At 41.6% G+C, this 144179-nt stretch overlaps 1 protein-coding gene across 1 annotated transcript; it reads right to left on the bottom strand.

The window, feature by feature from the left end:
* Positions 1–1457: 1457 nt before the first annotated feature.
* Positions 1458–60895, bottom strand: cdh2 (cadherin 2, type 1, N-cadherin (neuronal)). Its single transcript, XM_076744114.1, has 16 exons — positions 60561–60895; positions 58744–58852; positions 24493–24713; positions 21219–21386; positions 19858–20013; positions 18618–18762; positions 18102–18274; positions 16540–16677; positions 15872–16057; positions 14195–14448; positions 13288–13430; positions 11989–12222; positions 10892–11125; positions 10463–10602; positions 5634–5798; positions 1458–2993 (listed from the first exon to the last, which is right to left on the bottom strand). The coding sequence occupies exons 1-16, from the start codon at positions 60618–60620 to the stop codon at positions 2787–2789; spliced, it is 2733 nt and encodes a 910-aa protein (XP_076600229.1). The 5' UTR covers positions 60621–60895; the 3' UTR covers positions 1458–2786.
* Positions 60896–144179: the final 83284 nt, after the last annotated feature.

A 144179-nucleotide genomic window follows, 5' to 3' on the forward strand; every position in this document is an offset into this window, starting at 1 on the left:
AAAACCTCAGTGTTAAAAGAGGCGATTTGGCAAAACAAATGTGAGTCAGTTGCAGTTGAAACAACACCTCGAGGTCAGACAGTTTGTTGCTTAACATTTCATCCGACTGGGCATGTAAAATACTGTATTGCTTCTGGCAAACGGAGTGCATAGCTATGCATTCTCTGAGATAAGTGATATGCACCAGACAAGGTCGTTTAAGTAAGACGAACTGCTCGCCTCATGCAGGATGTATGAAAACTACCAGTGTTCTTAAGAGGTGAAAACATTCCTTTTTCATGCAATGGTCAATTTTAAGATTTTTGGCAATTTTGCTTCCATAACAAATCTTCTTTCAGAGAAAAATACACATTCAGGTATTTTAGCTCTATTCTGCTCTGGATAGTTATATAGATCAGTGCATGTTTAATGCATCATTTGCACGTTTAAAAATCATATTTCAGAAAAGCAGTAATACAAAAAATAATTGTCTTAATATAAGTAATCAGCTGGGGAAGTTTCATGGTGATATCTATTAGTCTTTTTTTCTCTTTACTCTGTTCACCTGTAGTGTCTCCCAATAAGAGGTACAGGATGTGGAACTGATTAACAGAGCAGCTACACTGATTACACCAGCTGAAAAACAAAAGGCAGGTACGGTTCACTGGTTATTCTCTAATAGACATTCATTGCGTTTTGTGTGAGGACTACAAAACCAAACTCCTGTCTAATTTGGTTGAATTAATAAGCCATGTCCACATCTATTGGACTGGGTGCAAGTGTTGAATTCCAGATCCCGCAGTAATAGAGGGGAGAGGGGCAAGGAAGGGCAGGTGAAGGCTAAACGGCCCACGCCCCGTGACTTTCGTCATCTAAATTCACCGCGTGCGTGACAGCTAAACAGATCATTACCGCTGCTACCACCAACACGTACGATACACACACACACACACACACACACACACACACACACACACACTGATTTGTGTCTTCATCCTCACACATGCCGCAGCAGCACAGATACATGCAGAGTCCCTAAGGGCAGTTTTTGGAGGTATTCTTCATTTTGAGGTCAAGTCCAGTCTGACCTACAGTACTTTACAGTGCGAATCCCCGACAGCAGACAGGTGCTGGATGGATTTGACATTTTCCTGAGCTTCTGACCTTGACTTGGCTTAAGAACACACACACATAGTGTTACAGAATAAGCTTATTGTTTAAGTCTCAGCCTGCGAGCCACAATACTTATCTATGGACTTGTATGGGCCTAAAGCATTTTGCTCGCACACAATGTGTGCAAACAACAAAAACAGTAAATAAGAGTATAAATTATTTATTCTCCCCTCTAAGAAAAACACTGTACAATGAACTATTTTTTTCTTTTTATAGCTATTGTCCTTTGAGATAGATTGCACAATTCGCAATCTAATTAAGCCTCTGCAACAATGCTGAGTAAAAACAAATAAATAAAGAGGCAGTTTTTAGCTCCAAAATTAGCATTTTATTTAGATGGTTGGGGTCAGAGATGTATAATTTGTTTTCCAGTACACATGGTTATCCACAAGGCTTAAGTCAAAAACCTTTTCCAGTCTTAAAGCTGATTCAGTAATTAGTGCCTAGCATGTCATCCCACCCCGCCCCCCCTTTTTGGTACAAATTCAACAGTTGTGCTGACAATATCACTACTTTTCAATTTTTATCAATGTGTTTTTTTCACGTTTTATACAAAAAACTCTCTTAACTTCTACACATTTAATGTCACCCAGATTTTTATTTTTTTTTTTTCACTTTGTAAATAAATTTGGGAAACAACATTTTTCATTTTTGTTGTCATGAAAAGATAAAAACATGCAAAAAACTTGAATTTGTAGTCCAAATCAAACATTTACAAGTTTGGAACCTTTTGCACTTTTTCATATACTACATCAAAAGAAAAGGATAAAGAAAAAAAACATTATGTACACACATCTTTTTACAGTGAAGTAAAACTTGAAAATATCAGATGATGACTAAGGCAAATGAAGTGTACATAGATTAGACCAAAACAGTTTTTTTTTTGTTGTTTTTGCAAAACACTACATCACTTCAGAAAAAAAAGAAAAAAAAATCTGCTACAAAAGTATGATTCATAACTCCCTTTATTTGCAACCAGCTGCATAATTTTAATTTTTTAGTGAAAAAAGTCTAGAAGTCTAGCGTACTGTACAGTGCTGCTCTTAATTGTTTGTCTTCCCATCCAAGCTGACAGAGATGATCCTTCATTTCTTCATCTTTGTAGTTTATTTAAATAATCTTCAACAAACAGGAGCATTGGGTAATCAAAGAAAAAAAGCATGTAGAAGCATACCAGAGTGTAACATACTTTGTTTGAAATCACTCCAAAAGTCAGTACCATTAAAGCCTTGAACATAAAACTAATCATTTAGATCCAAAAAAATGTACAAAAAGGCACATTATATCCCAGTGCTTCTGTACTGTGAAATTCAAGTGTAACTGAGCGCATTCAATACCAACAATCCAAGTGGTGACAGTCCACCAGTGTTCCCTCCCACATCCGCCATAACTGGACCACAGCCTATGCCTAAGCTTTCAACAAGCATATGTATGCGTAGACTACAACGATAAGCCTAGGTTGGTTGTTTTTGAAAAAAATTTCTGAATCAATGTTTATTTTTTGTTTCTTTTCTGTCACAGTTCCATCTCTCAGGGAATATCAGAAGCTGTCCATGTCCATCAACAACAAATCTTTCCTTTTCTTCATTTTTTTTTTTCTCATCTTTTCATCCTTCGAGGAGTGGCTGTGTGTCCTAGTCATCACTTCCACCGTACATGTCTGCCAGTTTTCTAAAGCGAGGGCCCCAGTCGTTGAGGTAATCGTAGTCCTGGTCGCCCCCGCTGCTGGAGGAGTTGAGGGAGCTTAGGGAGCCAGCTGTGGAGCCGCTGCCCTCGTAGTCGAACACTAGCAGGGAGTCGTAGGGAGGAGCGGTGGGGTCGTTGTCTGCTGCCTTCAGTCCCTTTACAGAGGGAAATAAAACCACAGTTAGATGAGAAGATTAAGCCGCGTCTGCACACCAACACTGTCTGCAATAAGGAGGCAGCCCACATCAACACAACTCCCTCCCCCCTACTGCAGCACACAAACAGGCTATTCTATCCTAAAACCAGTCAGTGGTTCAACCTCTGCTTGTTCAGGAAATAAGATTAATCAGGCTCTAGTGTTCCTGTAAGTTTCCTCTGTGTTCTGGTCGGGACTCTCCTGATGTTTCTGGGATGTAGGATTATCTGCTGCTTGATCAAAAGCCAAGAGTGAGCATGACCAGCCGCCTCAGATGTCTGGAATCATCTCCACTCCCCCCGCTGACCCCTGTGTAGCACCCTCTTCTCTCTTCAAGGGCCTTCGACGAGCAGTACACCTCTCACACTGATACTTTGTCATCTATCATCTATAGCAGAAAGCGGTATCTTTAAGATATCACATTTATCAGACTCCTGCTGAACATTAGCAGTAAGCACTGAGCTCAACTGAGGCAGAAATGAGAGGAGCATGAGTGTGTTTTCCACACATTCGAGTCTCTCCATGTTATCTTGAGGCTCATGGCGCTCTTGTGGGTGGCTATGTTTTGAAGATTGCGCTCGACATTCCTAGAAATCCTCATAGCGTCATGAGAGGTCCTTATGGATTGTTATTGATTTCCAGCCCCGTTCCCTAACGGGACTCGGGAGACTTGATGGATTGCTAATCTAAGAGTTGAGATGTGCTTTGGCCATGAACCTCGTTGGATCCTAGCCTGGTTTTCTCCCTCTTACCGCCACAACTGAGGAACCCAACAAATAATAAATGAATTAACAGAAGTGGAGCAACAGAACGCTGAGAAACGAGACCTCAGCTCATTGGGAACTTGTCGAAGATTTATAGTTTCCTCCATGCTGCCATTATAGCGCTGAAATGCTCTCAAATAAAAAGATGGATTGAATTAAAGTGCCTGGGCACTTGGCGATTATTTTCCACTTGTTAGCTTCCGTTAAGTATTTGCTCTGGGCTGTGGTGCTGATAATTTGGTGGGAAATATGACAGATGGATCGTTCATTACAATTACAACCATTATCGCTCTGGTGGTTATAGCCCCCTTCCATCTACAACCAAAACCCCACTGGCAGTTTCATAAGGTTAGTCAATCACAGAACTCAGCCTCGTAATTTCATTTTAACTGAGTCATGTGTGCCGGAGACAATCACGACTCAGTGAAATGGTGAACTCTCTTCAGTCTGTCTCACAGTTAACAAAAGAGAAGTGTAATAAAACACAGTGGTATTTCTATTTGGCTACGTGGCGTGTCCACCTGTGACCAACAAAGTTCATGTACCTAATGAATCCCCCCCCCCCCCCCCCCCCCCCCCCCATGGGAACAGACCAGGAGCCGACGAATAGACGTTTGTTTGTCCGACTGTGAGGTTAAAGTCCTTATGTTAAACCTAAATTTTTTTGTCCCTCTAATTTAATTAAGGGCCACGGGCTCCCGGAGCGTGTGCACATTACAGGATGGAGATCAGACCCCCTTTCCCCTCCCCCATCCGTCTCTGTCTCCGTGCTTCTCTGGCAGCTAGCCCTTATCAGTTGGGTCAGATTCCAGCTCCGTGTGAGCACTGGAGCTACCATGACTGAGCTTTAGCGACAGTCAAATCTGGGACTAAAAACAGATCCAACATTGCCTGGTTGCAGCGAGCATTTTCTGGGTCAGGATGCTCAGACTTGAAACGTCTCCGAGGTCTTGTGAGAATATTAAAATGACGAGTCTGATGAAGGATGGTGCATTGTGAAACCGCTCTTCATTGAGAGTGCAAAACATTAAATTCCACTCAATATCAGCTGTTACGACAAGTGTATTAGGTGTATTCATGAGACACGGAGAGAGTGAAAATGAGTGGTGCCTGGGTTAAGGGATCTGAGAGATAGATGGTCGGGGAGTGGAGCTGAAAGAGCAAGTTCTAATCTAAAAACATGGGCGCCATCCAAAAACTCGGAGAGAACTCCATTTGTAATGCTGTGAAACTCTTGTCTGTTGGAGCTTGTGAAAAATACATGACTGCTCTTTTCATTTTACATTCTCCCTTCATGCTGGAGTCAATGATGGCCTGAGGCAAACGAGGGCACTCTGAACAGTGCACTCCGATAGAAAGCCAATGTATTGCTACTCTCATCTTCCATGTCTATGCTGACACATCTATAACTCTACTTTGGCGGAAAGTGAGGAGAAAAACAATTACATCTAAGTGAGTTAGCATCATGTACTTTTTGGACTTTATGCATGTCTGAGCGAATATGTGTGAGATGAGAAAAGTTTCTACCTTCTGCTGGGAAAAGATGAAAACAATTCTAATAATAATTGATTCAATTTGAAGTTTTTTTTTCCCTCCCTCTACAAGGCAGCGCACAACTGCTTGATACTGAGTCACAAGAACCAAATTGTTTATTTAGATACAAGTTGATTATAAGAAAGTCATTCAGCTTGAAAATGAAATTCAAACTTTGTGACAGCGCTGATCCTTTCATTTCAGCTCTTCTTCTGGGATTTCATTTCACTACACAACACCACAATCTCAGTTTTTGCAATAGCTCTGCACGCTTTGGCGCTGCTGCTGGATGGTGCGTTTACCTCGTTGATGAAGTCTCCGATGTCGCCAGGGTGGGGTGCTGCTGACCTCATGGGGTACTGTGGCTCAGGGTGGAGGGGTCTCTCGTCTAGACGGCGGATCCCCACCGGCTTGATGGCATCAGGCTCTATCGTGTCCGGCTGCTGCAGCTGACTCAGGTCGTAATCCTGGGGAACACATAGACAGATGGGAGTTAGCAGAGCAGCGTGACGAGACCCCAAACTGAGCGTGATTATTTAAATAGGTAAACACATCCTGTGCTGCACAGAGGAAGAGAGGTTCAACTGAGTGGAGAAGATTTTAAAGTTAGAATGCGGCGGGAAGAGTTGGGGGAACACAAGGGAAACTTTAATCTTCTTGTCTGTGAAGCACAAGCCCAGGGACAATTTGACACATTAAAAGAGCCAGCACTGAGGGGGTCCAAGCTGAGGACCACATCATACGCTGCAGAGTGTTTGTACTTGTGCAGCGTGCTGCAGGAAGGATGTGCAGGCGACTGTTTTGCTCTAATCAATGCCCAGACACGGGATGGTGGATATGCATAAGCCATTGCTAATCCTATTAACATTACCAAGGCAACCTGAATGGCTCGCAGTTTGTGCAAAGTCATGGGCAGGGAAGGAGGAGGAGAAAGAGTGAAGAGAGAAAAGGAGTTAGGAGGGAAAAAGAGACTGTGGTGAGGAGCAGAGCTGAGCTGAATGACGGGATGGTATCACGGTGACAGCAGATATGATAGAGAAAATGCCATTTGAGAATCAGGGTGTGTGCCTAATAAGCGTGCATGATGGATTGTCCCTCTTTAGAAGACTTTCGGTAATCCATCCATCTCTAATATCCCCCTTCAAAATTGTCTTTGCTCAGTTGCACATGTACCTACACACACAGACTCATGCGCGCTCGCTCCCAGAAAGAAAAAAAAAAAAGGATGCAGACGTTCCAACGTAAAAATAAACATGAGCATAAATATAAACCGTGTGATGATGCAAAAACAACCCAGATATACAAACACCGCCCAGGCACTTGACAAACACCTACTCAACTCCACACTAATAAGTATCATCTCAAATCTAAAACAAACACATTGATTATTCATGTCTAATTTGATTTCATGGCAGTAACCCCTGACGCTAGCTGGAGAGCGACGGTCATCACACATCACACAATAACATTATCCGTCACCTTTGGTCCATTTCAGTCTGACTCCTGATCGACCTTCTCTGAGGTCACACAGCAGAGGGGTCAGGAGTTGGGTATTGCAATTGCAACAGAGGCGTATAACGGCCGAAGCAGGAAGGCCTAATGACATAGCAGCTCCCTCCAGGGAATTAACACCTCACACCTACACTGGCCTGACGAAATGGCTGCCCCCGGCAAACATGACCCACATTCATACTCAGCATTGCTAAGCCTTGTGAGACGTAGCCGAGCAATTTAAAACAGAAGTGAGTGTATTACTTTAATAGTTTTAGCCATAATTTCTGCTGGTAATAATGACATTGGACACACTTATTTAATTCTGGAGGCTCGGAAAGCAGCAACATCACTAAAAAGAATTCCAATGTCGCGGCAGTATTTCAGTTTTCCTGTTTCAAGAACTGACAGTGGCGAAAAGGAAACTGACAAACGCAAAGCAACTTACTGCATGCATCCACATAACAGTCCGAGAGGTGAGCGAATAACAAGATGCAACGTATGGCCAAAGAGTGAAGGCCGTTTTCTGTGGTCGACAATGATGAATTTCAGAGGTCAGTAAACACGACAAAGCCAAAGTATACAGTTATACCAAGGCCACACTTTAGCCACACAGTGACAGCAGCTCTGTACCAAGAGACAAAAGCTAAAGTGACAGAGAACCTCAAAGAAGCAGAGAGAATCTCAATAACCACAGATGGGTGGACCTCACGAGCTGCTCAGAGCTACATCACAGTCACAGCTCGTGTTATGAGCAGCGAATGGGAAATGAAACGTTTCGTGCACACTGGACTCAACATAGCTGAGGTTTTGAAATCTGCTGTTTTTGAGTAGGAGCTCGACATGAACATTAACAACAATCATCAAGTCATCACATTGTTACGAAACAATGCATGAAATATGTGTGTAGAGGTGAGCGAGGCCGGACTGTCCCCACACACAAAGTGATCTTCACACACTTTAAAGCTCACCTCACCAGACAGTCTGAACGCAGGCTGCGTCAGCAGTCTGCTCGGTCGAGCCAGGTGTGCAGCAGCGTTTTCTCACCACAGTTCAACTCCCACAGCTGAGCTGACCACCAAACTGAGTGATAAATGTGGTCATGTGGTCAAGAGCTCGTTTCATTAATTTATTAAAGGGCTGCTACTGACTGCTGCATTGTGTTTGTTTTGTTTGTGCTAAGTTTAACTAAGTTAAGCTTCATATCTAATCATTTCATCAAACTCTCTCCAAGAAGGCAAAGAAATGTATTTCTCAATATTTTGAACTATTAAATATGACCATTCGTGTTTCTTGTCCTATTGGACTTAAAAATGGTGATGCTGATCCCAAATCAAATCAGGGAGCAATTGCTTCATTTTGTACATTGTTACCATAACTGAAATACTGGCCAGAAGTGCAAAAATAAGCACCAATCTGCAATAAACTGTAATTATCCTGAGATAACACTTAAGAAGTTACAGTTCCAGTAACATTCCAAACTTGGTTTTATCTCTGGTGACAAATAAATGAGGCACTCTCTGTGTAAACAGGTCTGATTTGTTTTGTCTCACTTACTGCAAGAGATGGGAAAACAAATCAAAACACTTCTCAAAGCATGCCTCCACCGCCACACTGTCTCTGGTTAATGTGCATCAAATTCTTTGGAGGTCATTTGGAGAAGCAGACGACTCACCGTTGTCTTATGTCATTTTATTTTTTTCACCTGTGCACAACAACTTCTCAATTTGCTATCATTTCTGCATTCTTTTTTCCATGTCCGGGGAGCGCGGCCTGATCAGCTGTCTGCCTTTGATGAAATGAGTGCTTCACAAACCAATACAAACCAGGGCAAAGGCAGCAGCAACCAAAATCATATACTCTGAAAGCGCCCAATGGTCTGACACTTCAATTTCCTCCCCAGCGGGAGATAGGGAGAACAGAGGTGGGCATTATAAAGACCACATTGCTGGGAAAGTAAGGGCCATTTTTTACCCAACACTGACTCTCTCGATTCCACAGACAAGACCATTTTCTGCTGGCGTCCTGCCCTCCTCTGTGCCACTCAAAATGGAAGCTTGTTTTCCCCTCAATAAATTGCTGTAGCCGCTCGTTTGCCTTTGAGGGGCGTTGTATCGTGTTTCCTTTTCAACATGTTCTGGACCACAAGTTTGTGCATTTTGTTATGGATGAGTGTGTGAAAGTGAGGAAAAGAATACACAAGTGGGTGCGCTCCCTCCTGCCTCATCGCTGGCTGATGTGGAGCGGTTTTCCAGTCATATTGTTACCTTAGACAGAGCTTCATTATTGTGCCACAAGAGATGTCTATCTCCAAATGATATCAGCTTACCAATTACAAGTCTTCGAGGCTAATTTGGCACTGTGCTGGGTCAGACCAGGGTCTCCTGCTCATTTCTGCTATACCTAAACCACCGGAGCACTTCAGCCAGTAGCAAGAAAATAGCCCATTCAGTATATTACTTCCTTTTTTTTTATGAAATGGTTCCCTTCTGCTAACAAGGGGTCATTAGGACAATTGAATTTGTGTCTGTGTGTGCGTGATCGGTGCAGGGGGATAAAGAGATGTGACTTTATTGACGCCTGTGGCACTGCATTTCCATCGTATGTGTGTGTTTGTGTGTGTCAGGATGGTAAGTGGGAACCAGTTCCAGCCGAGGAATGACTTCCAATATTCCCAGAACTGATTGGATCAAAATGTGTTTGCCTTACTGATTCCACAGTTCAATTCCGAGCCCCTTTTTAGGAAAAAAGGTACTATTTCCAGTCTTAGTCCTGATTGTGAATGACTGTGAAACGTCCTGGAGCAGAGCAGGAGACAGAACGCACTGCAGGAGTTTGTACGCTTGCAGAAAGATTCGAGGTGGTCCTCTTTGTCCTTAAGTTGTTTCAGTTATACAGAAACTGCTGCTGCATACTGTAGATGTGACCTGAATGTTTCTCCCTAACAAAGACCACACACTCGCCTTATGTCACCCTTTCAAAAACACTGTGCAGCTTCAGCTTGGTATGCAGGGCTGAGAGTCGGGAGACAATTTTCTAAAATTCTACCAATATGATAACCAAATCTCCCTGCTGAAAGTAAAACAATACTCAAGAAACTAACTTAAGAAGCATGTGGACACTATGTAATAAAACAAGCCAAAGTCCTGAAATGTTAATGTTATCAAAACAAAAGCAGCTGAGGAACTTTTTTCAAAACGAAACAGAGGCTAAAGGCCAATTTTTAGTTTCTGCATTGACACGGCCACAGTTACTCCTACAGAACTGTAACTATTCTTGTCTAATTAAGTAACAATTAAAGCATGTAAAGAAAGATATTATTTATAGACGCATTGATGTCGCATCGTTGATTACAATGGTTCCACTCAAAACTGGAGGAAACGCGGGCTGGTTTGCTAGATAGCACCACAGTTCTAAGAATCCTGAATGGAGCTGGTTCAAGAACCAGAGCTAATTTATCAGAAAAAAGCAGCATAGACAGAATTTTCAGTGTAAAATAGCCCAAAGTGTTCTCACTTCTGCAAAACAATGTGTGTTAATGCAGGACATCATCGCTTGTAGTAAGAGGCAGATTGAGAAGTAGGTTCTCAAGGCCTTTGAAATGAGAGTCTACGCTTTGTGTTTACCAAATCGTTCTTACCTGATCCTCTTCTCCACCACCTTCCTCATCATACTTGAGAATGTTGTCTCTGACATCATCCTCTGGGTCGATGAGGAGCTGCTTGGCCTGGCGTTCTTTATCACGACGCTTCATCCACACCACAAACAGCAGCACAAGAACTGATGGACAAGCAGAGAGAGAGAGAGAGAGAGAGAGAGAGAGCAAGAGAGAGAGAGAGCGAGAGAGAGAGAGAGCGAGATCTCACATTACAAAAACATAACAACTCACATATTTTCATACAAGTGTAATCGGATCCAGTGTTTTAGAGCCTGGATGTGGGCCTGATCAAGGCTATCTTTTTGGTAATCCCAGAGTAATCTAGTGGTATCTCGGATAATATTTAGCTGTCATTATAATCCGTGTGTGTTTGTGCGATGTGCTGTTTGAGGGAGGCACTGAGACACTCACTGAGGAGGATGATGATGCAGAGGAGGATGGCGATGATGGCACCAGTGCCCAGGCCGGCCGCCATGATGTGTTGCTGGTCAGTGCAGTCTCCATTGATGTCACACTGGCACACTTTAATCCGCAGATAGGAGGTGTTGGACATGGGCAGGTTGCCTGAGTCTGTGATTATGATGGGGATCTCATAGATACCACTTTCAAGGAAGCCTATCCTCAGGCTCACCTGAGCATAGTCACCTGAGGAGGAAAGACAGGGAGAGTGTGTGAGTGATACACGGCGGCTCCTCGTCAGAGCAAATAAATATGAGCTAGTGAGACCAGAAATTAAGTTGCTCCGTGTATTTAAAAACACAATAAATCATGTTTCTTTATCAGAGGAGCCTTTCAGGGGGGATTAAATCAAAACTCTGAATAGTTGCTCGTATAGGCCGTGTTCACAGTGCGATTACACTCCTATTACCACAAATAAGCAGCATAAATTCATACCTGGAAGTTGCATCAGCATATCTAATCCAAAACATGGTCAGGATTTAGATTTGGAGCTTATAAATCTGCTGAATACCTTTTGATAATGCTGCTTAGGCGAAATTCCCAGTAGCGATAATCCAAATGCCATTATCCTATTAAGATATATTCACTACTTTTTGACTCACGCTGTCTATTAGCTAACAAACAACAAATTAGTTCTCCAACTCATGATTTTTTCCTTCAAATTAGCATAAACAATTAATGACTGTTTGGTATTGTTAATCTAATATTACAGTGTCTGTCCCGGCCCTGCCTGACCCCTCTGCAGTGTGTTATTTACACATTTGCACAAGTGTTGTTCAAAAGGATCAGAGATCAAAGTCTCAAGCTTTAATTACCAAACAGACTGCTGAATGTAATATATTTTACAGTTTTCCTTCTAATTATTAAACACCACGAACCGAAAAATGTTAAAAAAGGTCATCTTTTCTCCTTTCATTTTCCAATGACAAACAGAGAGGAAGGCCAAAAATCTGAATCAAAGCCAAAGGAGGATTAGTAAATTATGTATTAGTATATAATATGAATCTGAGGTTACTGGTGTGAAATTGTGTGTGTGATCTGTGCCTTACCACTGATTCTCGTAATGGTCCAGTTTCTCCGAACATCAGAAGGCCGGTGGGCCAACTCAAAGGCAAATGGCCCAGCGTTGGGGTTCAGGTCTCCATCAAGCGCAGTGATGTTGATGGCATTTGGCTCTGGCTTTTCACATATCTCTGCCTCCTGAGGGAACACTTTGGGAGCGTTGTCGTTGATATCCAGCAAGTAGATCTGGAGAGTACCTGTGCCACTTGCTGGAGGTACACCTACATGAGTTATAAAAAAACACGCACACACTCAGCACATACATATTTATGGGAAAAGTGATTTTTTTTTTTTACAAATTTACATATGGATCGGAATATATAGTATTGAAATGCTATCTCTCATTTTGCAGTCATTGTGTAGTCAGCAGAGAAACGCAAAGTATGGAGTTTATTCTTTGGGTCTCATGCTGTAATAAGACACTCTAAACAGCTATTTACTCGAGTGGGAGAAGACCCATCCAAACTGCATACTGATCTGAGAATCTAATCTCAAGTGAGGAGGTAGACCGAAAGAGAGAGGTATCAGAACATTTGGGTTCTGTGTGTGTGTGTGTGTGTGTTTGCGTGCGCCTGGAGAACGTCTTCCTGACGAAGGACACGGGATAGGAATACTAAAGCAGACAAACAGAGCCCACTGTCGCTCCTCTCAGGCTCCTCTATGTATTCACTCAGCTAAGAGGCTTTTTTACCATTCAGGCCACGCTCAAAGGAGCTAGTCATCCAATCCTGACCCATTAATGCTGAGAAACCTCTTTATTGGTAGAGTTTTTAAGCCTATTGGCCTAAGCTATGCTCCGCAGAACAGGGTAAACCTGAACAGAGGTAAATCCCACCAGTGCAGGGAAGAGGTGAATATATCCACATGCTGGATGGTTCTGGGACTGCTAGCACATTAACCTTCAACTAAGGTGGTCAGCGTTCCAGACATGCCAAGTGCCTGGTACAAGGTTGACCTTCAAGCACGGTGGATGTCTTTGCGGCTGTAACCGAGATTTCTTTTTTTTTTTTCCCCCAACAGACTTCAGGTGAAAAACATCACAGAGGCAGTCAAAGTGATGCTAGGTGGAAAATTGACCTTTGAGGGGTGGAGGTACACTAGACATCCGCTAGGCTTCCTTTTGAAAACGCAGCATTATCTCCTCCTGAATGCTCTAACAATAATGGCCTGGACTAGAGTGCTTGCGTAACAGCCTAGCTAAAACACCTAGACCATGTAACCAGTGCATCACAGGAGCTCAGCAAGGTATTTTTGGCAACTGCAGTACCACTTGAATGGTTACATACCATTGTCAGAAGCCAGGAATGTCGCATTGTACAAACTGTTCTTCACAAAGGGTGACTCTCGGTCCAAAATGGCAATTGTTGTGATACGACCAGTGTTTGGGTCAATCCTTAGCCAGTTGGCTGGATCTAAGAGTTTGGAGTATCTGAGGGAAGAAAAGCAGAGTTTTAAACAGTGATTCAGAATCCTTACTATTCATTTGAAGCTGAATTTTAGGTCAGGTGTTATCTGCAAGTTCTTTTTTTATTCTGAAGCAGCGAGCAAAAAGGTTTGTTGTTTTCTCCGAGATGGAAATCTTGGTGAATTTACTCTCCCTTTCCAGTATAGCATCCCTTTCTTCTAAATATGCTTTTGTTTTTATTTGTTTACACCGAATAAATATTTTAGGCGTCATGCATTTTACATAATTATTCCAACTTTTGAGAGCAGCCTCACAGGGGAGACCAAACTGGCTTGTTGTTATCAGTAGCTCAAACTAATTTGTAGGACAAACCGTGGAATTACAAAGCTAGCTTATTTCACATGGAGTGTTTTCAGGCAGATAAACTCTTCCACGGCCAAACAGCTGTGAGGCAAGACTTCTGATGATGCAAGTGGAAAAAATAGGGGTTGTTCATCAAGAATGAGATGGCGGCATGCTGGCTGCAGTGCTATTTGAGCAGGAACGATGCAGAAAGTTGCCATGGTGGCAAGTCATCTTAAAACAACTGGCGTTCACATTGCTGTTTTGATTACTTTTGCTAAATGTGTGCTAAAACATGCATGCATTAAACATGTATGCTGGATGTTTAACAGACATTGAAGCTAACTTAAAAGGCAGGAGGAATTCTTCAAATTATCCATATCTGTGAACTAGACAGTCAGAAAGCACTCAACCTCCTCCTATTTCCTCTTTACTGTAAAATCTACCTGATGTTCTGCTGCATGAAGCGATCAGGGTCCTGTGCAGTGAAGGTGGTCAGCGTGGACTCAGGCATCATTCCCTCTTCCAGTTTAATGAGTTTGGGGTTGGGCTCAAAGTAGGGGCTCTCGTTGACATCTATCACTCTGATGGAGACGGTGGCGGTGGACTGACGGGGAGAGTGGATGCCTCTGGCCAGGGGCACCTCATTCCTCGCTTCCACTGTCAGCACATATGTCCTACTGATTTCATAGTCAATAGGCTGGAGAACAGCAAAAAGAGAGTATACAGAGAGTGAGCCACCCATCAAAATGCAGGATAAATAAACAAAAGGAAATCACATTACATTTTTGGTAATCTAAGACTGGTGAGAGAGCAGCTAAAAGAATGAAAGCTTTTTCTTCCTCTTGCCTGAAAAACCTTATTGTGAAAGCTCACAATGGACAGCGAGACGAGATAAAGAGACTGTATCCTTTTGTGGTCAGTTGAAAGATACACAGCAGCAAGAAAGCTGCCCATCAATAAAAATCTGAAATGTGCTCTGAAATTTAAAATTGTCTTTTAATTATGTGTTACGAATTTGAATTTATACACCCTACTAAACCCATTATTACTGCGGCCTGTTCAAACTCTGCTGTGAATCTGTTGCTGCTAAAACATTATCCAAGTGTGCCAACAAACTCCAGTTCCTTTACGGCAGAACAAGGCTTTATTGTTAAGAAACTTCTTGTGTCATTATTGATGCAGTGCCATTTCGATTATGCATGTTCTGCTTGGCACAGTGGTTTGACAGCTAAAATTAGGAACAAACTGCAGGTGATGCAAAATAATATTATTCAGTATTTGCTAAACGCATCCCCTCAGACTCATGTTGGTCGTGATGAATTCAGCTGGGTAGGACTGCTGCCAGTACAGCTCAGAGTAGAACAACAGAAGCTGCGTCATATCTGCAGTACTATCAATGGGTGTGCTCCTCAGATAACAATGGTCCATACTCAGCACAGCTATGATACCAGGCCCATTGCATGTTTGTGTAAAGTGCCTTGAGTGCATAATGCAGTCAGACGTTCTTTTTTCTCCACACTGGTGCCATGTTGTGGGACAGCCCTCAGTTACAGATGTTTTTAAATATGAAAGGGGCTTATTTCTCAAATTGTGGTGATGTGCTTTTGTTTTTCAGGATCGTGTTGTTTCGTTTTTATGCTGGATGCTTCTTCGTGGTTTTCTTTGTCTTAAGCATCTTGGGACCATGTTGGAAATAAGTGTCTTCACTTTAACATGTCAACCCCTGGATTTTTTTTTTGTTTCTGTCTGATAATCTATAAATACATTTAATTAGTCAAGCAATCAGTACATTAATTGTAAAAAAAAAAAAAATCAACATATGTGACAAATCTGCTGCAGTGATTTTTTATTTTATCAGCACTAGTATCCTATGAGTACCACACAAAATGCCTCAATCCTTCAAAGGACTGGACAGTTGGATTATTATATCAAATTCAGTGTGTATTATAATCACAAACTCCCCCAATATTCAAACTGACAAATATTAATCTAATTAATCTCATCTATTTCACATTAATCTTAATATCAATTCCACCCCCCCACATCTGAGTATAGTGAGCATACATCTACTCTGCACCTCCAAGGGATTAAAGGGGTGGAGTCTGAAGAGGAGGCCTTACCTTGACAACCGTCACCAGGCCCTCGTTAGTGGTTGGATCAGTGGGTACAGAGAACCTGCCAGTGGGGTCACCCCCGGTGATTTTGTAGACAGCGTTCCAGGCCGGCGTGTTGGGCTGGTCCTTGTCAGTCACCGTCAGATTGGCCACAATGACATTCACACGGTTTTCAGGCACCTCACCGAAAAACTGCATGAATAAACCATGAACGCACAGAGCAGCGAGCTGTTAGTGATACTGCTTTGGCAGCAGAAAATACACCAAGCCCTGCCTCTCACAGCACAGCAGGACCAATCTTGGGTAAATAGACATCTGAGGTAACTTATCATGTCGTCATGGTCATCTCATTCCCTGTCCTCCCCTGATAGCACAACGGTAGCATTACAAATTTCAGTGATTCGCGAGCACAGTAAGTGCCTCTTTCACTCGGGCAGACACCCCCGTAGTTGCATGTGTCAACATTTGGAGGGGGATATAACACTTTACGCATGGCTGGCTACTTGTATATCTGTATGGCTTCGGAAATGCTGGGCAAGCAGAACTAGGTAAGTGAGCAGAACTGACGGTTGAGTGCATATATATCCACAATGGGGTGAAATGGGGGCCCTTGTGCTGCTATCCTCTGGCTAAGTTTGCTGTGCTGATGTCTCAGATATGAGTTTGTTTCTTACCGTCTCAGCAGTAAACTCCGGTGGATTGTCATTAATGTCGGTGACTCTGATGACAGCAGTGGCTGTGTTGGACAGGCCGTACATGGGATTGCCCTCCATGTCAGTGGCCTGGATGATCAGCGTGTACTGAGGCACTTTCTGGAGGGAAAAGGAAAAGAAGCCATAACAGGATTAAAGCAAAGGTCTTTGATCTTTGAACAATGTTATCAATTCTATAACCAGGTTTGGAGAATATGGGCTTACTCTCTTATCTATCCTAACTTTAACTCTGTGGTTATTTTAAAGAATGCAGTGATGTTGTTTTGAACTCCATTATATTCAAAGATGTCTCCTAAAATTCTGCCACCTCAGGTTTGTAAATGAGGACAAAACATGACAAAAAACATTCAATAGACTGCAGTTCAACACAACACTGCCACAAACTACAGCCTCCAAAATGACCAAAGAGTTGCATCCACAGCAAAGATGGAACATATTAACACTGGATTTATTTCTGGACTATTGTTTTACATTGAAAAAGACTTCACAAGTGCCCCTAATAAGCTGGTAACTCACTGTACATCAGTATTAATGTGTTCAGCTAAAATGAAACAAATCGGAACTGGCTAGCTTCTTAATTATGATGACTAATGGTGGCTTTTTATATAAATCTGATTTATTCTCTAGGGGGACATGAGTTTACGCGTGCATGTGTGAAACTTGCACCTCTGCTATATACCCCATCATGAAGCTAACAAATGACTCTTTTCACATTAAAAGCCACTCAGGTGACGGACCAGTTGCTAGGTAATGAGAGTTGGGCAAATTACTTTCATGGTGGCAACTGGCGGACATAAAACGGCGGCCCCAGGGCGGAAGTGATTGAGCAGCCACCTAGCCAGATTGCCCTCACTAGAATTGCACCAAATGGCTCCAGCTTTCTATATTATTTTATTTATTTTCTCAAACAGCCATGAGATCCAATTAAATGACAGAGTGGTAGCATTTACAGCACAGGAAAGGGAGAGAAAGAAAATGCGGGCAAAGCCTCTGCTTTACAGAAACAAAGACAGAGAGGGCGAGAATGAAGGACGGGAAACATTTAGCTGCTCGCTGATGCACGCTGCCTCCTTGTAAGAGTAAATAAGTGTGAAACAGCCAAATCTATTCCCACTTTCTTATTTAGTTGGTAATCAGCAAAATTTACTTCAGCTCATTAGTTCTCAGACAGTCTGGATATTAGCAAATATACTCAAGTTGTGTTTTGACATCATATTTTTAAAAATGCATAGCCCATTTATATAAACATGGAAAATGAATATGTTGTTATACATCTACAACAGACAGCAAATGCGAGACAAAAATTAAAGTATCAGAATGGATGGCCTTGCTGATGCAAGTCTCACTTAAGTGCCAACACAATGATTTCATTTATTCAATCTGCATGCACAGAGTCTTCATAAATAGTGGAATGGCAGCGACATTAAGGCGTATTAAATCAAGACAAAGAAAACTGAGTTAGAAACTGATGCACCAGAAGGTAAAGATAAGCGAGAAGGAATAAAAGAAGACGTATCACACACCTCTCTGTCCAGGCCTGCCGCCACTGTAATGATGCCTCCTGTTTTATTGTTGATGGTGAACATATTGGAGGTCGGACTCTCTGGGTTCTGAGACAGGATCTTGTAACGCAGCATCCCGTTAGCGGTTTTGGGGTCATCTTTGTCAACAGATGTTACTGTCATAACAAAAGTTCCTATGGGATAGAAAGACACAGACACGATGCAAATAACTTTATGACATCTCTCTATTTATTTCTTCTTTTACTGGCAATCAAAGACATTAGAAGTTGAGTGAATAGTGCTATGTTGAACACCACTAGATTTATGGCTTTGTACTACAGACATCCACTGTTCTTTCTTGTGATCTTAAAATACCAGCGACCACTTTAATACAGTAGAAGCAAAATTAACAAAGTGGCCACCCCAGGAATGCCATCAATGCTGTTTGATCTGCTAACATCACAGCGGCATGTGAAGCCGGAGGCTCAGACTACAGCCGATCGGTTGCTCATACAGTGTGAAGCTGTGGTATATTACCTGGCTTGGAACCCTCTGGAACAGTGCCGTTCCAGATCTGATGAGTGAACTCGGGTCTGTTGTCGTTCATGTCGATCACATTGATCACGATGTCAATGGGGTTTTCTACCTGGTTGCCGTTCAGGTCCACCGCATGAGCTCTCAACTGGAGGAAACACAAACACATCTGGACTGTGGAACGGCTCAAGCTCGGGTGATTCTCCACCGTTCAAAAACAAGCCTCTGCTGGGACAAACCAGTCCCTCAATGTCGCCCACTAAAGTGCTGCCATAATTAAGCTGATGAGCCATCACTGAAAACAGTTCACTGTATGTGGAAGAGCAAACAGTTCTGAAAATCCTTCTGACAAAGAGGAGATAAAAGTTTTTATAAAAAACACCTTTCCCACAAACAAATCAGATATCCACCAGAGTCGCCAACAACACAAGCCTTTTAGCTGCATTTTTATGGTCGGCTCATGAAACAGATGCTACTGTTGCCTACACTGCTACCTACATACACACCACCACAAGGTTAGTGCCTTACACAAGATTTCAACTCACTCACATATCTATATTTTGATTCCACCCATTCATGCTCTAGAATAAATATAGTTAATGCAGCATATACTGCGAATCTGGAGGCTATGAACAGTATTATATCATATGCCTGGAGTACCTTGCAATCTCATTCTAGTGTAAGTTAATTAATGAATTATACTATGTGTGTCAAGTGCGTTCACTTTATGTTTGCATATAGCATGAATTGAACCAGTGTGAACATCTGTGAAAGTCTTTTGTTGTGAAAGTCTTTCATGATTTTCACGTTAAGTAGACTCTAGTAAATGAATATGTTGAAGTCTAGAATTTCATTTCACCTACAACCTTGCTTGTTGTCTACTAGTTTATGTTACCGCGTATGAATTTCAAGACCATTTCGTTGTAATGGGAGAACCACTGATGAATATATAGCAGCTCTGAAGGAGCTGGAGGTCATCATAATGTATGGAGCACACACGCAGTTCAAAAACATCGTGTTAAATCTTTGAAATTCTCAGACGGATAAGTCAGGTTTGCCAGGGGGACCCTGGACTTCACTCAGTCTGAGGCTACATGTGACCACTGGGCGCTTGTCAACTAATAGGAATGTACAGCTCAGCTAGACAGAAATCAAGCTTGAGAAACCATTTGCACATGACACTACATATGATATCATTAAAGAGGGTTTTCTTTTTTTTAATTAACTATTGTGTCTGACTTACATGGAAGCTGGGGATGTGCTCTCGATCCAGGGGCTTGTTGACAGACAGCTCTCCAGAGATCGGGTCAATGATGAAGATGCCGGTGGGGGGCTGGTCGGCGCCAGGGCCTGTCACACTGTATCTGAGGGACCGGTTTTTGTCGTGGTCCGACCGGATCTGTGGGTATAAAGAAGTGTTAATGAAAGCTTCAAAACAATGCTAACTATATAATGGCTAGCACTGGGTTTTTGGGGCTGACGTTCCGTTTTTAAACGACACATAACTTAATCAAAACATTCCTTCAACAATAACAGAATGCATCACAGTTATGGCTACTTAAGATTATTATTCTTTTAGCTTTTCATATTAATTGATCAGTTCTTAAAACAGTAAAAAATATAAATGTCCATCGCAAGTTTGTAGAGCCAACTGCAATGCTTTCAGATCCTTTTTCTGATCACTAGTCAAATCCAAAACTATTAAATTTCTAGTAATATGAGAAACAGAAAATCTTTATTCGTCCTCACGAATTGCTATACAACTTCCTGTATACTGACTGATTTATTGACTTATCTTTCCTGCACCAATCACTGAATTAGTTTAACAATAGGTCGCACTGTATGTAAAACAGTGCTTATAAAGAGTGTGTGCGTGAGTGTAGTATTGAATTTCTGTCTTGGCTGGGCTGTCTATTCTATTTGCCATGTAAGCCGAGACCCTCTGTGCCTACAGCCTGGATCCATGCTGAGCACAAAGAATACTTCCTCATCCTGATATCATCCACTAAAGCCCAGAAACATCCCGTCTAATATGGCATGATTAAATATAATACATACAAATAGCATATACAGGACTTAACACTCAGTAAGGAAGAGAGTTGAATAAGCTGAAAAAGGATCTACTTCTGAGCTGTCCCAAGCATTGCTAGTCCTCTGTCAGCCACCCACACTCAGCCCTGACCAGAGAATTGATGCAAATGAATCGGGCCATGTGTGTCCTTGAGCCAAGATAAAAGGAGTGTAATATCTCAACAGGCAACCGAGGAACAATTGTGATGGTGAGCACTTCAGATTTCTCTCTACTTCTAAATAATGCCAGGTTACATTGGTACCAACTGCCCCTTGAAACAAAAGATAAATAATACAACAGAAAAAATAGCCCTGACCTTTAGCAAAGTGCTGTAAATATGAAGCATTTTGTTGAAGGCATAAGGCTCATGTCTGTGACCCTGTGAGTGGGAGCTCAGGGCAACAGGGACCTACAAGGTTGTCATATCAGGCAAAAGCATTTTCTTTGAAGTTGTGAGGGTGGTGTGTGTGTGTGTATGTGCGTATATCTGTGTATGTGTCTGTGCACGTATGTGGTTGGGTGAGCGACGTTACCCGGACAAGCTCTTGCGGGAATGGGCCTCGTGAGTTCTCTGGGACATTGATTGGGGGGATGACCCAGTCTCTCTTCATGCGTTTGAGTTGGCTGTCTGTGTTTCGTGATGGAAACACTATTTCCTTCAAATCCTTGGACATGACTGGAGGGACAGCAACTTCCTGGACCTGTGAAAAGGATATGATTTAGTTCAAGACCTGGATGATGAGATCTGTGCAACATTTTTAGCCATGCTAGTGGCATGACTCTATGGATGGCAATGTTGGCTGGTCAGTCCATCGCAGACTGAAATACGTAGCAACTAATGGATGGATTGCTGTTTAATTTTGCACATAAATAACATAACTAACAGCATGGCTGCCACATACTGAAGTGACACCTCATTGCAAAGAATGGCACTATATGCTGACCAATGACCCTTCCCTTCTGGTTATACAAAAAGCAAACTGATGTGGTGATAAAAGGAACAGCACTTTCTGCAAAACCCAAGGAGCTCTTCCAAATGTCACTTAATGCCTATTCAAAATGTGTGTTCAATCACACCATCCCTTCTTCTTTGACTGTCTTTGTAGCTAAAAATATCTATAGTACAACATGTGATGATATGCCTCGAAAAGCTTTGGTGTGGCTACTGTTCTGCTACTGCCGCACACCGCCAGCACTGGTTTGCTTTAAATGGCAGACCTCTTCTTATGTCCTGATAAAATGCACCCACACAGACAGACCAGCTTCCATAATGGATCTGCCATCCTCCCTCGCCTGTAATGAATGAGATTTGAAACAAGGGAGGATGGTACCTGCAAGCCAGACACTAAAGACACAGATGGCTCAAATTGCCTATGCTGCTCCAGAGACTGAGGAGACTGAAGTAGTGCCAGAAAAAGTTAAAATAACCTTGAACAAAACAAGGCAGGAAGGAAAACAGAAAAACAATATGTGAAATCTGTCAATGTCAATGAGTGATGGCTGGGATTTCAATGGAACACTTTCGTCCCTTGAAGTATTTTCTACTACTGTAGCCTGTAATCATCTGAAAGTTGATTGGTTGTGAGGCAGTCAAGTCCTACAAACTACTACAAAGTGTCCTATGCAAACAGAAATTAATTACCACTTTGCCACCTTATAACGTGACCCACATCCCACGCTCCCCCTCCTCTAACATCTGGGGAGCTGTCGGAGAGCTTTCACTAATCATGTTTGAAATCCGATTATACTGCTTTCACACATTGGAAATGCAGAGAGGCAGGCGGACAGATAGCGAAGGAGCATGCTTCAGAAATATCTATTACCCCATTAAAATGGGTGCGAGTGAGAGCAGTAATTATTTGCAACCTGTGTCTGGAATGATGAATGGCATGGTGGGTTTGTTCAGCCCAACACACATCTATCTCTGGTGTGCTGGAGGTCTGCACCTATCCACACTCTCTGAACCTCCTCCATCTTCTGAATAGGAGTCTACTTCAGAGTCCGGGAGAGTGTTAGGCTGAGTGATGCCCTGAGTGTTTGTGAGTGTGTGGGAAGGATTAGACATTTGTGTGCATTTGCCCTTTTAGGAAAATTCTCTCTTTCAGATGCCGAAATGTTTTCCCGTCACGAACTGCGGTGGAGCTCAGGTTCTAATGGAGGTGGAGATAGTGGGACCCTCTGATGTTAATGAGGATATTGTTTGGTTGTCATTGATTAAAATGTTTCCCAAAGGCTGCTGCATTCATGGACTAATAAAAAATGTAATCGCTGATGTGATTAAGAGATGCGTGATGATTCATGACAATAATTATGCTGTGGGGAAGACAACCGCTCATGACCTCATAAACGTGCATGATACGGGAAAGTCAATCCCTGATTTCATTACGGACAAATTAGGGCAAACCCAAGAGCTCTCTGCAGATACACATCAGAATGTGGCTGCTGATGATACAGCTGATAATTTGTATACGCACGCACAGTAAATGTGAGGTGCTGACTTTTATTTAAAAACTAAAAAGAATCTGCTGAAAGTCTATGTTTACCTGTTTGGGACAAGTATGCATTTGCCTTTGACCAACCTACAACAGTGACTGATGGTATCATTAAAATCACATACCTGCAGGAGTCCCTATGGTAAATGAGTGTCAGTGGCTAACGATGGTGTTTTGAGAAGCCATGAAATCATTACCGGGTACAAGTTTAATCTCAGCTCAGCAGACCATTGGGCCTGCAGTACTGATGGTAACTACACATAACTGTCACTATTATCTTTTAATCTGCACCTGCATAAAATATTGCCCATCTTTCCTGAGATTATCTGCTGTGCTGCACATGTAGAAATGGCCACTCGTGGCCATTTGCTTAAGTGTATTAGAGAAATAAAAAAGAAATGGTCATTGGTCTTTGTAAAACAAACATGATTATTGCATTTGGGGATGCTCATTAATGCACCAGAAGGCTAATGACTGAAGATCTCAAAGCAGTGATTATTAAAAATGTGCATGTGGCCCATTTATAACCCTACAGAAAGGGACAGAATTGAGAATTGCATGTGTGTGCTTGTGTGTGTGTGTGTGCGTGCTTGTGTGTGTGTGTGTGTGTGTGTGTGTGTGTGTGTGTGTGTGTGTGTGTGTGTAGTGTCAGTCCTGTAAGTTTAAAGCAACAGATATTATCTAATTCAGCAGGATCACATAATCCACTGGCACTGAAGTTAAAACCTCTACATTAACACAGCCTTTTCATTTCCTGGTTACAAGACTGGGACATGTGCAGTGCTTTTTTTGTGCGCTTCCTCTGATCCTCAGCCAACCACAATGTTGACATATGAGCACATGGTCATTCTAACTAATTGCAGATGACTGCACAACACGTCCAGTGGAACGGTTAGTGCAGCGCTCTACAGCTCAGACAGATGCTTCCTGTCGTCCAAAGCACTGAAAGAGGTGTGTCCCCTTTTGGATGATAAGGCAATAACCTCACAATCACAAGGCATGCTCACTGAAATCAACTTTATGAGGAGCTATTTTGCATCTGCTCTTGCTACCCACTGACCGTGTTGAGTATATGTTTGTGCTCCTAGTAAATTGACACATTAAGTTTTAATTAGCAAGCATCCATCCAGTCTCTCGGAACACCTGCTACAATTTACGGAACTAGTCATCTGTGAATGTGCAGTATGCCGAGTAAGCGTAAGTTATTTGTTGTGAGGGGAGAATTGATCGTTCCACCTTTCCATGGCAGCAACATCAGTCAGACAATCGAAAAATCAGTCAGAAAATGTTATGGAAGCGCTTAACATATATTCACCTGCTGGCTGGAGTGTGTGGAGGGCACCAGCCTGACTTGAGTCACCCATTGCTGCTGAGTGGTGGTGTCACTGGCCTTGATCAACAACGGTAACGCAGGGAGCGTGGAGAGCTGAATACTCCTGGCAGCATAAACTTCTCCGTTGGCCTCTATCCGGAAGTCAGACGGGTTACTGCATTCAAACCGCACCAGACCACCTCGGCCACAGTCAACAAACCTCACTGCAAGAGACAGAGACAGACAAATTAAAAAAAAATATATAATTAAAATAGCCCGACAGTGAGAGAGAAACCTTGGAAAAAACATATAGAGACAACGGATGTAGAGGACAGACACACAGACATACAGACATACAGACAGAAGGTCCACAAAGGTTTTCTGATTCTCCTTCGCACTCATGCATTATTCACTTCAAGCTGTGCCCCAAAGGTATTGCTCAAAACAGGTGCAGTGGAGGAGAGAGTTGGAGGGAGAGAAAACTACAGAAAAAAGGGAAGTGTGCCCCTTAAGGGCGATTAAAGAAGAGCCACAAAACCAAAACATTACGTTTAAAAGCCCATGTGTAAATTAGACTGTCTAAATGGCCCGCTATGTTCAGGTTTGAAAAACACACACAGCATGTATAAACATGCTTAATTCTGCTACGAAAGCCTTGCTGTATTTCCGGCTAAGTCCATCGCATGCTAGCTTTGTCCCCCATGACATACAGGGATGCCTTCCGCGGATGACTACAGATCCTCAGCTCCTCAAGAGACAGAAGTAAGTCCGCGTGATGTTTATTTCATCACCATGTTCACACAGAGAAACACACCAAAACTCACGCATGCATACATACACTGCAGACAGGTGGCTCATGGGGGCTTGAGTCCCACTGGTGCCTCAGTGGCAGAGGTACAACACCAGTTCATGTTACAAGTGAGTGACAGTACAGCACAGCCTTCACATAGCTCCTACACGTACACACACACAAATGCACACCTCAACACCTAAGAGCTTCATTGAGTGATCCTGTTGTGCGTGCCCCCCCCCCACACACACACACACTCATAGCACACAAAATGGTATAAAGGGGAATATAAAAATTCCTCCTGGCCACAGAGATCACAACAATACCATATACCGTTTGTGTGGAGGCTCTGCTGGTGCCGCTTTGAATTATTAAAGGAGATGTGGAATTACTTAACAAAAGCCTTGAAGGATGGTGCCTAATCTTCCTTTGTGCTACTACCTTGGGGACCCACTGATGTCTTCAGAGTATTATCTGCACTCGCACATCAAGTTCCTCTGGGCTTTGGGAGAGGATGCAGACGATCAGTTTGGGGTCCAGAGGAAGTTATAAATTTAGACCCCGGGCTTAATTTTATAGTATCAACCAAACATGTGCAATCAATTCTCCGTAAGTGCGCCACACCCGACTATAATCCTGATTCAAAAGAAAAATTTGGGTCACTGTGTAAAAATGTAATAAAACAATGCAATCATTAGTGCATGAATTGTGTTCAACAATCAACAACAGCTTTATGAAGTGTTCCTGAGCCCATGTGTTCACAAAGTGGTGAACCTCGCTCCATCCTCCCTTGTGAACGACTGAGCCGTTCCAGGATGCCCCTTTCATACCCAATCATGATACTATCACCTGTTACCAATGAACAACTTTCCCAGTCTTTAGTTGCTCCTGTCCCATATTGTTTGTGAATGCATTACTGCCATAAATTCAGAATATAAGCACATATTCACAAAAATCAATTAAGTTGATGAGTAAAACATGAAATATATTGGAAGTGGGGTTGCACTAATAAGTCTCTCAGTGATGACGGGTGAATTTACACTTCTTCCACTTCCACTTTTCTTGTTGCTTGTAATAGCAGACAAGGCAGATGCTTTCAGGAAGGTGCTCTTGGTCCCAGTACTTACAAATATGTCCGTTTTCTCAGTGAGCAACTAAAGGCAGAATGGCTGAAAGCAACAAAGCAGCAGGAAAGGGAAGTAAAGTGGAGAGAGGGAGAGAGAGAGAGAGTCAAAAAAATAAAGCCACCAAAGGAAAGTTTGGAAACTGGCATGCAGTGCACTCACAATGTATTCATCTTGATGAATGAAAATGCAATCTTGTTCTATTTTATCAAAACCCAAACACAGAGAACAAATCTTCTGCGAGGACCATATGCTACATTCTATTACAGCTACTGCGTAAAGATTTAAACACTGACAAAACAAGAAAACAGCACTGCAAATTGGGCTTTTTTTTTTTTAACCTGAAGAATCGCAATTCATCTAAATATTGCTCAGCAGCATACAAGGTGAAACCACATTGCAGGAGAGCCAGCAGTCCTAATAATGAAGATAGAAGATGACAAGATCTTCCTTCTATCCTGGAATACACTTGATATTGACCAGCTCTTTCCTGGCTGCCTTTGTTAAATTACCCTTGACCAATTAGGTTTTTTTCTCTTTGAACCTGGCAAAGCTGACATCAGATATATGACCTTCTGTCTCTGAAGGTTTTGCCTTAAAGCCAGCCGCCTGTAAACTCAAAGCCTTCAGGCAATCACCAGCCAGCCCAAGTCAGCAGATACTCAGACAGATGTAGAATACAGAGTAAGGGACTGTCAAAATAACTCACAATACAGCAGAAGTCAGTCCATAGATTCAAGAAACTCTCCTGGAGGTTCTCAAACTATTCTGACTGAGATGCTAATTGTATATAGTGTTTTTCAATATCTGTTAGTAGAGCTTTAACTGTTGTGATCAATCCATTAGAACTAAATGCCAAGCATTCGATGATTTTAGCTTCTTGTATATGAACATTTGCTGCTTTTTTCTGTTTTATATCATTGTACATTAAATAACAAATTGCTAATGAAAACAATCATTATTGGTTAGATAAATTAGTTGCAGCTGAAAGAACGATGCCCTCGGGTATGAGTTTGAGTAGTGTTCATTAAAGGTTAAAAGGAACTACTTCTGCATTCTTCCAGCAGTACTATTTTATCCAGTTCCTCTTCCCCTCGCTGAATTTAGGGGTATTCCAGTCAGCGCTATGTCAGTAAGTAGTAACAGGAAACCAGTAATGTAACACAGACCCGTCTGGCCTCAAAAAGGTAATCTATGGACTACAGATGTCCATCTGGCTCAGCTGGTTCAAGACATTTAAAAAAAAAAAAAAAAAAAAAAAAAAAGTACATTTGCACTATTAAGTCACTCCTTATCGCTCCTTATTACTCATCACTAAACGCATTTATATTCTACCAATTGTCTGTCTGTCCCTTGACCGTTCATTTTTGTGAGCGTGTGCAGTGTGTAGCAGTGCACTTGACAGCAGCGCTTCCCCTGTGAGTTCTTTTAGCCCAAGCCTCTTGTTGAGCTGAGCTCCAGCTCTTTAACGTTGTCTGAAATTTGGCCATCAGGGCACCTCTGAGAGGCCCTTCAACAGTCAGTCCCCTCGGCAATCACTGCACAGCTCCCAGCAGGCACAACCATTTCCAATGATAATGAATGAGAATGTCCAACATGTGTCTATTCATTTATCAGACACACTCTGGTGGCTTATAAAACCACAGAAATGTCCAGTGTGGTACCGCTTAAACCCTGGCTGCTGCAACTTATCTATATCTAGATGTATTGGCTCCCCAAGGTACAGGGCTAAAAGAGATCTTGGCTGCCACGCCCTATCAGACATGTCGTCATGGGCCCAATGATAAAGCCCTTTGGTTTGGATAGAAATGCCGATGCAGCAAGAGGGGGACTGGGGGTTGGGGGTTAAAAAAAGAGGGGAGGAGAGAGAGAGAGAGAGGGAGAAACAGGCCTGTCAGCAGAAAGGCCGGTCCAACTAATGCCCTGCACCGGGGCCCAAAATTACCTCCGGCTCAATGATCCTATTCACAGCTTAGATGCCCCCCTCACTGACAAGCAACACAAAAACCCCAGCTAACCTCTCCGTAGTGCCAGAGTGCCTCTCTATTGTCTGTTCAATCACGTGATAACTCTAACTCAGACAGACACAAATAGTTAGAGAGAGATAGGGAGAGGCAGAGAGAGATACATTTAATTTGGAACATGGAATGCAGACTCCGTGACTGCACGGAGGCAAGGAAAATGTTCCACAATCTCAGCTTTTAGGCCCGCCTGCCAAATACACTGGCTGCAAGTGAACAGGCTGAAAGTCCCGTTAATGTGCTGTAAATGTGACAAAACTCAAACCTCTCATGTGAGATCATCCCAATATACCATCACTCATTTCTTGGAAGTGAGGTCACTGACAGTTGAGAAATACTCAGCATAGGTGTTTCATCAGTGGCCGTGGATAAATGCAGAGCCAGGCAAATACCCCAGTGGCAATCCACCCACCCGACCCTGGCAAATAGCACAACACCCCTGACAAAATGCATTATTCACAAATGAATGTGACCAGGTTTAGTAGAGTGGCCTGCACTGGCGATGAGACAATGCAATATGAAGCAGAGGCTCCAACTGAATGTGCTGTGTGAGACATCCATGCCAGCACCACTGTTTATAAGATCCTGTTAAGCCCCAGTGGAGCTCGCACTCTGGTACCTCAATTCAAACTGCTGTGATATGAAATTCTAATCCAGTCCAAAATTGGGGAGAACATGCCAAATTAAGGTCAGCGTACAGACTTTGTGCCCGACCACAAAAACATCCTTCATCGTGTATTCTGTAATTGCCCAATTATTACACAAACTGCTAAAAGCACAATACACTAATGCTTTTAAAAGTAAGATGGCTGCTTGATTTGCGTAATTGTGCATGCATATGTTATTTTTGTCTCTCAAAAAGGAGTTTTTTTTCTAATGTTTCTACTATGAATGCATATTCTACAGCTTCAAGGCGAGTAAACAAACGCCATTGTGCAACTTATTAAATCCTATTCTTCACAATTATGGCTATTTCTATGTAGATGATTAAAATGTGAGAATATTATTTAAGTAAGCCATCCCAAGGAAAATGATTGTTTAGTTGCTCTCTGATCTGATGCACTCAACAAGGATGCATTTGCAATTTTATTTTTAAAACAGATTTATAAACAAGGCTCATTTAAATGGATCATTTGAAACCTACGATCAGTTGCGTGAAGAACTGGGCTGTGAAAGCATCATCAGTCCTTTTTAATAAAATAACTAGCTGTGGTGGAGGGGTTGCGCTACTTGCGGCGATGCTATGTTCCACTACTGAATCTAGACATTTCTAAAAAATACATTTAAAGAAGCTGGGAGGCAGAGATTAGATTCATGGCCCCTGGTTCGATTCGCGGTCGGGGCAGGAGTTTGCATGTTCTCTCTGTGTTTGTAGGGGTTTCCTCTGGGCAATCCGGTTCCCCCTACCATCAAAAACATATATGCTAGGTTAATTCTGCAGACACTGCCCTTGACCAAGGCACTGGCTTAGAATTGGAGTTGGTCCTCAGGCGGTGCACAGGGGCTGCCCACTGCTCCGAATACTTAGGATGGTTTAGGGTTTCACCATACGTTGCATTGTGTATGACTGTGTGTATGCAACAATAAAATTGGTTTATTTTAGCTCTGTCTTCAGAAAATAGGGTATTCTTCAGAGAAAGTAAACTGTTTGTAGCTGAAGCTTGGATCTGGGAATGATGATACTGCCTTTTGCCAGACTAAGCCCTCGAAGGCGTTTTACTAATGCACTGCACTTCAAACGCACAAAGCATTCCATGCATTTATAGCCGGGCCTCAAATATGTAAGGGATTTGAATGAAAAAAACATGCAGTGTTTGTACTCTGTTCGGTGTCTCTAGCAATTAAGAAAACTAAAGCGGAATTGCATCAGAGCATAAACACATTTAACAAGCAGCTGGCTCATTTTCCTAGCCTGATTGCAGTGACCATTCCCCCAACACTTGGTTTGTGTAGTTTATGCATATTGTTGGAGCTATTTTTCCTTTCTAAAACTGCTGCCTCAATTAGAAATTTATGAAGAGGCCCTCAAAAAATGTCTTGATACCACCTTCCCTCGTCTCTCTCTCTCTCTCTCCCTCTCTCACACACACGCACACACACAGGTGAGCATACTGAGAAATTTAAGCAGCATGGACATCTGAGTGGCTGCAGCCATATGAGCTTGCTCAGTCTCAAACACAGAGATTTTTAAGCTCCCCTGATCTAGCCAACTGGAGAGGGAAATTATTTTCCTTTGTTTTGACATATTCTTTTTATACTTTTCTATCACATTAAGGGGAGAGCAACCATGTTTGACAACCATTGTATTTAAAGCACAATTGCAAGGTAAGCAAATGCCCCACCAGACTGAGAGTCACCTCCGTTTCCTTCAAAGTGCCACAGCTTCTCCCTTTCTGGTACAAAGCTTCTCTATTTCGTCTCAGCAGTTATTAGCCTTAAGGAAACTACCATTACCCCCTCCTACGGCTGCCCCATGCCTACACACCAGCTGCATGCTTCGTAGATACCTGCTGAGTTCTGACTAAGCGAAAAACTAGCCCAACATAACCGACCACTGTGAACTTCTAAACGGACATTCAGTGAGAGCCTCTTATTCCAGTGGCAAAACAGGTTTCTCTGCAAAGGAAAAAAAAAAAAAACAGAAAATGCATGCTGACAGTTTGGCTCTTTTGAATAAGTAATATTTGACCTTTGAAAATTAGCAATCTCGATGGGTTAGTAGTGAAGGGAAGTGCAGGGGGACATCACAATTATTCTCCAGCCTTTGTCGGGTAAATGAAATGATTCTGTGTTTTCCAGTACAATGACAGCCGAGCATTGTGTGGATTACTGTGTCACTGGAGCCAAGAGCTGATAAGACTAAGCTACATCCTTCTGCAGTTATCAGCGCATAGCTACTGGGATTTGTTCTGTGAGTTATTGAGACGAGCGGCTTGATACAGGGGCTTTAGTGGGGTATTAAACTGACCACATTACCAGGATGTCAAACACTTAACTCTTCATGATGTCTTTCAGAAAAGCTCTGTGACCCCTGTGAGCACTTACAGGTGAGGCCCACTACCACAAGCATCACAGTAATATGCTGGTAAATCAAACTAGGAAAATGGTGAAAACCAGAAAATGTGCCTTCCAGAGTATTTGCTTCCTGCATCCTTCAGGTTCAAAGGACAATAATTGATACTTGAAGATTTAAACTTATAAATACCGTTGACTGCGATGGGGCTAAGTGTTAGGTAAACGCGACAATATAATATCAGTGTATCTCGGAATCTCGTAGCCTACAGTAACAGAACCTCTCAGATGTAAATCAGAGCTTTATGAAATGAGGTGTTGAACTTCATGACCATAAACAGCTCTTCTCTGACCTACTTGTGTCCTCTCATCTAAGGTCGCAGGTTTTTAATTACTCTCTATACCCTTATTCACCTTAAAACTGCTTGGATTGGTCACTTTGTTCAATCTACAAAGGCTTTAATGATTAATGGAGGGAGGGGAGAGGGACAGAGAACAAAGGCAGGCAGGGGTAAAATAAAGCAATCTGTGTGAGGTTGGAGGCCAGTGCCAGGTTGGGACACTGAGATGCCTTTTAGAAATCAGACTGTGAATAATAATCCATTTAAGGTGTCCACATGCATCACTTTTTATTGTTTCTGTATTACAGAGGTCATTCTCTGGCGACCATACACCGCGGTAATACACATTTTAGGGAATGCTCCACTGCACCGTACCATCCATCTCTGCTATGCCACGGTGCTGTTACAGTGCTGCTGCGTCGAAGGCATTTTCAGCTGGACGGAAAGTTAACTCATCTCCGAGCCTCTCGCTGGGTGAGAAATAACCATAAATATTTAACATCAGATATTGATCGCTTTCATTTATTATATATAAACTGTGATGAAAACAAAGACACGACATAAAAAGAGAGAGCTCGAGTGTTATGCACGGTCAGATCACTCTGGAACATGAATTAATTAAAGTAAGAAAACTACATCCTTTTCATCACTTTTCATGCATTTTGTTGTATGTAATGTCAGCTTGGTGGACAGCTCGAGTGTAACCGCAGATTCCCCTGTGATGCATTCTGGCTGGAACGCGGCAATGATTGCAGCAATTCCAGACGCTTGTGAATCCACCAGAATCGCCGCACCTTGTTTCAGAAGTGGCTGTCCACCCTGCTCTGCTGAAATATATGTGCCTAGTCCATTTTAGAAGGCAGCCGGGCCAAGCGCCACAGAGCACATCGAGACAGAGGAACAGCATAGAGAATTCAGCCAATTTTCAGAATAAAACACTGTTTTCAGACTCCTAATTGTTTAGGAAAAGCAAAGAAATATGACCTGATCGACAAAATCTGAACAAGTCGGCAAAGAGCTGAGGGTGTATAAGTTCATTTCCCTTAAATATATCCAGATATAAGAAGTCTGGGAGAAAAGAGAAAAGATGACGATAAAACTGAAGCAGCCAATGGCAACATCAGCTGATCACCATGAGCTCTCATGCCTCTGGTTCCAAGCTGAGCTGATGTTTTCTGAAAAGGCTGATCACGAGGGCTGAGCACTAAAACTGCCTTTCTGCAACCTGTAATGTGACATTATTAGGTCCTTTTGATCTCTGAAGCACAGACTCAGAGCAATTTAGTTCTTCCCCTTGATCATTCCTGTCAAAATACCATCATAAAAATCAAAGAGACAAAGAAGGAGGCAGTGACCAATGATGAGGTAACCTCTGCTGGCATGTTCACTGGTTCTTGTAAGACTTTTTAATCACAGCAGCAGAGTGGGTCCTGTCTCTGATTTGTTGCCGAGAGGAGAAACAGAGAAATATATCTCTCTGCACACAACCATCATTGTTCCACAGGGACAATCATTATCCGGAGCTTCTGGTGGAAAAACAGACAGGTGACTTGTGCGAGGATGTCAATGTCTCATTCTGCTTTCACCAAGTGGAAAAATAATAGCGCTAAATCATGCATAGTTAGGCTATAGCTTCACTGTCCCCAGCTCAAGAAAATATAATCCGTCAAACTAACGCTGTGGCTCAACATTGGCACAGTATCTCTCCTGTCTTAACTGAGTCAGAGTGCATGTTTATGGAAATTATATCAACAATCACTTAAAGGTAGTGCAACAAGATACCTATTTATTTTCGAAAGGGAGTAGAACTGTTATCACTGCAGAAAACACACTATTGGCGTGTCTGTGGTTGAAGATGGCTGGTGCCAGACAGAAAAGCACCAGTCTGTGTGCAAACTTTGCACGTTTTAGTAAAGGGTGGAAACATATTGTTTCAATCAAACCGTGACGGCACACATGTGTCATCGAGTAACAAAAGGAAGGTGTGTTTTCAGCCACATCTTGGGATTTTATGTCCTCGGATGAGACTTTTTTGAAAACCTGTTACCGGAGCTCTTTGAGCAACATGAATACTCCCAACACTGAACAGCCACCTTTCAAGCCAATAGCATTTAAATATTTGATATGAAAATACTACGTAGCATATTCCTGTTGGGATGAGAATGAACAGGCGGGGTATCTCTCACTCATTCTGCTGTGAAAATTGAACTAAGTAATAAGAATTTGATCTTAACTTTCATCATAAGTACTAGTATTTTTACATTTATCAGATTCTACATTGTTCGAAGACAGTTGAGAGACAGACGTGACCAACAAACCAAACAGATCATTAAAACTTTTCACTGGACAAAGGCTATGCAAATTAATGTTCGAGAAGCTATGTCCCAGGAGACGGACCACTGCGGAAGCTAATTTGTACATTATCAAATTTGATAAAAATGAACACAGTTGTATATTAGGACACGATTACGCTCTGAAAATTGCCTCACCTTCTGTGTCACTGCTTGACATGGAGTTAATTTAATGCTGAAAAGAGGCAGATCCAGCCATCGTAAATAGCATGACAGATGTAGGCGCCCTCCCTTCATGCACGACACGCCCCATGCATAGCTATACAGCAGCACGTGGTTAATACTAATCCTAAAGTCGTTTGGTGCTTTCTGTCTGGTAATAAATTCAACCATCTTGTTCGCCTCACTGTATTCAAACACACTTAAACTTTCATTACACGGTGGTGAATAAGCGTCACGAATGACCAGCCAGAGCAAATACAATGGCAAGGACATCATGTGATATTCCAGGCAATGTAACTGAGTAATACATATAATATTCCAATTTACATGCACTACTTCTGATTATCTGTGTAAAGAGTCATATTCACACATTCGCCCAATTCAGGGCTGCTTATTACAATGAGTGAAAAAAAAAACTAGCCTATGAATCTTATCATATGTAACAACTATGTAGAAAAAATGTAGTACAGGGTGAAACAGGAAAGGGATTTTATTTCTATGTTTAAAGGCTATGCACACACCACACCAAGCAAAAGTAGTTATCAGGGTTTTTTTTAGATTTGTCTGACATTAATCTGCCTTGATGGATGCCTTGTTTTCAGCTTTGGTGCCCTTGTTATGGTGGACTTTTCTTTTACATAAGATTCTTCTAAGTTAAGTTTGATGACTTCAGCAAGTTTACAGAAACTTCACACTATGTTTAACCTGAAGTGAGATCTAATCTGCGAAAACAAACCCAAACGCTCCAGACAGATCATGACTGGATAGTTAATATGCCTTTATGCAAATGAAATTTCTACAAATTCTGTAGCAAAAATGGCAAAATACTAATTAACAAGAAAGTGATAGCTAATGAAAAAGGCATGGTTTGTGCATCCTCTCTACCTTCATAGGGAGTAGGACTTGGCGCCTGCTTTGCATAGCTCCGTTGTCAATCAAACCCATGCAAATGACTAGCTCAGGTAAAGACTGATGCGGTCCACTGCATCCAATTACAAACCTAACCACACACACAAACATGCCGATTCTGTTCACTTTTTTTCCCCCTCTTTAACATGCACACGTGGACGTGTGCGCACACACACCCACACACACATACACAGTTTTCCTTTATCCTTCTGCGTACTCCAAACAGAACAGCACAGCAATCTGAGCCAGATTTAGAAAGTGAAGGGTTTTAAACAACGCAGAGTGTCTGTAAAAAAGAAAAGACATGGATGTGAGTGACAAGGATGTGATGCACTCACCTACGGTATGAGATGTAAAATAAAAGCTGAAAGAAAATGCATGGGGATCTGGGACCAGTTCTTGGGGCCATGATGTCATGTGTAGCACAGTCACAAGTTCATGCTGAGTGTTTGAGAACAAAGCTAATGGAATTCCTCCTTCTCTGCTTTTTCCTTTGGAGAAGTCAGGGCACGAGGAGAAACAAGAAGAAGGCATGTGAATCCTCTTTGGCTGGGAAACAAAGCGGCAGACAAAGGAAGATGAGGCTGACGGTCTCTAGAGAAGACTATTATACTGTAAAATAGAGGCTGCTTCTGCGTCTCTCTCGAAGTAAAGAAAAATGATTCAACGAGTCATTTGCACACACACACAAAAAAAATATATAGTGTATATTCTGCCTTTCTGTTTACACCAGCGTCTGTAAATTGTACAAATGTGCGCGGATGTGGTAATCTATTAAAATATTCCTGGACAGATGGAAAAGAGACATTTATTTTAAATTTCAAAGCAAAATAAATATCAAAGAAAGAGAGGGAGAACACAGAGAAAACACTCCTTTATTGAAGAGGCCATAAGGATATTTAAAAGCTTCTTTTTCGAGCTAAACAAAGCAAATGAGTCATCATGGTGGGCAGAGCATTACAGTCACGGCGACCAACCATTATCCTCAATTTACTCACTTGCCCTATGCCACACACCCCGAGACACTCTCTAAACCGCTTCATAAAGAGCAAAACAAACCAACATATGGAAAAACCCCAAGGCTGCAGAGTCACCAGGTTTAGAAACCTGCCTCCTGTGAAAGGCTGGGGAGGAGAGAAGATGTAAAAAAGAAAAAAAAAAAATCCATCCTCAAAACAATGACAGCAAGGAAAGAGCTTCTTCTTCAAAGAGAGGGATTAGGGCAGCTGCCAATACACAGGGTGTGCGCATTTGCCATTGCACGTTTGAATCAATACGTGTCAAATTCTGCTTGAAACACAATTAGCCCGCGCTTAAAGAAAAAGACGAAAAATACACAGAGAGAAGATTAAAGACAAGCCCAATGTTCCTCTCAAAAGCTTTCACATTCAACACATACACAGCCTTTCAGACGCATGACAGCTTGTTATGTGCTGCTCCAGTCAGAGAAAGCAAACAGAGAGGAAAGCATGCATTTGTATGAATTTACAAACGCTGTCTTAATGTGTCAACCGAGCTTATCCCTTTGTACTGTGTTGGTTCCTGAAGATATCGAGCAACAACTGAGATGCTGAACGCAGCTCGCTAAGAACCTGCTTTGACCTGCTGGACCCTCCCCCACACATAGTTTGTGATCAAAGTGGAGGAGGCACGTTATTCTATGGATTGATGGAAGTATAAGATCCATCTGCGTGGAGCAATTAATGTCTATCTCAAGGCTGAATGAATAGGATTCTCAAATTGATGGCACAAACTTGTATACTTGCAGCAGGCAAAGAAATCAATTTAAAAGCGTTTTTCGATTGTGAGCAGTTTGTAGACGTTGAGAACTTGAGTTGTTCGTCTGAGTTGGAAATAAAGTTGCCATGTTGTGTGATACAGACATCTCGTGCACGATTCAGAGCTGTTATTGATCCCTGTTACTGTTTTTTGGGGGGGGGCTTTAATGCAGAAGTTCGGCCTCTAACGGTCAACGCAGCATCAATTTGTAAGAGAGACACATCTTTCTATTAGGGCTGCTCACTTTCATATGCATGACTTCGTTTTTATTTCTGAGCAGAGGCAATTTAACACAATCCAACCAGACAAATTGACATACTGCATTGGAGCCTTGCCTTTACATAATGCGGTGTGAGCAGCATTAAAAGCGAACAAACTAGTTGTTAATTCAAAAACGTTTTCCATCAAAAAATGACTGCAGTCTGAAAAGCATGTATACACATCTGCAATCTGCTAAGCAGCTCATACAGATAAAGAATAATCATAATTTTCCTTATGTGTGCAATATCTGTGTTACACATTGCTAATAGCAATGGATATTAACAGTCCTTGAAGTGTAACAGCTGCAAATGCAACATCAGGTGTGAACAATTAGTCTTGGCATCAGTCCAGCACAAGGAAGTGTCTCCCCTCACATGCATTATCTGTGTTAAGGGACCAGTAGAGCATTACCATGTGGGGAGCATGGCTGTGTGACTGGACTCTGTGAGAGGAAAGCACTCTTACTCCCATGTAATCAGCTGAACTGAGTGGGTTCAGAGAAGGATCTGTGCAGCTGTGCTTTATTACAGACACAATGAGTCCCAGATTAGGGGAACTGGAAGGAGGAGGGAGGGAATAGTGGAAGGGAGGGGGGATGAAAATGACTCCAAACACATCTGTCCTCAGTTTGTCTGCAGCTATAACACCAAACCACAAGCATGGCCATGTACAAATCTGTCTCCGCTTGGAAAGGCCGCCTGCGGAAATGTTTCGAGACCTTGGGTTTTTAGCGCGAGGACTCGTGGGAATAGTCTGCCGCCTCACAGTGATAGCAACGTTTGCCAGGGTCACACCAACACTGACGGTGGCGGCATGAACAAGCAGGTGGCACAAACATGTGAATCACTGCGGACAGCTTCTGGTGCTGTTGGGTGGTCTCAAGGAAACCATCAGTTTGGTTTTATAGTGAATGATGAGGTCTTTTCCTGCAGTCCTTTTGTCTATTTCTTTGCTTTAAAATGTCACAATAACAACCTGATCTGCCATTAAGCAGTGTAATTGCTGTCCAATTACACACTGGTTTCAGGCCAGACCTGACAGCGCAGCTACACGATTGTGAAGTTTCAAACGACAAAAATGCAAGCAATCATAAAGCCTCCACCTGAGTCACCCTAGCCGACCCAGACAGAGAGACAGATAAGAGGGAGGGAAGTGAGATGCTATGTTTGGTCGGTGCTGCCCTATCATTCTGCGTCAGTGGAACCTCGCAGGCAAACAAAAAATGCAGGTTCACAGTGTGTTATGCCAACAGAGGCAATATTCACCAGGAAGACATCCCACGACCATTAGGGCTTACTGGAAAAGCCTTTCTATCCCCCCTTAGAACAGCTTACGCATACGGACTGATTAAACATCAAACCACACTGTTGCACCCTAATCCACCACACAATTCCTTATGTGCCTCCCTGTTTGTCTCGCTTTCTTCCTTCACATATATACATAAGCAGAGACGGGCTGATTCCTAACACTGTTCAGATTAATCCGACAATAAGTTGTGTTTCAAGAGTGGCAGTAGGACTTTGTTCTACAGTTGAAAAGATTTTCCACTGGTACACTTTACTTACTACCAAGAAGAGCTACAGCTAACTTTATGATAGATCTAACTTTTGTTTTCATGGACAGCTTCTTCACTGCTGAGGAAAGGCCAACATTGGGGTAATTTTAAGTTGGCAACAACTGTCCAGCAGACACATGATACAGGCAGAGTGCGGCACTGCTTATTTGTTGGTCAAGTTGCGAGGTTGATTTGTTTCAGGTGGGCTGCTATTTACTTCAAAACTCCTCTGCTCCGCCTGCAGGTATAAGAATAGCAATTCCCTAGACTGGAATTGATCCTATTTTTTAAAGTGTATGAACAGACCAACAGGACTGATGGGGGCTGCATCACTTGGTCTGTGGCTGGTTTTATTACTTACACGGCTTCTCATCTGAGGCTGCTCTCCCCACTTATCCACATACCTCTGATTCACTGGAGTGGGCGCAGGAATTATGTTTTTTCACTAGCTTGATCTCATTACTTTCATTGGCTGATAAAACCCCGTGCTAACAGTGAGCTTATTATTTATTGTTTTGAACAAAGTCTAACTGCACCAGGTGTGTGAGCATGCTCATACAGATGCAAGGATTTAAACAAGCAGTCCGGGGGTGATCATAATAATAATAATAATAACCTTTTATTATTTTTTTTTCTCATAACTTCTGTGGTCAGGTATGGCACAGCTGCTTATTAACTAATATGATCTCCCACTCTATTTCCTCTAGGACCACACCAGACAGATCCAGCAATATACATGGACACTCAAGATGTACGGCCTAATAACTCACATTATATGAATTCAATAGCACATGTCTATAGTCCTGCATGGTTGTTGATGAGAGCAGTAAAACAAACTTTAATATCCCAGTGTGTTAGAACTGTTAATGATCAGTGCTAAGGGCAGTTAGGCTATAACTCACTGTCCACGGCCACCTTACTGCCAATGGAGACAGTAATTCTCATGCTAACACTATACGTGAACACTGAAGTGATGTCCCTCTGCAGCATTCATAAATAACATCCCTTTGGCGTTTTTACAAGCTTACCAACTCTGTGACGTCAGCCCTGAACTTGCAGATTCCTAAAACTCACCACATGATCTGATTCATCATCCCCAATTGTTTTCTTTTTAAAGCAGCATGACATGACCGTTTTTGAAGGTTATTCATCAGCATGTGATTTGGCAATCTGAGGGCAAATAATTCGTTCGCAGAGGTAGGGCTTTGGCAAAGCTGACGAGTACAGCGAATTATGGCAAACATGGCATGCTATATGAGATCACAGACTGCTGGCCAGCTGTGTCTGTTGATGCTGTAGAAACCCTTTCAAGCCCCTTCAACATGTGGTTTGAATCAAGTACATTAGAGCTCATACTGAGCTTTAAAAACAAGCAGAGGTTCCATGTATTTGCAAATACTGGATTAATTAAAACGCTGAAAAACATATCATAAAACGCATCTCGACATGGAAAAATGCTGACACTGTTCTTATGCGACCGCATATTTCAAAAGCACAATTCAAAAGAGGAAAAAAGAAAAACACTTGGCCAACTGTTTCAGTGTAATCCAGCGACTGTATTGAATTGAAGTCTAAACAGCATTTGACAGTGAGGTTCACTTTAACGGCACAGTCCCATGCATTCAAAATCAAGAATTTCACTGTATAATGTAGTGCTGAAGTATCCAGACACATTTTTCCACCTCTGAAAATACTGTTCAGGTGGGAAATATTCAAGAAATCAAAGTGGTTTAAATTAAATACAGCTACCACGGCCCACCTCTTACAAATGTTCAGACATAGACAGACATTAGCCACCAGCTACCAATCACACAGGGGTAAAATTTAACCACATCTTTAGTTTATTGAGTTTGAAGGCCATCCTTTCCTCAAATGCATTATTCTGTTACACTGAGCAAAATCAACATAAAAGTAGAGAAAAAGGTGTTCAAAAAATACTGAACACTGAGAGCCATTAAGTCCAGCTGTGCAACTTCCATTACTGAAGTGTCAGACAAGGTGCTGTTATATTCATTAACCCTGATGGGGAAATACGAACTTTTTGTCTTGGGATCGTGTTTAAAACTAATGAGTCACTTGATTGGAGACCACTGTCCCTCTGACACTCCATACCCACAATATGAGGCCCACAAGTTCAACTCACATCTAATACAAATCAGTCATGTGCAGTAGTGTATTGGGTACTCATATCACTTTTCAACCACGTACAACCTATTACTATCCCATTATGTGTTATACAGGTTTGTTAAACATCGCCACATTAATTAAAATGGCTCACATTTATAGACGATCTGATTTCCTCTATGGCTGACATAAACGGAGATTGCCACCACTATATAGTCCAATAATGCTGCATGATAACCAGTGTTTATCCTGTTCATATCAAAGCAAAGAGAACCCAGCGCACCCAGGTCAGAAAATTCATGTTGAACCCCCTCATACTGATGACAAACACAGTTATTTTTCTCTGTTTCTCTGGTGTGAAATGTAAAACGTCTGTGACCAGATATGGACAGTTGATGCGCTCAGATACAGTCTGGGAAAGGGCGTTGTCCGTGAACCTCGGCGTGTTGCTCCATCTTGTGTTACATACACCCCCCATCCTTTGTGCACAGGGACAATAACAGCATTTGGGGGGGGGGGGGGCTGACAGGGGGATCTGGTTACCTTCCTACTACCATAACAACATATGGAGGAGGCTCACTTACATGACAACAGGTTCATCTTCCTATATTTCTCTCTGTGCTTTTTAGACGCCTCAGGACACGTTTTGTTAAGCAGTAAACAAAAACACATACAGGAGAGAGAGGGCGTAGTGTAGTAAGGCAACGTGTTCACAAAGGCATCATATCCACTTAAAGATAAGCGCAAGTGTCACACCGGCTTCAATCGTTTTATTGTATCCACACTCACAAAAATCAGTGCGCACATACTCAAAATAAACTGCGTGTGTGGAGGAAAATAAGTGTATCATCCCTCTGTTTTGTACGCTCATTTACATAATGTGGGTGTATAGGGGTCAAAGATCATCCCCATCACAAATCCCTTTGAGTGAGGACTCACAATGGGCAGGAGCTGAATGCTTTTAGCCTAGCGGCAAAGGGGAGAGCGGCTCCTCCCTTGGTGCTGCGTTCCTCCATCCCTAAACTCGCACCCCTGCTTCATCCCATTATTCACTGAGTTCACCGTTGTAAAACAGTCTTAGAGCCTGCACTGCACTGCAACCTGAAGCAGTTTGCATATCAGTTTTCGAGATGAGGTGTGGCAAAGAGGAGAGGAAACAGAGTGAGGCAGAAAAAAAACCTTGTGAAACAATGAGGCAGAGGTGGGGGTAAAAGCAGAGAGCTCTACTCGCTGTTTTATTGTATCCTGGTCTGTGGCAGAAACTGTGGGGCTTCTTTCAGCTGACGCATTAAAAGACCCATCCGTCAGAAACAGAGCTCAGTGTAGTCCCTGCAGACTGGCAAAGTGGAGACACTTTCCACTGTGCTGGCCAACACTCCTAAACCCAACTAGTGTAAATAAGATTTCCATTGGCACTCATTATGACCAGCATACAAACACGGCCATAACATTCCACAGAAAAGACAACAATGAAATTAAAGACATGGTGGGAAGGAGGATTTTTCCACACCCGCCAAGCGTAGCTAAGCAGAAAGTTTACTACCTTTCACCCTGAATAACTTTCAGTGTTCATTATCAGAAAATGTGTAGTTCACGTAAAGTTCATTCAGCATTAATTGGAGAGCACGGCATTTTGAGGACATTAAGTCAGATTCCTTCCTTGAAAAGTACAGTTGTTGTTTTCCGGTTGGGACTTGAACCTCAAAGACGGCTATTGTGCCGGAAGCCTAATGATTAAGTATGCAGGTTTCTGTCAAAATAACAGCAGATATTGTGGAGTGTCTGCAACTGGGACAGTAGCAGATACTGTGCTACATTCTGAGCTGGAAGGCCTGGACAGGAAGGGGATAATGTGACAGCTGTAGCGACCCAGGATACCAGGAAGACCTGGAAGCACAAACATTTGCCTTTCTGCCTCACTGGAATCCACATTAGGAGGTCATCGGCATTACAGAAACCCCCAGACATGACCCGGTGGCAGCTGTGCATGGGAGTTTACAGCCCCAACACAAACAAGAGATAGGGTGTTCAGAGAGGGATGGGTGCTGCCATGCATGTGCAGCATGACACTGACACACTATCCCTGACAGTGTGCCTGCAGTAAGTTAAATTACCATTCACGACAGCCAGTTCCTTAGGACCAAGTACACATTTACGTATATTTACTAAGAACGAGGGGCTAAGGATGAGGAATGAGGCAAGCGGTAACATGAGAGACCCCATTTGCATTGTAAATCAATCGGAATAACATCGCCAGGGTCATGTGATCTTACACCAAACACTGAAATGTTTGATGTTGTCCTTGCATATGTCCCACTCAATCAAGCTAAGGTCTTCTGCTCAAGTAGACCAGTGGGAGCTGAGCTTTTAAGATCAATGTAACATATGGAACACACCAAAGTGTGAGGGAGTGGCGCCCAAGGGTTAGATTTTTAACACAGACAGGCAGCTGGTGCCGTGAGCTACGACAGCAGAGAATTCGTATGGAATTCAATTCCCCTCTTTACGGCTGTGGAATTGTGGGCAAATTGTGGAGCTTCTCTGCTAAGAACATTAAAGAGGTTTTTTACGGGTCTGCTAGCAGAGAGCAGGTCATTTTAATGAGTGACGATGTCCAGCCCATGCTCCTCCTCGCTTTAACTGCATGTTGTTTCAAAGCCTAAGTTGGACCCTCAGCTGCATTGGGGACATCTGGCCCTGCCATCTACAAACATGGCTCTTAATGGGTAATTACAAAGTCCAGAGGCCTGGGAATACGCTTCGATTTATAGTTCCAATGTATCCAAATCCAGAATCCTCTGTCTATCATGGCCACATTAGGTTATATGAGACAGGAGGCCCATCAGACCTAATAAGCCTTATCCTTTCCAGAGGATAGCCATTAAACTCCCCCCTACCGTGCCAGCCCAGCCATCAGCTTCCAGTCTAGTAAATTAAACAAATGAATGGCGTCCTCAGTATTACAATTAAAGCATAGAATAACATGAAACTATGAAGCTCATTAAAGCTCTACTCCATCTACACTCCAAGCAGAGCCCGGGAAAACTCAATTAGAAATCATTTATAAGGCAGACGTCCAATGTGTGTATTTTGTTTCAGCCTTTCAATGCCAGGCTCATATTCAGTCCTACTATATGCCCGTGTCTGAGCTTGGGTGGGAGGGTGAGAGGGAGGCAGGTTACACAGAGCCATTTTAGTTGCCCCTGACAACCCATGGCTTTTGCCAAGTTGAGCCCTCTTCATTTAAGTTCCCCTCTTCTTCACTTCACTCTTCCTCCCTCTTTTTTTCAGTTGGGGGTCTCCTGCTTTTATTAAGCCCCCTCCCCCTTCCGTTACAAACACAAACGCGTTATCCATGTCAAATCCATTGGCGACAGCCCGGGGAAGTCAATATGGAGCCAATAGATTCTCTGCTCTCGCTGTGGAACTCCTGAGGCAGGGAAGGCAAACACAGCTGAATCTACCACGGACAGCTCAAAACAACTGTAACTACTTTTTTTAATCTAAGTCAAGAATGTATTTTTAGGGACAAGATGGTATTTTTAAAAAAAAAAGATTCAACTGCTACTTCTTCAGTCTGTTTTTCTTCCTATCGATGTACAGGTAAATGAAAAAAATGTAAAGCCTCCGTACTGAAATGAAAAGCTGGGCATGTGAGGGAAAAGAAAGAACCTCTTCTGTGTTGGAGTGTTGGTAAGCTCGGAGCCACTGAAAAGGGGATTTTTGTACAAACACATTAATCTGTGTACTTAATTGAAGTGCCTGAGCAAAGAGAAAATTCGGCAGACAAAGAACAGAACAATCGGTGAAAACACATCGTTCCTCCGATTTCGATTTGGATGCATAAATAAAAACACTGTGCAGAAATCATTCTGTGCAGTGCGTGAAATATCAGCTCAGGAGAGCAGAAAGACACTGCACAAATAAATATAGTATCATGCCTTGCTTTCTGCAGTCTTTTTTAGCAATTAACACCTGCCAACAGCCTTTCACCCTCCTGTCCTGAGCCGCAGGTGTGAGGAGAGCAATGTGTGACCTGATGAAAGACACACTGCCAGTTCGGTGCCAAACAGTCATTTCCCCTCACTGATAGGCCATTCTTTATTTAGCATAGCCTAAGGAGGTATGCTTAGCCACTATACAGACTAAAACACACCGGCACCAACACTAAAAATAAACCATTACCACCAGCACAGTCCACTGGTCACACATTAACCACAGAAAACCAGCTATTCGCTGCCTGATATGATAGTGAGTCTCGGAATTAAACACATCAGACAGAAAACAGAAGAGGGAAAAGACTGAACATGGCATGAAACTATGAATCGCCACCTGTACGGCACTACTTCTCCCACTCTTCCTTCTGCTCACCCAATGGCCAGAACTCTAGAAGTGACAGTGAATACTAACAACGCGAGCTAGTGTCTCCTGGGCTTCTGTACAGCAGGCACGGCATAGAATCATAAATGAGCGACTTTGACGGAAAACGCATAGGCTTACAGAAAAAAAAGGGGTGAAGGATGAGCAGCAGAGGAGGCAATGAATTTAGAGGTTGGGGGATTTTCGATATGACAGGGGGTAGTTATTTGCTGGCAGCAGCAAGCCCTTTACCAACAAAGGGCCTTTCATATTTCCTGTGAACAGAGACAGAGACTCCCATTAATCCCGGAGGGAGGGCTCATCTCAGGCTTCTCCTTCGCACATAAATTACTCTTCTTATGCCCTTCCTCCCATTACTGCTCAGTGTTTACAGCATAAAGAGCAAAGAAAGAAAGTTAGAGGAGCCAGCCACACATCTTTAATGCGTTAGGCCACTCTTAAAAACAGTTATGTCGGTGCTAATTCATAACACATGTGCCAACATTTGCTTTGCTCCAAGCCACAGTCAGGAAGCTGTGGCAACCCCGCTCTCTTCGTCCCTCCTCTCATTCTGTCTCTCTATGTCTCATTTCTGTCCATATTTCTCATATGGGAGGAGTGAAAAAGCTCTGCCCAGCTGTCGCATTTTTGAGCAGATGAAACCCGCTCTGACGGGCAGAGAACATGCCAATCCCCACTTATCCCACACAGAATGGAGTTTAACAGTGGTGCACAGCTGCCTGCGTACACATGCTTAGACCCCTTGGTGGTCTGGTGGAAGGCATGATAAGCGGCTAAGGAACCCGTGTGGCACGCTGAGAATGGATTTTCAAGAAGTGGAGGAGAGAGAGAGAGAGAGAGAGAGAGAGAGAGAGAGAGAGAGAGAGAGAGAGAGAGAGAGAGATGGGGATGGAAATGGAGAGAGAGTAAAAGAGAAAAAGGCTAAAGAGGGACAGAAAAACTCCCACTTATGCATGTGCCCAGTATCTGGACCGCCTTATTTCAAACAGACATAAATCAATGGTAGTGCAATTGCATTTTCCAAGTGCACTGCAGACGGACCAATAAATGAAGGCCGGGGATCAGAGGATAGGCTGAGGAGAGGCTAGACACTGCATTGGCTGTTTCATAGAATACTGTTCCAGCTGTCAGCAGGATCCCACACCTAGTGCTGCACTCACACATAGTCTTTAATGCTTGCGACAGCCCTGTTCGTAAGGTGCTCAGTGTGAGAGTGCTCTGCTTGTTAGTTTGTCTACCAATAAAAGTAACAACAGCCACACTGTTGAGATTGTACTGATTATACTTGTAAGAGGCATAAAAATGTGGAAGAATCATCTCATCTTCACGCTGGGATGACCGTCAAACGTATCACTCAAAATATTCATTTACGCAGTTGTACTTTAGTCCCCAGCCCCTGGACTCAACACTGTGAATAATTGTTAATATTCAAGTCTGAAGTCATAACAATGTGGCGGCGTTGCATGCTTGCATGTACTATATCTGCAGTCTAAAATCTCAAACACAAAAGTGGATTTTATTGTACTCCATCTTGTATCATCAAATATCTATTACTGAAAAGCCACAGATTGCTTTCACACATCAACGTGTAGCCTCCTGTGGGCCGTGAATCTTTCCTCTTTAGATTGGTTTCATGTCTACGAAAGACCCAGAAATACACAACTTCAGATGAACGCGTGACAAAAAGAAATACATTCAATATACAGCATTATAGCTCATGAATAAATATTATCTTTTAATCAACTACCCAATCTTCCAATAGATGTATAAGAGAACAAAGTGTACTACTGTTGTCCACTACAGTCACTGCAGAGAATAAGCCTGGTAAATACAGAACAAAGCCCTGTTTGTGTCTTTTGACCTCAACTCTCCTAGACAACACATTCTTGGTAGGACAGAGGGGAGACATTCAAACGGGTTCACCACAGTTGTTTTTCCGCTATTTATCCAATAAGATCCCCTTTAGAAGACAGGCTGTGTGCGTGTGTGCGCACTGGGGGTGGAGGAGTTGCTTTAAACAAACACTAAATACTGAAGTAATAATGCCATGTCAACCTGATGGTTTATGGTCTTGGCAAGGCATCCACAGCACACTATTTAGGACTGCTCTTGGTGAAAGGAGGTCTTTGTCGACTAGTAAGAGGATTTCTTAAGTTTATCTGTTAGTTGATTTAACTCCAAAATGTTTGCCACAAATCGAATGAAACCCCATTGACTGCTGGGCTACAGGGAGCAGCCGTGTTGTTTATCATCAATGCTTGTGATTGACAGCTTTATCAACCACTGACAGGGATTTTAAAATTGCATACAGTACTACATCAGAGCATGGTGAGCGTAAACAGCTCGAATGGATTTCATTATCCATTACACGTAACCACAGCAAGACCTGAAATGGTGAAACATGCCACCGCTACCTTTATGAAGTGTTTCTTCAACTTGCCTTGATTGCTCAAACAACCAAAGGTGTGATTTTATCCATCAGGCTGTGCAACACCAACACTTGATGACTTGACGCACTTTTCCTCCTGACAAATGCATTACCTTTAAAGAAAGTGCTCGGTGTAAAAAGCAGCATTTGGTCCCAGGCCACAAAATGGCCCACAATGGGAACAACAACAGTGAGCTTCAACTGTTATGTTGTCGACTTCTAGCTGTTCAATAAGTTTACAGCACATACTGCAGAATTCAGATATCTGTATCCACACTCAAACTCAGCTGAAAATTTCTAGAAATCTCTTTACTATTCCAGTATTTGGTGGTCATCCTCATTTTTTTTACATGAACTATGAGTGAACTTCGGCTTTAGCATGACAGCCATGTTTAGCTACAGCATCATCACATCCTAGGTGCATGTTTCCCCCCCATCAGCTAGCACCCACTTGTCCACAGTCCCCGCTCGAGGTATAAGCTTTTGCGATATGGAGATTCTCAGGTCCAAAATAGCCCTCCCACTCATACATACCCCTGCTGCCCACAGGCAAAGATAATGTTTTTTTTTTCCATTTTGCACACACTGTACATTTTGATAAGTAGTCCACCTAAGCACGCAAATAAGTCCCCCTGACACACGAATATGGATTGCATTGACAAACAGCACTCTCAAGCACGCAAAAATTCGCATGCATTAGCTCTTTTACCTCATCCTCTGGCTATCTCGTTGCTAATAAACAAACACTTGAAAAATTCAACAAGCTCCTCTTAATTAATACTGCAGTGGAGGATGGCTAAGGCAGCATCAGTGATTCGGTCACTGTTCTTGTTCTCTAAATGACGTTATAGCTAAGCCCACTTGAAATTTCTGAGGTATATGTATGAACACAACAAATGTACAATATTAAAAATGTCCTTTAAGTTGGACCTCACCGGGGACGTCCTCTAATAACAAAAACACATTTATGGTACAAGTTCTCTCTTTTCATCTATTGCTTATTTCCACTGGGATGTGATTGTGGTCCTATGTACAAACAACGCATCAGGCAGAGATACGCTTCTCCAGAGTCAATAAAAATGGTTTTAGTTGAACCCCATAAGGGACCGGTATGATTATAAACACAAGTAGTGGAGCTGGAAAAATAACATCATAGCATGTTGATCCAATATAAATGCATGCCTCCCCTGCCTCCCACCAGGTTTTACAGACTGGGAGCTCTGGGGGAGGACTGGGCAGAAATAACATGTGCTCAATCTTCTCTGTCCACGGCTCTCTTTCTCCGCAGTCCACACAACATTCTTTGCATGCTTCATTTTATTCAAATGCTTTTCTGCCTGTTCGGCTTTCCTCCTTTGTCTTACAGCTACAAACGTACAAGTAAATCACAAGCAAAGAGCCACAAAGACAAAAAGATTTGTGAGTGAAATAAAACTGTGAAAGTCTTGTCGAGCAGTTCAAATCGCCTTTGCAAAAAAACTTTGATTAGGGATTCCGAGTCCACAAAATCCTTCATCTGATAATAATGACCTCGGTTCAAGATGTGCTGCTGTAATGTGTTTTGTGCTCCAAGTGTTAATCCTTCAGGCATTTCACGCATCGCACCCTGATCTCTCCCAGACAAATTCAGGGGAACATTATGATTCAGTGTAACTGCTGCTGTATGTGCTCTCAATTTCCACTTTGGCAGAAGACAATTGGTCAACCAGTGTCAGAAAGTAATGATTTAAATGCAAGAGAAACTGGGGGATAAAGTTGTCCCCTAGGTTTGATTCAAAGCCCAGCTCTTTAATAAGCCCAATTCATTTTCTTCATGGGTCTGCCTCCTTCTATCACTAGTGACAGGCGTGAAAGGTCAATAACCTTGGCTCATAGCCCTCATATGGTTAGCAATGCCATAAATTAATGGGTGAGGCCAGTATTCCTAACTCTTCAAGTCAGCCGAAGGAAGCTTATCTTCTACAAAGGTCACAGTGCTTAGAACACTTAGTGTGAGAGTGAAGAGCTGACACAGGACCTATATAAGATTGAGTGTATTGCACTCTGCTGGAATCAGATGGAAGGTAGGTAAGTATTCGGAAACCTCTGTTACTGTTGTCAAGTTTGCAGAGTTTGCACTGTGTTATGAAAAAAAAACACAAAGAACATTAGCTGAGACTTTGGCATTTCTGTCAGTTTACACAAGAAATGTTATGGCTTTATTAAGCACCATTTTTAATATTGACATAGAGTCAAATACCTCTCTGAAATGAGGAAAAGGTATACTTTATTTGCTTTGCTTATTGTGGTTAAAAATAGGAACACCTACACTGTAATGTAAAGCCTGCAAAAAGCACTACCTTGAAAGTTTTGGTTAAGACTACGTTTTCTCCTCCAAACACCAAGAAATTAGACCCTCAAGGCCACAGGGACTTTCTGGTTGTTTTTATGGCCTTGATCACTTCATCATATTGAACAAATTTGGGGTGTTACCTTTCAATGGGATTTACCTGCAATGTGCTTTTGACGGTCATCCTCACCTTATAACCTAGAAGTCTGCAAAAGAATGTGACCCTTATTTTGGTAAAAATATGTCAGTACTGGACTGGGTAAATGAATTCCCTCCGCCTCAACACCATTAGCAGGGTTTCCTTTTTGATCTCAATTTGCAATTTAGGGAGAAATCAGGAGTGTTTGGTTTAATGCAACTAATCTCCTGCCAATCCAAACACAGTGAAATCATTGTCATGTACCAATGAGACTAGTTAGGAATGCAAATATTGATTTTAATACAACGAATCATGCAGCTCTAATGGACAGCCGCCCCCAGCTCACGACCTCACACAAGAAGATTCCACTTGCCCAAGAAAAAAGGGCAGAGGGCCAAAAAAAAAGGAGAAACTAGTGAAGAAATTTAAACCATTCAGAAGGTGAAGAGACCCAAATGTTTTATTCAGGACTATAGATAAAAAAAAACCTAAATATTTGACTTACATTTGTCAGGTGGCAAGAAGGAGAACTCTACTGGGATTCTTATGCTGCTCTAACTTTTGATAGATTTATAAAAAGAACACTGTTTGCTGAGGTGTAAGCTATAAGACCAGAAAAGCAAAACAGCTGTTGTGAAGTCTGTGATGGAATCTTCCTGTCACTTGTTCACACATTGTTTAGAAATCTCTTGAATTTTGTGCAACTTGATGAATGAACACAGCCTCTTCTTCCAACTCATTTTCTTTCATTGTGCCTACTTCTTCAGAGTAATTTACAACAAGAGAGACTCAAATCAAAATCTTTGTTATTCACAACTGTTATGCCTTAAGCATTTGTCCATACACCCCATTTGCCCAATACACAAGGTTATTTTACGCAAGCTAGACTCAAAATGTTTGAGGAAATTAGCAGCCCTTCATCTTGTAGCAACAGTTATACCCTTCAGTAAGACTCTACCCCCCTCCAGCCCCCGTCCTGCTGAGCAGGCAGTGCTACAGGAAATAAAGTGGCGACATGCTGCACGCTCTTTAATGCCTCAGTAAATATCGACAGAGGCAGAGATAATATAAACTCAGACAACGCGGGCCGCAGAGCGATATGTTGCTCGCTGCCATTGTGTGCGCTCAAATGGAGGCAAGAAATTGCTGCAGGTCAATCATAATATCCGTGTGGTGACGGCAGACACTGGTGTCAGCAAGGCCTGGTGACAGTAGATCACTTGAGACAAGTAATATGGTGGGCTACATATGCTTATCTGATGAGTCAACAGTTTGGGTGGAGGGGAGAGATGGAAAGCAATGTTCCCAATCACCAATCCAATCAACATTCAACTAACAGATTTATTTACTTCAAATTAATGTAATGATGTTTTTTTTATCGTGTAAGAAAAGAAAAAAAAAAAACAGTAATACCTCTCACCCTGGAATGATACGATCAATCAATACTGAAAGGGACTTTAGTCATATCCTGTCTCTCAATGGACATGGACACACCAAGTTTTAAAAAAAAACTTGTCATAGTAAACTATCAAAAAAACACCACTGAAATCACACATCACACTCATGACTAAAGCCATGAAGCAAACAAGGTCACTCCGAGAAACAAGCTCAGTTGCAGAATAAAGGACTAAATGCTACAGTACTGTGCTTGCATTACTCAATTAAGTCACATCAATCACTGTACAGAGCCAGGGGAGCTCCTCCATCTTAAAGCTCGTGTGCAGCAGGGGGAACAGGGAGGGAAGAGAAGGGAGTGGTGGATGTGATAGAGGGTTGGATAAAAGGAGAAGAGAACGTCACGGGATACGACCTAACGACTCATCAGAGGCTAGTGTCCAGAGAGGCGCTGGTGCGTTGAAATTGAAGCCTCCGCCGGAACACAATAGTTGGCGTGGCCTGCAGGAGGTAGACGTCTCTTCCCAGGCAGGATATTGGCCTTTGTGAACATGGTTACAGTATCTGGGTCAATTAACGTGTCCCTGCTTCAAATGTCTCTTTTGTTGTCAGAGGAATAATAGTGTGCCAATTCATGTAGCCTCTTGAACACAGCTTGAGGTTTGTAAATGTGAGCTATGTGTGTCACTCGCATACGGAAAAAGGCTAAACATGAGGCTAGTTCTGTTTCTATTTTCTACATATGCTCAAACTATCTCATTAATATATTCATTTGAGTGTTAGCTTCCCTCTTTGACCCTGCACACAAAGACTTTGTGTCTGCCTGCTGTCTGCTGTTCAGTGCTGTTAAATCTACATCGAGCCGCTGAATGTACTGCTGTCTAAAAACAGCAAAGCTGAGGCTACACGAAGCTAAACGTATTACCTTGCGAACAAAAGATTTAAGAAGAGAGAGAAAGTAGTGGGGACTGGGAGTGGCTTCCCTTCACATGTCTGTCGATGGAAAACGTGAAGCCGAGGTACTCTATAGTCTCATCTACCTTAACATAATGAGAAAAACAAGCAAGGCAGAGAGAAAAACTGAGGGCAAAATCGAACGGGGCTATTGCACAATAAACGGCTGGGGCAACACTGCAAACAGAGCTTTCTTTGTAGGGACAGGATCTGTGAAAGAGATATGGAGTTGTTTGCTCTACCAGCCAAAAAAGGCTGTCCCAGAGAAGAAAAATGGCAGTGGAATCCACAAATCAGTCCCTAGAAAAGTAAACAGTCCACTCCATAGTGCTGATGTATTGTCTTCTTGGTGCAAGCTGGCATTTTCTTTTCCACACTGGTTCCAGCATTTCACTGGTGAAAAATAACACTAGCCTAGTTATAAGAAGGCATATATGCAGAAAGTCAGGTCAATACAGCTATTTATACATGGCCTCATTAAATAGCGGGGTCATCTTGTGCACTTCCTGGGTGTTCTTCACATTAAATAGGAAACATCAGAACCAGTCTAAACCAAGACCGAACCTAGCTCCCTCTTGTGTTGTGACAAACAGGACAGGATTGTTTTCGAAAAATAAATACATCTTCTCTCTTTTGACAGTCTTTTTAGATGGAAGCACACACATCAACTTTAAAACCTCAGTAATATAGCATCACAGACAAAGGGGCCCAGGTGTGATCTAGAGCCAAATAACCCATAAAGCCCATCTAACCTTCACATGACTGTGTGAGGGAGCAATATAGTGAAAGGTCTGCTTTTCAGATCTGTATCCAGTCCCGGTAGATCATGATTGACAATGAAATTTTGATTTAACAAATCTAGTTACACGTAACCTTGTGAAAAACAAAAGACAATGTACGTTTAACGAGATTAAACAGCATGGTCTGACTGCTGATTTTCAGTCACATCCCGTGTTCATAGAGCCAGTCTAGGTCAATTATTAGCCCTTACCAACAGCTAGTTAGAGAAGTATCTGTTACCAGGATCCGCCCATACACTTCTAAGTGCCGTCTGGGTTGAACAAGGTAATTATATGCCAAGGACAAACCCCCCACACTGACACAGGAACGAGAGAGGAACACCTTAACTGCTGCCCAATGTCAGAGCCACACACTCTTAGGTGCCAATAGCACAGGGCAGGGCCTGCAGCTGATAAGAGCGATATGAACAGAGGTGATGAGAAGGCATCAGGATAATGTCAGTCCTCCACAAAATACTTTATCTGCATTTCGGCATTGTTCAAGTGCCTGTCTGCCTCCAAACATGTAGGGATTATTTTCAGACTACACTTGAGTTTGATTCAGAATTTGGAGGCTACAAAGGTCACACATAAATAAAAGATGTCCTATCCTGTCCGAGCAAGTTCAGAAAGCACACCCACAAATTGGCCACAGACGGATGCACTTATAACTTATAACTAACATTATGATTGTATTTTTACAACAGAGCCTTAGGACTGCTGTGATCTTCTGACAAATGGTTGTGGGGCCCTACCACTAGCGCTCGACCAACTCTACTGTCTTGCTATACTGTAGGCAAACTGCAGGTTTCCAAAAACCATATACTGCCAAGATTCAATCTGCCGTCACAATATGTGGTGGTTATCTAGGCCATGGCACTCCCAGGAAAAAAACAAGACACAGTGACGGGGAGATGAAAATAAATTTATGCAGGCTGATAACAATAAAGAATAAAACAAATTCAACCCCAACCCGCCAGTGATGCTTTAGCTGGGAATTGGAGCGCAGCCTTCATTACAACATATTGATCACTGCAAACAAAGACCCTGGATTCATTGATCCACTTCCAGAAAAAAAAGAGGGGGGATGGGGTCAATGAACTGCTCTTACGAATAAACTTACAGTGAAACTGCTGCCTTAGCTTATAAAAATGGAGATCTGGAGTGCGAAACACCACCAAAAAGAAAAAGACGGTCATGGGGTCGCTCCTGGTGTCCCGCAATGACAAAGAGAATATGTGAAACATGTAGTGGCTGCTATACAATTAAAGAAGAAGAGCTTCACAGGGTCTCATGTTGCTCTTCATTTTTCTCATCTGCTGCATGATGGCTCCTCTGTACTGAAGCATCTCATCTTGAACAGGGATTTGAATATTAAGAAAGTCATGTCTGGCTATTGAATTATTCAGCACTGGCACAGACATCAATGCAGACCTCATACACCTCAAACATAAAGATCTGAACGGCAGACACTCTTTTTCTGACACTGTGGGCTTCAGCAGATTTTCTCTTCCCGACTATTCCTCAACCTATACTGAATATTTCAATAAACAAGAGAGCTACCTAAAATTCAAATTGCAATGTTCCAGAGAGAGTCCCTTACAGTCCTTGGTGCGTACCACCAGGGCTATAATCGTTATTTACTGTCCATCATTCTACTGGAAAAAAATACTGACAAACTTGCTTTGCAGAGTGCCTGAAAACCCCGGATTTTTGGAAATTTGCCTATGTCTCACTCAAGTGATGAACGATCGACTTTGTAGGTCACAACAACATGAGGTAGGGGTTCCACGCATTTGAGAGCCTCCCTGGTGACGGGTCAGGACCTCTTTGGCCGGTCTTTCATTCATCTATACCTCGCCAGGAAACCCCCACCAGCCTCATCTCAAATGTGTGGGCAGTAAAAAAAGAGTATGTTGCCGAGCACTTGGCCCAGTTTACAGGAGTGGGTCGAGTAGGGTCACGTCTCACCAAACACTGGGGCCCCTTAAACACATCTGAGTGGCCCCAGCTGTACCCAGGGCCATCAGAATCTTAACAGAGCGCAGAGAACCAGAACAACATAAAAACGGGTTCAGGCTGTGCAGAAATCAGGATTTCGCTAATTCAATGTTTTTCTGGTCGAAGGGGTGAAATTTGTTTTTTTTAAAAGGTTTGCCTTAAACAAACACAGAGAAGTAATTATACTTTATGATAGATTAACTGAAAACCCTGAGATATATATATAACCCAAGAGAGGCTTCCAGTTCATGTTCTCGTTGCTGACGTTGACATTAATTGCTTCAATCACATTATTTAACTGGTCAACTGTAAACCCCCCCTCCCTGCTCCAACTCATCTCTGGAGCCAGCTCACTGGACCCTCTTGACACGCTCATATTTAAAGCACTTGAACCGAGGCTAAAGCAGACTATAGACATACTTCCCTTTCATCACCAGTGCTCACATAATTGTCAAGGAAAAGAAGTCAAACACAGGCTGTGGGGTGGAGGAAAGAAAAATGAAAGCAGAATAGATGGTTGGGGGTAGGGATGGCAGAACAGCAGCATAAGAGAGTATATTAAGCTCAATTAGGCTTTTGGGCTTTTCATTAACCCAGTTTTTAGGGAGGGAAACCTCTGCTGAATAATGCTGCGAGTCTGACTCACTTTGCAACCGCGCTTTAAAGGGCTCATCTGGAAAAAAAAAAAAAAAAAAAAGCTGCACAATGTGTGTCAGCTCTCCAAAGCCACCAGAATTCCATTAGACACCCAGGGGCAAACCACCCGCAGCCGCAGCCTACCTGAAATTAAATGCAATTTAGTAAAACAAGTCACTTTATCAATTGACTAAACAAGATAAGAGGAAACACTGCACTAGCGTTAAAAGACTTCAGCTGCTTTCATTTGTATGATGGTCTGATGATAAATAACTATGTTTGGTCTTTTCTCTCCAGTCATTATCAAGCAAGAACAGACATTCCAACATTAAAAGCAAGGTCATATATGCCCCAGAGGGTGGACAGTGGGTAACCTCCGTTGTGGTTTTGCATCTGCAAACAATGAGCATAGCCTCCCTTTCATGGATCACCGGAGAGGACTCATAGAACAATCGTCCTTCCGGGTTTTTCTCTTTAACTTTGAAGTAACGCATTTTTAACAAATCTATCAAAATCAATGGGACATTACCTGGCCAGCAAACGGTTAGAGCAGATCTTACACCCCCTCAGAATGTGATTTAATCTTAGACTCAAACAGCTATATTAACTGGTTGGCCACAACTGCCATCATCAAATCCACAGGATGTCTTTAATTTACTGCATACAATGTCAGCTGTTTACATGTGAGCTGCCACCATTTCCTGGCTCTACAGACCTCAGGATGTGTATTCTCTTAATCAATAACCACGAAGACACTCCAATTAGATGAGACAAAGATATCTAACAGCTCACCCCCACTGTGTCTCTTGCATTTTCTGAGGTCAAAAGCAATACAATATGAGCACAACAGTCTCATATTACTGACACCTTACACAGCACATCATATTTCTAATAAGCTAACTACCCACCAATAACTTCAGGAGATGTCATTGGAATTAGACTACTGGGTTATTTATAACATGACAAAGCCCATGTGTTCATACTTCCAGGTACAGTTAATAAAATGACTCCAACAAGATTAATTCAATAGCTTTCTATTCATTAACTAAAGCCTTTCAGGGCACAATGGACAAAGTTAATGAAATGCGAGGAAACTTAAAGCATTAGCCCACTACATGCGGCTATCGAAGCATCAGTTTGACAAAAAAAACTGAGCTCCTAGTCAAAGACAATATGCCAAAACAGCATGGTGAAACGAAAGTTGAAAAACTTCAGGCATACTCCCCACGCTGTGGAGGCTTTGTCTTTCAAAACATGCCACAGGAGCTTTTCATTAGAGAATGTGGTTTCATTAACATCATCCCACGCTGCTGAGCCCTGCTGCATTACAATGACACAGGAGTACCCCTCTCTGTCAAGGAAATCTCCACAGAGCAACAGCTCACTGGGGGAGGGGATGGTAGAGAAAAGAGGAGTGGGGGTAGTGCAGGGAGGGGGGCAAACAAAAGGGAACCTGATTACCCCCGGTCACGGCTCATCCACAATCCAACAGAGGGAAATCCATCACCTGCAGGATCAAACGGAAACTTGTGCACAAGGTAAAGCCCAGTGAAAGCTGTACCCACCCACCTAAACACTCTCTTCCCTCTTTCCTTTCTTCTCTCGTCATTGCTACCCCCCCCACCACCACCACCACCACCACCACCTCTCTGACTCACACCGACGGCACTGTGCAAGTTTTAGACACACACTGTGAAATCCAACACAAGTGAGAATGTTTTCTGGTCCGAATGACCTCAAGGCTCTAACCTCTCGAATGGCACACTGGTGATATAATCCAGTTTTTATTACCATCTGTACGCCTGCATTCAGTTTCACAGTTGCTGCATCCTCATTTTGCTTATATTAAACTTCAAAGAGGCAGTATTGGTCATGCCTGCTGCAATGTAATGGACTACTGCAAAAAATCATTATTTTCCACTTCTTGTTTGCACCAGGTTATATGTTAGAAAAAATACAAACCTGCTGCAGCTAGGTTTCCCACAGAAGGACAATCGCTGTAACAAGCATTTTGAAAGATACTTAAATTGCTGTTATTACTGCCATTGAGTGGGCTTAGCAGTGTAACACTGCAATTTGACACAATACCATATTATTCTAGCAGGAATCTTTGGGCAAGAAAGTGCTTAAAGTAAGAAGCAGAGATCCTTCTTGCATATGGTTTGAATTTGTATTGAAGTGATTAAATTAGGACAAGACAAATGCAAAATAATGACACATGATAGTGGAAATAATTCAATTCACCAGCACAAGGAATTGAAATTTTAATAGCTCGGCTATTTGCTTGATTAAAGTTGCATAAGTATTCAAATGTGTGGGTAATTGATTTTTATTCACTGCAATAAGAAGTGCCCCTAGTGCAATCAACAAAGTTTTCCCACTTTTAATGACAAAGCCAGCCAGTAAATATTCGTCTCAACAAAATGCAAATGACAAAAACACTAACTGTTTAGCCACAACATATGACCTAGCATTTAAGGAACAATCTGGTTAGGTTTGTGCGTGCTTTGCAGGAAAACACAGCATGAACGCAGAACGGACAGGAGCTATATAAAGTTGAACCACATTTGAGCTGGTTTACAAGGCAAACTACACGACTTGCAATACCACACAGCTACACTGAAGCTAATTGTTTAAATATGTCAGGCTTGTTCTGATCCTCCCTGAAATGTTAACACATGGAGGCAAGCTCGCACAACTGATATGCATGCCAACACACACACTCAAACACAGACATAACAAGGATCCAGCACGGAACAGAGCCCCAAATATTTCCCCACTCACCGTTAAGAAGGGGCTGTCCTTTCTCTGTGATATCTGGCACCACAACCTTGTACACATCTTCAGAGAAGCCTGGCCTGCATGGTGGGGTGCCCCTGCCCTCTGCTGCAATCTGTGATGGTGGGGGGAGGGGGGGGGGCAACAATGAGTCATAAATCAACCTTCAAAAATGCACTCTTTTGCCTCCAAAAACCTCTTGGTCACGTTCTGAACTCCCCACAGTCGTACAAAAGCATCTGTTGTTTTTATAGCAGGGACCGCAATTAGGATAATGAGGCCAAAAGGGTTAAGCATTAGCCAAAAAGCATGGCTAGGCAAGAACAAGCTCCATTTGTCCCTCAGGAGGGGCCCAGGCACAGCGAAGGGTTATGACCAATTCTCTCGGTCGGCCCCTCTGATCAACACAACACCCAGGACAAACACTCCACTTTGAAGTGCAGGAACAAGGGAATAAAAAGTAAATGCTAACGATCCACTGTGGTGGGAATAAATATTTCTGTGTAAATGTCTGAAAAACAAGGAATAACAACTGCTGATATCTTAAGAGAGCGCGAGGCCTTGACTGTGATCAATATATGGCTTTTTTTCTGCCTCGTTTTGAAAGGGAAAACTGTGCTTGGGGTTGTCAGCACAAAAGATTTAGGGAATAATGGGGGATGCTGCAAAGAATAGAAGAAAAACCAGTGAATCACCAGCACTGGTGTTTCCACCAAGCATGAATTTCTCTTTCAGTAATCACCAGCCGTGAGAAGTCACAAACAGAGCAAAACTGAAGAAACTGCTCTGGTGTCCAGGCATGTCCAAAAGCACACCATCACACAACCCCGGCATTGATTCAGCTCCTAGGAACAAGAGGCCTGGCCCTATTTCTTTGCATGCTCTCTCAAAAGAATGTAAAACGAGAGGAGCCCTGCTGAAAAAGAGCATTGTGGGTATCCGTGCCACTTGCCATTCTTAATCAGAGGAATTTAAATGGAAAATGCTTGCAGACTGGGGGGAGGAGCAGAGCCGGAATTCTAGGACGTTACAGCAACAGCACCAGGATGTACATTTCTAGAAATTAGTGTTAACACAGACCTTCAGTGCTTTACAATAATTATTTCAGCTGTAAAATATATTTATATATTATATAACTGTGTGGCTGCTCTGAGGACGTAGTTTTAACTAAGCAGCCGCACAGTCAAGGAAATAAATTATTTCCACAGAAACACAGACAGTTCCCATCCTGGCGGCTGGGAATCAGTCAGTGTTACATGTAGTTAGGCTATATATAATTTGTGCGACCGCAATTTTACAGTAGGCTACTTTTCATTGTTGCTCATAGCGGCTTTTGCCAGAGAGGCAATTAACTCGCCGGGGGGACAGCGACACGCTGCAGTAATCTACATAAATATTAAACCTAAACTAAATATAACCAAGTGAGAACTGGGTTAATGTGGTCCTGTGTCGCTCAGACAATAAAACATTCAGCTGTTTGAACTCTTACTCTTACGTCATTGCAATTTTTTTTATTCTTCCAGCTGAAATAATTAAACGTTCATTTGAACGTGCGCAGTTTTTAAAAAGCTAGCATCTCGTGCGCCTACAAAAGGACCGTTAGCTAGTAATGTAAGTTAGCCTAACTACTATAATAGCCCGTGCTCGAGCTACTTTATGGCGAATTTTAGGTACATTCATGGTGCTGTTTCCATGTAAAGTGCCTGTGGGAAGGAGAGCGGCTCGACCGGGCTCCTAACTCCACAAACAGCATCGCTTCAGCACAACAAGAGCCTAAACTGTCCGGTGTAACTCCTCGCGAAGCCGCTCGGAAATCACATTACCTGCAGTCCTGCCAAGACCGCCAGCAGGAACAGACCGCTGCCCTCGTGTAGTGAGTACATTGGTACGGCCGCGACTGCTTAATTCCCCGCTTCGGAATCCGTGTCCAAAAAAAAAAGAAACAAAGAAAAATTAAAAAAAAAAAAAAATATCCGTCTGGCTCAAGTGTGGCCGCGGTGAGAAGGGTCCCTCTACGACAAAGGCAGGAGCAGCAGCAGGAGCGGCGGCGGCAGCATGTAGCAGCCTCCTCTCTGTCTATCCAGGCAGTAGTGAGGGAGAGCGGTGCCTGGTACTGAGGCTGCTGCTCCCTCCCTCCCATCCAGTCCAACACAAAAACAAAAAGAGCCCCGGCCACTAGTCTATAAACCGCCCATCTCTCTGTCTCTCCCTACTGGCCACACAGCCAATTTCACTGCTGGGACGGGAGCGGGGTCCCTCATGTTAGCCATCATCCCAAATGACAAGAGTATTATAATATTCACACATAAGATCCCAGTTATGCTCCTTCGCAGTGTGTGGTAGTCAGTGTTGCGTTCATGGTCTCAATGGTCTTATCCCGCATTTTGGCATAGGCTACGCGTGTTTTTTGTTTGTTTGTTTTTAATTGTTTTGTGGTACTATCATTGGTGGAAGTAATACTACTAATAGCACTGTATTTGTATCTTTTATTCTTTGAAGTAGTAATACCACAGTATAAAACACTAAAAGCCCTGCATTAAAAAGTTGCTTAGGTAAAGGTATAAAAGTATGTGCTCCGAAATGTACTAAAAGTACCAAAAGTAAAAATACTCATTATAAATAATGACCCAATTCAGAACAATGTATTGTATTTTTTTCCTCTTTTATTATTGTATTATATTATTACTGGATTATAAATTGTGAGTTATCATGTGTAAGCATCACTTTAATGCTGCTGCAAACAGATTTAGAGTTGATTTCAGCTCATTTATATATCATAACTTATTAGTTCATTTTTCTGAACCATTAATCTGTATCTGCAAAGTAACTAACATTATCAAATAAATGTGGTGGAGTTACTAGAACAATATTTCCTTCTGACATGTAGTGAGGTAAAAGAATAAAGCAGCATAAAAGGGAAATATTCAAGTCAGAATAAGTAAGTTTAAGTGCCTCAGAATTCTACTTGAGCGAACTGTCAGCATAAAAAGCTTTTTAAATGCAAAACTGCTGAGGCTTTGCAAGCATTTCACATGAATAACCATATTTGAAAATCTTTACTGCACATGTATTTGTTATCATGTTTAATTCTTATTATGCTTGATATAATAATCATGTTTATTTCCTATTAAGTTTGATTATTCTGGCTCTAAATGTGTGCTCGACTGCACTTTGGTGTTTACAGAGGAACCATAAATGCAACAGAGGGTTTAACACTAAAAGACAGTATACTCGGATAGGTCATGGGGTAGGAGTTAAACACCAGAAACAAAGGTTCCTCTGAGAGAAAGTTTTGGTGCTGCTAGTTCGCAGTAAGAACAAGCCGGGTCTGTGGGAATAATAGGAAAGGTTGCAACTGACAGACGGGTCAGGACAGAGTCTGATGCAGGCAGACCGCCCTGGTTAGAGAAAGTATCAAGAGGACGGAGAGATAAGATATGACGGTTTCTATTCAGTGTGCACTTCATGAGCAAACCTTTGTTTTGTGTGCGGTGCTCTCAGCATTAATAAAGTGTGAAATACCGTAAGAGATTTTTCTCTCATTCCTCTTATGTCAGAGCAGAATTGCAGAATTACCACAACAGCATCACTAAAGCTGTCCTTCCAGTCCAAATTCAATTAACACTCGAAAGACAGTGTCTCACCATTTCAAATTACAACACCCTACAGCAGTCTTACAACATGTTAAGGTCAGTTTTGAGGTCACCATTTAGTGGCTTATTATCTGGTTTCACTTATTCATGCACATTATATATTATATTTAAATGGGACTCTGAACTGAGAAGACAGAAATGCCAAGAAATTACAAATGATCAAATCAGAAATTGCTGCATGTCAATATCTTACAGCTTCTATAAACCACTGTGGATTGTCTGTGTTTTAGCAGTTTGAAGCTATCGAATGGTAATGTGTTATTTCTGACCATGTTACAGTCAGTTGTATGTGCTGTATATCTACTGTTTTTGGTTTTAATTGTATAGTTATTAGCATCAGATTCCTCTGAGAAATTTAGACTTTTTGAATGTCATGGACATCAGTAATCCAGGATTCAATCAGTTGTCTCTCAGCCTGCATAAAGAGTAGCCCAGACTCTATTGATCATTAGGCGGGAGATGTTGATCACATTGCCCTTAGATAATTGCTGTTTACTGCACATTTGATCTTAAGGATTATTAATTGTCAATGCTTTGCTGCTAAATCTGTGTATGTGTTTCCCTCTATCTCTCTTACACACACATCTATGCAAGCACGCAGTCCCCCCTCATTGCGGCTGAATAGGACCGCTGTTTCACAAATGACTCTATCACTGTGGAATTTGGGATTTTGCATGCTAACCATTCATCTTCACTTAAGTGTAGAGTCCGCAAGTAAAGCTTTTTTCATGTTCCACTAAAATATGCAATGAATAATTCCCTTGCATTATCTTCTCATGTGATACAGCCTGATGAAGGTTAAATTACCTTGGTTGTGCTGCTGACACCTAATTAACTGTCAAGAGACGGCTGTGCGGAATAGATTGCATCTGTGACACGGAAATATTTCAGTTTGGTAGACGAGAAAAATACTTATTCTATCTCCAAATAATAAACAAGGGCTGACTTTCGGTTCACCTCCTCCTGGGCAATCTGTTGTTTTCCAAGTTATTGGCGTTTTGAGGAGCATGTGAGTATGTGATGGGAGCGATACTGCTCCCCTCCTACTACAAATCAAACCATCCGCTCCTGAGAGTCTGCTGTAATCCTAAACAAACACTAAGCACCATCACATCCCACTTACAGTCAGCACACACACACAGGAAGAGAGTTTTTGAAAGTGCTCACTTCTTGTAATAAGTGACTCATGTCACTTCACACTCTTGTCATTGATTAGTACGCCTGATCGTCCATGTTTTAAAATAATTAGGCTGTCTCTTTGGTGGAAATGAATGTAATCAAAAGAAGAAAGAAAGTGCAACAAAATTAAGATAAGGCACTTAGCCCATCAAAGACAGACTGTTGTGGTCATGGTTTCCCAAGCCAGCTTTCCTAACAGCTATTAAGAAACAGGACAAATTCATGTTTTCACCAAAGGCAGTCTGATTCAAACATGCACTTCTTTTATTTGCTGTGGCAGAACTGGGCAAGAGATCAAACGGAATGACCTGTTGATAATTGATATCGCGTTTTGTACAAATTGTAAAATTTATGTAATCTAATCTAATTTAGAGTGGGATCAAAATGCCCCATCTCTTTGATTAATGCAGAGGCGGTTATCTTTCATCAGTACTTCTCTAAGCAGGGAGGGGAGGAGGCGTTGGTGGGAATCCAATTTGGACTTGGTGCATTCAATCAAACAATATCATGTTGCATGATTCATAAGACCAATCTGAGACCCCCCCACCCCCACCCCCCCACCCCCGAGACCTCTGTGCACAGCACATACCTGAATTTGGCATGCTGTAAAATGTGCAATCAAAGGAGAAATCTACCATCAAGGTCACTGTGCAGTCTATGGTTAATATATTCTGTGTCCCAGGCTGTCTGTGCGTAGACAGATAACATTGTTTTGCAGGAATGTGTGAGGCAGCTGTATGATGCATGTTTTTGTCGTGGTGCTGACACTGCGGTTGACTCTTATAAACGCTGGTGTCCGAGGGCTGGTGGCCTGGAGGAGCCCTTGATTCCACACTTTTTACTCCGCACAATTGGATGCAGCATGGAGCATTGCAGCACGGTGGCCTTGATGACACTGGAAGAAAAATGGACGAGGTCAGCAGCACTTTCACATCTGCGGCACTTCTTCATGCTGACTTTGTGTTGATACAGGAATATCACACAGTCCACCCCCCTCTCCCACACACAATAATTCAGAGCTCAGTCACTTCCGCTGTAAGCCAAATATAGATGACAATATTCACTGACACACATACATGCAGCCTCTTCCATTTGAATTTATTGGCCGCTTATGTAAATTGACAGAGCTGCAGTATTTTGAAATGACACAGAGCCTCAGTATTCAGTCAGGAAGAAAGAGAGTAAACTCTTCTGGTGTGAACACACATATTTTGACCCCACTCAACTGTTGGCTTATTACCTTGTCACTGGCAATCTCATGCACGTCAAAGGTTACTTTGGAACAAATTAGTGAGTGGAAAGGAGCAACCTACTCTTCATAAGCCATTATCAATTCCAATCAAGATTCATTGTTATGCATTCAATAAAGGATCTCCAAGGACCACAGCAATGCTCTGATTATTCTCCTCTTGTGCCAAATCGCCTCATTCAGTCTTTTATGCCATTTGAACAATGGAGCCAAATAGAGTCATGCAGGCATTAGGGTGTACATACACACACACACCGTACATGTAAATGTACGGTGTGTGTCTGTGCTGTGCATGTGTAAATCATGTCTGGCTGCCTGATGCTGCTTCTTGCTTTCACACATTTTTTCTAGCAAGGTCACAGCATGTCATCCTCTGCAAATGTAGTGCATGACAGGTGTTTCAGACAAAAAAAATTGCATGATTACTTGAAAATTTGTACCCTTACAAAGGATTATATTGTATGCAAAGTGACAAACAGTGACGGAGACATGCGTGAACATTTCCGCTGAGCGTTTTCTCTGTATTTTCTCGTGAAAAGACATGTCAGTAAAGCAGCTTGGTGCCACCCCCTTGTCGACAAATGAAGAGAATATGCTGCTTTGCGATCTCTGGCAGCAGCTCTGGCATCATCTACTGAGTCACAGGGCTCATACAAGTGTGTGTCTGCCCCAATTTAAGGATTGTAGCTTTTGCTGGGGGCCACATCTGCCTGCTGTGTGCTGGTGTGGCACACAGATCTAATAGTGATTGATTGCCTGATTAAGGCAAATTGTGTTGAACTCCAGAGCAACCCAAGGAGAGAAGAAAGCATCTTTAGTTACTGATGCAATAAAAGTGTGGCTATTGATTTGTATTGGTGCATGTGTGCTAAATGGCAGTTGTCTCAATTATTTATTGTTCACTGTATCTTGCATTTTCTTTCAGACAAACCATGTCCAAAAAGGTAATTTTGCATGTAAATTGTTTCTTGTTCATTTGAAAAAGGATTAAAAAATAATTCAGTTTGTTAGAATAAAATACAGCATATGTTTTCTTTTTCAGCTGACAAGTATGTATTGTACTTATGATACAAAAATACAGCAATTATATGACACTCTGCACTGTTGGCACTGTTGGCTTTTTTTTATAACAAACCTTCGAGTCCATGGTCCTGCTAGTGAGCAAAATGCTAATATTAGCATGCTAACATGTGCACAGTGATAATGCTAACATGCAAGAACATAATTCACCATCTGAGCTCAGCGTGTTAGCCTGCTAACTTTTGCGAAGACACAAGAAGGCAAAAGCAACTAAACAAGCCTTTATTCCTCTCCCCGGCACCGAATGAGAAGATAATAAATGGCTGCAGTGTTGTTATCTCAGTTTTCAGGGTGAAACTGAAAAGTTTTGCTTTAATAAATTGTTTTATCTTCTATACATGGCAGGTCAGTCGGTCAAGTGCTTGCACACACACATGCAGTCACTTGCACTTACAAGTAAGCCCACTGATAAACAATCTGGAGTTATTTTGAAAGGCTTTTTTTTTTTTTTTTTATCATCAGTCACATGTTTTGAATGCACAGGCACAGAGCCCACTTCACACCAGTGGTACAGACATACAGCAAAATCTTAATGTGCAATACAAAACAGCATCACCTCAATGACAAGCTCATCTCACGCAAGGTGACAGTCATTTTCAAAGTGAGGCATCACAATGTTTTTCTGTCTCCCCTCGCTGTTATCCACATGAGCAAAGTTGACCAAATCATTATCACAGCTTCAAGTGTTCAATATTCCCACCATAACATTCGAAAAAGGCAGCATGTGTGCCCGTGGAGCTCCTGGCAAGCAGAGTGCCTCTTCGGTATTTGCAGTTCTAAATTTATTTCCCCTTATCACTATTGATCTGCAAGAAGACAAGGTCTCTGGTCGTGACAGCCTGGCCTGTCTGATTTAGGAGCAGACCAACAGCCTGTCTGAGCACAGGAACCTGGATAGATTTATATGAGGGCCACTGCTGCTGCTGATGCATCCATGTGCCGTCCTCTGCCTCACACTGGGCTTTCCTATCAAGAGTTTAATTTTGGAGGCAGTCTGGGAATGAGACCCTGTTTTTTTGCTATCACAGAGGTAATGAGATTAGAGGTTACTTCTACAAATGCTTAATTTTTTTTTTTTTTTTTTTTTTGGGCTATCTTTTAGCGTTCAGCAGGGAGAGTTTAGTTTTCACATTTATTAGATTGCTTTCATGCAAATGGTGGAGAAACCTGATTACAAAAATCTGTTGATAATTACTGTGGGCTTTAGAAGGTGGCAAAGGGCTGGCTTGCTCGCTGAATTTGTCAGATTGCATAAAGAGGTAGGGAGTGTTCATTAAAAGAATTGAAATCATGATAAAAAAGTATGATAAAGGAAAGCCAGTTAATATGGCATAACAAATGAGACAATGGGACATTTAGATGTATCATCATTAGTTTCCATCATCATGGTGGGATATAGCAGTTTATCTTAAACAGTGACAAACTAAAGAACATTATGTATTGTTGCAGTATTGTTGATTTGATGCAATATACTGTGTTTTAATGAGATCAAAATATGATCCTAATTCATGGTAATTGCCATGGTACCTATTCCAACACACTTGCCTCTGGGTATTAGTATCTATTTTTTCCCTGTCAGTGTGTACAGGATTATTATCTGGTGCATAATGCTATCTGCACAGCTCATTAGCAGTCAGCAGGTTATCAAAAGCTTAAGATGCTGCTTTTCTTTCACTAATTCAAAAAATAATGCTGCATTTTTCGTCTGAGAATAATTGCTAAGAAATGAAACACCTGCATTACAATAATATGGAGCATTTAAATCGCATTGTGGCTGCTTTTAGTGCTCCTGCACTGCATCCAGTGATGGATTTTCCACTTTCAGTAAAGCAGGCACCTGCCAGCTATAATATTCATAATGTAAATCAAGAAAAGATTGATTATTTAAAAGAAACATATGTTTTATTGAAGGATTTCCTCTTTGTAGCACAGACAATGGTTCAAACCAAAATGCACACAGGATTTGTACAACGTACAAGGGCATTTGTGGCCAAAGCAGCAGATGTTAGTGGCAGGTTGCTCAGAGCAAAGGGTGCCTCATTTGGCTCGCTCAGGAGGTGATCATGAGACATATTGCCTTTACTCTAGTCCTCCACACAGACACATGACTGTTCTCTGCACCCGCTGGGGAAATCGGCAAGACCAACATCAAAGGGTCAGTGGAACGCAGCAAAATGTCTGAATTGTTTTTAGCATGTCAGGTGTCTCTCAGTGTTGGTTCATCAAAAGCTCTACGTAGTCAGAGCAGAGCTTTATTTGGTTAAAGTCATGCAGGATAATGTGCAAGGTGACTCACACATTTCCCACTTAGGCACACAAAGCATGTCCCACACAATACTGTTGAAACGCCCACAAATTGTGAGCGAAGCCGTTTGCAGAAATGTCATTCTTAATACCAGCGTCGGTGCTGTTAAACATAAAGAGCTCTCTTGCATTTGTCATTATAGCAAAGATGTTTGATTTGCTCTCAGGTATCTTCACAAAAACGTCTCGAGGATCTGTGCTTTTTTTAGCTGCTCAGTTCCTCTCTCACCATTCGTGCTGTCTAATTGGGTTTCATTGATTTACTCCTCCATGATGCTGGCTTGGCCAAGTCTTTGCTGACCCTGCAGAAAAATCTCAGCTGCACACACACACACACACCCAGCACTCCCAATATAAGCAGTGAATGATTGTGTCAGTGAGCTGGAAGTGAGTCAACCTGCCGTCCTGTGGCCCTCACAGCAGAACCATAGATTAGTGTCGCACTGAAACAACAAAAGGCTCTAGGGGTGGGTGTTTGTACGCACCGCTCATGGACTCTTGTGCGGTTGTAGAGGGGGAAAAGTGACGGGGCCAACTGGCGGTCGTCAAGAAGCCCGGGGACACAGCCACTCATCTGTGCCTGAGCAGCCATGTGTCACCTTGAGCTCCCTGGAGGAGGTGTCCGGACACGAACCTGCTGGGCCAGACGGAGTGTGAAGAAGGAGGCAGGAGGAAGGCAGAGAGGAAGTGGCACTGGCTATCCAGCTTCCCATATGTGTCAACTGTGACTCAGTGGATGAGCTAAGCAATAACTTGATGGCAACTTGAGCAGAGTGAAAATTTAAAAAAAAAAAAAAAGGGAGAAGAATACCTTCACCCTTTCAGTTCTGCATACAGCAACAGAGAGGATAAGAAGAAAAGGATATAACACAGACAGAGCTTTGATACCAACTGTGTCCTCGTTTCCTCCTCTCGACTCCTGCCCCCCTTCTGCCATGCATTATAAACGGCTGATTATGACAGTGACAGCTCCTCAGGTGTGCAGTATGCTAGATTTGTTATTCAGCTCACAGGCATTGCTGTCCCTCCCTCTTACCACCTGCACAGGCACACAGACACACACACACAAACACACACACACACACACACACACACACACACACACACACACACACGGGAAGAAGTGCACGTACGCACGCACACGCCCACGCGTGTACGTATTGCTCACAGCTGCTGTGTCAGCGGGACTCTGGAGCCAGTGAGAAGGGGATATTACATGAATCAGCCTCACACAACTGTTGTATTCACAGTGCTATGATCCAAACTCACAATCTAAATTGGCCTTTTATTGTTTGATTTCGTTTTTCATGGGCCACCGCTGTTTCCATGAGCTTAGATTTGTTTAATTGTGGACATATTCTTACACTTTAGTGGACAAAATGGGCAGATTTGCATTCTTGGAGCACAGTGCAAAGGCAACCTGAAACCACACCTTAGAGCAGCACATTTTCTGTCCTTCAGGGCACTGCGGAGCCACAAGGCATGTCAAATGATAATATATACTCCAGTCTGATTTGCAAAAATGTCTTACATCAGTATATTCCACTTCTGTGATGATTTGTGAATGTTAGCTCTAAATGCATCATATATTAGGCATATGTTTTCTATGTTTAAAGCTACACGTATCAATAGTCTTCTGTTAAACTGATCGTAGAAGTGTCTTTCAGCTCATTGTTTTGGTTTTACAGCCTCATCCTTTCCTGTTTTAGTTCAGTCTCACTGGTCTCATCAACCTCATTTCCAGTCCCAGCAAGCAGCTATTTTCAGCAAAAACGGTCTGATAAACCCACTGCACCACCTGTCCAGCACCAAACGGCTGACAGAAAAAGTGAACATAATGAAGCATTTAGCAGCTAAATAGCCAGATATTTCCCCTGGGAGTTGGTGAAGACCAAAACTGAGCTAAATGGAGAGCGAATATTGGAGTTAGATTCATCAGGTGGCCAGAGAGAGGACACCAAATGAATGCTAATGTCTCTACTGCATTTGTTACTGAGCAACTATTTGCTATTAGCCTTAATGACTTTATAAGTTAAATATACAGTATATCAGTGTTGTGTTTACAACTGCTGCCCCAAGTGGCCAAAAAAAAGGGAAAAAAAATCAATTAATAATGCTTTAAGCTGAAATGTTCTGCTTAAGGGGAAAATCCACCCTGAAACACAGCGAAACAGAACACAACATATGGCTTTTCTGAGCCTGCTGCTCGGTGGTGTGTGTAAGTTAGTGTGGAGAGTTATGAACTGTGAGGTGAGATCACCTTGAGACTACTCCAAAGCTGACGTATTTTTAATGGTGGAAATTCATCATCGCAAATATGTGTCATTAGAAACATCAGTCAGATCAGAAATCATATGTTTTCATAGCCTCACTGGCTCGGCTGCAGTACTGAACCTGCATTCGCAGAGCTTCTAACTCACAAAGCACAAAACGGCTCCTGAACATCACGGCTGAATATCTACTGTATAAATGTATGCAACCGGGGAATTTCCCCTTGAAGATGTGCTTGATAGCACGGACCATCTGCTGCTGCACACAGTTCTCATCGTCCTGTTGTAATATTTTTAGGATGGAAAAACAACTTGTGTATGAAAAAATCTCAGAGATGCTGCGTAAAACAAACACGGTGAGTCGTAATAATTTCAGGGCAAGAAACAAAAAAAATTGCATTCTTGAGGTGCTGATTTTGAGAAGTCTCCTCACATGGCATTTCTTGAAGCGCCTGTTATTTCAGCAGTGCCCGTGGCTTAGCTCTCTAATTTGCTCCAGCTTTGGCTTCACTCTACCATGTAAATGCAATCAAGTTGCTGACAAAGTATTTCTGTTGGCAGAGCTGCCGTCTGCCTTCTACATTAACAAAATAAAGAAATAAGTACATAGGAAACTGATCTAAAAATAGAAAAATTAATCACTATGCCAGGCTTCGCTGTGGGAAGCAGTAACTTACAGAGGGTTACGACTTCACCTTTTGAAGTCACACTGATTTCACTGAAGAGTTGCTCATATTTGTGTGTATTTGCCACAAGTATTTTTAGCCTAATCTAACTTGACAGGGTTAATTTTGCGAGGTCCAGTGTGCAGTAAGACAGATTGCTGACCTTTTGGCATACAGATTCACAGTCAACTTTTAATTAGGTTCTATGCTCACTTCATTACTTGGCTTTTCTAATGCAGGCAGATTGCGAACGGTAGATATATTAGATGTGATGTAACCTGAGTGGGTTAACCGAGCATTGCACCCCCTACATTAAGACTGATTGTCCAACCTTCCACATGAAAAGGTTACATCAACCTTCAATTAAAACCTTCTTCACATTTCTCACACTATATAGAGAACAGTAATGTAAATGTTAGTATAATGGTGGCTGGGTCAAGAGCTGAAAAGTTAATGCCCTAGTGCCTAATTTACTTTGTTTCCTTGAGGGTCAGAAATTACTTCTCATAAACGCATCATTACGCCTGTATTCCAGTTCTGCTTTAGGGCCAAATTAGACAGACGTTACCTTGATTGGAGCTTGCTGTTGCAAAGTTTCAGCTTCTTAGGTCAGTAATGCATGCACAGGGAATCCATTATAATTGCATGTATATGAATTATTCTAATTACATAAGCACTAGTCTTGACACGCAAGGAACATGGGAGGGTTTCTTTCTTCCGTTTGTTTGTTTTGAAATGACTCTTTCAATCAGGGGACAAATCTAAACATGCAGAGGAAATGTATATATTATGTTATGGATGTGACCAGCTGTTAGTCAGGGCCGTGGGCACTCTTGGCTTACTCGATGGCAGTGAACCTTGGGGACACCGTTTGAGCATCTGTTGGTGAGGATGCCAGGGCTCAGACCCCTTAAAATAAGACCGAAATTGATACTGACAGAGAAGCTCTTATGAATGTCACGGGCTCCTGAATGCGATGACAAATTGCATTGTGGGTAGAGTTTAGGATTCTGGTGACAAAGTGTCATCTTGCATTAGCTTGCTGAAGATTGGCGGATCAGGCTAAACAAGGTGGCAGTGAGGTGGAGAGAGGCAGTCAGCACATGAGACTGTTCACTCCTGACAAGCTTACAGTACACTGTTCAAGCACTGAGAGGAAGAGCCGGTGTAGCCAAGCGATTTTCAAGTTTCTGGGTTTCACACAGCTCACTGTGAACCACATGATTTCCCATTTCACCAGTGCCATTTTTAGTTTTCAGTTGTTTTTTTTTTCTAACTTTGTGCCATATGCTTTTGAAATCTAAAAAAAAACATATTTTTAAACCAACTCTTAGCACCTTCATGTCACACAGAAACAACCAGATAAAAGCTAAAAGCTCTTGTGCTCATCAAACGTCCCTATCCACAGTACAAACTTGGAACAAGTCTAACATTCAGTCTCCCCACGGCATCATGTTGGAATCATAAAATATGGTGGTGGAATAGAGGAGGAACCCAGCTGAGATTTACCACTTTCCAGAACCTGCATTTTATTTTTAGCTGCTGTTTGAGTAATCCTGGTTCTAGGAAAGTAACTAAAGGTGACTGTGCCTTCATATGTATCACCTATGGTCCACTCAAATTAATGCCAGCTTTTAAGAAACTCAGATGAAAACATCCATCTAACAGTTTTGCTTTTCTTTAATCTCTTTGAGTCTCTCTTTTTGTTGCTGTTGTTGCCCTTAGCTCATGTTTTTTGTAAAGATTTTGCTGCTATGCTGCAATTCACCATCTGAATTTAATTAACTACACTTAAATACATCTATTTTCAGCTCATTTTATGCTATGCAATTGTACTCCTTTAATATGCTGTTCTGTATGTCGTGAATCACCTTGTTACAACCTGTATTATTGCTTATAGGATTAAAATGATTGATTTCAAAACCATGTTATTTGTGATGCTTAATCCCCTTAGAATATTTTGAAGGCTGTTTTTTATGATTTACTGTTGAAGTACACTGATGAGATGATGCCTCTTAGTCACACAGACAGAGAAGCAACTGTGTGGCTTCCTGTCATCATCATCTGGCTCCTGCCAAAGCTCTGAGCTGAAAAGCTGGACATCTTTGTTGTCCTTTCCCAAACTTCACTGGGGAAAGAATGCCAGAAGTAAGGCTGAAGATGTGCAAAATCGAACGGCGAAAAACCTACTTTATTCTACGCCACGCGTTACAGTGCCTCCTCTACTTCTCAAACACATCAGGCAAGTCGGATGTGCTCAGCCTATCATTGGGTAAAAATAACAGATGCTATGAATAGGATGCTGGAAATTGTCCTTGCAATATTATGATGTTAATTTAATTTGTATTCCCACTTTATGATTTGAAAGGACAATGTGACATCTCCCTGCATGCAAAGTAGGAGAAAACGTGTTATCTTATAATAGCTAATTAGATTTCTTATGTGAATACTGACATGTTAAACAGGCTTCTCCTACCAGTGTCCTTCATGGGCCATACTCGTGTTTATGATTACCATTAATCCTGCCTACAGCGTGGAAACTTCTTGCTGCCTGTATATTGGCACAAAGCTTCTCAATTATATCATATGCTGATCTATCGATGTTGAGCATTTGGACTGAATTTATTTCCCATGAGGGCTGATTTTCCCTTTTCTAGTAGCAAACAAAACAATTTGTTAAAGTAGTCAGGCTGAACAGATGTATTAATAAATATTCAAAGGTATTAACATCTGTGCTTGTGAAGGCTACTTCCAGTAGCATATTCGTCATTATTATATAATAATTGATGTTAGCAAGAAGCCACATCTTACTTAATTTGTTGTTTGCTAAACTCTGCCTTTTAAATGCATAGATTTGTGGCCCAAACCTTGCTTCTACTCTCCGTTAACCAGAATTTCATCGAAAATAAATCTTCTCTGGTGACTACAGCCACATGTCTGAGCACAGGGTGACAGGACATATGAGGCAAATTGAAAAATTAGTTGTCAGCCGTATTGATTTGTCAGCATCTCTGGAATCATCAACCCATACACGCCCAAGTCCATGCACTTCCCCTTATCTTGTGGAATTCATATTTTACAAGGCTGCAGCTAGAATAACAACATATCACATTTCTTTAGCGCTAAAAAAGTATCCTTGTTCATAGGACTGTGGCTCAGATGTTGTCAACATCATGCTGATCTGTTGATGACTGTCCAGTTGGAGCGTGCAACGGCCTGTTGTTGTTTTTTGTTTTTCTCTTCCCTACTGATTTCCTAAATTGAATATCCCTAACACTGGCACAATAACAAATTACCTGACAAATTTGCATACTGTTGTTGCAGCTGACATCACTGCTTCCAGTAACCACCCCTGATTTGCTAAGGCACCTCCATTATAGCGCCTCTCCATATTTTTGCAATTATATGTGGTCATCGGATGGAGACGTTTTAAAAGCATAATTGGAAGGCACACGGGCAATTTGCTTGATCTACTATTTATTTGATGAAAATGTCTCTGGCACTTTCGTGTAGCCTTCAGCATAGCTGTACAGCTTTCTTGCTAACTGAGAAATCATGCAAATGTTTGTTCTTGAATGAGAGTGTTTAACCTCTGCTGGGTGAAACCACATTCCTTCTGCAAGATCTCTTTGTAAAACATTAGGTGGCCCTGTACTTGGCCTCCTTTTGCCCACTTTACAGAGCTGCCCTAAGATGGAGCACTGCAGTTAACTTCACAGCAAACTTCCAGGTGATTATTTCCCAGCTGGGACGGCAAAATAGCTGGACTCAGACTTCACAGGCCTATTGGAAATCAAACAACATTGCAACAATACAGCAAGATATTCCATTCACCTTTGTTTCGATGGAGGGTTGAAATGACCACTTGCACTGCAATAGAGTGGAAGTTGGAGAATATAAATAGAAATACTGTAAGCACATTCCTCTGCAGCATGCATGTACTACTCTGTAGGCCTTATAATCTCAAGCTCCAGATGTCAACTGCTGATATCAGTCTCACATCAGCCTTTCCTTGAAATGGTGGAGCTTTTGGGAAGGTGCGATAAAACAAAAAGGTCTGAAGTAATCTTCGTCAGATAGGTTGAATAAATACGTAACACATACAATACCTCACCGGCGGGACTTTTCATTCGGGAGTTTTCATTCAAGTTTCTCCTGAAACTACTCCAGTGATTGTACTTTGGTGCTGGCAGCACTTCAGTTTCACCCAGAGATATCTCTAAAAGGCCTTGGCCCTGAGAGCCTTTACTGGAAATGCCTTGGACTGGCAGTGACACATTCTTCCTGACCTGGCATCAGCCCTGCTAACAGTCACATGTGCTTTAGCTCAGTGTGGGAAGTGCAAACAGGTTAAATAAGCAGTCCAAGTGCAGCAATGTAACCCAGTCTACAGTCATCAAGAGCAAAGGGGAGGACTCCTTTATCTTTAAATGTTGGATTATTACAAGTGTTGATCTTTTGAAAAATAAACTCAAACACCTGGTGATAACCAATCCGTTTAATTAATTAGATTATGTAATTAATAATTGTTACATTAAGTTGTTGAAATGAATTATTTATTTTATTTTATTCTATTTCATTGGAGTGGGGGAGAGTATGAAAGGGCGGAACTTCGAATCATGCGCATTTTGTCCAGGGGGGCGATAATTAATGTAACAGCAGGTATTACGCGCGAAAATTGATTTACGTAACTCACATTCAAAGTAGGACAGTTTTGTCCTGGCCGAGTTCACCAGTTTTAGGGAAACCAAGTCCTGCAGTCTCTCATGAATAAGTTGTGGCCAGAGTATCACCAACAAGTGAGGAAGTTCATCCAAATTCAGACTGACGCCCCTGCAGCATATCCCGGTGCCTTAAAACTAGCTAGCTAAAACCAGCTAAATGAGCGCTTACCTGGCCCTGCAGGTGCGCGGATGCCTGGAAAGACATTTACCCTGGTCCACACCGACCCCCGCATTCTTCAGTTTTCTTCATGGTGAGTCTACCAGTTTTATTCTTCTCTCTGATGTTATAGTGCTGTCTGGCTGTGGCTAAATGCGCAACACACGCACTGTTGCTAACGTTACACTTGCCTCTGGTTGCTATTGTAACGTTAATTGTTTTGTCAACATCGTGGCTTTCCATGCTGCCCAGTCATTAAAGTACTAAGAGAGGTGCTTGGATTAGGCCTTGCTTTGTTATGCGTTGGAGCTCGATTTTTGCCGTTTTGAAAATAATAGCTTGGTCTCAGTGGCATTGACACTGAGTATATATTGTCTATATTTCACATGACCACCTTAAACGAGTACGTAAGTAGTCATTTGACAGGCAACACAGCACCAGTATGGGAGTATTCAAATAAAGGTGAAGCCAACATGACGCATCAGAAGGATACAACAGCAAAGACAGATGAGAAACATGGAAAATATGTGCTTAAACATATGTGTGAAGGCTGTTGAGATCTCGTTAATATCATGTCAGCAAGATATGTTTCTAACAGCCGATACATGCAGAACAAGGGTATTTTGAAGCATTTTCCATTTAGGGATTACATGAAAATGCCTTTCTTGTGTTCTCACACATTATCCTCATTACACTCAAAAGACAACATAGAAGAAGCTAATTAACAAATCACTAGACTTCTGCATTTGATCACTGGTTTTCATTTTTCTGCTGCACTGGGCATTATGACCTCTCATTTCTCTGAGCAAAGATAATGTTTAAAATACAGTTTTCGTGAAGAGTTGCCGAGGGTTAATGCAATGTCACCGTGCTTTGAATGGATTAGACTTAAAGTGAATGGACTGGCCACCCTTGAATACAAGAGATACACTGTACCGTACACCTCCCCTGCTTAGTCCAGTTAATGGGTAAATGTGGCTTATTCAAAGGAGCAGCAAAGCGTTTTGATGCCTAAATTTAGTTGAGCATGATTATCATCAAAGCCATTCTGATATGGGAAACAAAACAAGAGGCTGATTGCAGAAAAGGCCTTTTTGATGAGAGAAAAATAAAGCATCTTTTGGTGTCAAACTGTCACTGAACAGTGCTGATTAAGGTGCTGCAAAAAACTAGCTCCTCTGCCTAAAATGTGGATGCTGTGTGTGCTGTTGTCACATGCAGTGACAGTTTGGATCTAGAGGAAGCTGTCTTGAAAGGGATATTGTTGTTCATCTGACATGGGAAATCTATTCACCTAATAGATGGTATGATTAAATTTATTAGAAGAGGGCGCTTTCAATCGAGACTTGGATTTCTAGAAAGTAAAGGTTCTCACCTCTGTAAAAGAGTGAAGCAGTGTTCTGTCTCATCAAAAAGGTGGAGCAGCATTTTGCAGGTATTAAACATTTAGTAGACAAGGGATGAAGGGGGATCACTCTGGACTCCTTTCTTTTTCTGCAAAAGTTGTGGTAGCACTAAAAATATGGCAGGGGCAGCTTTTTTTTTTCTTTTTCTTTTTCTTTTTTTTTTTTTTTTACCCAGACAAAGACTGGGATACAGCAGGAGTGGAAAATGTGCCTTAGATGCAATTGTTTTTGTGCTGATTGATTTAGATGAATTTACCCTGAAATATAACATAATTAGCTCACAAGGGTTTTTGCAAATTCATTGCCATAGTCAGGGCGGTCCTCTCTGTAGGGAGACTAACTCTGCATCATTTACCACTTATTGTACCTGCATTTTAAAACCTCTGAAATCAGATATTATAATGGTAGTGCTGTACGGGAGACCAGGGAGGTTTTTCAGACTGCTGCTGCAGAATTAAGGTGGTAATTACGGAGACAAATCACTTGAGCTTATCCCAGCTGTGGGAAAAGAAGAAAACCCATTTCTGAACACATTAAAGGAGTTTCAGTATACATGTTGCATGTATATATTTTAACCAGATGAAGTGCTACCGGACAATATTCTATGGTTTTACAAAATGTTAAAGGTATTTAATGGTGTATAATCCTGTGGTAGCTTTATGACTCACTCTTATGGTACTGTTATGACTGTAATTGTGTAAATTTTGTACATTTAGACAGCAGTAATTGTATTTTTAATTTTGTACAATTCGACACAATTACTGTCCCTTCACTGGACCATCATCGCCCCCAGACACTTGTCTCATCTTCAAGTTCAAAGTGCAGCTGTGAGCGATACCTGATCGTCAACAGATAGCAAGAGCTCAGAGGCTGAAAAGAAGCATCGCGTCACTCTTGTTCAAGTGCTTCACTTGAAAGACGCAGTGAACATAAAAACAGGTATAGAAAATTGATGTATAATGTATATATAGTAAAGCGGAGAATCAAAAAATAAGATTAAAATAATACATAAAAACACAGCAAGCAACAGACTGTGGACACTATGTTTTGAAGTCTGGATAAATTTTGGGAAATTTCATTATAAACTTGCTGCAAAAATACTAAAATCAAGGGTAAATCAGACGGCAGGTTAAGGGTAAACCACAGTACTAAAAAGAAACATACAAGACTGGGCGTGATTCCCCCTTGAAACAGCATTAGCCTAAATAATACTACTCCATCACTACCTATGGCTCCCTGCCACTCTGAGCCAGTTTGTGAATTTGCAGAGACTCTGCATTCTGGCTCAATCTATCCCGTGCTTCCTCCACCAAGGACGTAATGTTTTCAGTCCCATCTCTTCATTTGTTAGTTTGTGAGCACGATAGCTCAAAAAATGTATTAACAAATTTCTGTGACATTTTGTAAATTTTTTATCGTTGAAGTATATTTTGTGTAGAATTGTGCAGCCTTGAACGTGTGTGCAGTCTCTGAGTGCTTTTCTGGTTATTATCGCTGTTATTTCTGCATTTCCAGGACACTGCTGGAGATCAGTAGGTGTGTGCGTCTGCAACGCTTTCTACCAGTCCCACTGCCTGTCAAAGTGCAATTCTTTGAAACAACGGCCAATTCAAGTAAGCAGACTGAAAAATTGGTAGGTGTAAAAATTTGCTAAAAAGTTTTATGGAAACCTTTGTGATTTCTTTTCTTTCACCTCCAGACTGTGACTCATCCTTTTCATGTAATTCAATTGAAATCTGAAGCTAAGTAACAGAGTTATACGTTGAAGACTTAACATACTGTACAGAATGAGGTATTGATCGTGATGAATGTGTCTGTCAAAACTTGAGGCAAGCTTTTATTTTTGCTGTGAACATTAGCGTGCGTTGTTACCCTTGTCATGTTTGGAGGCTACAGTGTGACACTTTATTTGCTCAGCCTGAAGTAAATTACTCTGGAATGATGCGGCATGCAAGAGTTTGCCGTGAGTCAAGTTTGATTACTTGCAGCGTGATGCTGATGTGATTTCTGCTGGGGTCTGTACCAAACAGGCACATTCCCTTATGTCTTGAGAACACGATTTGGGGCATTGCTATGGCGCCACAGTCTTCATTTATAATGATATGTTGTGACACATTTTACCTTCAAAAAATTGCAGCTCCTGAGATTTGGATATTGCACCTGGCCACATTGCAAATTCTAGAGTTATCAGGGCTGGGCAAGAAACAGCAACACTGGTGGCTCAGATTCCATTTGTTAGCACAATGCTAGTAGAACACAGTGGTAGGTTTGGTATGTCATCAAGCAAGTAGCTTGTGTATGTAAAGTGGCAGTATATAATACCTGTGTTTAGCCTGTAGACGCTGTGAACATGTAGTATTTACAAAGTGGAACAGCTTTTTTTAGGAAATGATTCCGTATCACTCACTACAACTGCATATTAAGTGAAATCATCATGCTACATGCTGACTCAGCATGTCTGGACTGAAATGAGCTGTGCATGTGTGATTGACAGGCAGTAAGCAGTTCTGTCCAAGGAGGTGTGTGGTCAGATATTCCAAGTAAGTACAATAGGCATTTCCACAGTCCTCGCTGAAACTTCCAGTTTGTGCATTTTTGGGCTTATTTCTTCCTGAAATGACCTTTTCAATAAACAGCAGTTTTGTAAATTGTAAGTGAAATATGAGGAAGAGAGGTAATGAAATCTGTCAATAGAAAGCTGCTTTATGTGGTTGACAGAAACGGTCATTATAGCAATTCACAAAATGAAATCCTCTCCTTTCAGACTTACGCTTAATTGAGAGTCGAACTAATATATCATAAAATGTAATCTGCTCATTGTCGCAGTTTGTTGGTGTTTTTAATCGTTCTCACTGGAGCACTGCAGATCTTGGCTGTGCACTGCACACTCATGGTCAAAGTTGGTGATAAAATTTTTATATGGCTTGGAGAGATGTGCCAACATGTCCTCGCTGTTCAAGAACCAGTTTATCGTTTGAAGTATGGCGCACCATCAGCAAATACCTCACTGAAATTCAAATGTGGTGAAATGCAGTTATCTTTTTATGGGGATTTAGAGGGAGCTGTTTGGAGTTGGGGCTTCCTATTCATTTATTCTGTCACCATTGAGCCGCTCAGCTGTATTACTGAATTGATGCACTGTGACAGTCTTAAGCTATTTTTATCTCCTTTCTCCATCGTATTGAGAAATTACAGCTGATATACTGTAGAAAAGTCATGGATTTCCAACCGACACCACCTGAACTTGATATAGCTCATAGCACCATCAAAGCCTGCGTATTGAGTTTTGTTCCTCTGTGACCTGTAGATCAAAGTAATGGACTATTGGAGGCTGTGCACGCCAAACTAAAGAGGCTTGAGCTACTGAGCAGTTTAATGGGTTTTGGCAGGTTCTTAATTATGGGACAGTTCCCCCTGAGTGATTTCTCTCTTATGGAAGAGCAAGGCAATTGTACATTTTCACCTGATCAATACAATGAGGATGTTTGATAAAAGGTACATGAACAAGCTCCAACAAATCAATTAAGACACATTTATTCAACCGGCAGCAATGCAATACATTAGCCTAATATGATACAAAGAAAGTTCGAATAACACACAGTTGCATAGAAAACTATTCACTCCAGAGTTTAACTGTTTCTAATTTGATTTTCCCCTGACATGAGTGCTATTGTTTGCATCTTTCCATTGCAGTTCCCGTCTAATTCAATATGTATTACCAATGCGAATACAATATAAAATGATATCAAGAGGGCCACCTGTGATAATTCTTTACTATTGATTGGATTCTGTGTGTCCTCAAGAAGCTGTTCTTGAAGGTCTGTCCTTGTTCCCTCTGCCGGTGTGGTGTTCTTGCACAAATGCTCTGATAATGGTCTGATGACTTTTTGTTCCAACAAGTTCAGTGGGTCAGAGGTGTCATCCATTTACTTTGGTCAGAGCCGGTATTGATCTGTCCTAAGTGCAGCTTCTTTTTCTCTCTTAGCAGGGCTTTCTGGAGCAGTGAGAGAAAAATACTCTCCTCCCTGCTTACCTGGGCCACACTCGCCACACGTCTTACATCCAGAGAAGCTGTAAACATTGATATGGTACAGCAGAGCGGAGAAAAGTTGAGGCATTGCAAGCCAATACTTTGGCAGTACGGTACCACAGTGAAGTAGTATTGACTGTACTCACTGGTGAATAGCTGAAAAGTACCGTGTTTATCTGTGTATCTTGTGTATTTCTTGTTTACCCAAACTTTTTATTTTTGACTTATCAGATCTTAAAAAGTAACAGCAGTAGTAGTTGCAGTACACTTTTTACATTACAGTAACACTAGGGCTGTCAATAAATATTATAAATTTGAATATATGAAAAATTAAAATTCAGACATTAGATTATAAAAAGTAATATTCAATTGTGGAGCTGCACTCTGCATGGACAGGAGTCACAAAACCAGAGTTTCTGTTGTCTTTTTTTACCAGGAAAGTCTGTGTGAGGCCGACACATGTAAATCTTTCTGGTCACAATGAGTTAGATGTGAAAACATTCTGCCTGTCCACACTGTTTCTCCCTCTGCTTCCCTGATGTCCGCCCTCTCTCTCGCTTCTCTCCTGATTCCCTCACAGGGCTTTCAGCCTCTTACCTGCTGCCATTTCGTTGTCATCTTCACCTACTCAGCCAGTACTTTTCCACTCTCACTCCCCTGGCCAGCCACGCCCACCTGCCCACTCACCTGATCCTCATTCCCAGTCAGCCCAGTATTTAAGCTGCTCTCTCACACTCACTCACGGCCAGATTGTTTCTTTGCATCATGCAAAACTCCCCAGCTTTCATTATCGGACTGATCTCTCATTGCTGGACCCACTTGCCACCAGAGTTGGTGGTGATTTTTAGAACAGTAGAAAGATGAACCATGTTGGTTGTGGTGATATTTATTTTACTTCTGTCACATTAGAATGACTTTCTGTAAATGGAGTCTGGTGGCTTTGGCGAGTGTGATATAACGACTCTCTTTGTTTAAACAAAACAGATTTTGCTCTTTAACAAAAAGGTCTGTCTCTGTAGGGATCCTGTCCATAATGTCAGACATTTAGAATAACAGTCTGAGTTTGTGAGTGACAAAAACAAACACTTTTAGTGGACGTACATTGACAGTGCTCAAATGCCCAGAGGGATTACACTGGAGCCTGTTTCGAGGCTGCTGGCTCCAATGCTCTTGCTAAATACTGGAAAAACTTATACACCTTTGTGTCTTGATGAGCAATATAGAGGTCAAAATATGTGCTACATGCTAACCATGAGAACTTTGACTAATACATTGATATCAAAGGGATGTTCTTGCAAAACAATCAGAGATACACTCTACTTTCATCTGAGACCAGGCAATTCACTGTATGAGACGTGACACTGAGGCCTTTGTTTCAAACAAAGTCTATTTGAATCCTAATGTACTGTGAAAAGAACATCCTGGGATTTCTAGTTATGTAACACACATGGTGGATGTGGCTAACAGAGCACATCTTGTGTCTTTTCAAAATAGCCCTAATTGCAGCGACTGTGTTTTTTTTTTTTTTTTTATATATAGCAGTAAGTGATCAAATTTCTAAAGAGGTACTGTTTCTGTTCTTTGTGAGGATGTTTTTATTTCTGAGTCTAAATAAATGACATTGAGATTTTACAAGCCAGGGGCTCTAAATCTGAACAACCAGGTTATTGTTTCATTGGATCAGCAGCTACATCATCTGCTACCTCTGCTTCTCATTTTTGAAACTACGCTCTTAGCACAAGTTTTCATCCATCATGCCTTTCTGTGAGGGGTGAGCAAATTCATGTTCCTTTAACCATGCTTTAATCGTCATGTACACCATGTTGTGTTGCCTCCTTTGAATGCTCACTCCTTTCTTACACTTACGGTGCACATTTTTTCCAAAACAGACTGAATAATTTAGATTGTGTGTTTAGATTGCCCTAAAATCAAAGAGTGATCTCGTCTGGCGTGCTGAAGTGCCTTCTGTTTGACCATGCTAGAACTGCTTTCTGTCAACTCAGTGTAGTGTGCTTTAAAATTTATTTTGCAAGCGTTTCATCAGTCATGCATAATTTTTCTCTGATGCGCAAGAATGTTAGCCTGATTTCAGTGTGAGCCCACTGAGTGAGTGACACGGTTTTTCATCGCCTGCAGATACCTCAGGTTAATCGCCCTGTAACATTTAAATTGCAATACTGTTATTGCACCACGTCTCCCACTTTGTCTTATTGGATCATATTTTCGACTGTTAAATGAGAAGAGACATGAATAAGATACGTAAGAGGAAAGATATGTTTTTACATGTAGATGCCGCATTGCTTGAATCCAATATTTGCTTCCTGAATGTGTTTGATATGCAAAATTCAAGCACATTGTTATGTGCTAAACGGGAATGTCAAGCAATTTCAGTAACACGGGACGAAAATGTATGTTTTGCGGTCGCCGTGCTCAGCGGCGATCTAGTTGAGACAGTCGGCTCACTCTGTGACTTTGGGAAGTTCTACAAGACCTCATCCAGTCATGCTCTGGACTAAGCTGGATGTGAACGATTCGAGGCAGACAGAGATATCATCCATCAGCCTCTTCACCTGGGCCTAATGGCTTGCCGCAGACAGGCATGTTTGACTGTGTGTTTGATGTGCGCATACCACATACCCACCTACTCCTTTTTATGTCAGAATATCAGCAGGCAGCACAGTGTCAGGGCTCACAAATGGATTTTCTAATCCACTTGTTTGCTGGAAGTTCTTTCAACCCCTGGTTTTGAAGCCCAAGCCAAAAATGTACTTAAACACAAGCATTCCCTTAGACTCCTGTCTGTCTCACCCCCCAGCTGTCACTGTGCGTTTTGACTGACTAAAACATTTCCGTGGCAGAGAGAAAGAGATGCAGGCAGGAAAGGCGAAGGACATCAGGAAAGCTCAAATAATGAGATGTCAAGCGGGGCAGACCATAATTGTTAATTACATTTATTCCAGTGCTTTTGGAATGCAACCATGATGCTTTCAGGAATATAAAGTGGTGTCCTCAACATGTTCCAGGTTCAGCCTTTTAAATGGGTCTGAGTGATCAGTCCTGAAATTCAATAAGTAGTGCCCCCTTTCAATCTACAGACAGCCCACACATGGTCATATAAGGAACAAATACAGATGTTTAAAAGCAAGAGAGAGGCAGTCTCAACTGCATTAAACTAAATGAAACCGTGCCTTTGTTAAAATGGCTGCTGACCTGCCAATGCGCTATTAGTGTACTCTGACACGCACAAATGTTTTTTCATTAGATAAGAGTTTGAGCTGCATGGGTCACCAGGACAGGGCTTAATAGTTTGACATGGTGTACATCAAACTGTTTAATGCCAGCTGGAAATCACTCCCACGGTGTCTGCTTTGAGCAGGCCATGTTTGCTTGTTCCGCTGTCTAATTGACAGATTAAGTGACTTTACCTCCACTTGAACTTTTGCTGCCAGGTCCCGCATTCCGCAATGGTCACTTCCCATCACATCTGAAGTCAATTAAAAATGTTGCAAGCAAGACCGGTTAGTGAAGTTAGAAGTTCACGAGTGGCCGATCCTGTTGCCGCACTGTGATTCTGTCATGTTTGTTCTCTCATCTCCTATCCAATAAAATAGAGTTTCTTGTGAGCGCTGGCTGAACACCCCGCCAGCCCAGTGCCTTAATTGAATTCTAAAGAGAAACTGTCATTCATTCTGCCTTTCTGTCACTCCAAATGTGTTGTTGCAATAAAGACATAGACTCTGGGAGAACTACAAATAAGTCTCTATTTGGAATCAGCAACTCTTATTTTTACATGCACATCCTCTGATGTACATATACCTTCCCATTTGCCACCCCCAAACCATCTGCTGTCAGACATTGGTAATTAGTTTTATGGTGTTCTTGGCAGCCAGAGTATGGCTTCACGATAATTACCCTTTTATTGTTTTGCATTCTATTGTTAATGTTGTTGTTGTTTCGTGGCTTGTCCTAATTAAAAGTTTGGAGCTTCGCAGAATTAGCACAGGCTGCCCTTTTTGTCCTTCTAAATGGCTTATCCTGCAAAGCTAACATTAAAGGATATGATGGATGGCGTGAGGGACAAGAGCAGATATGGTGTGGGACGGTAAAGTGCCTCAGTAATGAAATAGACTAAATCCTGTGGACTACAATGTGTAGGAGTTTCCGTTAACACAAGCTGGAATGACTGAGGTTTCCGGGTTGCCCTCAGAGGGAAAACTACTGTATCATTACTATTTCTCTCCAAAAGTCTCCACCAAAGTATTTCAGGTGGTGGACCCAACCTGTGTCTCCCCTCCTAAGATTTCTTTGACATTCTTCTATTTCCTTCTGCGCTGCCATCCCATGGGTAAAGTGCAAGTCAATACTCTCCCTGCATCTCTCACCGTGCTGTTTATTTTAATGGCTTTTAAGTTGACAGGCGGTCGGAGTGGGCTCTCTCGGCCCTCAAATGTGTTGTCTGAGAGGTCTCTGGTGCCGTGCTTTGGTCATCGTCGCAGCCAAATCCACTTACACACAACCCAATAAGCTCCCACATTCAACAGCACACATTAACCGAAGTAAAAGCTCTCTAGATTAAATGGGAGACTTGACCGAGAGAGAAGGAAAACTGACTCCACCTGGCATCAACAGACACAAACCCATCTTGATCCTTTGGGAATATGATTCTTCACTGATAATACAGATTCAATGACATAGCTTATGAGGAGTCAATGACTGTCAATGTTTGAGTTTACAAAGTGCAAATCTTACTCTTGTTGCAGGTGACAAATCATACCTTGTTTAACTCGATGTAGTCACTTACACTGACTACATCAACAAGAAAGATTTTTCTTTTTACAATACAGCATGTCACTTAGAAGAATTTACCAGCTCTGTATTTCTCCTTGATTATTACGTAAATCATAGACCAGAGAAATGTTGTTTCCATTATGCTTTCAGCCTCTCTTTTTGCACAATTGCATGCCATCAGCAGTATGCTGTGAAGCAGTGAGGGGTATGTGTGATACAGCCTGAATTACTGATAACTAGATCTTTAAATTCCAGTGTAACTAGAACTTTGGGAAAGCAATCAAAACTTTTTTTTTTTAATTCATTTTTATCTGGCTCAGTCTCCTGCTGTCTCCCACTCTCTGTTCTGCAAATTTTCAAAACAGTGCAGTGTGTCTGTAAGAAAACACACTATTTTCTCTGATGTCAAAGCCACACAATGACTTATGTCCATATGGTGCACAGGATAGACCTGTTAAAACTGGCCAAAAATGACATTTGATTATTCCTTCTAAAAACATATATGATCAAACTATTCGAGTATCTATTTTTGCACATTATTTCCGTAAGAGGACCAACACAATGTGACATACTACAACATGAACATATCTTTTAAAAGATCTACATAGACATCAAATAATGTCTTTTACCATATTGTTGAATTATATGCCCATTCCAGCTTGAACTACATTTTATTTTCAAACAATGAAAGTGACTTTATGTGCAGCGCTTCCAATTGGTGCCACATGTCCTGGAAGATTTCAATATCCTGGACAAACGGGAGAAGTTCTGGTCACATTATCTTATTATGGACACTGTTTTCCCAAGTTGCCCAAGTGCCTATTAGAGATAAAGCTTTTCCACCATTGAGCGAGGGCGCTGCAGCCAACGGCCAGGAAATGGGCCGCCGTACAATCTCCATGGGTGTTTGCTCACCGCCAATGTAAGTACACTAATGCCAGGATGAGACTACACAAACCTAGGCCGATTTTGAGATGATTCTGTCATGGCCGATGCATTATTAGTCACATGGCCGATTATAAACAGCACTTGGGTGTCTATACCCGTGTAGTTTTACATGCTAAACAACCTGTCATGCAGCATCTGGGACATCCCACGACACCACCAAAAAAGTCTAGCATGTCAGAATCTTCTTGCATTGACACGTCTAGTGTGACATCTCCCGCGACATGTTCCTTAGTGATGACCAATCAAGTGCTCTCTAAAGAGCGCAGTCAGGTAAACATGGCGAAGAGGAGGAGGAGGGATTATGTGGTTGTTGCTGTCAGGTGGGACATTGGAACAGGAAAGTTTTGCCCATACTGTCCTTTGTTCCACCCCGGAGTGAATCCACAGATATTTTTTTTTTTTTTCGCTGTACAAGACTACCAGCATCACACACAACGTTTCTGTCGCCATTACTGACAGTTGCTTACCCTGCCATCCCGATGACCTTTGAACTCGCACATGATCATGAAATAAGACATGCTGCCAAGAGTTTATGGCACTGTGATTGTTAGATCTGACATGGTGACCATTGTCAAGACAAAAATACTGTGTAGTCTGATCCTAGCATCAAAGTGTTTGTTTGCCACATACTCAGACTGCTGTTCTAAGTGTTGGACAACATTCCGCAAAGCATCCATACAGAGAGAGACCTTTTTATTAAAGAGTAAAATCCTTTTTGTTTGCCACTATTTTGCTCTCGCCAAAGCTGCCAGATTCCAATTTTATCATCGTAAAACACGCTTCATTCAAGCCCCATAGAAGCTAAATGAAAGTCACCAAAGCCAGCTTGGTCCTTCCGCTGTTCCAACAATCACCACCAACTCTGGTTTGGTTGAAATAAACCCTTAATTCACCAAATCGCGAGAGAAGCTAGAGAGAGGGCGGACAGCAGATGAGCAGCGGGGGAAACTGTCGAGCCAGAATATTTTCACATCTAACACTGGAAAGACATGACCAGAGAGATTTGAATATGTTGGACTTAAAAAGATTTCCCCATCTGTCATCCAGTGTGTTTAGTGCATCTGCCGCAGCAGTGCTACTTTTTTTTTTTTTTTTTTTTCTCCACAAACAAATATTAATTTTCACAATGTCTGGATTTTTTTTTTACAATTCGATTTAGATTTTAAATATTCGTTGACAGCTCAAGCACGGGATAGATTGAAGCTATTTTTTCCACTTCTGCCCATAACACAGGAAGCCATTAGTACATTTTTCTTCAGGAATTGGTTGACATCCACACTTTTTAACTATGTCATGATGATTGAGGCAGTCAGCTGTCACTTCTGCTCGCATCTGAATGTAAAAACGGTGATCCTCAAGTCAGTAAAATATTTATCTTCTTAAAAAAGTACCACCATTTAAATCACTAAAATATTGAAATGAGCAACGCACAGTGAAAGTGTTTTCACCAGTGTATGATGAGCAACCACATACAACCCTCTTTTCTCCTCATTATTTCCCACCAATTATCATTATTAAATTGTGACAAATGATGAAAACATACAGTCAATGATGATAAATGACCACCGGACCATAATCTGAGAAATGAAATGCTTAACATCCTACCTGACCATCAGTGAATTTGATTATACATCCCAAATCTTGAACACATATTAGAAAGGCAATTATTTTAAGGTTAATTAGGTTTGGTTCTTCTCTCTCTATTGAGCAGGAAAATATGAATTTATTTGGTCATTTCCGCTTAATTTTCCCACATTTCTCTTTTTCGTAATTACCCACGTTTAAGTTCGTTTTTACATTGCGCCTAATCCCTCAGCGTGAATGTCACAGCGTTACGTACAGTATTTACACTGGCTAATGACCTGTGCTGACAAGAGAGAGGGGGCAATGCTATCTCTTTATTTAACACACAGAGAGTAATGATTTACACTCAGAGGGGGCTCTGGTGAGGGCTGGACATCTCAGTCTGTGTCCTTTAATAGGGCCTGTCTCCAGTGATTAGGGATTGTTGACAGAGGAAATTGTAGTGCCTTGCACCAGACGGAGCGCTCAGTTTCCTTTTCCCGTTTATTACCACCTTCCCAATCTGCGCAGACTAGAAAGTACGAGCTTGCACACACATGTACAAATGAACACACACACGTACTTCTGCTCATTATGTCAAATATCAGATGGTGAAACAAACATTGTCAAGTCGTAGGGGGAGAGCTTGGCTTTCTTTCCTCCCACGCCTTCCGAAACTTCTGGGTCTCAGGGCCACACACTCCAGCTCTCTCATCATTACACCGTGGTTCACAGCGCAGCATCAGTACTTTCTATCCTGAACCAGGCTGGAACCAAACTAATTAGTCTGTCGTTTCTATTCTCTTGTCTTCGAGGCTGCTGGATTTTCTGTGATTAGTTTCTTCCATGTCATTTCTAAAATGGTTCATAGGCCGCAAACTCTTTTCCGTCTAAATTAATCAACAGTGTCCTTTATTCTCTGGTTAAAAAAAAAAAAACTGCCAGACTTTGAGCTAATTGTAAAGAGATGGCTCAGTCTCAAAGTCTTTTCCATCCCATAGACAAAGAAGCCTAATTCTCTTTTTCGGATCATGACCCTGATTGTGACAGGCAGCTCTCCTCTTCCCGTTTTCCCCATGCCTCTAGAGATCAAACCCAGGTTCATCCAGATCTTTTAACAGTGGACAGTGTAATTGACCTACACATGTGACCCGTGCTTGTACACATACTGTGCAACCATAATGTAGCATGCAATGCATACTGAATAGCCAGGTCTTCCTCAGGGTGCTGAAGGCTAAGTTAATTTATATGAAAGTCAAGGATAACTAATGGGCAACCTGGACAAATAATACAATAAGAGCCCTCTTATTCCACAGTAATTCAAACACACAAGGCGTATTTGATTACACATTCCTGCCAAATGCATACCCATCCCCATATGCAAAAGAAGACCTAATGGCATACTAATGCACAGTGTTAGCCATTATGCATGAACCGTTTCAGCCTAAGCCGCCATGAAAGCCAATCAAACCATAGCCTTCCAAATTCCACAGTGTGCCTTATTTTTCAGAACAGTTTATTCTTATGAAATCAGCAATTAATTACATAGAGTTAATTGCAGACTGAACTGCAGATGACCTGTACTGCTCTGTGCGGCGGTGTGTGTATACCCTGAGAGGAGAGTGTAATAAATGTATGAGGGAGGAAGGATATGCTCAGATGATTAGTATAGGCTCTCTTGTGGCAACTAAAGCTTGCATGTGATTTTTTTTTCTTGTAGATAACACCTTACCATGATAAAGAAAAGCTACCAAAAATATATTTTTAAGGTTGCATCCATCAGTTTGGACAGAAGTTAACAACACAAAGCCTCACTCCTCAGAAGAATGTTATCCATCATACATGATCATTAACCTGTGACAGGTGGCAACCATCTACCAGTCATCCCTCATCATAAATCACTTTGTCCCATGACACAATACCATTTCTGCACCTTACAATGCAATCCCATTTTTGTTGTTGTTGTTGTTGTTGTCTTTTTCATTCTGTGGCTTCCCAGTAGTGTTCCTTATGTATTCAGATCCTAACATTCAAACCACCTGTGGCCTTGGACCTTAGTGCATTACACTGTGTGTAAATTAACCAAAAGATTGACACATGTAACAGGTCAAACATGTACTCAGTGATTATCCGATTAGCAGTTAACCATTGACATTTCTAGTTATAACCCCCTTTGCCCGCCTAATGTACCTCTTTGTGACTGAGCCAAGCCTTCTTTGAGAGCTGCATATTATCAGTGTTTGGGAAGTGGATGTGTAGCCCCCCACCTAATTACAGCAGGCAGGGTGTGAGGTTGGGACTCTATAAAAATGTAGTAGCAAACCTGCTAAGCACAAGTTCACCCAACAGCATCATGCGGTTAACACAAAAAAGAAAAGATAATACAATGTAAACTGAGCACAAAATGAGATAATAGGGTGACGATGACAAACCACAGTTACCTGGTTAAGTAAAGCACAGGAGCAGGATGGAGGACACTGTGCTGTGTCTGTTGTCCAGGAGGAGGGCAGCACTTGGTATCCGTCCACTTCGCTGCTGTTTGATCAGAGTACAGCGAAAATTGTCTTCTTCAGTTCTGTCTCTCCTGGTTATTCTTCCTTCTACCATGAATATAATCAGTATCTAGAATACTTTACGCCTATGTTTTAGTATCTTTACTGTGCTGTGCGAGGTGGTCAGACTGGATGCAACATGAGACTCAAGCAACTGATGCATTGAAAAATAAAAAAAAACACTGTATTATACCATTAAGATTTTACAGTAGCTTCTAAATATTTTGTTCCTCAGAGGCATCGACATTTACAGTGTTCAACTATATTTACGCAGAACAGTGCATTACTGTACGAAATCTGCTGTATTTTTCTAGCAATTTGTTAGTGTAATTGTGATTTTAGGATTCACTGTGTGTACTATTGTCTAAATGTAAGAGGTATGTGGGACAGCCGAGGCCAGGACACCGGAAAAATTCCCTTATTTTCAAATTCCAGTGTTTACAGGTATGTGCGTGTTTGGCATTTTATTCGGACTGCTTTGAGGTCAAAGCAGAATTTGCTTCAAAACTGAAGCTCGGTGATGGATCAACACTGAAACTTAGAACCTGTAAATTTTGCCATTTTTATGTTGCTTTGCTGTTTATTTTGCTGGCTAGCCTGTTGAATTTGGCGTTAGCATGTTCCAAGGCTAATGTGGCTAGTAGCATCTTTTCTAGACCTGTAACTTTGAATGGTGTTTTTCCTGCATAGTATGCCTTGAAATTAAAGTCTTAAATAATAATGACATGGCACCATTTTCCATCTCCAAGCTCAGATCTTCCAGGCTAACACTCTCCACAGCTACGCCGTCAGCGAGTGAAGGGCAAGGCGCAGTGCTCTAACCTACATCCCTGCCTTTTGCTAATGCCTGCATTTCCATTTGAAAAACCCGGAAAAGAACGCAGATAGAATCAACCTTGAAAATACTTTATTATATGCTTCTGGTTGCCATGGTGACTGCCATGTCACTCCATCCAATCCCAAAGAGAAAATATCAGAGGAAAAACATCTGAGCTTCCTTGGCTGAGCCCCATGAACTCTCAATTGTTATTATGCAGAAGTGACAGAACTGCATCACCATGGTCATTGAACTGGAAACTGGGAAGCATCTAAAAACAGGCGTTGAGAGCGGCCGAGGAGCTGCTGTTCATCACATGGTGACAATGGTTGAACAACCAGCTCTGGCGCATGAGCCCATGTTAGCTGATATGGGCTGGCCCGTGTGCATGCTAGTTCTGGCCTCAATCGGCTATGATTAGAACTAATGGCTATAATGATGTACATTTTCTCCCCAGCAGGACAGTGCAATTAGGATCAGATGAATTTCGTAGTCCCTAAACGCTCTTTGTCTCGCAGTCTATTAGCCAACCCAGTGCATGTGTGTGCATGTACAGAATATTGGTGAGTGTGAGTGTTAAAGGAGAGTCTGTACATGCTTCACTGTTGTGTGTATGTTCGACTGGCCTTTTTGCTAATGACAAAATAACTTCAGAATTTCTGATAAACTTTAGATAATGAGCTAAGCTAATTAAAAGAAATATCCACCACCAACACTAATATCACCTTTTCTCTAGAAACCTCATAAATTACAAATTTTCCCAGCAGCTTTGCAAAAAAAAAAAAAAAAAAATCCTTCCTTTGTGAAACTGATCATCAGTGTTTGCTGACACTGTCACAGAGGGCTTGGTCTATTTTAATTTTGGAAGCTGTGGGTTATTATGCTTAGGGTTGGGTGATATGTAGTTTGATCTGGGTGGTGTGTGTGAATGACAGGTTTGCTGCATTTATTTATAGCTCCAATAAATAAACCAAATAAACTCACACAGTATCAAGAAATGAAATATTCTCACACCTACTTTCCTTAATAAACAGCAAGGATTCAAAGGTTCACCTTCTGAATTCAACTTTCTCCGAAGTAAGACTGGCTTAATTGTCAAGTTCATGCATTGCACTTCATTCATACTCCACAGAAACACAATAAAAATCACCAAAACCATCTTCAAAACCGCCCAACAATCACCAGCTCTGGTTTGGTCAAAATAAACCCTTGACTCACTGAGTTAGATATGAAACTCTTCTGGCTCTGCACGCCGTTTTCCTCGCTGCCTCCCTCTGCAGTTGCTGGCCTCTTTGTGCTTCTGTGCTCGCTGAAGAAGAAGGATGAGTGACATACTGAACCTGTCACCGATAGCCAGTGTATTTTTCCAATCATCCCACCCTAATAATGATGGTGTACTGGACTGATATGCTTAGCATTTTGTTTCCTTTGGGCTTGACCCTGCATCTCAACAGCAAGTATGAGAAACATGTACAAACATGTGCTGTAAGGACTTCTGCAATTTTGTTGATCATAGATGACTGCATTATTCATCAAACAAGACTTGCCTTGGGTAAAATTCTCCTCCCTGCAGCATTCTGAGTTGTTTTTTTGTTTGTGTAGCGCTGAAAACCTCTATCACTTAAAATCACATCTGGCTTTCCAGACACTGTATATTGCCCAGGGCCAGTTACACTTGTGTGGCTGATTCAGATTGTGTTTAGTTGCAGTCAATTACAGTGTTTTTGGTCAATCGTGGAAAAGAAACTTCTCTATTTTAGTGTCAACATGCTGCCTTTTAGAATTAAAAGTGTATGGATTGGTTCTTTGTATGTGTCTGGTTCTGCAATGGTTTGCTAAGATCAGAAAGTCTTATGGTATGGAAGAAGTGCATTTTACACTAGGAATAGGTTTTGGGGTTTACTTTCAGCTGCATCTCTTTCCTGCTTTAGTCTTTTGTGCAAATTAAAGAGCACACACACACACACACACACACCCTCACTCTCGCTCTGTCTCTCACACACACAAACATATTCTCACAGACACACGCATACACACATTGTGCTCGTCAAATCAAGCCACGTCTCCATGGAAACTAGAGTCGAATAAAGAGATTGCCTTAATCACTTGATAAGTATTACAAACTCTGCTCTCGTCTGGCCAAAGACATTCACTTTCCAACATGATTTCAAATTCAGTGTGTGAAATATGTGAAGCCATTTCATTCTATTACCCAGAGTTATACACGGTGACATCTGGGACAGCTCTCCAATATGTTTTACTTGGGGTTAATTAAAAATGTAATGGTCAAGTCTGTATTTGTAATAGAGCTGACAGGAGCTCATAATTCATTCAGACTGATTAGATATTAAACCACTGGTCTGTATAAGCAGTAGTCAGAAATGACTATATGGAACAATTATCCTCGAATCAGTGCTGATGATGTCCATTGCTCTGATTGGGACGTGGATGGAAATCTAAGGAAGCGAGAGGAGCTTGTTGAAGCTCTTATTCACCAGCAATCCTTGAGAACGGTGACACAGATTTTTTCTTTTTGATCAGTGCAGCGCTGGAGTCGTTACTTCAAAATCTTGATTAAAAATTTAGAAATGATAATAAAAACAACGTAGGATTTGAAATAATAACAACACAATGCTCTGCTTTATTCATATTGTTTTGAATTGACAGCATTGGATAAAGGTCATCACAAAATCTGTAGCTTCCTGTGAGTGTCAGACTTTCAGCTTTTGTGTGTGCTGCACACAAAGAGATTAAAGCTTCAGCTTAAAATTAAAGCATTGCCCTCGCAGTATAGTTTTTATTCCATAATGTTCTTCATAGATATCAATCTTTTATACCAGAATGTAGACTTTTCATTTGAGAGAATCAAAGAACCTGTATGCTGATTATGATTTATTATACAGTAATAAGTAGGGTTGGACCATTTGAGGAAAGATGAAACAGTGATTTTTCTGACCGACATTATATGATCGTAGTTATTCTCTATGCAAACTCGAGACCTGTATTCATGTCAGATAGTAATAAGGATTGTACCAAGCTTTTCTTGATCCCACATGAATAGAATACAGACAGCAAATCAGATAAATCATGCATTTGCTTTGACCGTCACAAGAAATTAACATTGTGATTGGTGCTGATGAGTTCCAGTTTATGTATAAGAACAACAGTCCATGCCTTGGACTTTGGGACGAAATGCGCTCTCCATCCCATCCCTGTTGCGCTACCAGCCAACAAGGCTTTTATTGTTCTTCTCAGTGTTTTTGCAATTTTATTTCAGCGGTCACCAATCCACATGAAGTAGTGTATGAAAGCTTTTTGGATTTGATAGAAAGATGGAAAAATTGTAGATAATGGTCTGGCTGTTTGCTTACTTTGCTTCAAAACAGTCATCTGTAAACTTTGCTAGATATCTGTAGGACAATTCACCAATTTAGCATGCATTTCTATTTACATGTGAAGTAAAATATGTGTGTATAGTGTTACATTAGTGGTGTACTGCGTATTATTTATTGACAATTAAATATGATCAAGGAGTTCAATAGTTGTCCGTTTATGGTTGTAACGACAAAGGAAAACGCAACGAAATGCTAAGGCTAATGTTAGCTTCACAGACAAACAAAACAGAGTTCTCCACAGTCCTGGATCACAGCTGCACTCTCTCTGTGTACGTTTTCAATATAAAAATGATGATTAACGATTAAAGGATTATTGAGTTTATCTTGTACTCTTAACATGTTGTTCACTGAAAGGAGATCTCTGCATTTAACTGACAAATGTTCCATACGATGTGAAATGCTGTTGACATTTACAGGTGTGAAGTCTGTCTCTCATGAGAAGGTAACAAATGTGATTTACTGCTTTATATTGGTGCACAAAAAACAAGCCATGATTGATGTGCCAGTTGCTGGTTTTCTCTACCCATCACTAAAAGAACTACACTGGCTCTGTCTTTGTTTCCCAACCCCGTCCCCTGAGGCATTGCTCTGATGTGGATGAAGTGAAGAATTATCACAGTGGGAAAAGATGGGCACCTGCCCGCTCTACCTGGATTTCATTGCATTTTTGTTCCCCATTCTGTGGGTATTTAGCTTCATTAAAAGAGGAAAAAAGTAGAGAAAAGTCAAACTCAAAGTTGGATAATGAATTAGATGTGAATATTGCACTCGTCTAACAGATGAAAATAAGCTCCCGAAGGCTGAGATGGTTCTGCCATTTTTCACACTTGTTCACCATTTTAGAATTCTGACCTTTGAAACTAACCTTTGAAGCCAAGCGACTTCAATAGAAAGACAGTTTAGTGCGAACATCTGATGCTGTGGCTGCGTTTGGATGCATGTGCATTAGCTGTCAACGAAAGGCAGCAAGCGCCTATAAAAATGGAGCCAATCAATTTGCCAGTCACAGCACAGCACGAGCCCAGGCTTTCAGTCTGTGACCTGCTGTGTAGGAAAAGCCTAAAGTAAGCAAACTACAGAGAAGGCGTTAACTAAAATCTGAAAAATACCTGCCAGTTGGAAAGCATGAGGTATTGGAGGAAACAAAAATGTGTTCACCAGCTAGCTAACATTGTTAACTAACCTGTTAGATGGAGAATGTTATCAGTTTGATAACTTGATAGCTAATTAACCTAGCATTGTTGGCCAATGTCACCTAGATAATGGGCCACATACTCACTCAGACCGAGAGCTAGTCAGTCATATTTACATGCGATTTTCAACTTATTCAGTGGACCAGACCTGCAGATTTCACGTATCGGTACATCCGAGGTGGCAAAGGTTTAATGTTATTCTCCAGATTTCAGTGAACAAATTGCTAATGGATAGGAAAAACCCGTCAAAAGAGTAGGTAAAGGCTTAATGGGACAGATGTTGAAATGGGGAGAATAGGGTACACCTAAAATGTAAACGATCAAGTTCCTAAAAACACAAATTTTGATCTAATAATAAAGTGTTAATCTGGGCTATCGCTTGCTATTGTCCTTCAAACTGCTTTTTTTCTGTTTTCCTTTGCTTTTGGATAAGAGTTAGCTCATGCATGCATTTCACACATTCTTCTCACCTTTGTCACCAGTTTGCATTGCTGATGTAAACGCTGCTAAACACATTTTCCTCTCTGTCACAGTGGTGGAAGCTGTCAGTGACAAGCACATCTCCAGTCAAATCGTATTTTGATAAATGCTATCATTTCCCTCTGTCCAATCCCTGGAATCAATGAGAGAAAATATCAGAGGAAAAACCATCTGAGCTTCCGTAGATGAACCTCACGAGCTCTCAATTGTAATTCTGCAGAAGTGACAGAACTTTATGGCCTTGGTCATTGAACTGAAAGCTTGAAAGCGTGGCATCCCGTGGTGACGATGGTTGAACGACCAGCTCTGACATACTTTGCATGATTTTTCGATCAGTAAAAATACAGATAGGAGTGGACAAGTGTGGTGACAGGCTGTCAGTTTGAGAGACATTAAAATGAAAACCGTCAATCAAGGTGAAACACATCTGTAGCACTTCAGCTGTAAGTGTTGATCTCTGAAGAACACAGACGAGGAAACACTCCTTCCAATTTGCTGTATCCTATGAATAACAAATTAATATTGGAAATAAATTATGCAAATAAAGGAATCCATCTGTCTTCATCTGGAGTGAGATGAGAGCATCAGAAAAAAATGAAGATCTAATTTTCAGCTGAAAAGCGTCACAGGTGAAAGTTTTGGCTTCTGGAAAGTCTTAATGTCGTGAATTAATGAGCTGGCATCATAGTGCCTTTTTCAACTATCTGCTTAGGATGGATTTTATGCTACCATACACAACGTTTGGCCTGCTCATATGTCTGCATTGTTTTGTTTTTTCTTTAAGTCATTTATTTAATGCATCTGGTGTTAATAAAACATACATTCTGAATGCAGTTTTATGATGGACGACTTTTAACATCTATAAAGTCAACATATTGTGAGCTGCTCAACTCAAAAAAGCGGGTTTGTACATGTTGATGAAACAAGGTGAATTAAAGTTTTGGCATTATATAGAGCGCCTCGCAAATCTCTCCTGACCGTCTTAGGCTAAAGTAGATTAAACATTAACAATCCCTGCAGGGAAATTGGGAGCGTGTTGCATAACGCGGCCTAAATACTTTCATTTGAAAAAGGTGAATATGGGAAGTGCTGATGATTTAATGACGTAAGGAAGCACACACAATTACTTTTCATGTTGAGACAGAGAGAAAATTAATTTGCAATCTTGAGAAAATGGATAAAAAAATCCTGCATGACCAACAACAGGCAGCCACACTCAGGTTGTAAAGTCAAAAATGGTACTTTTACCCATTAAAACTAAACTAGTAGACACACATCTTCTGATGCAGAGCTTTATTTTGACTTGTCAGTGAATACATTGAATATTATAACCGTTTTGATCACACCATAATAATATATAATTAATATCATTATTTCTAAATATGAAATGTTAAGATAACAAGATACTGTTAAGTAGTTCTTTTCACTTCACCGTCCTTCTGTCATGCCTCCAGGGGAAAGTTGTGTTACAGCAGGCAGCAACAAAACATCAATAACACAAAAGACACGCAGCACCAAAGCACATGGACAGACACTGCTGGTCACTTCAAGAGCGGCGCCCTCAGCATTGAGAGGCGAGGCCGGGATAACCATATGAAAAATACATGAGACAACCACTGCTCCTCTTCTTTGAAATAATTTACCTTGTGTTGCTCCTCAGAAAAAGTGAAAACATATCTCATATTACTAAAAATATAATCCGGTCCCAGGGGCTTTTCATGGTCTGAAAGGCATTCTGAAGATTTTAGGAATGTTTTTGGCTATTTTTGTCCATCTAAAGATATAGGCAAATGCAGGCAACTGACTGATGTTTTTCTCTACGGATGCAGCAAAACAACTTTATGTGTAGGTCAGCAGGCACGAGCTTTTTAGAACAGATAAAAGGTAGTCTTATATATATATTTTATACATGTTAACTTATTCATTATGTCAATCATCTACAACTTTGATGCTGCTCTGTAATAGTTATAGTAACATACCATACTGCAGTCACTGGTGAATGCTTGGATCTAGAGCACAGAGTTCTTGTTACCATCAAACTGCAAACCCATCTGCAATACAGGATTTATAGTTGCAGAGGACGCATAAGTATGGCTGAAGGTGCTATTATGCATCCATATGGCCGGGTTTTGCATTTGTCAAATGTGTCATAAACAGAAATGTATAGGGATTACATTGTACTGTCTCTTGTTTCTCGTGAGTGTGCGGTTGGTAGAATAAAGCTTATGAAACACAATTAACAGAATATTTCAAAAGAAATGGAAATTATGCAAGCCTCAAGGCACACATTAGGACCTTAATACCTCCCTTGTTTTACCCGTGTATGTTTTCATATCCACCATGTCAAGACGGTTACACTGATGAAAAATTAAAACATTTTACTGTTATTTGTGCAGTATGCACTGACATCCTTGTAATGAAGAGTATAACTTACCCTGCGTGTAGGTAGACTTTTTCATCATCAGTCCGACTCGAAAATGTGCTGCAAAGAGACAATATCCTGTTTTCCATCCTCATGAGTTGCCTCATGACTGTGCTTTTCTGATGCCTTCTGGTTACTTGTGTCTGTTTGCAATTTTGAAATGCACTTGTCTTGAGGTCCCATCCCCCAAAACGCTTTTTAAATTGCCTCAAGCAGAGTCGGGTCTGACATTTCTTTTAGCAAGTAACGCGGAGCATAAAATGATATGTTTTTCTTTTGGCTCATATTTCAGTGCATTGCAGACTTCTCAATACGGCAACCTGTGCAGAGTGTGTTTAGTTCATCGACAAAAGATAAGCTACCAATGTGAATTGATGGGAAAATATTTTATTAACCTCCTTGACAAATATAATGATACACTGGCTACTATTAACCTGCACTCCCTGGCAGCTGTGTCTGAATGGCTTTATTCTGTGGAAATTCTGTCAAATTCAGTTTCCTTAGTGGGCAGCTATATCGCCTGGAGAATGAAGTTATCCGTCGACTCAACAATTGGTTGTTTTGATTGGTATTAGGCCAACAGCGCTGTCAGACTCAGGGATATAAAAGAGAATCAGAAATCATAATCCCACTTTTACAAGATTTTAAGTTGTTGAAAGTCCTGGTGATTCTCTAAACTTCTCTCACATGCAGACACCTCAGTGGATGTGGACTATGCTGGGCCTCTGGAGCGCTCACCACGGGGCTTTAACAGCCTGCGCTTTGATGTGTGGTTAGATGGGTAGACGTAGAGAGGGGGAGAGACAGAGAGAGACAGCGAGCAGGCATTCAAGCAAGTTCAAGGCCAAGCTAGTTTGAATTTACACTTTCAAGCTTGAGAACGGCCTTTCAAAGTTGAAAACAGCACTGAAGAAATGTCACTGGAGATCGCATCAGTGCCGAAGAAATCTAATCACACCAAAGGTCGTTTTCGTAAACCTTAAATTATTGATGTTCAGCAACTGACACTGAACACAATGAAAACAAGGGCAGCCTCACATTTTTGTGAATGTAAAGCATGCAGGGAGGCAACAAACTAAACCAAAGTTTGGACGGTGATTCATAGGAGTTCGCAGAAGACCTCAAAAAGGTTGTGTTTTCTTTAAAAAAAAACCTCGCAAACAGGACTTAATGTTTATTTTATATATGTCCATAAAAACACATCAATGGTAATAATAAATGAGCAATCAGCAGTGCAAGATTTTCTCTGATGCTTCGGCCGTCTTTCCAGAATGGAAAAAAAATGAATGTATCCACCTTCGATAAAATGTAGCCTGTAACAGAGTGGCGGTGGGATAACAACTTTATTGCATCACTTTACACACTGAAAGTATAATCACTCAATATACATTGACCATGGGAACCTTAAAAGATTATGTGTGAGCCGCTTAGACAACAGTCGTCCCGTCCATACGTTGCAAAAAGTGAGACGTATTTTCCTCTCACTCACATTTGTAGCAATATGTCACCATTGGCAGTAGGACAGGGCTTGTCAAGCTCCCCAGATAGGAAATACGAGGAGGGTGATTTTATTTAACAGCTCATTTAGCATTCATGTATAGTACCTTTAGCCCAGATTCCTAATGGCCTGTATCCCCCAGGATTTGTCAGAAGATGTATGAAAATGCAAATACATCAGCAGGAAGTGCACCCAGCTCTCTCGGCATGGAGACAGATTTGTTGGACGCACAGTAAAAAATCTGGCTCGGGTGCCTTCAGCTGAACTTTTCGGTGACGCTTAATTTGAAGGGGCGTGCATAAAGCTGCCATAGCACTGTCATAACATTGACGCAGCGACAAGAACATAAATTAAACTTCATGAATTTTTATCACTGTTTTGATGAAGTGTCATTTGGTTTACAATGTCGCTTTCAATGCAAAGTTTGTTAAAAATCTGTTATGACATGCTGACATTAGTTTAGACGACATGATCTATGATGGCAGGCTTTACTAATAATGTGTTATTACACTGTCAAATGTTATTAGGATAGAGTCAGTAATAGTTTCCCAGACTTGAAGTAAGGACAGATTGTGAAGGGCAGATTTTGTGTGATGATGCTGTCAAATGTTTTCACTCATAATGATTGAATTAGGCTGAAATGTACTTCAGAAATACCTGAAATGAGAGCACTGCAAATGTGGACACCCTTTACCCTCAAAATTTTATATTCATATGTGATTGAACACATTTTTTCCTAAAGTCTAGTTTTTATTTTTTATTTCCATTCACTGAAAAGCTTTTTCACACCTTGTATAGTTTTTAGTTTAGTTTTAACTGGAATAATCTTGTCGCCCACACAAATGATTCAATGGTTTTACTGGTCACAGACCAGATCAACACTGCAGCAGCTCGGTAGATGTTTGCATGTGCCGAAATGGCTGGTTCCTTCCTAATGCTTTACATGTGACAGGAAGAGGAATCATGGTTAATTTCAGTGTAATTTCAAGACTAATTTAGCCTGGCTCCTGGTGAGCAACTAGCCGGAATGGAGTTAGTAGCTAGCAGAGCGGAGCGGTTTGATGAAGGATGATAGCGAGACGTTGTGGTGGCGTTCATAAACAGGAAATTTTTTTCCTCTGCAGCAGCGAACAGACAGCCTAACACTGTAAGGCTGCAACCTGAGCTATGTGGACACTTTTACGCTCACAATCTACACACAGCACCAGATGAACTACATCACACCTACACAGCTAGCTTACAAACATATATCTATTCATGTTTTTTAATATTCTAAATACGAGTCGAAAATCATGACCCACCCGTCCTGCATGCTGACCTATTGTACTATAGTTACACCTGCAAGTAGTAAATATGGGTAAATACGGGTCTATGAAAAGACAGCTTCTACACATCCGGCTAGAATGTTTCTTCAACCACAGTCTGGTGTGTATTTCATTCTGCATCCAACACTTTTCAGTTGCATTTACATTGACTTGGGTATGAAATTAATACACACTGACTATGCAGTAAATACATTTCTGTTGCCTTTTCCAGCCTGGCTGTGTTTCAACCGGCTCAATGTCCACTAAGGTGTAAGACTATTTCCTCAGTACGATCTGAAATCAAAGACAAAAATTGTACAAGTGATGAGTGAGTTTTAGCTTCATTTTCTTAGGATCAAAGAATCTGTTTGTCCATATTTCCATGCAGAGGCACAAAGTAACTTTGAACTTTTAATCACAGATTATGTTATTGGATTGTATTATCCTTTCAGGGGCAAAAAATCCCCACACGCACATGCATAGACACTCACACAAACACACTCCCCATTCAGAAACAGTCAATGAATCCGTGAACCTGAACATTCTTTGCGCCTCATCTTTTTGCATCCATTTAATTACATCTCTTTTTCCCTAACCTCGCTTCCTGTCAGTGGGTTGTGTATTTGAGGGAGCAAAAGTCCAAGGCTGCTCTGTGCTTGTATAGTGTTGGCTGCACACATATAACTGCAAACACATGCACATGGGGGTAGAGAAAACTCAGCCAATACCATTAGGTGTGAACTCCTCCTGGGCATTGGCCCCCTATCAGACAATCAGTTACCAATGGCTCCTAATAGGTTTACCACAGTGTATGACCTGGCACCATCCTACTCTAATTACCCACCCCCAGCTCTCACCAGAAATAATACAAACCACAATGGTTTCCTCTGGACAGCTTGGACTGACAGGGAAAAAAACAGAAAACTCCTTTGGTTTTATCTTGTGCTATCGGTAAGTGTGATGTGTGGAAGTCCACTGTCAGCTCCGATCTCTGTCAGCAGATGTCAGCTGGATCACAAGCAGACCTCCAACAGGTGTTTTTCCATTTAATTGAAACCACACTGGCCAGGGAGGTACGCTCCTAGTTTTCTATATATAAAGACTCCACTTTTGACAGTCCTAGTAATGTTATCACCTTCGTTCCATCGCTTTCCAATAGTTAGGAGTCACCATTTTTCTCCGATGGGATTATTTCAATCTAAGCTAACTCTCAGCACTGAAACAAAGCTGCAAAAATTGCAGGGCAATCACGGTGAGAGTAACAAACTGACACAGCCAAGTAACTAACTATGTGATGCAGCTCACACTTCAGAGTGGACTTACGGTAAGTTAGCACACTAAGAGTGGAAATGCACATTGGAGCCCAGTGCTTGACTCAATTGCAGGGGTTCCCACGGTTCTCACTAGCTGTCTGATAAATGAGAGCACACTGTGGGAGGTATATTAATCACTAAAGCTCAGTGTTGCTGTAGCAACACCGGGACACAAAATCCTCCTTTGCTTTTATACTGAGCCCACCTGGCTAGTTTTTATAGGACTATGGGTCAGGCTTTAGTAACACAAGGCAGAGTGTTTTTTATTGATACAGTGCTCAAAGGATGAGCGTCGGTGTGTGTGTGTATGTGTGTGTATGTGCACGTCTTCGTGTGTGTAAAGTTCAGGCTGTGCCTCGGGTTTGTGTGTTTCAACCCGTTTTCCTCTTGTGCACATAACTGGCAAAATCCCTTGTAAGATAAACACCTTCCTTCCTGACAGATACCACACATTTCGTATCGCCCTTTCAGTTCGTAAAGCGAGAGATACAAAAGAGAGATGAGCTCTGTGATAATGTTCAACAGCTCATTTAACATTCAGGTAAAGGACAGTTTACTCTGAAGTTTAGCTGCTCCAGGGACAGAGCAGAACCACCCATCCCTGGCCATTACTCCTCTATTTGAACACGACTCTGCTGTAAGTACAGTGATGTTTGCAGGGGAATTTAACGCCTCGCCACAGAAACTCATCTATGCCCTGATCGTCTTTCATGATTCCTTATATGGTTATGAGCGCTCAGATGCTGATCCCACTACAGTCAAAACTGACAACTTTCTGTTGCGGTATAAAATATTCACAGCTGTAAAGGCTCGTCTAAAAATAACCCGTCTGTGTCTTCTTTTTTTCCCCCCCTCCACTTCTTTTGTCAAGTGGGAGGACCTTTACTTTTCTTTTTCGATGCCTGAGCATGGCCTCTGAGTTGGGAGCTTGCTCAACTTGATCCGCTTTTTTCATTCCCACTGCTTGCCAATTTTCCTGACAACTGAAGCAGAATGCAGACAGAGAGAGAGAAAGGGGGGTTCGAGGTTGACGCAAAAGCATGACAGTCCGTCTCTGCCCTTTGTAATGGCTGTGCTCACCCTCTAAGCATCCCCCGTAGACCCTCCCTCCTCCAGTTCTCCCCGCCAGCCTTACCAGAACAGGGTTTATCATCTGTGATAAAGTACCCGTGGTCTGGGAGGAATCAGCCCTGGATGTTTATTACGTTAGGTCAGCGCGTACTAATGGAGAAACTCCTACAGACCATGTCATCGCCACGGGGCAACAGGGTAGCAGATACGAAACAGCATTATTTCTTCCTCCTCGCTCTCCGTCTGTTCCTCTGTTCTTTTTCACGCAGATAAAAACACGCACTTTCACGGGAAAGGTCATACTCGATTAGAAAGCTTATTACAGCCAATGCAATTATTTGAGTGTGTGTAAATTAGAAAATAAATAAGCAATTACGTGTTTTGACTCCTGCTCAAATGCACAGCTCTGTCAGATTCCATTTGTTTGACAGCAACATATGATTAGTTGATTAAAGGGTTTAAAACAGTGGTCAGCGTATGTGTGTTTGCTGCCGTACGCTCTTGCCATGACAATCATGCGCGTACGTTGATTTTTGGGGGACTCATTTTACACAGTTTGCTGTCACACTTCTTATTTTAATGTTATTCATAAGATCTGATTGTAAGATTTCAAAGTTGAAAAAATGACTGTGATGATGTGAGAGTTGACACATTTTTATCCCAACGATGCCAAAGACTCAAAAGGAGATAAAGTGATCTGTCAAAATGAGTCACATATAAAATCAATCTTCCACTCTGCTGCAGACTCATGCAACCCGGATTCCAAAAAAGTGGAAATAAAAACAGAATGCAGTCATTAGCAAACAAACTGTGTTTACAGACAACGGTTTAAGTGTGCCTGAGCTCATGTAGTCACATCCTTTAGACAATCAAGTGTTCACAAAGTGGTGAACCTCGCTCCATCCGTACCAGATGCCCCTTTCATACCCAATCATGATACTATCACCTGTTACCAATGAACCTGTTTACCTGTGGAATGTCTCAAACAGGTGTTTTTGGAGCATTCCACAACTTTCCCAGTCTTTAGTTGCTCCTGTCCAAACTTGTTTGTATCATGTTGCTGCATCAGATTCAGAATCGATGAAGTTGATGAGGTGAAACATTAAATATATTGTCTTTGTACTGTTTTTGGTCGGGTACATGTCAAAAAAGGATTCATCACATTCTGTTTTATTTATGTTTTCCATAGCGTCCCAGCTTCTTTATAATCATGTTTACGTTTAGGGCTGCTTTAAATGGGTTCTACTTCAGCACTCTGATGATGACTTTAGTCTGACTTGCGCTGTTCAGGTGTCTGAGAAAGCATCAGCTGCCAACTCACCTGAGGCCCACAATTAGCGTCGAGCAGCTGCTAAGCTTTCTGTGCCATAACAATTCACACTCTGTGGACACAGACTGTCAGCCTTGCAAGATCAGCCACACAATAAGCCTGTCTCCTCTCCTTCTGACTCAGTCTGTCACACTTTGTCCTGGTTTTGGTAATGCATGCAAAGAGGCAATACACCTTCTACCTTTATGCTGTATGCTAAGTGCCAACCGTCCTTCCTGGAGCAAGACACATATTAAAGCCCCTCTTATTCATTTTCATCAGCGCACCGCTGCATGGAAACAATACCTCGGTTTCAACTGCTTGTTGACCCCCTGCAGTAAGCAGGCAGGCACTGCAGGCAACCCAGGTTAGGGCAACATCAATGACCATGGTGGCACCATTAATGAGAGACGCTAGCTGTGTGCAATATGAATCACAGGCAGTTCTGCAGCGTTCCCATGCTGTGCAAAGCACACTGTTTTAATGATTATTAGGAAAGTCAGAGAAGGCCTGGACAGATGGTTTCTCTTGAGGCATTCTCTGTTAGGAGCAACTGTCACAAGTGAAACCAGTTACCTAAAATGATCTATCCTACTCTATCAGCCCCGAAAATCTTCATCATTATAAAAACGCACAGAAGGTAGATAAATGTTCCTCTTGCTGAATTTAGCTTTAGCGTTTATAATAAGTGGCATTCTTCTGAGAAATGTGAATCCATTTAGAAAGCAGACAGACCGAGCTCATACATGTTCTGTCATTATTTTCAGCCCATTATGTCCTACCTAAAGCTTGCATCTGTAAAGACATTAATATAATTAAATTCATACATTGTTACAGTATCCATTTGTATGGTGAAAAAGCACATTTATCGTGGTTATCTTTCATGCTCTGCCGTTGAGAAATGTTAATTGGCTTGTTGAATTACTCCCGTCCTGGTTGACAATGCCAGCAAAGTCTATTCAAAACAGCCGACACACTGAAAGTGACACCATTCAAACCACGTTCATACTCTCCAGCATCAAAATAAGATGCATTAGCACAGTAATATCATGTTCGCCTGCTACCGTGTCTTTTATTAATTTATTTTGTGCAATGGCTGACGCAAATAAACAGCAGGCGTCCACGCAACCATCCACAGCGAGCGAGGCAGTTCAGACATTATTGTAATGACCTGTTGTCACAGGAGAAGGTGACAAGTTTTGACTGTGGATTCAAGAATTAACTGAGCATCCTGCCTGATTCAGAGTGACGTGAGTATGGTGAGCAAAATACTGTGAACACCATGATATACTGTGTGAATAAGAAGGAGCATAAGGGAAAACAAGCACCTATACAAGCATGCACTCACACGCTGGCACAGAATTTTCAGTCACAACATGCATGCATATGTGAGTACCCCTGACACACACTCTGACTCACACACACAAACGCACACTGACACATAACAGCATAATAACTTCCTGTACCACGGTCTTACCTGCGATCTTTCAGCAGGATGTGTAGCTATGGTAGCATTTTTCGCTTGTGCTGTATAATCAGACAGCAGGTGTTACTGTGTGAATCAATGTTCACATAAATAAAGGTGTGGAAGCGCCTTCAAAGCAGAGCAGATAAAGGAACACCAAATGTGTTATGTACTGTCTGCCAGTGAAAAATCCTTCCTGGAAGCCGGGCGCAGGTTCCTGCCTCAGTGCCTCTCTTCTTCTCCTTCTGTGAAAATGTTTTTCTTTCGAGGGAGTGAAGGTGCATATCTGCTCAGAAAGAGAAACATGTTTGCTACTGTACCAAAACAAACAGGATAAATCTCACCAGCAGAGGCAGTGGTGCAGAGACGAGCCTGACAACAGCCGCGGGGCCCAGCGACGACTGCACTCTGCCTAATCAAGCAGCCTTTTGAAAACCTTGTCACTTTATTCCCGGCACAAAAAGGCGGGTGAGAGCAGGGTTTCAGGTGGCATCTGTAACAACAGCAAGGCTAAAGGAGAGACAGATTTTCTTTCTTTCATTTTGTTTTTTTTGCAGTAGCCGTTCTTCAGGTGCAAAAGGATGTTGCAGAAGAACAAATTACAGCAGGTAATGGACTTGATGCATTGCTGTGAGCATCTTTGCTCCCACTAAATGATTCCAGGTGAACACGAGCTGTTTTTATTTGAGTATGGGCATGTGGGCACTGAGTGGCAGGTAATTAACACTTCACGGAGTAGCTTGGTTATGATGGACTGCGATGTACCGAACGTATAAAATCTGAGTGATGAGAAATCAGCAGCAAACTCGGGTGGCCAAATGTCCTCTAAAATCGAACGTTTCTTTATTGCTTTTTTTTTCCCCACCAAACAATAGCTTGTAATTATCTTTTAGATCAAAACAGAACTATTTACGATCAGTCAGACATCCCTTTCTCTGAAGTGTCCTCTCTGTAAACATGAGAAAATGATGAACGTCTCGAGCCGACACTAGAGATGTTCATCTCCAGCTAAAGAAAGTGTTTCACCGTTACCTTCTCTCTCAAACATCCCACCTCGTTTAGATGTTATTGTTGCACTTTTAATGGAGGCCGATTACCAAACTCCTCTGCACGCTTGAGTTCTACCTGAGGAGGGTCCGCCTCTGTTCAAACTGTATCCTGTTTTTAAAAATGTCCTATAATTGGCACACAAATATCAAACCATATTTTTTAACATTACATTCACTTTAGAGGCACCAGTAGCTTATGCCAGAAGTGTGCAAACTTAAAAAGACCAGCATATTCCTGTTTGATGTTTTATAAAACATAGAAGGCAACATGTACCATCATTTTTACTATTGTCTGCTGTTTAATTTAATCAAGTCCTTTTGTTAGCCCTTCATTCATACAAAGCTTTCTTTCCATCATTGTTCTCTGGATTTTGCAGGGAGGCAGCGGTAGAGAGGCAGGGAGAGCAAATGACCTTCTACTCGTAGATTTTTTCCTTTTTTTTCCCTCGTCTATCCAGTTAAGGGTCTCGTAATTACTCCCCTTAACTGCCAGTGCATTTCAATGACTCTCTTTCAAATCAAAATAACTCGAGGTTCAAGGTTAAGAATTTATTATAAATAATTACGTTAAAACCATTTCCATGAAAAGTGTTCGTCTTGATTACGAAAAGGATGTGCTGAAAGGATTCAAACTGAATGTTCAGTGCCAAACTGTCTGAAACTAAACAATATAATGCTTTACAGTGAATCTGTTTTACGTTACGATTGAGCGTATTTGTCTGGGGGTATTTCCCTGTTTGCCTTCGTTTTCCTGCCCAACATATAAAATAACAGCCTAACAAACAACCTTGGTCTTTCCCTACTGGGTTGTGCCAGTTTTTCTGTCTAACAATATGGAAAATATTGAGGGCGACGTACCTCAAACCACATGTTTCTTCATTTCTAAAGCAATCGCTGAAAATTTGGAATCAAGATGTCATTCCCTTCTTTATGACATTAGTAACCCAAGTTTTGCAGCATAATGTAAACAATCAACTCTGTGAAATGTTATTAGAGGAGAGCATGCAGCACAAGTTGTACTCAAACACAAAGGCTCTCTGCCAAGGTATTCACTTCACTAAATACACCCCATAATGCAATATTACGAGCTATTTTCAACGACTAAATTCTCATGGAAATAAATTGTGATTTTAATGCCGATTGTACTCTCGGTTGAGTCAAGTGATCTGCGTGTCATTGATACTGTGTATTTCTATTCATTTTCCACTTCCTTTTCACATGTGTCCTTGTGCTAAAGGAAAGGAAAATTACTTTAAATAGCTATTAGCAGTCATCGGCAATCAGGTGGTAAGTAATCCAAAGGAAACACTTCTGTTAGAATAACAGGGACTTTGAGAGAATGTCTGACATGTGCAGATGAGTTCGCCAAAGCTGAGGACTTAATGGAGGCCATGTTTATAGGTCCCAGCCTCTAGTCCCTGTGGTATCAACGTCTTCATCAGTACAGGCAGGCTGAAGGAGAGACCGGCGAACCTTGTCTGCCTCGCCACCCAAATCCTTCAATCTCAGCAAGCTTTCGAAGGCAAATGAAACAATGCTCAAATTGAGCCTCTCCTCCCTCCAGCAACAAGAAAGTTGACTTTGCTTCTTTCTCATCAGTGCAAAATGTAGAGCAACAAACTTGCCTGTAAAAATAAAAATACGGTTCGTGTGAGGAGATGAAAGAAAAACTTTGGAACATCTGGCAAGCAGACGCTGGCAGGTTAAGGTAAACAGAGTGTCCTTTTATGGTAGTACTCCTACCCTCCACAGAATCAGAGGTATGATGTGGAACACCTTCAAAGGAGCGAGGGGCCAGCACATCTTGTTTCAATTTATCCTCTCACTGGCAGACATGCTCTTTGGCCATTATATACTCCCACAAAGAGGATACTAGGCATATGCTTGTACAATCACGCATTAATAGTGAGCCATGCTTGGATATGGTGTGCTTTCTCAGACACAAAAGCTTTTGTTAAAGTGTGCGTTTCACACCGTGCAGACTCATACATACACGTATTCAGACATTCAGATATTCACAAACTTGCATAATTTTAGTGTGACCTTCTGTGAAACCAGGGCGGGAGTAGATTAATTAGTTCACGGCCAGCCCTGAAAACTAGCCTCGTGCCAGACCTGCATGTCAGCCTGTACAACATCTGGCAGCGGGCATCTGGTGCCATACATCAAACTCTCCTCCACGTTCCACGCCCCACACTCTGAATGTTGGCCTGATCAAACTAACTTCTAAAACTAACATTTGCTGTACAGAGGGGGGAGGGGGGAGGGGGCGTCCAGAGGTCCAAAGGCAGAACAGGTTCTTGTACCTGTTTTTCAAAGGTCACAGTCAGTCCAAGAATCGCAACCATAATTAGTTTTGGTTTTAGGGGGAAATATAGAAAGAGAAGAAAAGAGTGCGTAGGAATGCTTATCCACCCATTTGTGTGTGTGTGTGTGTGTGTGTGTGTGTGTGTGTGTGTGTGTGTGTGTGTGTGTGTGTGTGTAACCAATCCCACCTTGCGCTCCCAACCCTCATACCCCCAGCTGCTCCACGCATCCCCTCTTTGCCAGAGCCTTTGATGTGACGAGCTGAAATGTCACGGACCTACAAGCGGTCCAATCGCTTAGAAAGCTCTAATGAACAGGATAAAAACACAACCCCTAAATCAATGAGCAGGCAGCAGCAACCCTGTAGCTGTCACACTGATATCAGTGCAGGCCTGCCCTCCATGCTGAAGCTGCAGGAGAAAAACAGGCTTCCCCTGTGATAATAGGTAGCACGCTTTAGGCCGTTAAACTGGGTCACTTAGTGGTGCATGTATCTGTGGAGCTCTCTGGATTTTTCCTCCTCTCCTCACTTCTCTTACATCCTTTGTCTCTTTTTTTTTCCCTCTCTCACTCCTCATCCCTTGGATTTTTTTTTTTAAATGCTTACCCTCCAACAGAGCACCAACCCTTGTGTGCTCCTCTTTAGCGCTACCACCCACTATCCCCCACCCCTGATAACAGTAACTACATCCCTTTCCAGTGATACCACCAAGTGTTTCTGCTGCTGGTTATGTAGCACATCATGGGACCGCCATGTTTTGATGGCCATAAAACAGCACGGCAGGCCTCTTTTGAATGACGCTGCCTAGCCGTCTGTTCGTGTGAGGTATTTCATTATCGTGTTCCGTTGAGTTCAGCTCTCTTGTTCTGTAATGAGAGAAAGAGATTGTTACCTTTACTGCCTCTTCCTCTGTGTATGCTGCCATACTCAGCGGTGGAGTATAATTGAATGATTTTGTGAGGGATCAATGAGATTAGGGATTGTGTTTATTCCTCTGTCGCTCTGGATTAGCAGTCCTTTTATATCTGCCTGAGGAATAGCACGTACAGTACACACTCTCAACACGCACGCACATCATGGCGGATACAGATAAATGTGCTGACAGGATGGTACAAATATAACAGCGAGGTGTCAAGGCTCTAAATGTGCTTAACGAACACTGAGGTGTTTTCTGAATTGCTGTAAATTATGAGTCATCCTCATGTTTATGGGAAAAAAATATATATACACACCTGTAATTTCTTTGTGCAGGCTATCTCATCATGCTTGTGTGCATCTTTGTACACGTGTTAGCCTCTATTTAGGTAGCGAAGCAGCTTCAGAGGAGATTGCTGGGGGGATTTTTCTCATGGACCATTTTCCAAAAGTGGGGGTAGGCTCAGACGTTTGTAATGTAGGGAAAGCCTGCAGGCCTGCCTATCTGCTGCTATGTGGGTAAAAGGAGAGTTTGCTATTATTAACCTTGCTATGAATCCCATCCTTCGACCAATCCACCAGTAATCCTAATAATCCAAGCTTGTGCTCCCATCCCTCTATAATAAGTGCCAGATGCTGATGGTACAGATAAACAGCAAACCTGTGTTTTTATCCAAGAAAAATAAAGCAGAGAGGCCCACTGGAATCCACATGCTGTGATGAAAGAATGTGAAAACAGTGGTACACATAAGCAGGGAAAATCTCTCATCAAGGAGAGAGCCTCATGCAAAACCACTCATCCAAACAGATCTGTCTTTAACTGGCACATAAAAGTGCAGAATTTGTGGCATTCGCAAGTTTTCTTCTACTTGGAATTTTTTCTTCGGTGAATTAAATTTACAAGTGGTCCACATCCGCACGTACAGAGACTCTGCCCCCTCCCCCCCGCCTCCATCCCAGGAAAAAATAGCACTCGTTTGAATAAATACATTTAAAGGGAAAATTAGGGTCCTGTTTACATTGTAATCAGATGCCAGTTTACTGAGAAGTTTACTTTTATGATTATATTGGCATATTTTGTCGAAGGATGGGCACTTCAAGCAAAAATTGTATTTAATATTTGCTTGGAACTGTTCAACCATTCTTCATCTTGTGTTGTTATTATTCCCTCTTTATTCCTGTCACAGTAAGGTGCTGCTCCGCTGGCAAGATGTTGACAGCTGTACTATTAGTGTTTTTTAATTGTTTCGAGTCCCCTAATGTGACTTCTGACAAGGCTAAATTTGTTTGGCTTTTGTCCTGTGATTTCTGACAGCAGGACCTGAAGGTGGTGTGCAGATTTTCTTTTTACTTTTAGGTAGCTTTGTATGAATAAAAGTTGCCCACAAATGCTGCGAATAGCCTGACAAAGGAGGATGCAAGGTGGTGTCACCACCATCCTGGAATCATTCTGAAAAACTATTTTAACTGTCCCAAAGTGAATGCAAACTGTCCCAAAATCATTTTTGTTATCAAAGTACAATTACCTCGGCAGTGAACCTCAGTACAGAATTGCAGTAAAAGTATTTGGTTACTTTCATCTCTAGCAGAAGTTTAGTAAAACGTAAGCACAGATGTAAAGTGTCTGTGACATTAACTCAACAACAACATTAGCTCAAAGTACTTTTCCGCTGTTAGCTCTATTAGCGCCGCTGGCTGTAAGCTTTATTAACTCTGTTAGCTATTCGCTCTATTAGCTGTTCACTCTGTTAGTCAAACACACCACAGGACGCCGAGCTGTTAACAGCTAACTAGCTCTGCTCAACACAGATTTGTTGTTCACAGTGTAGCATCATCAGGGGAAAAGAACAGGGTGTGTCCTCTGTGGATGGGGAGGATACTGCGTCTGTTCGGAGTTTAACGTGTGAGAGACGCAGGATATGCACATCATTGCAAACCAAAAGGACGTTAGTCTGGAGGCCCAGGCATTGACGAGCAACAAAGTCTGTGTAGGAAGGAGACGGCATTGGGATGGATGGGTCAGCAACTTAAACATGGGCTGTTCGTTTCATGTTTCAACATTGTTTTTGCAAAGCCTGACCAAGTCGTTTTGGTGCCCTAAGCTCATCAAACCTTACCCACAGCTTTGTCACATAATAAAACTGATTAGTTTTTCAGCAGTGATTTGTAATCGTTTCGGAAAGCAGGGTCTCAGGGGATCTCTGGGTCTCACAGAAAGCTTTGTTCAGGCCGATCAACTTCTGTCTTTTTAGACTGCACTGATGGTTCCATCAGGCCTCGGAAGCAGGGCAGTGGTGCTGGATGTCCAGAGGTGGAGAGATCATGAGCAGAGGGATTTATCTGTTCATATAACCCACCAAAAGTCAGTGAAACATCATGCTAAGTGCCATTTGATGCAAAACTCCCAGTAGAAGATGAAGAGAGCTAGTGTTTAGATACATAGGCAAAGGAATGTTTTGCAATCTTTTGTCTCCTCTTAGTCAGAGGTGAGAATTATAGGTAATGAGATTTTTTTCATCTATACATGTCATCAACATCTATAGATGTCGTCAACATCTATAGATGTTGTCAGTAGATGTTTCTGAATCTTTTGTCACCTCAAAAGAAATGAGTGAATGCGTGATAGTTCAGAGAATTATTTTTAATTAGCCTGGTGACTTGTGTAGCATCACCTGGCTGTAGGTACCTTACAAAAGCACCCAACATTACATTTCACTCTTAATTTCCTGCCACTGGCGTTCATTGTGTTGCCCCAATCAAAATTGAAAGAATTACCTTGCCTTTGTATTTAAGCGCTACCTCACTTTACCAATGAAAATGAATCACTGTCAGAGGCTCTGACAGTGATTCATTTTCATTGGTACGGTGAGTCTGCCTGACCCAGTTGTAGGAATGCTTTGTTTCCCTTTTCCCTTTCAGCTGAAGAATATGCTGGCCTTGACTAATGCTCCCGCACAATACCTTGCCTTGAAGGCTTTTTACATGGTCCTTGCTTGGGCACCGTTCGTTGCTGTATTGTTATCTTTGAGACATACCAACGCTAAGTTGCAGCAGTTTTTTATCCTTTTATGAATTCAAGGTTCAGCTGTGCTTAAGTCGAAATGTGAATGTTTTTAAGCTGTAGAAACCACAGCACACTATGGAGAGATTAGCATATAAGCTAAATGTATTTCACTGGTGATATTTCAAAATGAGCTGACTTTTATGGGCATGATGAAGAGGGTAATAATGATCGTCATGACAGCAGTGATGTAGATGAAGATTAAATGGAAACATCGTAATTGTCCCGTTGTTGTCTTTATCTATCTTTGCAGAACAAAGTGCTAATCAGCATTCCTCAGCTGACAACGCGTTAAAGTAACAACTGCATCTTCGTTTATCACCGAGGAGGAATCGACCACAGTAACGTTTTTTCCCCGTGGAAAGTGAAGCCGGCGAAGGTGACGTATCCACCCTCATCATACACAGCACAGCACTCCATCACCTCTGTCAGCCCGAACCGCAGATTCCTCATTCTATAATCTAGTGGTCCTTTACCTTATCTCTCCAACCAATCCGTTAGCTCCTGATCCTATCCCCTCAACCAATTTAAATTCTGGAGCCTCATTTTAACCAGACAGAGTCCTCTGCCCTTTTATCATCCCAACCGGTCAAATTAATAGCCACTACCTTTACATGTAACATCAGAGGGATCGGCAAGGCAAGAGGGACAAAGACGTGCTTCCTGCTGCTTTTCTTTGATACCCTTATGCAAACTACCTAGACTGCTTGACTTTGTGGCAGCTGCATTGACAAAAATGTGAAAAATCTTTTGGTAGACTGAGGCTCCACATTATGTTCATTAAAACTTAAACTCCCTGATGCTGCTCACTCAAGCTAACAAGCTGAAATGTACTACATTAGAATTGATAAGCAGCTGTACACTTCAGTCAAATTTGCACTATTCCATCAAAAAGAAAATTCAAAAATAGGCTACATTTTTTACACTTTATGTCATTGTATGATTATAGCCTTGTACACGTTTTGATCACCCAAAACTTTGAATCAAAAGTCCACCTACAACAAAAAGAGGTGTTGTTCAAAGCTTTCTGGCAAAACTGTGACTGAAAACTTAATCAAACATGTCCTTTGTTGAGAGGATGACCGTGTGGCTGACCTGTTCTCATGGTATCTCAAAAGCCAACACTGCTCCTTATGTCTCACCCCTCCTTTCATGCCAAATAATGGCGGCCCCCATTAGGCAGAGATGTGTAATTGCATGAGTCAGGCGCGCCGAACAGCCTCGTTTTATCTCTTTGTCAGTCTGCATGCCACAGTGTTGACTACACAACAGGGCAGTCCACCAGCTGCACCTCCAAAGCCCTGATTCACTTTACCCAGGGTGTGTGTGTGTGTGTGTTTGTGTGTGTGTGTGTGCATGTGTGTGTGCATCTATGTAATTATGTGTGTATGTGCTCATTTCATGCCCATTTCTTATTTATTGATTTCTTTCTCATTATTTGTCTATTTGTCTTCAGTCCATTACACCATTATTGCCACGATTGCCCTTTAGAATAAATCATGCAGAAGGCTGTTCAGCAGTCAGCCTACATCTCCGTCCGATGAGGAAAATCTCCGATACATATTGACTAAATTGTGATGGTTTATTAACACAATAAATATAATTGCTATCGGTAATTGACCAAATAGATACAACTAAATAGGTTCAGATAGCTCCACAAAGACTAGAGGAATGGTGAGATTATTTCTGTGAGCAGTGGTTTGTGTGACTTTTCAATGGGAAAACAAATGAGCTCATTTGTACTTGAAAGCCTCTTTCCAATATTACAAATTACTGGAGTAAAAATAGCACTTATTCATGCATTTATCCGTCATGGAGATGCAATATACTTTCACAAACCTTTCCCTAATAGCACGAGTGGATGAGACGTGCTGCACAAAGTTTTTTTTTTCCAATTGAAATGATTTAGCATTTAATTTTAATAAAATGTAATCAGACACCATATAGTGGAAACAATTAGCATGAATATCATTAGCCACTCACATGCAGTCGTGATATGAAATTTTGCATTGCAAATCATACTATGCGCCATTACGTGCAGATGTTTGCTATTTGCTCAACATCATTACAGCATATTTGTCAGTTTGTCAGACCGAAAGGGGCTCTTGTTCTCTCTTCACTTTATCTCTAATGACAGTTTGAATAGTGATCAATGTCAGCTTAAGACAAAAACTTTTCACATTTGTCTTGAGAACGTTTTGTCTGCCACACTAATCACGAGTGAATTAAGGAAGTTGCCTGCACTCGTGACTCAGGGCTCCACATACTCATCCAGAATTCAACAAAGTGGGATCAAACATGGTCAACATTAATCTCTTTCAAAATCGCTTGTTGTCTTTGGTATATCACATTACGTAATTGTCTGTCTGCTGCCAGCAGGTTATAAAATGCCTTTTTTTTTTTTTTTTTTTGGGAACCCAGACACACACAGGGAGACAGGGGTCATACTGTCTGCTAACCTGCCATGTGCAGCCATTAATACACCACCAATCGCTTTCTTCTGTGATGTTCTGTTCTCACCTCCCTCTCCCTCCAACTATTATGCCACCATTCCACCATAACCCTCCACCAGTCAACGCTCACAGTGAGGACAGGTCTGACAGAACTCCCATGCATTTGGGAAATGATGGGGCCTCAGCTGAAATTAAAAAAAAAAAAAGAAAGAAAGAAAAACATTTCTCTGTTGTTTCTTATAAATGATTAATCTAACAGCATTTCTCACTTTTTTCTTGTTTCTCTCCTTTTTTGGGAGGCATAATTAAAATCTCAGGAGCCCTCTGACTGTGCTGGGGAGTAATTTCCCATGGCACATCTCCATCTGCAGCCTGGATCATCAGCCATCCCTCTCTGCATTAGCCCCCAGCTGTGCAACTGTCTGCCCAGCCCAGGCTTAGCACATTGTATAGGGGGGACACTTGGGGAAAGGAGTGGGAGAAGAGGTGTGTGTGGGGGGGTTTGAAGAGCAGCAATAAATCCTAATATTTCACATCAATTTTATTTTGCAGAGCTGATTTGAGCCTCATTTTCTCTCAAGTGGCCTTCTCCACTGAGATCTGATTGATACTAATAGCTTCTACAGCGGTTACATTTAGGGAGGGTAGGACTCTTTTTTTTTTTATTGGTGCAGACAGTTGTTAGTGCATTACCAAGTAAGACTGTACATTTGGCTCAATTTCACTTAATGTGACTCTTGAGGGTGGTTAGGCTAAGATCTGTCCACCTCCTTCTGGCCCGTGGATGTCTGATTCTAATGACATGAGGAAGTTTTTAAATCTTATAAAAACACACAAAATGTAGCTTGTTTGTTAATTTGTGCAACTATTCATTCAGCAGAAATGACTTTGATGTTGTGTTAAAGTATCATCATGTTATTACTATAAATCAATATAAAATATGAGTTTTTACAGCTAATGACAGTCACAATAATACACAATGACAGCAAGCTCAGTGTAGGTTTAGTGTATGTGTAAGTCTAGACTGAGTTCTCAAGTGTAATCTACAAACAAACAGCATGGATGACATGAGCAACGCATTATGACAGCAGTCAGTCACAGAGACCTCTGGGTTTATAACTGTCCCAGGCTTTGGATTGGAAACCGTCCCACCAACTAAACAGCTAAGTATTTGGCCACCTCATATTCCAAGCGATTTAACAGGGCCCTGGGTTCCAGCATGCAAGATATGGTTGATCCAATTTAGGCCATGCTCAATCAACCTAATTCTACAGAGGACACAGAGGCTGGGTACTGCAATGTGTGCAAGAATGGACTGCTCAACAAAGCAGCTTTTAAAGGTCATGTTTTTCGCTGCCTCCATGCCTACAACATCCGTATAGAGGGCAGCGTTTGCAAACAGTGTATGCAAATTCATCACAGACCTCCAACTCAACAGTGATTTATGCTGTGAACCTGAGAGGCCTCAGCTTTGACTCAGAGCGGGAGTGTGAAATGCAGCGTGGCATCTTCGAGTCTTGCTTGTTGTATCTGTAGTCTAAGAAGCCGGGCGGACTGTTTAAATTACACTGACATTACAAGTCTCTGAAATGTTTTTGAGAAAATGAGTACATCCCGGAAACTCTTGTTCCACTGTTCTCTTGTGCTTCCTTTGGGTTGTAGACACACAGTAATTACTTGCGAACACTGTAACCTGTCACAAATGCATGTGCGCGCGTCAACACGGGTTTTCTTCTCCTTTTCAGTTTCCTCATCTTTCTCACGGGGAAGCACAGCGTCATGGTTTTTGCTTCTGCCATACAAGGAGACAATTATATTATCAGCATGGGATCTCCGCTTGACATCGCATGTCCTGACGATATAATGAAATAAAAGAGGTTTCACACACATGCTCCCACTGTGTCCTTGACGTGTGGAAATGTCTACTTTGCAATTTTTGTAATTTGGGTGAGAGGTATATTTTCAAAGGTACCATGGTGTTGAACGTTCTCCACAGGGGAGGGGCAACCCCATCTTCCATTTCAAGGGGTGAGACTGTGAAGAGGAGAGAATATTCCAGTGGGGTATTCCATGTTGTGAAGGGTCTTTTTGGAGTACCACTTAAAGCTCCATTGGGACATTTTTTTTTTTTTATTGACGTTGAATCCAAAGAATTGCTGTAATGTGAGAGGAAAACTAGTACTGGTGATCTTACAAACAATTTTTAAAAAGGATTATTATTTAATACAACATGGGTCTTGCCATCAGAGTTTTAGTCATCGTTCCTGTTGGCAATAATAATAATGCAGCCAGCGTGTGAAATCCAGAGATCTGGAAACGTCGAAAAAAACAAAGTTTGCAGACGAAGACATAATACAGAAGTGTCCCCTCACGTCAAACAAGTTTTGAAGAGAGACTGAAGGTGGACATCAAATTTATAACCCAAAGCGACTGTTATAAACATCCATCAGTTCACAGACCAGCTTCCTGGTTCAAATTCATTTCAAGCCAATGTATGTTGTGTGTACACGGTTTTCCACGACCACAAAGGATTGATCCCCAGATTTTAGGCATGTTTACAGCACTTCTGTTGACTTAACTGTAGTGATGTCACTGTGTTCCCACATTGCAGCAATTACTTGAGTACAAAATGATGGAAAAGCCAAAATTGAAGTGAACCTGAATTTTCCTTTAGCAACTGTTGACTGTTGCATATGGCCGCACATGTAGCTGTCTTCGAAGAACCTCTGCACGTTTTCACGTGTACGAGATCTAAAAACGAGTTGCAGTTTCTCACGTACCAGAATGCATTAGCATAGTTGTATTTTTAATTGTTTAATTTGCGATGAAGTTTGATGAGAATTGTTTATTTTTGAGCTGAAATGTCGGGGTCAACAGAAGATTAATTTGCAGCAATTCTCATAATTGGTTAATTGTTCAGTCATTTATCAAGCAAAGCTGCCAAACACTTCTTGCTGCTTATCTGTCTTATATCCTTTTTAAACTGAAGCAACAAGCAATTTGAAGGCATGGCCCTGGGTTATGGCAAATAGTGTAGTGAATTAATAGAGTAATTGAAAATATGATCGATAATGAAATGCTGTGCTGTAGCCCTAGTTTATTTACAGATCCAGTGTTGGTTTTCAGCCTCATCTTTTTTCACACAAATATTTATTGAAATACAGTGTTTAGGGAAAAAAAACTCTTTTTGAGGTTGAGTGATACAACATGGAGGGAAAGGTCGACATGGAAACTATCGACCGTAATCGTCGGTGATAACGAGAATTTTACAGAGTGTTGGAAGTCATCAAGTCTAGCATGCAAACTTTACAGCAGTCAGGAATGTTTGTTGTAAATGCTCAACACACTGCAATAAAATGTGCCAAGCAGTGCTTGATGCTGGGTTTTAAAACAGCCTTGTTATAATGAGATCTCCCACCAACAAACAGATGTGGTGAACCAGCATTCTGTGAAGTTAACATCTGTAGATAATTGGATGGTGTAGCTATTGTGGAAAACACGTTGTGGGCCCCTGCTTCTCAGTGAGAAGTCATTATCAATGTTTATGTTAATAGCTTATACAAGGCTGCATGTGTTCCTGGACTGAAGGGGTTTTTGGCTGACTGCTTGTGCTTTCAACTTCTTGGTCACGGGTGTATTGCTACTCAGATTTTCATAAGTCTGGAACATCTGAACAATCTGTTGTGCCTTTCTAAACTTAGCATGGCAGTTTACAGAGACCGGGACATCACTCACTCAGTGATTTGGCACATGTGACCTATGCCAACAGTGCCTTATTTGGGAAAAAAAAAAAAAAAAACATGGCTAAATCTTTGCCACCACTGAAAAACAAAATCACACAAGAAAACACAATGTTTAAGTGATTACTTAATTTAAGTAAAAGTATGTAAGTATTATCAGGAAAAAACACTGAGTGTGCTGCACCTACTCCTATTTAGTATTCGCTGAAAACTTGAATAATTTGAAGCCTATTTTGAATGAAGATGGTTTCTCTGTGTCTGTGTGTGTGGGTCCCTGGCAAGGGTTGTACTTGATTGCAATTTGATCACATTAGATATTCACATTCAGTCTCAGGGAAAATTCAGTACATCATTTATAAATTTCAGAACGTAAGCATATCCAAGGACAAGACATGGGATGGTCAATGCATCCTGATCGGCAAATGAAAATGTTTGTCTTGACTGAGCCTTGAATAGAGGTAATTTAACATCTGCAATGAAATGATGAAGGTTGCAGTACTCCACCATACCTTTTAGTGTCCCTCTCAACACAAACAGCTCACTCCTGCAGTCAGTCAGCTCCTCATAAATGAATTACAAGTGTAAAGCATGCAGACAGGTTTGGCAGGTTCATTTGCTACTTGACTAAACGTTAAAATGGGTAAGATGTGATCTACTGTAAGTGATTCGAACTCGGTATGTTGACAGGTGGCTGATATGCCTCCAGCATCTCACAAACCCTATGACCACAAGCACTCCTGGGATTTTCATGCATTATGCTTCTAGCGCTTACAGAGAAAGAGACATTAAAAAACATCCAGTCGGTAGCAGCCCTGCTTTGTTGTAAGAGAAGTCAGAGGAGAGCAGTTCAAGCTAAATGCAGGCCACAAGTAAATAGCAGACAGCAGCTTAATGCGAGTGAGTGATGTTCAGAGGAGCATTCCTCTGAATATAATCTTCATGCTCACCACAGTGGAAATTGTAGCCTGATAATGCATTTCACTTCATTCCCCCAGCCCTAATTTGTATACATGTTAGCCAGTTCCTTGTCGGTAAGGGGGGGATGTGTGAACATCATTTTCCATCCATACTGATGCTGTAGAGTTAGCGGTTAACTAAATATTTTTTTCCAACGATTAAAAACAAAAATGCCAATTTAAGAGATGAACAGCCTGTTTCCTCAAACATATGTTCGTGGCCATTTCTGTCGCCATTTTTCTGTCACTATTCTATATAGATGTAGCTAGCTAGCTAGTTTCCCCATTCTTTATTCCACCTGCAAAGCACTGATTGCTCCTCCATTTGGGCGAAACGGCTGTCAGTGGGCACATCACCACACCTGTTGTCCATATCAGATATGTAGATAGTGATTCGCAGGTGTTTAATCCAGGCTATACCAACTGAGCATCATTTGCTGCCACTTGGTGACATCATTAAAGAGCTTAATGTATGATTCCATAGTTATGCAGATGACACATAGCTATACATCTCTACTGAACCAAATGATGCTGCAGCCATAGACTCCATTCCTAACTGTATTTTGGCAATAAATAAATAAATGAGCAATCATTTCTTGAAGTTAAATGAGGACAAAACCAAAATGCTAAAACAAAAAGAGGTATGCTGTTTGATAATCAGGGGAAATTAATAAATCTGAGGTAGGTTACATGTGTAGATGTCTCCCTGGATTCAGATCTAAGCTTCACGGTCCCACATCAACAAGGTGACGAAAGCTTTGTTTTTCCACCGTAGAAACAAGATAAAGTACAACCATTTATAAATCAGAAAGATGCAGAAAAACTGATTCATGCTTTTATTTTAAGCCGACTCGGTTAATGTAACACACTATTTACTGGCCTCCTGACAAATAAACACTGAGACATCAGCTCATTCAAAACTCTACAGCTCGGCTATTAAGCAAAACCAAGAGAAGAGAGAGCACATTAGTTCGGTTTTAGCTGCTGTGCACTGCCTTACTGTAATATTCAGGATTCATTTTAAGGTCCTCCTCCTTGTATACAAAGCCCTTAATGGACTTGGACCAAAACTGGGGAAGCAGCCTTTGTCCATTACACCCCAAAGCTCTGAACACACTACCTACAGATATCAGGGAAGCAGCTCACCAAACAATTTCGAAAGAAAGCTAAAAACTTATCTCTTCATTTTAACTAGCTGTGACTTCCTGACACAGGTCTGAAACTTTTGCCTCTCACTGCACTGCTGCACTTCTTTGGATTCTGTCATGTATCATGAATTCTGTGTAATCTATTTTTAACCTATATTTTATCATTTATTCTGTAGTTTTATGCATTGTCTTTATTTTTATTTTCATCCTTATTATATGTAATGACAAAAGGCATCATGGGTGAAAACCACGTTACCAAAATCTGTCATTGACAGGTTCAGGTGATGAGAACATGTTTTTGACCAGATTTCATGTAACTTTTTGCTGCATTAACCTCCCTTTTATTATATTTTTAGTAAACGTGATATTGAGTTGCCTTGGCAGGTTCAAACAGACTGCAAGATAACAAATTGATCATGAATTAATAAGGTCACTACTAATCAGAAAGTCCTATGCTTAAGTGTGAACGTATTAGCAGGATCAGACAGCATGTGTTCAGCATTAGAAGATTTAGTGAAGCAGAGGCACAGGAACCAAAACCAGAAGGACAGCAAGTCAGAAGGTCAAAGGTTAAGATAGAGAGAGATCAGGTATGTCTGGATATGTTTCTATAGATTCAATTCTCTTCTTTTGTTTACTCAACAGCACACATTCTCATGGACATCTGTCCACATGGATATTCATAGATTTATATGTATGTGTGAGAGAGTCTTATATAATATAGTCTGTCTGGGTACATGAAAGACCCCTACTAGCTAGTTTGAAATTGATATTAAGACATACCGCTGCCTTTTCATTAACAGTGTGGAATGAATTAAGTTTCAACCTGCCATGACACCCATGAAGCTTTTCCGATTTTCTAAACAGGCAAAATTGTTTATCCATCTCAACATAACTGATATTGATTGAAGTAGCTGAAGAAGTGTTTTATACGGGCCGTGGAGTGCTATGGCATGTATTTATCTCCTACTGTCTAATGCTGATAAGGGGGAAAAAAAATGCAGCGTCTAAAAAAAATGTTAATCTGGGTATTAGACAAGAGGGAAGATGCATGTCTCAGTGCAGGCTGGGAATTAGTTTCCAAGCGCTTTCATTAGAGCCCTGTGATTGAAATAACTTCTTTGGCTGAAAAAGTTTTCCAAGGCTTTCTCTTTGCTTTAATAACAAATGACTGGGCAGTGTTTGTACTCTAACTGCATAGTGGCTGAAAATTGTTCAGACTGCAAATGGAGAGTGCGTGTTTTTTTCCTAAGCAGGGCCTTGGTAATTGCTAACATTGGAATATCTGAGAAAATATGCTGTTATCTGTGAAAGCTTTTAAACTATTGTCTAAGGGCAGAATTTAATGGTCAAATGGAACTGGATGCACTAATCCACAGATTTTAATTTTTCAAAATAAGGCCATTACATCGCTTTCGTGCTCGACTATCACTGCTCATCGTTTTACAGTAATTTGAAGAATCTTAATGAAGCTACACAAAGTGTTTCTCCTCACAGAAGCTGACGGACGTAAACGCTCACCAAGAAAAGAAAACTTTTTAATTCCCTCTGTGCACAGTTTGTATCATCATCGCTGTGGACTGTTCCTGTGTGGAAATAGGTGAATGTATTCGTGTTGATTTTCACTAAATTAACATTTTTTCATCTTGTCGTAGCAGTGCAACACAGGTACAGATAAGCAAATGAATGATGGCTGAATTCCATTTGGCTGCTTCAGTTTCAGGGTCCTGGCGTTGTTCATGCTGGCTCACTGTCTTGGTGGGATGCTTCAATAGAACGGAATCATCAGCGATTTCTAATGAATCAATAACACCTGTGTTATCAAGTTAACAAGTCAAAAAGTCTGCTGTGAAAATGCTGATTTTTCATATTCAACAAAAATCAGGCCGTAGCTATGACAGCCAAACTAAAATGAAGATGTCTTCCTTAAGGTGTCGTTTGGCACTGAGATTACAGCATGCATGGGAATACGTGACAGTATAATATCTTTGTGTATGTTCCTCATTTTCCCTCTGATCGTCCGGAAGCGCGCTGCTTCATGGTGCTGCTGTTGCGTTGTGCTGCTTACTTGTCTGTCCGTGCGCTGTCAGCGTCCTCTTTTCATGCCACGACGTTATCAGTGGTGAATTTATTTTCTGCTGCGTGAGAAAATAGACGTGTGGTGTGAGAGCGTGTGAAAAGCATCGGTTGTGTCAGTCTCACAGTCAGTGCGTGAGAGTTGGCAGCCCTGTTTTTTCCCTCTTTACAAAGTCATCAGCACTGTCAAGACAGCATGCTGTTAGTCAATAGAAGGAAACGCGTATCATCAAAGTTGAATGCAAAAAAATGTTGCAGATTTACACAAAAATTCACTATTCTGAATGCTGATATGAAAGGCAGTGTTTTTAGCCATCCCTGTTTTAATCCCATTATCTATTCTAAGGTGGCTCTGGCGGTGTTTCACATCGAGCTGACCCCGTGCACGAGCAAATACCAGTCTACATGGTCAAGGGTTGACCCACTAACCCAGCAGTGAAGCTCTGACCCTTAACTCCCCCTCTGGACAGCACCTTGTGCCCCTCTTGAACATGTTAACAGCCTTCCCATGTCTCTGAGCTGGGCAGCAGTGATTTATTCTCTGTGCCCTCACAACAAGGAGCACTGCAGGGTTGAAAGATGATTGTGCTCCTGAACAAGGGAATAACCCGTGGTATGATGGTGTCAGGCACCTCAGCTGGAGCCAACAGCAAACTCTCACAGACACAAAGGAGAGAGTTGACCTTTAATCAAAGCAAAGCTATACACAGTAGTACAGCTATCATATGACGGTCGGACAGTTTCGGTTATTTTTATTTTTTAGGTTTAGACAACAAAAAGACTTTGGCACCAAAACCCCTTGGTCAGATTTAAGAAAATCTCATTTTTAAACATTATGTACACTAGTAATGTAAGTTCAGTTAAGCATGTAACATACTGTACGTCATATACGTATACTTACATCACCTAAGCTGAGTATGTTGTGTAAGCTAGCCTGTGTAAATTAGCACGTACAGCAGTCTCCTTGGTGAAAGTCCTGTGTCTGACCCATCCATCCCCTCCATCCTGCTCGCTACACGGACTTTGTTACTCTTTAAACCGCATCATTATTCCTTTCCTGGTCACAGGAAAGCTGCCCTTTACCTGACTGAAAACTAGTATCAATCTCTGTAACAGCCAACGCAGGAAAAAAATATTTTGGCCACTATTAGGAATCAGTTTCGTTCAGCAACCATAAAACCATCTTAACCAGAAGAGGTTTATAAAGTAAAGGAGGAACAATGGTGCAATAAAAAAAAAAAAATTCCAAGAACTCATGAAGGGCTGCAAGGTACAAAATGACAGTGCACCAAAAGCAAGGAGAAAGACTAGTTGAGGATGAAGAGCTATAATTTTTCGCTGACTTTAACTAGACGACGACAGGTTTGTACCACCGGCAGTGCCATCATGTCTCACTGCAGTAAGCTTCAGTGTCTACTAAATCATGTCCACCCACACACACTACATCTACTCACCCACACCCACCACCCACTGACGAATCTGTCACGGCTGCTATCAATGGCGGTCCCTTTGCTCTGGTAGAGGAGCAGCAGTGTTTGCGTGTGTGTGTGTGTGTTAGTGTGTGTGTGTGTGTTAGTGTGTGAGAGAGGCAATAAGCATGTGCGTGTGTTTATCTGTGTACAGTTTGTATGCATAAGAGAGACAAAGCGAGGAATAAATCTGTGTTAGCATGACATGATGAATCCTCTTTGCTATTTTGATTGCTTGAATTTAATCTCATTTTCTAAATACAGGCCATTTGATCAAATGAAAAGAGTATAAGGAGGAGCTTAAAGAAGCATGTGTTTGCCACTAAAAACTATCATACGTCGATGTACAGCCTTTTCTTCCCCCCCCAACCCCCCCGTTGTCTTCTTTTGAAGAATCTGAAGAGCCCGTTGGGGTACCACAAACCGCCGCACACTTACTGAAGATGAAGGGAGATGAAGTCATTATCTATTGATGTCTCTTAAATGCTTCTGTCCTACTGATGTGTACTCAGCTCGCACTGTCTCACCCCAACCCTCCACTCCCTCCACTTCTTTCTATCTCCTCCTTATTTGACTTAATGCTGATAAATTAGGCCGTTCTTACCCATAGCGTTTCTCATTCTGAGTGGCCCGGCTGGATTTACTGGTGCTTACTTCACAGCATCTGTCTCCTTTCATTGTGGACTTGGTCGCAAGGACAAAAAAGGTTCTGGTGGTGCAGTTTTAGTGAAGGTCATTCACCCTAGCACTAACTTGACAACAATAACTCAGCAAGAGAGGGTCATTCAAGTTCACAGACCCAAAGGTGGCACTTTCCCTCGCTCACACCCAAAGGTGCATTTTTCAGTCTATTTATATTTCGACATAAACTGTGCGCTGTCTGCAGAAAACGCTCTGAAATGTTAAAAGGAAAAACACTGCAGCTGTTTCCTGTATTTATAGAGGAACAGTAGAGCTGCTAATTTTTACCTAGGAGACTTAAACTCTTTTAAAGCATTGCCATTGATGTAAATGAACACTATTATTCTCCCGATGGTTTTCCAGAACATTACTATAATTATCATAATTATATACTGTAAAAAAACAAATTTGCTGAACAACTGGAGCAATATCTCCACCGCCTCACTGTTTAGTGTACGCTTGCACATTTTTCTTGAGACGCACTAACTCTTTTAGCAAACTTCTCCTTCTTATTCCCCTGGAGAGCTTTTTCTGTGGCTCTACACTTTTTTTTTTTAAAGAAGGAAAAAGGGGGGTGGGAGGGTGGAAAGGAGAGACAGGAAAAGAAAGAACTGTGTGCAAGAGAGAGAGAGATGTCGAGCTTTACTGATATTGCCGGCTGCTGTGTGCGATGCTGGGATGCCATATCTGGGTCAGGCCTCCCAGCCTGGTTCAAGCATCATGTGAGATTCTACAGGGAGTACTCTTTAACATCAACATGGGCGAGAAGGAGATGGATTTTAAGAATATCTGGTTCCGCAGGTGTGGCATCGTAGATAAAACATTCCGTAAGACAGCTGAGCAGAGATTCATCATCAGCACAGTGGGTCTAAAACATTCACAGACCAGCTGGTACGCTCTCACAGCTCTGACGCCACGGAATTACACTTGAGATCTTACAATTTGTGCCTGCCTGTGTCTGTATTTTTTTCCGACACAAACCTGCAGTGAAAAGTAATGGTAAAAGGCAGAAGTGTGCACCCTTTACCCACTCCATCGAGCCATGCCCTTCTGTTACCCGCGGCCTCTGGGGTGCAGGCCTGTTGATGTACATAGTTTAATCAAACTGGCAGGGCAGCCTGCACTGACAGGGGGTGTTATTTGAGCACATTGCTCTCTGTGGCTGGCCATCCCATTCTCTGCTTTCCTTAACATGGGAGTCAGTGATCAGTGCTACAGAGAGTGACCGTGTTTCTTGTTTTCCGGTGCATTAATCTCAACTCCTACTCCTGGCACACTCCAGGAAGACTGATGCTCTTGGATTGACTGATGATCTGCTCATTAACGTGTGGCTTCTTCAGTGTGTCAGACATGTAGTTGTTGGTAATTTTATGTGATTGAATTTAATATTTATTTATGTTTATGTGATTTCTGCTACTGGGGGAAGCTCTGGCTTCTTGTGCGTTCGATGGAAACATTCAATGGTGTTTGCGGGTGGGCGTCCTCGTTGCTACTTGGTTCAAGTGCCTGCATAGTGGGGAGTGGAACTGTGGGAACCTCTCATGTGTTATACCCTCCTGGTGAAGCTCATCACTGGCAGGTGAAAGGAGGAGGCTGGCAACGCCGTGTGTCACGGGGGTGGCACATGTCTGCCTGCAGCTTTGCCCAGCAGCAGTGGCAACTACTGCAGTGCATAGAGGATTGGACGCACCAAAGTGTGAGAAAAGTGGGATTGAAAAAAAATCTCAAATAGAGAGAATTTTTAAACAATTATAGTCTTCACCAGCCGTTTCGGTCAATGCTGTAGCCTTTCGTGCCTTGCCCACTAATTTCAGAACTCTATGTTTGATCTTGCCAAACAAGAAATAAAACCTTGACGAGAAAAATATCTAAGAATATGAAACAATATCGCTCATTGCCTTTCCAATCAAGGAATGTGTGTGGGAATCTTTTTCTTTTAAACGGTGTGGCCTTGTTGTGTATCAGAATTTTTGAATCTGCTGCTATTCACTATTGTAAACTGGCCAGGAAGGATGGAACTTGGCTCAGTGTCACCATGCTGGTTTGTTTGTGGATGTGGATGTAGACAGTTTCCTCTCTTCCTAAACAATAAATGCTGCTGTCCCTCAGTTAATGCTACAAATGTAGGGCTCTGTTTCGAGATCCACAATAACAAATCATTTAAAAATGACACGGGGTAATAGAAAATGTAATAAACACTAATGCTGTTGTTTAACTGTTTGAACCATTTAAAATGAAAATAATTCTGCTTTGGAAAGCGGTTTGGTTGGTCATACACTGGATGTCAGGCCAGAGGAATTTGTGTTGTTGTCATGCTGCAGAAACCTCTAGTAGTTGCACAAAGATAATCTTCCACTGTGTGCAGTGCCACAAAAAAAAGCAGTGTAGATTCAAACATTAATATTAACATTTTTTTTAACCTCTTCTCTGAAAAAAACAAACCAAAAAAAAACCCCAAAACATTATCTGTTTGATTTTTCTGTATGTGCATGCACAGTAACCAAATTGATATATTTTCATGTGGCTACCCGTGTTGGCTGCTCCGCAGAGATGCCCTCTTTTCTGGGCTCACACTGGTCGCAGTTCTGAAGCTCTACAGATGAGCTTATGCAGATAGTTCTATTTTAAGCAAACCCTTTACTATTGAGCAGATTGGCGGTCTCTGATGAACAGTTTTCTTTGGTCAGAATGTCAGATCTGTTTATGAGCTTTAAGCTAGTTTTTAACTTGTTTCTTCCTGTTTAGTTCATGAGTCACAAGGCCTAATCAGTCAAACCCCATACAGAGTAGAGCACAATCATTCCAATCAGTGTCATGGCCGGTGGGCTGAGTACAAAGAAGAAAGTCAGATCACCACCACCCACTATGGTCACCCTGCCTTGATAGCCTCTGGATAATGGTAAATGGGCATGAGCGTGGTCATCCACATGGTGAGTCAATCTAATAAGCTTTGTAAGTGAGTAGGCAGCAGTCAGGTCATCTCAGCAGGATCTCTCTTCTTTGACTCTACAATCCAGTACAATTTATCTGTGTGTGTCTATGATGACACTGACAGCACAGCATCACCTGTTTTGTTAGTGTTAACTGTGCAAGATTAGAAATGGCAAACATCAAAGGCAGGTGAGCGATACAGAGCCACATGCATGGAGGATAAACCTGAGAAAGAGACAGGAACATATAGTTTAGTGTTGTTTCGTTCATTTGATCAGCTAAATAAAATTCTTTGAGTAAAACAGGCTACATCCATCGTTAGCAGATTTTGTCCTGTACTTTGAAAGATGAAACACTGGAATTGATAACTCAAACTCGTCACCAAATAATGAGTGCCTCCTTATGCCTTCTCTCCTGCTCTTTTCCTTCTCTTTTTCTCTCCCTGCTTGCCCACATGTACAAAAATGCACACATGCGTGCATGCTTGCTCATCCCTGTTCTCCTGGACTAATTACTTCAAATGAAAAAAGCCCTCCTTTGGGGCACCAATTTCACCCAGTGTCTGATGAGCAGAAATTACATGTCTAATGGAATGGAATAGTTGTGCAAATTGAAGAAATGAAACACACTTTTTTTTTTTTTTTTTATCTTGATGCTACCTTAAATTAGATTTTAATTTGGACCACACTCACACATAATGGAGTGCAGTAAGCCTTCGTTGGCACCTCTCCTAATTGCCTGCAGCTTTCTTATTCTGCAGGTCACCTGCTGTATCCATTATCAATTCCACTGACCACCATTTTAAGTAAGATTCCTTGTGAGGCAGGAACGTGATGTCAAGACAGCTACAGTTAATGTGACAGCTGAACCACGTCTTGTGTCCAAACGTTATGAAGAAATGGAACCATAAAAGAATCAGCCCTCATGCACTGTTGCTCTGGAAGAACAACATGCTGACCAGGCACTTACCTTGCATGGCAGAAATATTCCCTGTTTCCAGAAAAGAGAAATTGGCAACTAGGCACAATCCCCCAGCGTGGTAGAGATATGGTCCTGCTTCTGGTTGACAAACCTGCCTATTTGGTAGAATCGCCCTTCACGCCATAAGTATCACCCTGCCTTCATTTGAAATGACCTGCCAACCAGAGCCATATTGCGCTGCCTTTGGCTAAACCATCAGCCAACTGATTCTCACTCTGTCCTCCCTGGCAATTCGGCAAACTGATTTACCACAGGCAGGGTGAGATCTCCACCATGCAGGTAGTGTAGCAGCATACCAATACTAGAAAGATATCGCAATGCCATGCAGTGAGTGTGCAGGGCCTGCACACCACAGTAGTGCACTAAAGTAGACTGAACATAAATGACTCGATACACCTCCTTGGCAGAGGTCCACGCTCTACTGAGCCCATTTTGTAGTTTTCTATTTAGTCAAATTACATTTAAAAATGGCAATTAATGAGAACAGGCTCTCTCAACACATACCTACACGCACGCACACCCCACACACCCCACACACCCCACACACCCCACACACCCCACACGATACACAAACAGATGCCAGCCGAATCAGCAACCACCCAGTTGAGGGAGTCTTCCCTTCCAGCTATGTTTGAAAACCAAAGAAAATATGATAAAGACTCAAAAGATGCAAAAAGATTGAACAAAGCAGTAGCTGAGTTTATCTGTCTTGATCGGGTGCCAATACATACATTTGAGAAAAGTGGATTCTGGATTCATGTGCAGCTGTGAGCCAGAAAATATGAAATGCCTGTGAGAAATTATTTCATGTATAATGAAATCCCAAAGCCATTGAAACCAGGAATGTTATTCAGGCACAGCTCACACGCCAGCCTTTCTACATTTGTGCCACTGATATCTGGACCAGCAGAGCAGTTGATGCTTACATGGTGGTCACAGTCCAGTATATAACTGAATCCTGGGAAACACAGCCCTGGTGTTTAGGGTGTTCAGCTTTGTAGTCCCGATCGTACAGCAAACAGTCTCCATAAAGCCCAGGAGGAGATGGTGTTCGAGAAGTGGGGACTGGATACTTTAACCAGGAAAGGCTGCACTTGGGATACCATGTTTTGGCCATAACCTTCAGCTGGCTGTTGGCAAGGCTATAGGCCTGGACCATGTCTCAACATGCTTGTCCAGGCTCCGGACAAACTTGTCCACCTTTTCCAGGTCAAACAAAATGATGAGGAGCTTGAAGGAGAAACAGAAGACCTTGAAGTTACCTGAGCAAAAAGCAAAACAAACTTTGAGATGGTGGACAGAGTCTGTGCTGTTCAGGCTGAAATTGGAAGAAGTGGCACCTGATGCCTAGAGACTCAGACATGTCAACACTAGAAACTCTTACAGAGGTCCTGGGTCCACTGAGAAGCTTCACAGACACACTAAGTGAAGAGAAGGACTCTACATTGTCTTCCATGATCCCCCTAAAATTGAAATTAATTTCCTGTCTGACAGTGGAGGATGGAGAAAACACTCTCTCTGAAGGACATACCTTTGCAGAAAGCTGATGAAGCTCCATGACAGCCAAAGAAACAGGTCCAAGCAGCAGCAACAAGAAGACCAAAAAAAGGCAAAGAAAAAGAAAAACTTGTATAGCCAACTGTCCAACAAAAAGCTTGAAAAGATGGAGTCAGGAGGTGGTCTTTCCACATCCCCTGCTGACCAACATTCATGTGAATTCTTACTGAACAAACAAATGAAAGTAATAAGTCCTTCTGAAGACCCACTCACCTGGTGAGGAACCTTGCAGCCGCCCTGCCAACTCTTAAACATTTTTTCCAGACAGTACCTGTGCATTACAGCCTCAAGCTGTGCTTCAGAACGAGTGTTCAGCACATCAAGCATTGTCCTAAGTCTTATACGTATTAAGGTGCCCACGTATGATTAGGTGTAAAACCACTCTGCGCTGGCTCGTGCCAGTGTTTACCTATGGTGAGAGCTTGTCTTCATGTGGCGCACAGCTCGAAATTACCACTGAGCACTGCACTCAAAGTTAAAATGATTTCAACTTTGACCTCGTTTGCTGCCGACTTTTCAAAGCACAACCAATGAGGTAATGGCTATATGTGACATAGCCAGAAGAGACACATGCAAACAGGGGACGTAGAGAGTGATCTCATTTATGCTTTGCTGTTTAGGCTGTATACCTTTCATGAATCAATCTTCCCCTGTGCTCAACTCGTGGCTGTTCATGCTACGTCACCTGCAGTCCACAGGAGGCACATGTTGTTACCTCCAGTAACTCATGAGTCAGCTGCTGAGCAGAAAACAGCGCCCCTACTGTGTCTAAATAACTGATAGTCACATAGGATCTCATGCTTTTATTGTGAGTAACTATCTGCACCACCACCCGTGCAACACACAAACACAAGGCTGCTTTCCCTTTTGGGGGAGGATTGTATTCAGCTGAGGAATGTTATCTTTGCCTCCTCCATCTGAGCCCATCTGAACATACACAAGTCTGAGTTTCAACCAAGAGTGAAAGAAAGATTCAGCTGCTGGAGTTAAAAATAAACAGAAACTGTACTTTTGGGAAGAGAGTTGATGAGAGCTGTAGAGGCAGCTTCAAGAGGCCGACCTAATGGTCCAGAGGTCACAGTACTTTCTGTGTGTGTGTGTGTGTGTGCATGTGTGTGAGTGAGAGAGAAACAGGAAGAAAGAGACAGGCAGAGTTGATTTGGAAACCCTCAGAGAACTGTGTTGTTTTGGACAAATGTTTATGATATAAAACACGACTGGAGAAAGAGAGAACCACATAGAAAATATATATTTGGCCCAAAAGTTTGCTTGTTTCGTTGAAATACGCACTCTCCACCATTTAATACACTAAATTAATCAAATTCACACAATGTTGTATGTATTTCTCAAAAACAGTGAAAGCAGGGATATTAAACATTCATTCATTCATTCATCTCATCTGCTTATCACTATTCATGATGATGGAGGGCCAGTCCCAGCATACCAACTAAGATTCAATGATAAATGAAAAATGTCTTTATCTCATCTTATTAGGATTCTGTTGCAGCCCACTATGTGCTGATGTAAAACTGAAAAAAAAAAAAAAAAAAAAAAAGCTTTCATATAATACATGAGGGTATTCTGGCAGCTGTCAAGATATTCCTCTGATAATGTAAGCCAGAGAGACAAGGCAGATGTGTTGAAAGAATTGCAGCAAGAATAGTAACTTTTTACCAGCCCCTGCTCTTTGACTACAGCCAAGGCTTTCACAGCAGCTGAGTCACTGTCCCAACGTCCCTGTGCTCTCCTCTTCCAGCTTAAGAAAGCTGAACTTATCCAGTACCCTGCATGTGTGGGTGCGAGCACAGTATGTCATGAATAACTTAAAGTGCAGTCTGCAATTATGAAGACAGTCTTGTGCTTTTCATTGTGCGCGCTGCTCAGTACGCTGGAAACCGTAATTGTGAGGTTAATGTGTTGCCTTCCAACAGCTTTAAGGCAGGTCAGAGGTGTTCACATCCTTAGTGGGCAGCCATTGAAGGACCCCTTTTTAACATTGGGGGTATATATAATAGAAAAAAATGGGATAAAATGTCTTGGATGTGAATGTAAAAAGGCTTAAATGTAAGATTTAATTCATAATTTTAACATCATTTGCATGTAATCTTACAATGTTTCTGCTATTTTTGGACAGCGCTGTAAATATTAAGTGACTAGACAAGGTTACAGACTGTCTGATCTTTGCATCAATTGTAACTTTGTCACTGAAAAGATAACATTAAACGCTTGGTGTTAGACCCATGAGTGGCTATTTAAGAGTAAAGTAGAGCAAAGGCTAATGTTTCCTATTATGTACTATTCATCTCTGTTTGTTATTCATATTTCACAGTAAATTACATAACTGTCTGCATACAATATTACCTCTTCATCCCACAACAAATGACTTTGTGTGAGATAATATTCAAAGCTTAACCCTCAAAATAATTCACCATCACAGAAGGATTTCTCCTGTAATAAGGGATTATACCACAGCTTCCTCCACAGGATTTTTAAAGCCATAAGCTGAAATGGCACAAAGTTCTTTTGAAAAGAAGAATTACTCTGGTGTAATATAAGCATTGGTAGATATTTTACTAGTCCACTACCAGCAATCATCTCATTGTGATTGTGGCTTAGACAGGCAAAGAGAGGCATTAATATATGGCTTTGTTTCAGTTTTACATAAGCGCTCCCAATAGAGTTGGGACGTTAAAATTGAGTTTTTCTTCAGTCGCTGAAGATTATTGTATGTGGGTTTAAACGTGAAAGTTTTATTTCATGATTTACTAACATCACCTGTTAGGCCAATTAACATGTAGCTCCTCTGCCTGCATCTGCAATTTTCCCAGCACATTGAGGAACTGCTGGCTTTTTCAGACATACAGCGTTTGCAGAATGAATGCTGCTCTAAACTAGGTGGTCCAGGGACAAAAGAAGAAATGCATTACATTTACAGATATAGCGTGGAGTGTGTTGCATGGAGAATTACCTGCAACAAATGAAAGCGCAGGCAGGAGAGGGAGAGATAAAGTGAGTGGGTAAAAATAGAGGAATGTGCCCGCCGTTTGCAGATTTGTTGTGTGAAATAGCTGGCCATTATCTGGACAGCCAGGAAGGTGTAGCACAGTGTGAAGAATGCTAAGGTGTGTGTCGTGGTGCGTAATTAACAGATAAAACTCTTGGTTCATTAAATGCATATGCAGTGTCATGCATTCACTATGCTAGTATTGATCGTCCGGACATCTCTACGCACCTCCCTGCTCACCGGACTTCTGACACACTACATCCATCACAGCACCTACCTCCACCATATTTATAGAATTTTAATTAGCTCTGAGCTCAAGCCAACATCATTAGCTTTTCTCTCTTTTTTTTCTCTCAGCAAACAGCCGTGCATGGTAATAATGGTGTTCTCAGACAGAAGCAGTGGGTACTTATATCAAGGACACGGCATGAGGGAGAGAGAGAGAGAGAGAGAGAGCGCAGGACAAAAGGTTGACAGTTTAAAATCACAATGAAAAATGGAAGCAACGGAAGAAAAAAACAGCATAACATGTGGAATGCAGGCTGTAATGTCACCTTGGAATAATTTCAGCGTGAATAAATGAGTTGCTCGAACCATTCTTCTGTGATGACAGTATCTGAAAAGAGTCAATACCGTTGAATCCCAAGCAGTTGGTTGTGAAGTAACTTTAAGCCCTCAGACACGACCAGATCTGTGTAAAAACATCATGTTGGAAATAATATTGATTAATAATTTTACAGAATACGTTTTATGAATAGCCAGGAGTACTGGCTGGCGGCTGTATGCCTCCACCATCCAGCTAAATTGCGTTTACATCCATATCTGCAAAAGAAAGAAGAACAGCAGCACAGAAGATCTGTACAATCACCACAGTTTCAAGCTGGGCACCCAAGATTAGTGTCACCAATTCACTGTCCAACCCGTGCTGCAGCTTCAGAAACAACGCCAATTCAAAAACACTGCAATACAATACAACATCTTAAATGCAGGGCAAATGAACAAATGTACTGTAGAAACGTGCTGCAGAAAGCCCAAACAAATAAATTAGCAGCAAATACACTGCTAACAAATGCAGCAGAAAAAAACTCCATAAGCAGTGAACACAACAGAAGTCCTCCTCACCTCTAGGGGGGGCACTAAGTGAACAGCTTGAGTTTCGACCCAAGAGTCACCAGGTAAGGAGAATTTTTGTTTTGAAGCGGGAAGAAAAACTAAGCCAAATGTAAACAAGAGCACGTACCTTTTCATGTCATGTCACATCTTCAAAAAAACAAACACTCTCTCATCTGGTCTCTTTCACTCTGGATCTGATCGAAAATCAAGCTCCCCCTAGAAGCCTGGAGAACTTCTGTTGCATTGACTGGATGTGCAGCATTTTTCTGATGCATTTGTTCTCAGAGTTTGTGTGTTTTAGCCTTCGTTTCTATATTTGCAGCCTGTTTGCTTTTAATGCATCTGTTGTATTGTTTGTTAATAGAGCCTGACTGTGACGTCCATTGGTCAAAGAGACACCTACACAGACAACAAACAATCAAAAACGTGGACACCTGTGCGTATTAATAACTGCTATGTTCAATGTAAACACCACATCCCCAAAACAGATGAAAAACTGGATTTGAGTCATGAAAACACACTCATTGCATAAGTATGTTTTGCCAGATTTGCTCTCAGCTGGGCAGAGAGGCCCTTTTTTAAAAGCCTCCTGTACATTCATCCTGATCTAGTGACTCATGAACCTCTGGTCTGTTTGGAGATAGCATTCACACACGCTTCCACTCACGGACAAACACACGGGCACACTATCACACAACACTCACTTAAGGGTGACCTAATTAAGCCTGAGGGTAGGTGTAATTACATGCAACCTTCATCTGCCCTATTCTCTATTGTTATGGCTACTTGCTGCCTATGGACTGAGTCAGTGTGTGCCTATGCTGCTGTCGCCCAGGGACTTTCCAATGCATTAGCTGTCTGAATCCACAGAGACACAAATATCACGTGTAAAGCTCTAAAGGGATACATGTAGGCTTTCATGCTGCCTTAATATTCCATTTACTATTTCATGGAATTGTATATGAGATCACATTAGAGCCCCTTTGCTTGGTTTGATAATGGCATGTTCTAAAATGAAAATTCAGATGAATAATTAAGGTTATGCTGTGTTTTTAGATGACCGACATTTTCAAGTGTGATTATGTAGAAAATGAGATGTGCTCTTCTAATTAAATACACTGGATTATTGTATTCTGGTATCTGTGAATCATCTGTTAATTATCAGTGTGATTTTTAAAACACACTTGTGTGCTATCGGAGGGCTGAAAGCAACAAGGAAGGCCTCACCTGTTTTCTGCCTGGAATAATGTCTCCATTAGTCTCCAAACTATTAATGGAAAAAGGTTTGCAATGGGTATGTATGTTGTAATGTTAATGGCATGTAATGTTGTAACCCCCATTAGAAGCAGTTTCCATTGTAATGTTGATGATAAAGAAGCTCTTCTGGTAACTTTTCAAAATGGTTTTGTAGATATTTTGAGTTTGTAAATTTTTCCACTAAATTCTATGTACATAATGTACAATGTGAGCCATGTTTAGTTTCAGTTACGTTGCAGTTAACGTTTACATAGCCATAGTTTTGGCAGTTTAAATTAGCTTCAAAGTAGTCTTGTTTTATGGATGTCGGCAAGTACGTAAGTAAAGCTTTATACAGCACTTCTTAAATTACGCAGTTGCAAAAGTTTTTCTCATACACGAAAAGATAAAAATGAATGAGTAAATAAGGTAAAAATACAGTACAATATAAAACACAGCACAGGCACAGAGAGATGCCACACAACAAAAACAACAAAAAACAAAGCCCAGAATGGAGATCTATAAAAAGGCTTGCCAATAAAAATGTGTTTTTAGATGCTGCTTGAAACAGATTCAGCAAGTCTGATAGATGGGGGGAGATGATTCCAGAGGGTTGGGGCTAAAACAGCAACGGCACCATCGCCTTTTGTTCTGCAGTTGGAGTCGGGGATGGAAAAAGTCCTGTCATATCACTGTTATGCTGATGATACACAGATCTATTTTTCTGCTAACTTCATAACCTGAATCAACTGCCCTCGCTCCATGATTGTTTAGCTGCCACCGAAGACTGGATGTCTCTTAATTTCCTCCATCTAAACCCTGACAAAAAGAAACTATTTCAATTGGCCTTGATAACTTTTCCTCTGCACTCTATCAAATCTACCGCTAAGAATCTTGGTATCGTCTTTGATCAGTATGTGACTTTTGACCAACGTGTTTTCTTCAGATAAGAAATATTGCGAAAATCAGATGCATGTTGTCTCCTGCAGATCTTGAACTATTGATTCACACTTTGATTTTCTCCCGCCTTGATTATTATAATTCCCTCTACACGTGTCTCAGCTGACCTGCTCTAAACCGTTTACAGTTAGTTCAGAATGCAGACTGTTAACTAGAACTAGCTGACTTCCATCCATTTCCGTAAAATTCAGAATAAACTGCAAGATCCTATTGATTACTTGAAGGCTCTGCATGACCTTGCCCCCAGTCACATTTCTGATCTCCTCATCCCGTATTCTACTTCTTGACCACTCCAATTCTCTAATCTCTGCCCTTTATCTGCCTCTGCTCCAACTGCAAAACAAAAGGTGATGATGCCTTTGCTGTTTTAGCCCCAACCCTCTGGAATCATCTTCTACCATCTATCAGATTTGCTGGATCATTGGGTTTGTTGTCTGGTCTGTCTCTCATTGTGCCTTGTTTTTTATTGTGCTGTATTTTTACCTGACTTATTTATTCATTTTTATCTTTTAATGTGTGAGAAGTACTTTAAAAAGTGCCATATAAATAAAGCTTTACTTACTTTCCTTTCATGAAAGAAGGTCTAAATCGGGGCTGTGTGATTTATGTCAGTTATGGAGGTCACTGATGAGAAATGTTATCACACGAGTTGTCATCTGTGGCAGCAATTTGCTGTAGGCTGTGTTAGTAATTAATCAGAGGCACCTGGTAATACATTCATTTGATCTTAAAGGGATTCATTGTGCTGGACAGTGACCCCCGAAAGGTCAAATTCCCCTGGTGTTGGTCATGCTTTGAGACATTTTTGCAGGATGTATGGCGGGGCTCCTCCAGTCAATACCAGTTAATCACTATGCACATATTAAATCAGTCAGAGCCGAGATTGAATTTAAATTTGTTTCCGATAGAAATAAGGAATAGTTTAACCAAGGCAATTCATTGTGTGACAGGAAATGCATCACATTTGATGAGATGACATGGTATGTTAATATTAAGTAAAATATTTTAATGGCATTTCCGTTTTGCCACAGTTGCAGAAAGAATGCCAGCGCTAGACAGCTGGAAGTGCTGGAAGACTTCCTCAAATTCTGTAAAAACACCGCATGCGGATGGTCCTGAATGGTGACATGTCAGACAAATGCGTGGAATTTAAAGAAAACACATGCAACAATTCATTCCACATCCTTGGAATTGCTGATGATGGGGCTTTGATTTGACCCCTTGGTGGAGAGGATGAAAGGTTAGAGGAAAGGAATGACTGCCAAATGTACTTGCATTGATTTATCCTCCTCCAGTGATTCCTTTACCTGCCACTCACAATAGATGGAGTGATTCCTGGGATGTTGGGGTGGCAATCGATGAGAGCAGAAGAAGAAGAAGTGGTGTTTTGGTGGGTAAAAGAACATGGGAAACATAGGAGCTTCATCCTCATTTAGGCTGACTTTCGCACACAGCGAGCAGGGGAACAGGTGATCGTGCATGTGAAGCAAATAGGTCAAGGTTGCCTGTTTGCTGAATGAGGTGTGCGTTGTGAGCAGATGTTAAAAATGAAACACTACAGCAACATTGTGAAAGTACATAAACACTGAGGCCGTGCTGAGACAGACTAACTAACTGCGACAAACCCACAGCCTTCTCACTCATTTCAATAGGGGATGGATGACCAGGTTATATAGGGCCAAAAAAGAGTTTACTGATGCTGTCATGCAGACTTTTATTTCACTAATATTCAACTCGGATCCTTTTTTATTAGTTGCTTTCTCTGTCATTGTTACTGATTGCTAAAATTTGCATGACCTTTTTTGGCGTCTGAAAAGGGACATGCAAGAAAAACCACTGGTTGAGACGGAGGATTAAATGAGGATGAAATATTTTATAGTCAACCCAATACCCACAGATACATTCCCACATCGTCCCATGTTTTTTAAAGGATTAGTTGGTCATTTGGGGTCATATGCGTATTCCCTTTCTGGTGGCAACTTAGATGAGAAGGTCGATACATTCCCATATCGGAATGTAAAAATGACCACGTGCAGTTTCACGGGCAGTAATGTCGTGGACTACTTCTAGGCTCTGAGCATGCATCCCCTGAAGACTCCTAAAAACTGAGATTTCCAAAACCCTCCAATGACAACGATGACAAGGAGATGAAGAAGGTGAAGAGATTTAAATTTTTCCCTGCTGTATTGACATTTCACTGTGAATGGAGAGCTTCATAAAAACAGCCTGAAAACAACAGTGTGGAGGCACAACTTTTTCACATCTGAACAGTGTTTTCAGACTCAGTTAACATAGTTTAAATCCTTGCGTGGGAGTTAGACTTGATCTCGATTTTAAGATTGTATGAGATGTTTACCAAATGCTAACCAATGGATTTTGTAGGCGGATGCTACACTTTTCAATATGGAACACAAGATAAATCTATTATAGTACAGTGTGCTACTGTGATTCATTTTTTGTATTGATTATCTGATTTGCAAACTCAGTTAAATCAGGTCTACAGTGATATCTATCACTCGGCTGCCAATTGTCCGGGACTGCAAGCCAAGTGAACTCAACAGAGCACAGCAGATTTGTGTGATGCTACTTCTTTTGAGCCAGCTGCATGAGATACGGAGTCAACCTCTGTGTTTTCCACAGTACACATCATCATTTGCTGGCCTATTTGTGCTCTGTTCACCGTCCACCACCAGTGTTGTTGTGCACCGAGCCTCCTGGAAGGACCATGTTGATCCAAGCCTGACAGCAAATCAATAAAATGTATTCCCTTAGCATCAGTGTTGGTGGATATAAAAAAAATGTCTTTTGAGCTCAGTCTTAGAACATGAAAGGGATTGACATGTAAGGGGTGTCGGTGTGGTTTAACTTCCCCAGACTTTGGTATAAATAAACAACAAAGTGGTCACAGGGTTTAGTAGGAGATTTGCTGCTGTGCAGTATTGGATTTCTGGCTTCCTCTCTGGATATATTTATTCAAAGATAATGAAGTTCTGTTCTTAAATGCCTTCTTATACATTCAGTCTGTGCATTTTTTTTACAAATGTTGTAGCACTTGCTGATACAGATCCATGGTGACTCACATACAGCTCGACTTTACCGTGTGACTTGCAGAATATACAGAAGAAAATAACAGATATATAAATATATAGCAGAAATTAGCGTTTCCCTAAAAATGGTGGTGTTTACGTTTAGCCCAGTAATCCTCATTTATCGTTTTGAATTTGAATGTTTACTTAAAAACTTTCCAAGTATCCTCATCAATATGCAAATTTTTCGTTATGGCCATTGAGCTCAGGGGGCTGAGGGGGCCGAGACTTTGGTTGCACGCTTTGCATCTCCAGCTTCAACCTTTAGCTCATCTTGTTTTGACACCTACAGTGTCAAAACATTCCCTGAAGTCAAATGTGCAGCGGGCCAATTAAATTCCTCGCTAAGACTGTGTGGTTATCAGGGCATAACCCCTGCGTGAGACTGCGTTTTGTAGTCTGCTGAAGTCTCTCTCTGCCAAGAGACTGGCAGTGAGGCAAAAGCAGCAGCTCACACAGAAGGTGGTCTGATCAGCCTTATAGATCTTCACTACAGGGGTTTCGCACCGAGAGCCAGAGTGAGCCTCTGTCTTTGTGCCGACTTAATGCCTGACATCACTCCCCAAAATCAGCTCACAAACACCCACGTGAAAATTGTCTCACCTCTTTGTGTGTGTGTGTCAGGCACTCTGTCTCTCTTCTTTAGGCTCTTAATCTACCTGTTTACCCCCTCCCCCCCACCAGCCTGTCTAACCCCGTCTTCTTTTTCTTTCTACTCAGGCAACTTGCTCTCTGCTGATCCTTGCATGTTCAGCTGTTAAATCCTGGCAGTTCGGCTGTTAAATTGTAGCAGCTGGTGAAACATGACAGTAAGATTTTGCAGGGGGCTCACTTTGATTATGATAACTACAGAGGAAAACACTTTGTCAGGTCCCATTTTTTTCTCTCTCTGTCAGATAAATGTAACGGGGCCACCACTGTGCTAATATGCGGCGCTTCTGACGAGCAACGTCACACTGAGGCTCTTAGTCAGACAGAAACTCTTGTAACAAATGTTCTTTATTCTCTGAAGGCTCTCTGGCAACAACAACACCCTTTTGAGACTGCAGCTATTCTCTGTAATCTTTCTGCTTGCGTCTGTTTTTTATTGCTTTATACTGTAAGAGTGTGTTCATTAAACAGATTATGCAGCGCTGTGCTTTGCCATACAGTAGTTGCAGAAGTGATTTCAACCTCACGCCACCTAGACCAAGACAAGCTGTGAATTTCTCTCAGAACATTGTTAAAAGCCTAACCACCTAACCCAGAGTTTGATCTGTAGTGCGAGCCTCAACTGGATGATCGCTAATGAACGGGAGCCGTACTTTGTGATTTCTCTGCGTACCTCGCCTGCTGCTGCACCCTGACCTCAAGTTTATTGCACTTCAGTACTTCTGTTCAGTCGAGACAAACAAATCTCGACCACATTCCTAAACAGCCTGTTGATGCGGTTCAGAGGTGTGACTATGGAGATGAATGGCCCTGGCAGTGGTCAACCTCAGCCATTTATTCCATACAGTAATGAGTCTGAGGCTTTTCCTTCGCCTGGCTGTTACTGCGGTGGACGCTAGATGGTGAAAAACAAGCTTGACGAGTGCAGCAGCATGGTCCAATATTACATTCTCATTAGAATGAAAATGAAAGTCAAGCTTTCATCATGCCATGTTGCTGCTTTCTTATATGTTTTGCCATTAGCTGTTTGAAGGGATAAAGGAGTCAACGCAGTAATATTAACTGCAATTTCAACAATTTACCAGTAAGTTTATCCTCTCATTTGTGTGCACGTCACTGCTCCTAAAGTCAGTAATGACAGAACAGCTACTTATCAAGCAGTTATGCTTGATAAGTAACTGCAGTTGCAAGCAGTTAGTTGCTTGCATTACATAAGTTCAGTTATCATAAAA

This window comes from Chaetodon auriga, chromosome 12 (assembly GCF_051107435.1).
Source record: "Chaetodon auriga isolate fChaAug3 chromosome 12, fChaAug3.hap1, whole genome shotgun sequence".
Lineage (NCBI taxonomy): Eukaryota > Metazoa > Chordata > Actinopteri > Chaetodontiformes > Chaetodontidae > Chaetodon > Chaetodon auriga.

What these genes read in the sequence shown, in the direction of transcription:
- cdh2 (XM_076744114.1), bottom strand. Translation starts at nt 60,620, where the DNA reads ATGTACTCACTACACGAGGGCAGCGGTCTGTTCCTGCTGGCGGTCTTG. An exon ending in CCACACACTCCAGCCAGCAG is followed by an intron (nt 21,387 to 24,492) that starts GTGAATATATGT and finishes TCCTTTTCACAG; the next exon opens with GTCCAGGAAGTTGCTGTCCC. An exon ending in TTCATGCAGCAGAACATCAG is followed by an intron (nt 13,431 to 14,194) that starts GTAGATTTTACA and finishes TTCTTCCCTCAG; the next exon opens with ATACTCCAAACTCTTAGATC.